This window comes from Amphibalanus amphitrite, unplaced genomic scaffold, assembly GCF_019059575.1.
Source record: "Amphibalanus amphitrite isolate SeventyFive unplaced genomic scaffold, NRLGWU_Aamphi_draft 001034F_arrow, whole genome shotgun sequence".
NCBI lineage: Eukaryota > Metazoa > Arthropoda > Thecostraca > Balanomorpha > Balanidae > Amphibalanus > Amphibalanus amphitrite.
In genome coordinates, this window is record NW_024882528.1 from 1,476 (window position 1) to 144,713 (window position 143,238).

A 143,238-nucleotide genomic window follows, 5' to 3' on the forward strand; every position below is an offset into this window, starting at 1 on the left:
ATATGCAACGAATATCGTGTATTGTCTTGGTAGCTTAAGAGCACGCTTTGGGCCATGAGTCTCAGGCCATTCTTCGGTAACTACGGTGCAAGGCCGATACTGTAAAAACTTGCATTTTGTACCCTTGACCTGACCTTGACCTGACCTCTGACCTACTTAAGCAAAAAAAATTGGCTCTTAAGATCCGCCTTGTTGAGAGCTTTCGAGTGCCGTTTTCCCCCGTCTTTCTACGACCATCGGTTCGGAAGTTAAACAGGGGGCAGAATCTGCCCCCCCCCCCCCCCAGCAGGGCGCGTATGGCTGAATAGCCCAGCGTGGCGTGGGTTAAATGGGGAACATGGAAACTGTTACTTTGGCGCCAAAAATGATCTAAACTCTCTAAAACACATGGGAGCGCGATTTTATACGCCCATTGCTTAGGTAAGTTCTTGTCATTGCAAGTCCAATGCTTAGGCAGGGGTGTACCTAATGTTCCTAAAATGATTGTGGGTGCCCAGCTGTGGGGGCGCCAGGCCGCTTTGGGGCGCAAAGGATATTCTTTATGTGGAAGCCTGAATTGACCCCGAATTTGATAACATTGCTAGCCGAAGGGCGCTTCAAGTGACATGTCTGAGTAAGCAAATGTCAGACTAAGCAAATAAACGGTTAAAAGTGTAAAGTGACCGTGAGGGTGTCAAAAAAAGTGGAGAGGCGCCATCCAGTCAATAGCTAACAAATGATTACGCGTGCTATACGTCAAATGTCTTATGTGGTCAAGAGGCGACGGAAGCTCAGGATGACATAAGACAGCATGCATACCTGGCCTCGTATTATCGTCATTTCGTTAGACTGCTGGAACATGTAAGTGTTCGGCGGTCGTTACACTGAGAAAAAAGATGAGAACACCGATCCTTATCTGACTTCTGAGACCCGTAGCCCTTCTCAGTTTCCTATTCAAATCAGATCACACGTTTTAAGTCCTTTTCTCGGTTATTACCGGGACAGAAGTGGACAGAGACACAAGGGCGCGAGATGGTCAGGAGGGCGCCGTTAGACCATGAGGAAGGGCGCAGTGCTGTCAAAAGGGCACCATTCTCCCAGAAGGGCGACAGGTGATTAAAAATGCTATATGATCCACGGGCGTAGAGCGGTCAGAAGGGCGACACACAGTCAGTAATGCTAAGTTGGTGGGGGCGTAGGGGCGCCAGACGGTTACAAGGGCGAGTTGTGGCCATTCTTATAAAGAAAAGAACGGAGGGACGCTCCGTCATTTCTGAGATTAGACGGAATTTGGTTATCATAAAAGGACGAAGACGAAAGACGGAACCCGTTAAAAGAACGAAGCCAGATTGACGCTACCCCCACCCAAAAGGACGCGTTTCCGTATCATAAAGAGACAAGACGCCTCTGGTGACGTAAGACTTTGCGTTGTTCGTGAAAAATAACGCATCAGAAATAGCGCTGCTCTTCAGCAGCGCTTTTTTACGGCATTGATACGATATTTAGCTAGTTGCGAGAGCAAGTTGTGCGAAATGTGTTTCAGGCTGCGTGCTAATCGATATGTGAACTGTATGACATTGGTCGGGAGTTAGTTCACAACGAAAATTAGTCAATTTCACATGCAGACCAAGTACCTATAGACCGCCACCTTATCGTTCTGCAGCTATCGTTGTTTATCGGGCATACACATTAACAGGCAGGATTGGACACCTTGAGATGCAATATCCAGTAAGTGGTAGGTGTTTACTGTTTGCAACTGCCTCCCAGTAGCTCCACCCTCACCTGGCCTGTGTCCTGTGTCCTCTGGCGCCTCGACTGGTATCACGGTTGGAGGTCTGAGTCACGTGGCACTACAACTTCTCGTTAGCACTTAAAGTTCTTGTTTGCACGCAGAGAAATTCGTATACACTCCACCACGCTCAAGCGCTCTCGCTGGACTGTCCTCGCTGTCCCCACACAGAGAAGATCCACAGGCCATTTCTTCCCCCGCTCCCCCTCCCCCTCTTTAGCGTCAGTTCGTCAAAACAACACCTGCGCCCCCCGTCTCTCTCTCTCTCTCTACCTACTCCTTCCCTCTCTCCCTCCCTTTCATCCCGAGCCGCCGCGCGCGTTCGCCGCGCGCCGCGTCGTCCCCTTGAGCGAAAGACGCCTTATCAGTATCCCCTCCTCTTTTATCTCTACCGCTTGTCCCGAGCCGCCACGCTAACTCAGGGTGTCTGCGTTGTTCCCTTACCGCTTATTAGACATCCTATCACTGAGTAAGACATAGGCATTACCACATTTATACGCAAAAACAATCTTTGGTGGGTTTCAGCCTAGCAGGAAAGACTACAACATATTACATACTTCGCCTATCTATATTATCCTTGATCGTAGCCAAGGCCTCTGGCCAAGGCTATGTATCGTAGCAGACAACAGTCCCCGGTCCCATAAAAATTCAAATGTGATCCCAAATAATTGCAGGTTCTCATTTTATTATACCCATATAGCGATCACACAGCATTTTCTTAGTCTTATTGTATTCTTTGTGACGAAATTTATAAGAAAATATTGCAGGAAATAATTCCTGTTTCATTTACTAAAGCTCTTGATCATTTAGACGAAAAACGCATCCTAGCAAAACAACGAAGGGGGAGGGGTAGAGGGACGGAACCTTTATGATAACCAAAAAGGACGGAATCGTTTAATTCATTGAGTTCTTTTTTTCCTTCCGTCCCTCCGTCCTTTTTCTTTATAAGAATGGCCTTTGGGCGCTATTCTCCTAGAGGGGCGCCGAGTGATTGAAAACGCTTTGTCATGGTCAACGGGCACTGAGAGGCCAGAAGGGCGCCGAACAGTCGAGGGATGCTCGGTGGACAGAGACATAAGGGCGCGAGACGGTCAGGAGGGCGCCGAGTGATAAAAAACGCCATATTATCCAGGAACGTGAGACGGTCAGGAGGACGCCGTTAGAGCATGCGAAGGGTGCCGTGCTCCCGAAAGGACGCTTGTAAACACGGATGGAGAATGTTTGAAAAAGTTACCCCGGCCGGCGACCGAAAGTCAGAAAGATGATGATGCTCAAATATTTGTTAACGGTTATCAACAAACCCCTAGGATGTCTGCCATTTGTACGGTTTTAGGGAAAACTGCTGCACGCAGGTGCGGAAGATTTCGTAATTATAACAACAATTTTGCAACACGCCTTAAAATTTCGGACGCATGTCACCTAGTGCTAGGTCAGGTCATCAGGTCGAATTTGCTGGATGATCGTGCTAATGCCCTTTGCAAAGCTTATTCCGTGGAAGTTGCAAACTTCCCACACAAAACAAAATGTCAAATTTGACCGTTTTGACCCTCTTATTGATTTGAGCTCGCACCTGAAATATGATTTACCTACCTACTTCTGTTTGATGAAACATGTCGGGCTCTGCGATGAAAAAACTTAAAAACATGGAAGCTCCAAAATGAAAATAAGAAAGTAAATTTTCAATAACTTTTCAAGGTAGATAAGAATAATGAGAGACGCTTTTATAGATGGCAGATTTTTCGTATGGAGACAGTTTTTAGGATTTGCAAAAGTGGAAAAAGTTACCCCGGCCGCGCCGGGGTCGGCTGAAAGTTACCCCGGCCACGGCCGGGGTGGCCGGGGCAAGTTCTCCACCCATGCTTGTAAAAGACTTGTGGGTGCATTTTCATCATTTTTGGGGCATAATTCAGGATTGTGGGTGCATCCATGCTCCCACAAAGAGATATAAAATTACACCCCTGTGCTTAGGTACTTTACATTTTTACATTTACATCGTTGACCTTGCGTAACATGATAACTCGTCACTAAGGTCATGTGCTCATTTCGTCAGTAACTCCTCACCAAATTGAGCTAGGGACTAGGGAGCAAAAAAGCCACCGTTTGACTGAGGAGGAACACAGGTGAAGACAAGGAACCTGAGACCTGCCAACTCGAATGATATGCAGAATAACCTCATACAACCAGTGTCGTGACCAGAGTAGCTTTGACCCGACTACCCGAGGGCAACCCACGTGTGTAACAATTTACCACTGAAATGTAAAAAAGAGCATCATGTCCCCGAACCTAACTCAAAATAACCAAAACTAATTAATTTGTTTCAGCATAGCAGTGATGCAGTTTGCGGAAGCGGAAAAGCGGCTCCCAGAAATATGTGCGGACTTTAGTCGCAAGACATGCACGGAAGCATGGTGCGACAAACTTCACGTATGTTTCCAATACTTTCGTCACCAAGGTTGTCTTGACACAGGATGCACGAGAGGACACAGCTTGGAAACACCTCTGAATATCGCGCTGCTGAGACGAAACGGCTGGCGCTACCCTGAAGATATGCAGGAGGTGGCCGATGGTCTTTGTCGATGGGTGCAGCGCAGGTCCATCAAAGTCTGTGCACCGTACAATTATGGCATCTGTGCCGCTCCCACATGTCAACATCTGCACGTCTGTCACCGGCACATACTCGACGGCTGCCCGCTGGACGACTGTGATCTCAGCCACGACGTGACAGCCGGGCAGCACAACACCGCCATCCTGGCAGGCGCTGGTTTGACCGACTCACCCCTATCGGAATGGATGCCGCAGCTCAAACATAATTTACGTTCGATCCAAAAGTTTCATCCGTTCCTTTGCACATATGGATGGGCCCATGGCTGTGAAGAGCGCTGCTTGCAGCTGCACTGCTGTGCAAATTACCTGCGCGGCTATTGCAAGTTCGGAGACAACTGTTGGCAGAGTCATTCCCTTCAGGACCCGCACAACCAGCGAGTGTTGAACTTCTTCGGCTGGACGGAGAAGCAGGTTCGGTCCCTGAAGACTTCAACGAAACCGAGGCGGCCAGAGGAAAGTGATGGCCTGGAACGTCCACCGGAAGTACAGCGGCTCATTCGCTACCTGGAGCTATACCGCCAGAAGGAGGAACAGGTTTCACAGCATCACTCACGGGATGTTCCGGCAAACATGGGTACCAGGCCGCGTGAAGACCGAAAGAAAGCGCAGCAAACGACGGACAGAGCTCCGCAGAGTCCTCGTCCTCCTCTGCCCTCTGACCAGGCCGCTTCACACGGAGCCGCCGACCGACTCTGTCGGCGATGTGGAGAGCCCAGAACAGTTCGTCATCTTATCACTGAGTGTGCCGCCTTATACGGCTCGACTCGAACCGATCTGTGGGGGAGCCCGTCCCCCGCACTGGATCGCGTATTGGAGAGCGACGCCAGCCTCATGCTGGCCTTTCTGCAGCGCGTGGAAAGCGCCAGCACCCCGGCCAATGCCGCCACATCGGGTGAATTCGGTAGGATCACGGAGATCGGCGTGACAAAGGATTTGGAGAAAGAGTAGCAGGAGCTTGGTTGAAGAGTACTGAGGGGCAGAGTGAGTGAGAGAGTGAGCGAGTGAGTGAGTGAGTCAGTCAGTCAGTCAGTCAGTATGCGCATGAGAGAGAGAGAGAGAGAGAGAGAGAGAGAGAGAGAGAGAGAGAGAGAGAGAGAGAGAGAGAGAGAGAGAGAGAGAGAGAGAGAGAGAGAGAGAGAGAGAGAGATAGGAGAGAGAGAGAGAGGAGAGAGAGGAGAGAGGGAGAGGGAGAGAGAGAGAGAGAGAGAGAGGAGAGAGAGAGAGAGAGAGAGAGAAGAGAGAAAGAGAGAGAGAGAAAGAGAGAGAGAGAGAGAGAGAGAGAGAGAGAGAGAGAGAGAGAGAGAGAGAGAGAGAGAGAGAGAGAGAGAGAGAGAGAGAGAGAGAGAGAGAGAGAGAGAGAGAGAGAGAGAGAGAGGCGTTTGTCGGCGGGAGTGAGAAGAAGGAAATGACAGACGAGTATAATATAGGTCTACCGATACGCGCCATGGACCCCATTACAGTCATTGATCGTATGTTATGCAATAGGCAATGAATGATGCATTAATTACATACATCAGATACCATTATTCGCGACGATGTACATGCGTAGCTAGGAGATCGGAGAATGCACATGATTTTTTTATGTATTTCTTCAGCTTATCGCTTAGCTTAGCTCGCTCCACCATGCCAAACTGCCCCTAACGCCACGCAGTTAGGATTCGTCATAGTGTTGGTTTGCGATGAATGTCTGCCATTTTATACGGTAGGTATATCCATAGACCTCTGTACATACACCGTAGGGTGTACAGACAGAGGTCGAAGGTATACCTAATTTGGTTCTGATGATCCCATCAACCGTATGGAGATAGGGGCTAGGGCGAACAATTCTTGTGGACTGTGAACTTGTGGAACATACAGCTAATTTTGAAATAGCAGTATTCAGGACAATTTAATCGTTCTTAATATAATATGCATGTGTTGCACTAATTGTTCAAGTCGGTGTATGAAATACAGCATATTTACGTCTGGACAACGAGTTGCGTTGGAGAGGCCGGAAATAGTGACGATTTCAGGACCGCAAGAATGGACCGTCATTGGAATGATTCTTTTTTAAACCGTGCACTGTTTTCGGCCAGAATTTAATAGTTACTACAAAATATTTTGTAATTACGTTTCCACCAAGAATGAATGCCATCAAGGCTAAATTTTTAATACTATTGCATTTTGTCAAGAAGCCTATAGTGCTGGTATATTGCAGTTTTGGCGCGTTTGTTACAAAATATGAAGCGAATAAGCGTCAGTGTAGGTAATTCATCAACAGTGCCAGAAGTTAACTTGAGGGAAAGCTATGCTAATTGCTCTTGTCAATCCACTAAAATTTATTAAATATTTTGCTTTGTGTATTCCAAAAGGAGAGGGAACTATTTCATGTGTGCCTTCATGTCAGAATTGAAGGTGGATCATTAAATTTTCAACGCAGTTTACAAACAAGCATTTGGTCTTTCTTGTTTATAAGCAGTGGCTATAAGAAAAGGTTGATCAATCCTGAAGTTCAGTCATCGTACCTCAACTTGGCAGCAAGATCCCCCAAGGACAGAGGATATATTGTAAACATGTCCTGTAAATCAAAACAAACAAGCATTTGGTCTTTCTTGTATATAAGCAGTGGCTAAGAAAAGGTTGATCAATTCTGAAGTTCAGTCATCATACCTCAACTTGGCAGCAAGATCCCCAAAGAACAGAGGATATATTGTAAACCTGTCCTGTTAATCAAAACATGTTTGTCCCTGCAAAGGCTTAAGTTATCTGTGGTGTGTTCAGAGTTAGGCTATATGGCCGTTTTTGTTGTATGTTTATGTGGAGATTGAATATAACTGTGACCCTGTGCTTGTTTGTATACATACGGTCAAACAGGGAACAGCACATTCACATAACATACTCACCTAGCACCTAACTCATAGTTGTACCCTGCAGGGCCAGGAGCTGTACTTGTTCATGTCTCGAGCATTAACAAAGCACTAAAGTAGCTTAGTAATCATTTCCCACATTTTCTGAGCATCTAACATGACATACAGCAGTGCAGAGCAGCTTCAGAGAAGAAACACTTTAAATGCACAGACTCACACCAGCCACCCAATGAGCCAGTTCCTCAGTTGACTGTTTCCCTGGATGCAGCTTGGCAATGTGAGCTAACTTTTGGCAAGTTGAAGGTTAGCAGGTAAGATTGAGTTAGGGTGAGTACCTACCTATAACTGGGTGCTACTGCCATGCAGGTCTTGGGTAGGCTGGAAATATGTGTGATGATTGAGGTTAGGTCAGCTGTCAGGTTAGTCAGGTTCAGGTATGCTAGGCTCAGGTCACATTTTTATGGACATTTGGCAAATTAAAAAACTAACAATCAAATCCAAGCTAACCCGACTAAACATACACAACTACTGACTATAGGAACTGAGCACCTACCTACTTGTGCCTACATCTCATTCTCATACCATGTCAAAGTAGAGTTCCTTCGTGGGAGATTACCCTCAGTACTTTTTATCCCAGCCCTGTGAAGAAAACTAATACTTCTAAGCTCTGAGTCACTGCTGGCCATCCACAGGAAGAAACGCTGAGACTGAGAGCTTTGCCATTGTATATTGGACCAATAATGACTATCACGAATGACTATGAACACATAATATGATCACATCGTTGCATGGATTGTCACATTGACAATTTTACTACAATCCTTTTTTCAAAAAATACAGTGATGATGATTAACATCAAAATCAACATAAAGTGGATTTAGTGATCCAAGCTTTCTCCTCCAGTAGCAATGGAATGATCGCATGTTTCATTTGCCAGACACTGAGTACCTGATGCACATTACAATCTGCATAGCATCTAAGCATAGTAAAACTGCCAAAGTCCATTCATTTTAGATTTTAACTTGATAGTTAGCACTAATTTATCTTGCTGCTAATTTATTTATTTATCACTCAATATTCATACCAATACATCAATATGCGCTCATCAGTCAACATTTTCTGGCATGATCCTGCTCAGCGTGCTCTTCAGTATTGCTCCAAGGTCTGCAATATTATAGCTTGTTTTTGGACAATAAGCTCTTTTAATTTTACTTTTTCTTGCTGATATATGAGCCCGATCAACTTGCGTTTATCAACCAAAATTTCATAACTTGTTCAACTTGATATTAATATTGCACAGGAGTCAGGACCTCTGTCATCCTCCTGGATACTTCAGATTGTTTTCAGTCAACATGCTTCTTAAATATGATATAAGTCAATCTTAAGGGATTCAAAACATCCAACAAAACGACGTACAAGAGCAAGAAAACCACCAGATGAACTAAAAAATGGCCTTGGGACAGAGCCAAGTGGTGCTCCATTTCAATTTGTTTGTTTACAATTATTGTAGTGCTGATGTATTTTTAGGACTCTGAACGTCGGCTCATAAAAAATGAAGCGTTTTTACAAAAGTTGTAAGGCAAGTAATATTTATCTGAAATAACTAAAATATTCAAAAGCCAAACACTATGAAATACATGAATTGGAACGAAAAAGTAACCCAAAAATCCAGCCTAATCACCGGCTCCTAAAACTGCAACACAATCAGCACTTTTCCCCGCAACTCGTTGTCCAGACGTAAATATGCTGAAATACACATAAAATGCGTCAACTAACGGCTTTTGTGCAGCAAATAAAACGAAACCATTACTGCCGGATGCATATGAATATTTATGCAAGAGTCTATAAAATCTATACGTCATCAAAATATAGATTTAAACCACACAATGCGAAGTGTGTACCTATCAAGTAACAAGCAACACATCGACACTTTTTTAAACCCCACATTTGTTCTCCGGTGAATTTCAGACAAGTTGGTTAGAGACCTTCAAAAAAGGTACAATCACTCGATTCTTCTCAAGTTTGCCTGTCTTGGCAGATAAAGCAATACCAGAACAGGCCTACGATCACACATATTTGATCAGGATCGGACGATTGGACACTTTTAAAAGGAGATCTTTCGTGCCTCCCGGAAATTCACGGGAGAGCAGATGTGGGGTTTAAAAAAAAGGTGTCGACATTAGTTGATACAATGGTTTGATAACAGTGCTTAAGTAACCAGTAAATAAATTTTCCCAGACATGTTCAAGCACAGACCTGACTGTATAGAGTGATGTATTGAGTGGCCAACTTCAAGGGAATAGCTGCAGAGCCGTGGTACCTAACTGGTAAGGCTGCCCCTAGGGACAGTCGACTTCGTTTGAGTCGTTCAGCTGCAAACCTGGTGGCCGACGAACAGAGCCGTCTTACAGGACGCTGCTATAAACCGACGCACCGCTACGAAGCATTGGCGTCTCGGTTCCCATGAAAACGTATGCGAATACTTGTTAACGTTTCCATAGAAAACGAAGCTCAAGTACCCACAGGCGGATCCAGAAAGGCAGTCTCGGACTCTGCGCGGGAATACCACCAAATTTCTCCAAAATTGCAAAAACTCCTCAAATTTAGATTCTTTACGCACTGCTGTGTAGTTTAAGCAAAGTTTTCCCAATAGAAGTTGTTTAATTTTTCCGTATTCTATAAAAACGACAAAGTTTCGTCGATTTCGGACGGTGCGAGGGGGCACTTGCCCACAATACCCCTTTCCCGGATCCGCCAGTGTTAGTACCTGGTGGCGGCGCGGCGGGTCGCAGGTGCTGTATATAAGGCAGCACCCCGGAGTCAAGATTATTTCACGGGAGTCAGAGGGACAATAATTAAGATCAAAAGAGACGTAAGATTGAATAACAGGATGGTGTTATTTACATATACCTGAATTGTGGAGCGCACCCCGAGGAGAATACCAACAGACAACATGCCACATGCCGGTGACCGATTCGGGAGCGTGCAGGGTCGGGTAGGGGCGGCCAGAGCGGACTGATGCAGGGTCGGGTAGGGCCAGGGGCCAGGGCGGACTGATGCAGGGTCGGGTAGGCCAGAGCGGACTGATGCAGGGTCGGGTAGGGGCTAGAGCGGACTGATGCAGGGCCGGGTAGGGCCACAGCGGACTGATACAGGGTCGGGTACGGCCAGGGGCCAGAGCGAACTGATGCAGGGTCGGGTAGGGGCCAGAGCGGACTGATGCAGGGTCGGGTTAGGCTAGGGTCCAGAGCGGACTGATGCAGGGTCGGGTAGGGCCAGGGGCCAGAGCGGATTGATGCAGGGCCGGGTAGGGCCACAGCGGACTGATACAGGGTCGGGTAGGGACAGGGGCCAGAGCGGACTGATGCAGGGTCGGGTAGGGGCCAGGGCCCAGAGCGGACTGACCCTGAGACATGCGGTTCACGAGCAGCCAGTCTCCATCGGCGGCCTCTGTGTTGTCAAGCGTGGCTGGCACCTGGAACAGACGGCACTCGGCCGCCCCGCGACTGAACGCCACGCTTCGGCAGGACGGACGGGCCTGGCACATGTTGCGGCACCAGTCTGTGGAGAGGGAGTGGGGACAGTATGGTACCAGTCTGTGGACAGGGGAGTGGGGACAGTACGGTACCAGTCTGTGGACAGGGGACAGTACGGTACCAGTCTGTGGACAGGGGACAGTACGGTACCAGTCTGTGGACAGGGGACAGTACGGTACCAGTCTGTGGACAGGGGACTGTACGGTACCAGTCTGTGGACAGGGGACAGCACGGTACCAGTATGTGGACAGGGGACAGTACGGTATGTACCAGTCTGTGGACAGGTGAGTAGGGACAGTACGTACGGTACCAGTCTGTGAACAGCGGCCGCTATATGACTGAACGTGACTAGCTGCGCAATTAATAAATTTGGAGACGAGTCAGCCTAAGTTTGCCTATGAAAGCAGAACACCATTTAAATGTTTTTACTTTTACAGTACGATTTGCTGCAGCCGCCCTCAGCCGCCTCACTAAACGCCAATCTCGCCTCCGATAAGAGTGGTACATCCCCGCGCGTCCCCCGACTGATAGGAGCGGCAATCCGCTTTTATCGGCCCCGCAAAGGAGTGTGCTACTCACTCTCGTTGTCCGTGCCAGCAGTCATGAGCCGCAGGTCAGCACGGGGCAGCCGGCCGGCCGGCAGCGGCTCAGTCAGCCGGTTGAACTCGGCCGTCACGTCCTGGCACGGCTCGTCCGGCTCCTGGGGACCCTCGTACTGCGAGTACACCGCCGCCGCCGCCGCGACCAGCCAGGCCAGCCGCAGGCACACAGACAGCCCCATTGGCGGCTCAGAGGCGAGGGTTGAGCCGACAGCGGACGGTGCGCGACCAGACGCACACACACCCCGAGCGGTGTGTGTGCCGTCAGCGGGTCGTCCGGGGGTCTCTCAATTTACCCCGGGTCACACCAGGGTTGTCAAGGAGACCGCGCGACCGGGGAGACATCTTACGGCAAACGCCGGTACTACTGGTCTGGCCGCCGCATCGGTCGCAGCTGGACTACAGGGTGACACATGGGCAACGACCATGGTCAGCTGCTCATTTTCTCAGAGGAAGGCGCCCAGATGCCATCTGCAGAGCTAATAATACACGCGAAAATTGTTGATCAGGGCGCAGCGACACCACAGCCAGAATAATTACATACTTTTGAGGTGGGATAGCCTGTATGTCCGCACGACAGGATCGCCGGTAAATCAAAAATATTTGCTTTCAAAATCAACAATGCTCTGAACCAATTAGTATCACGGAACGGGACATAGTCATTAATGCTGATAGTCCATCTCGTTTCCACTCCCTCCTTGATACACCCCACAAAAGTCCGTGTGGTGTGGTCAGCCGTTCGGCTGTGTATATATTGCGGGGCGGGCCGATGCGACCCCGCGCCCGGCCACCGTCTAGTTACCTAACGCTCTGTATGTACAGCGGGCATTCCATCACACACACGGACGTCATCCGACCGCGCTCTACTGCTGCTTGGCCTCCAGCTTGAGCCGCAGCGACTCGGGCATGGAGGGCGGCGGCGGCCGCGGCACGCGCAGCGCCACCTTCACGCCGTCGTAGATGAACCACTGCAGCGCCGTCAGTGTGCCGATCATGATGATACGCGCCGTCAGGCCCTTCCACATGCCCATGAAGCCCAGGCTCTTGGCGACGTCGAGGGCCGACGAGCCCTTGGCCATGTTGAGCTTGCTGACGACAGTGTCAGCCGGGTGGGAGACGATGGCGCAGAACACGCCGGCGATGTAGCCGGCGGCGAATGTCACCACCAGCTGCTCGCCCTTGGAGCACTCAGCGCGCGGCTTGGGCACCACGTACCTGCGGACGGGGCGGGCGCGGTCAGCCGAGGGAGACGAGCGGGACGGGGCGACGGGCATCCGCAGGCGGGGAAGGTCGCGATGGGCTGCTGCCCACACTGCGTCCAGATGGATCTATTAGGACGGCTCCAATCGGTTACAATGGGGATGATCTGTCATGCCACTTCGGCCAGACACCAGTTTTACAATAATTTGCATGGGGAAGGGGGAGGGGTTACACCGTTACGAGATTGATGAACGTCGTTCGACCTACACACCACTCATTTTTGTCATCACTTTCCTCGTTCATTTTTTCACACCATTGCCGACTGGCTACCCGCACACACATCACAACCTCAGCACAAGACCCCCTGCTACTCACTGGTAGAGTGCCTCAACGGTGCGCTCGAAGCAGGCGAATTTCATCATGGTGTAGGGGATCTGACGGGCCCAGAGCGGCGCCACGCCCTTGTAGAAGCCCCACCAGCCCTCCTGCTGCATGATGATCGGGAAGCCGGCGCGCAGCGTCGCTGGGAAGCCCGGCATGGTCTGGATCCGCACCTGGTGACGGACAGAGCGCGCGTGAAAACCGCGGGAGTCGCACCAGTGTCCCGACCGATCAGACCACTTCGGCGGTTGCATGTTACATATGCACAAGCAGCGACGGCCTTACGATTTTCGTATGATTTATTTTGTTCACCTATACTTGCCAGTAGTAAGTGACCGAAAAGTTATTAATTCATTTTGGGGTATAATTTGAAGGCCAAGAAAAAGCTGAACAGCCCAAAGGCAGTGAGCACAGAGCCCGCGACCAGCCGTACCTTGAGGCCCTCCGTGGGCGCCGTACCGTACCTTGAGGGCCTCCATGGGCGCCAGCGCGATGTCGGCGAAGAACTCGGCCGACGCCGAGGCGGCCAGGTAGAGCGAGGTGCGCCACAGGTAGGCCTTCTCCTCGCCCAGGACGTTGGAGTAGACGTGCTTGAACAGCTCGTAGAAGCCGAACTTGCACAGGCCCTGCATCGAGTAGCCGATGAGGGTGGGCGCCCAGCCGCGCGCCAGGCCTCGCACTCCCTCCTCTTTCACGGTCACCTAGCGAGAGACGGTGGACGGGTCAGAGGTCAGCCTAGCCAGGTCGAGGGCTTGTCTCGCGCCTGGGTCGGAGGTGCTGGCCGAGCTTGGCACACGACGAGGCGAACCTGAGTATATTTTCGTAAAAAACAATTGTGTGGGTTTTGACATTTTTCTCGCCTCTATTTATTTCAATGGTTGAGCAGGAGGGGGATAAGAGCTCATATATGATCAGTAAGCAAATCACATATTCAAATCAGTAAAGAGAAACAACATTTTGTTGACATGTGATAGACAGTAGGCTGACCCCATAACATCAACCTTTTCAATCACGCTACAAAGCAACCTTCTCCAGTGGCCGTCTGTTGCGTCCGTCACCACCTGCCGGGTCTACCCACCTTGAATCCGTTGAAGATGCCCTTGTACTTGTCGGCGTTGGTCTGCAGACGGCACTTGACCAGGTCGAGCGGCACGATGGCCGTATGCGTGATACCGCACGACAGGATACCGCCGAAGCCGGCGATGGCGAAGAACTTGGGCGAGCCATACTCGCAGCTGTACTCGGGCTCTGTCAACGCACGGCAGCGGCGTCAGTCGGTCACTGCCGGGCCCGTGTCCCGTCCACGGACTGGCAAGTGGGTGGGGAGGCTGGGAGGGCATGCCATTGATAACAACCAATTCAGCTGAGTCAGTCAATGCTACTAACACGCGCGCGGATGCTTGGGATGAGTGAGCACACAGTCTAGATACTGGTTAGTCTTCAATGACACTGCACTCGCAAGTCACACACTCACAGTAGAAGAGGCCACACTGGCGCCCCGAGAATGGTGTGGGTCACATAATAGTTTCCACCCTGTGTCTGCCTGCTGCATGGACAATTGATCCAACTGTGATACCAGAAACTAATGTGGTGCTGAAAAACACTAGTTGTGATAATGACAAGTAGTTACTAAGGTAGGTGGTACTGCCAGGAAACAATCAAAGTTTACCTGTGGCTTTTGTTATCAGCATATCTGTCAAGTACCTATGTGCTTTCTTTATGTATGTCAGCTATCTGTTTAGCACCTATCAGTTGCCTTGTTTGCACTTTAAAAGGCTAATCGGTCATGGACAGCATTACCACTTGGTGACATCCCTAACTATTCTAAGCCAAACACCCTAACCAAATTCATTTCCTCCTAGGTAAAACACAGGTATGTAAAAGTGTTTGTAAATAGAAAAGCATAGTCCACTACATATGTCAGAGGTTTATGGATCACCCTAGACTGACAACTAACATACCTGCTGTGCTGAAGGCGGCAATGTTGCGCCCGTGCACCAGCTGCTGCTGAGGCTGCTGGCTGGGAGCGCTAGGCTCACACTGGGCCACGGTCGGGAAGGGGCTGGAGCGGGCGGTGTCCCACAGGGAGCGAATCATGGCTGGGTCCTGTCAGTACAGTTCAATGCACACAATTAAATCAAACATTGCAGCAAGCATTGGGACACTCTGGCAACAGCATGCAGATCAAGCTTATTAGACAAATAACGACCTGATTTGATTTGAACAAAACTAAACAAGAATATTAGTTTCTACTTTCTACAACAGGTGAACATACAAGAACTCTTAAGCTGAGTTAGATCAGTCACTTTTTACATAGATAAATGCTAAAAATGTCAAACCAACTGCAATGTCACACTTGTTAGTACTATCAAAAGCACACCAAAAAAAACAAAACAAATATTTGCATAGGACCAGCAACCAGGTATTCCCAAAATTTATCTTTTGGTAAAAGTGAAATATGATTATACTGATACAGCAAATGCATGTCGATTGGTGAAAAAAAAATACAATGTGTCAGATTTGTTTGCATTAATGAGAGCGAACTTCAACTACCATTATGTGGTCATTCAATCAAATATTCCATAACCACCCAATATAAGCTTAACTGCTGTCAAATAAAGTGCCTACAATTAAACCTGGTGATTTGACAAACACAAGAGAAATAAAGAATTCATCACCTACTAAACATTACAAAAGCGAATTAATTACAATGTAATGTCCACCGGCACGACTACCTTTTGAACGGTGAAGTCCTGCAGACGGCGACAGAGGAAAAGGACCTAGGAGTGATTGTTGACGCGGAGCTGAAGTTCAGGAGGCAAGCAGCGGCAGCGGTCAACAAGGCATCTCGAGTGATGGCCGTGATAAGACGGTCATTCAGCCTGCTGGACAAGATGACCCTGCCAATCCTGTTCAAGACGCTTGTGCGACCGCTCCTGGAGTACGGTAACATTGTCTGGGGGCCATTCAATCGAGCGGATCAGCTCCTCATCGAACGAGTCCAGCGCCGAGCGACCAAGCTGGTCCAGGAAGTACGTCACCTACCGTACCAGGAAAGACTGAAGTCTATGAAGCTGCCTTCCCTCCACTACCGACGTCGACGCGGCGACATGATCGCTGTCTACAATGTGCTGCATGGGAGACTGGACCTGAATCCGGAGGAGCTCTTCAACCAAGTAACGACCAGAGATACAAGAGGACACTCCTGGCGTCTTGCGAAGCCCCATGCCGTCACCCGCATCCGTCGAAACGTGTTCGCAGTCAGAGTCATTAACGACTGGAACAGCCTACCATCATCCGTCGTAGACGCCGACTCTCTAAACTCGTTCAAGAACCGGCTCGACACTCACTGGAGACACCTCCACTTCACCCCGCCCCTACCATACGAACAGTAACACTGTCAAACACGAAATCGACTAGAGCGGACACTACAGGCCTTGGGCCTCTCAAAATTTTCCGTGCATCTTAAGTAAGTAAGTAAGTAAGTAATGAGCACCTGCTTTACTATTTTATACCCCAATATTTTTTTGCATTGCCACACATTTTTTTTTTTTAGCTGACACAAATAAAAATTGTCCTTTTTAGTCATTTGCTTCACATGCCTTATTGCTTACCCATCGCTCATACACTCAATCACCCCGTAAATAAAAAATGAAGGCCAAATTCCAGCTATTCCTGAATCCTGACCGAACTTCAATAATTTATGAAAAGGGTTCTCTACATCACATTTTAAATTACATCAAGTCAAGAGCTGAGAATGTTATGATAAAGTCAATATACATTGTTGTCAATAGGAAAGCTTCATGGAAAACTACATGCTCCTTGCACATAGTTTAATTAACTCATGAATCTGCATCATTCAGTTCTCTTACATATCTAGCTTATGTTACAATGACTTCCTTCTTTTGCAGCCTCTAGAAAACTCAAGAAATTGACAAAATAAATCATGAAAGGAAGGAAAACATTATTCTTAGCTTGAAAAGTGAAACCACACAACAATACTTAAATATTTTCACACAGAGCGTTTATTAGTTTCGCCTGACCACATCTTGAGTCAGATGCAAAAGTTACATTATAGGTAAAATAAGGTCAGGTTAGGTTGTATCATTTCTTCTTGAAGTGTACCTGTTTTTCAAGAATTAATGATTTTATGAACAAATTGCCAGGTTGACACAGTTTGTGATGATACGACGTGGTTTTTATTCAATTTTGAGCCTAGCGTGCAAAATAGGGATATTACAAATCCAGGAACAGCAATGTGAATATACCCAAATATCCTAGGAAAAGACATGAAGCCATAGACCTTTCTCTCTAGCCTTTTGGGCGGAAAACAAGCATGAAAGTCAAATTTTCGAATGCATGATGCATATATGACGCATAAGCGACGTTATGAAAATGTAAATCACTGTCCTCAGTAGCCATGACTAGCCACAAAAATATATATTATTATACTCATTTTCATGAATGACCGACGGCAACACATATTTATTCCTCTGCATACCTTTTCGCAGCTATTTGCAGCCACTCAGTTGAGGAAATTCACCCAACCAGTCGACCGGCGCTGGGGTCACACGGCAAGAGAAAGAAAATTTTTCTTGAACTATGGCGTTACCAAATATTCGACTAGATAAATTCGACTGAGAACTGTAGATGTACCTTTCAAAAGAAGTCTTAGTCCTTAAGTCCCATCAAAAATCCATTCAAGTAATAATCGTTAAAAATTCATCATATACATGAGTGCTTTTCAACAAATAGCATACTGAGAAAACATTTTAGGATATGGTAGATTTGCGGTAGATAGTAGATACTATCTGCAAAGGCGTTCCCAGGCACTTCTGCATGGGAGGCTACAGCAAGGGGGTCATAGGCGGCGGAACGGGAAGGGCACTGGGGCGCCGTGCCCCCCCCTTTGATTTTGGCATTTTAACATTAGCCCTATGGGCGTTGCATGGAAAGAATGGGACCAGAAGTCGGCAGTGCCCCCCTTAATTGAGGGTGTTCCGCCGCTACTGAAGGGGGTCATCCATCCAATTCCTAACCCATAATCTTGACCCATAATTTTCCATAATTTCACCACCGCAAATGCTAGCAATCATTTAACTATTCTTATGCATGGAGCAGATTGGATAACTGCTATCGACATAACAGCGGCTTTGCTGTACCGCCGTTTCCTCGTATGACTGACGAGCCTCTCGACTTCTCGAGCACTTGCCAATAAAATAAACAATGAACATCGATGTCTATCGTCCCTGACTTCCAATGCTTACTTATTTCAGTTATCAGTTACAGCAGAATCATATCCGTAGATGTCGCCCGCTGCGTAATTTCGCTGCAGTTCTGACGGTTTGGAGGGCAAAGATCGTCTCACGTTGAATTTCCTGAACAGCCTGAACAACGTGCGTGCAGTTTCCCAGATTGAAAAAAAAATGCTACTGAAGACGGACAATGAACCAAATTGCCCTAGTAGCTCAACCTTTGCACTCAGCACCAAACAGACTTTTGGAAACAATTATGTGCTGCTGCCTATTGCGTAGCTACCAAATAAATAAATATATAAATAAACATATAAATAAATAATCATCCTTGCTGGGCTAAATCTTATAGTTCCAGCAGAAGGCATACGTAATGGACAAGCTGAATGCAATCAATCAACATCACAAGAAATAATCATTGCCAAAACACTCAATGAAATGAAAATAAAACTGTATTTGGCCACGCTTTCACAACTCTTAGCTTGAAACAATGTCTGACACAAATACATTTTTGTACCATACCCATTTTCATGCTGAATGTCAAAATGAACATTTTTCTTCATGTCGACAAATTTCGACGCCAAAATAAGAATCGGCTATTAGCACGATGCAGGCTTGTCTCACAGCAAATGCCACGAGAATGACAGCAGAGAAACGTTTTTTGAAAGTGTCAATGAATCGGTCTTTCAAAGTCGAAAAAGACGCTGACAAGGAGTGGCATGCAGCTCAGCTACCAGTTCGATGTCCCACAGTGAACGAGAATACATTAATCACGATAAAAGGACGGCGCACTGCTGACGGGATCCCGAACCGCACAGCCCAGAGTTTCAGTTCAGCGGTCCCGCCGCGTGGCGCCTTCACCACATGCTCACCAATTCAGTCCCGGCTGTCTCCACAATTGAACACTCCCAGTCGCGACCCCACAGACGTGCCGCCCCCTCACTCTGGCACGCCCCACAGTTTGACGGTGCCCGCGTCGCGGTCGCGCTCGTCCTTATCGTCGCAGGCGAAGGCCAGCACGTAGCGGCTCGGGTGCCAGGCCACCGTGTACGTGGCCGCCTGGACGGGCACCGTGGTCACCCGCTCGCCGCTGCTGACGGCGCTGATGTCGATCAGCAGGTCCTCAGAGGCGGCCGCCAGCAGCTCGCCGTCGTGGCTGAAGCTGAGCGTCCGCACTGGCCAGTCGAGCCTGCCGCCGCCACAGAGCAGCACGTGAGCGGAGCACACCAGCAGTGCACACGGTGACACACATTTACATACTCGTAACTGTAAAATTAAAAAATTTGAACTGATGAAGCGGTAGAGATCTAGAGAAATTCCATCCATTACCAACGCACCTTAGAAGATTCATTTGTTCAGACAAACAACAGATTTTTCATGATAGATAAAAACGACAGAAAAAAAGATAAACTTCTGAGGCGATTCTTAGGCATATTTCGTGACAAAAAAGTGATAATACCCCGAAGGGACGCGAGCTGAATGAAATAATGCATATTAGCCCTATTAGTGGCAGGGGGTTGTTTTTATCCACCCCTCAGGTTTTTTTCGGGAATATCTCCGAAACCGCTGAAGCTACGATGCTGAAATTTTCTGACTTTTCCTAAAACTAAATTGGGCACATTCCCTGAAAATTTCAAGTTCATAACTTTACCAGGGGCGGCTCCAGAGCACTGGGAATTGGGGGGTCCTATTCGTGAAGCGAGTCATTTGGGCGAAGATCACGATGCTGCACCAGTTTTACGAACAGTGAATAAAAGGTATCATGTGATAACATATACAGTTATTGTGCATCCTCTTTTGACACGTTTTTGCTATAATAGGCGGATCCAGGCGTCCAAAAAGGGGGGTTATGTTTTACCTCCCAACATAGGTGCCCTGACACCGCCTATGCATTACCAATACAATTTTAGTCGTTCTCTCATAAGAAAATTATAACATAACAAGACCATTACCACCCTTTTTAGAAACAGTACCAACAAAAACCTTATTTACTATACTTTTTGTGTACCCCCAATCTCAATGATCTGTATCCGCCTATGATTTTTGAAAATGCATATTTTTAGGATCCATGTGAATTCCTGGTTCATTCTCTATCGATCGGCAAAAGTTGCGTTAAGATTGGTTCAGAAACCTGGCCGTGATAAACAGTCTAAAATGTATCTGCAATTTGCCCGTTTTTACCCCCCTCTACCCCCCTATTGACATTTTTTAATTTTTATTTTTTAGAAATGTAGATCACGTTGAGCGAAATCGAATGCCGTTTGAATTTTGAAAATCGGCCCGTTAGATCTCGAGATATCAAGGGGGGTCGTAAACAGCCCCCCCCCCCTGCCACTAATAGGGGTAGCTAGGAGCCTGCCACTAATAGGGTTAATTGTATAATCTACCCTTTGAACGAAAACAGACCCATAAATTTGTGATTCATCATGCGTAAACAACCGGGATAAAATCCTCTTAGCCACGTGTAGCTGGTTTGTAAGTTGAAACTTGAAAGATGCATTGTTTTCGTGCATAAGTCGAATCCTGTGTCTGATAACGACGTACCATGATACCTTCATCATTATCCAGTATCCACGTTCGGTTGATCAACTGCTTCAGAAAGGTCGAACTTAAATGTTGCCATACATCGATTAGCTAGCAGCTACTCTTTGTTTTGATGGTGAAACATAATCGCACCTCACTGGATATTCACGCCAGACGCGTATTTTCTGATAGGTTTCGTCGTTTCGTTAATTATCTAAATCCAGAAAGTATGCCTGGACGCATTATCAAGGGATAATGTGAACACACCCAGAATAGCCTGGTTATCACAAAGTACTCGGGCATCACCAATTACACTATCGCTACTGCACTATCGGACTATCGCCGCTGCATTAACCTCCTCTTATATAATCGGGATTTCACCGCCTGTTTTGCCTTTGATCAGTTGGCTGGTTACCTTTCCATGAATAACAAAAGCCAAGCCAAAGGGTTGCACTAAGTATACCGTACAGCAGCTGGCAGTTCCGCGGCTGCTTTGCATCTCACTCCACTGCAATAGTATGCGAAAGAAAAACTAACAGAATAAACGAAAGAAATAAAAAGCTCGTCGTTTGGCGACATCGTTCGGCCTGAAACTCGATACCCTTCCCATCCACGGTTGCCAGCGGGCTCAGAATGCAGCAAACGGTACCCTTCAGTTCCCTCCGTCCCGCCCCCGAGCGCCGACCGCCCGGCCACCGACCTGGAGACGGTGTGGCGGCACATGAGCTGCTGGGCGTCCCAGACCGAGAGCAGGGCGTCCGCTGAGCCCACGGCGAAGTGGCGCCCGGTCGGGTCAAACTCGATACAGATGCAGTTGGCTGGGTGCGCCACGATGTCGTGCTGCACCTCCAGACTCGGGTAGCTGCCACGAAGGGGGGAGGCGGCTGGTCAGCGGCGAGGAGAGCGAGGGGGATAGCAGTGCAGTCCTAGGTTCGCGCAACCAGAGATGACGCGAAAGCTGATGGATATGTGGTTTGGGTAACCGGTAAAAAAAAAAACGACAAAAAACAAACAAGCTAGTTAGGACCAAGTTAGGACCACTAGATGACGCAAACACCGAAGAAAAATATCTGTCTTCTTTTTATAAAAGGCCCATGCGTAAAAGCACACGAAAGAAGTTGATAAGCTAAATAAAAACAACGTTACAATTGCGTGCACTTAATAACACATCAACAATTTTGCGACGGCTTCAGGTAGTGTGTTGGAGGAATACGTACAAGTTCGGCAAAAATGGGTTATGCCAACAGCCAAGCTTATGAGTTCCAAGAAAGACGGCTGCGTGACAAGAAGTCCACATTACTCAAGCAAGACGCGATGTATTGACGGTAAATGTTGGTTTAATGACACAGTGTCAAGCTACCAACGGAATGAAGGCAGGCAAGAAGAATTCAGCATAACGTTGACCAAGTAAATAAATCTCAGACAGCCATTGTTGGTAGAGCCAGATTCCAGAATGTCACTGACGAATACCCGAAGCTCGTTACTTATCCAAACATTTGAGCATGACAATCGAAACAATCAGCTGTTGCATGACGAGAGTCAGATAAGACGACAATAAATGTGGTTACCGCACCCCAGACGACAAGCTACTCCATTTGACGCAAAGGAATACGGTTTTCCAAAGTGGGAACATTACATATGTTGCAACAACAGACCTAGTAAAAGATAACTATTACAGTTGTAATTAAAACTGATGTTAACCCTATTAGTGGCAGGCTCCTGGCTACCCCCTATTAGTGGCAGGGGGGGGGCTGTTTACGACCCCCCCCCCTTGATATCTCGAGATCTAACGGGCCGATTTTCCAAATTCAAATGGCATTCGATTTCGCTCAACGAGATCTACATTTCTAAAAAAAAAAATACAATTAAAAAATGTCAATAGGGGGGTAGAGGTTGGTAAAAACGGGCAAATTGCAGATACATTTTAGACTGTTTATCACGGCCAGGTTTCTGAACCAATCTTAACGCAACTTTTGCCGATCGATAGAGAATGAACCAGGAATTCACAGGGATCCTAAAAATATGCATTTTCAAAAATCATAGGCGGATACAGATCATTGAGATTGGGGGTACACAAAAAGTATAGTAAATAAGGTTTTTGTTGGTACTGTTTCTAAAAAGGGTGGCAATGGTCTTGTTATGTTACAATTTTCTTAGGAGAGAACGACTAAAATTGTATTGGTCATGCATAGGCGGTGTCAGGGCACCTATGTTGGGAGGTAAAAAATAACCCCCCTTTTGGACGCCTGGATCCGCCTATTATAGCAAAAACGTGTCAAAAGAGGATGCACAATAACTTTGTATATGTTATCACATGATACCTTTCATTCACTGTTCGTAAAACTGGTGCAGCATCGTGATCTTCGCCCAAATGACTCGCTTCACGAATAGGATCCCCCAATTCCCAGTGCTCTGGAGGCGCCCCTGGTAAAGTTATGAGCTTGAAATTTTCAGGGAATGTGCCCAATTAAGTTTTAGAAAAAGTCAGAAAATTTCAGCATCGTAGCTACAGCGGTTTCGGAGATATTCCCGAAAAACCTGAGGGGTGGATAAAAACAACCCCCCCCCCCCTGCCACTAATAGGGTTAACCCGCGAGTTGCTGGGGGGGGGGCGTTAAACGCCCCCACTTTTTTCGCCGGGCCATAGCATAAAAACGGCGCGCCGCAGGCGCGCCAAATTTTGGGTACCTGTAGGGAATTGATTGAAGTTTATTTTGACAAAGTTTCAAAAAAAAATCGGTCGGAAAATTTTTGAGATATCGAGGTTTTAGTGACGTCATGATTTCTGAGTTTTCGACCAAAAACGGCATATGTTCAAAAAATCATATAAAATCACAGAATAGACGTACAGACATGCCGTAAACGCCATTAGACTGCCAATACCATGATCAATCAAATGGCTATCTTCGATTATTGATTATCGTTCCATATTTTCCAAAATCTTGAACTGAATCTTGGCAATTTTTCGTAACTACACTGTAAACTACACTGTAAACTACTACTACACTTTTTTTGTACTTCACGACCATGATACATGAATTTCTTAAATTGAACTTTTTGAGCCAAACACGTACACATATGATAAAATGAATGTCACCATCGTGTTCTACGCCCCAAATTACCTATAAAACATGTGTCACAGGCTGCGAATATCAGTTTTGATTTTCGGGGATATGTGCCTACCCGGTTGACCTGACCTTGACCCTGACCTATGCTTGACTGACCCCTATATGAAGCTGACACTCTTGTAGGCCTTATAAGATGGATTGTGCACCGTTTTGACAGAGTTTATGGCGAGAGGCGCCCATTGCGAAGTCCTGAAGGCCATGCTACTGAAAGCCCGATTTCAGGTGTTTGACCTGACCTTGACCCGACCTGTGACCTCAAAATTCAACTTTAAAGTACTCGTCTGAAGCGTCTCGTCGCGCTCTTTCGTTTGCCGCCTCGTGCGTTTCGCTGCGCCTATTGGTTCTCGAGTTATCGGCTGGGGGCGTTTAACGCCCCCCCCCCCCCCCCCCAGCAAACGGTGGGTGGCGAAATACCCCAGCAACTGCCGGGTTAAGCTACATTCTACGTGAGACGTGTAGGTAAATGACGCGAGAATATAACCAATAGCGTTTCAAGTAGCGAGTCATTTACCCTACTGCTAAACCCATACCAAATAACCCACGCCTTTCCCAGATCCACGCAGTGCCTACCTCAACACCACGATGTGGCCGCTGCCCGACGTCATGAAGAACAGATTGTTCTCGCGGTTCCACGTGATCTCGTTGACCTCGAAGCGGAACTGTTCGTCGCGGACGATCTTCCGCTGCCGCACGTCAATGAACGACACCAGGTCCTCCTTGTTTCCGACAGCGATCGTTTGACCATTTGGCGACCAGGAAATGTTGATGTTCTCTCCTGGTTGTATTAAACGGACAAATTTTGAGCAATTAGTTTCCTAAAAATCCATACGGTGGCTTATGGATGAACTTTCTCAGGCACAGCATATACAGAAATGCATTCTGGTGAATTTTACTTGGAACATTACAAATTAACATTGGTTAATTGGGAAATGGCTATGAACTTGTTATCAATGGAACCAAGAGCAATGTACTTCTGCATTGTCTCAAACACTAGCTAATTAGCTATCCATATCAGCCCATAGGTACCTACTACCTACTAACTTGCAATATACCACACCACTACCATACCAGATGAGTTACAATGAGAGATGTAGGTACTTAGGTACCACCAACTTGACTGGCTCAAACATGAAGAAGAGCATCATGCAGTAGGACATTGGTGATTGGCCAGTGGCCACAGAATATTAAAATGCATACCTTTTGTGGGTAAAGTAGCCACAAGCTTCTGAGCTCTGGCATCCCAGAGTCTGACAGTTTTGTCACCACTAGCAGTGGCCAGCTGATCCCCATGGCTGGGGTGCCAAGTTAGCTGGTCAACGCTGTCACTGTGCCCTCGGAAGGTGTGGTCCTTTATCTGAAATAAATTAACATTCACTGTGGGGCTATTCTCCTGCATACCACTAGATCATTCACATTTCATACTAATATTAATTAGCTTAACTTATTGTTTAAAAATGACACTTACCTACCTAAAAACTAAAAGTAAAAAAGCAGTTTAAATCAGCAATCCCCTGCCACTTAGCACAAAAATACCGGCTAGCTTGTTAAGAGGTATGCATTCATATATTAGTTAAGCCATTATATGAGGTACTAAGTCCTAAATATTGAAATGTGAATGATAATCAGCAAGCACTGTTGGTCAGTTCCTCCTCTTGCACCCTTTGAAAACTGGGCAAGCAGCATGCTCCCCAGCATCCAGAGCTCCTTTTCCGTATCTTCTATCACATAAAACTTACCAGTCTGTCTCGATCTAGAATAAAAACGCAAACAGATTTGTCAAATGATCCTGAAGCAAGTCTCCTCCCATCACAGTTCCAGTCCACAGAGTGAACCTTTGCTCCATGACTTGGATAATCTCTTGGTCGACCAGCATTCTTCAAAAGGGCTTTGAGATCTTCAACATTTTTCAAACCCATTTTTGCCAGTTCTCAATTAATATAAGAATATATACAAGTTACAATCTTCCACACAATAAGCACAATATCAGTAGGCGGAACTATGGTCAAGCGTACCCATTTTCGGGAACGCATTTTCGTTCCCATATTTGGGAACGATAAACCCAAATATGGGAACGCCATGTAGGCATTATTTAAAACAAGAAAAAGAACCGTTAAATGACGTCCAAAAAATATAAAACGATCGTGAACCACCTGATATTTGTCTCAATATTGTTGGGAAAGAGTTTGATATTGTAAGGCCCATCGTAGTTTCAAATCGTTCCCCTATTTCTAAAGCAGTCCATCATCCGGGCCGCGAGCCCAAATTTGGGAACGCTCTCGTACACTGGCGCTGCAAGCGTTCCTTATTATGGGAACGGCGTACCCAAAATTGGGAACGATTTCACCGACGCCTTTCAGGGGCTCTTTTCATTAACAAGCATCACGTCCAACGCCGCAAATTATTGTTAACGCAACAATCATCAGATGACCCTTCCGGCAAGACCGTCGCATGTTTCGCCCGGTCTTCTGCGCTTTTATTCCCGTCGATCTCGCAGCGGGCACGCCCCCCTCTGCAGGATTACGTAATTCACAACGCTCAGCGATGTTCAACAAGGTCTTCCATGCCTATATCCACCGTCCGCGCCGAGGGTGGAGACATGTCAAGCACCTGTCTGTTTATCACCGATAGTTGACGAGCACAAGGAAGTATCCAAAAATGGGAACGCTGAAGATGTTACACCCTCAAAACACCTAGTCCCAATGAAAATCTAGTTTTTTCCTTTCTTGATGAGTGTAAGTGGCAAAAGTCCTGGTAGGATGGGCACGAGGAATGATCGAAATCAGCATAAAAATTATAAATAAGCCACACAGAGCGACCTATATAAGAGAAATTCCCCCAAAACGATCACGCTTAGAAACACGGAAGACAAAAACCACGCTCATGACGCTCCTTATAAAACAACTCTAAACAGCTAGCATCCAAATAAAATATGTCTATCTGGGATGATATAATACAGCTGAATAATTTTAAACCACTGAAACTGAGTTTACAACAGTAGTTCGGTAAAATCACTGACGTTCCATGCGGTCGTGCGCCCCGACACCAATGTCACCAATATTACCCCCGGACTGTCCGCGTGTTCGCTTGCATATGTCAGCATCTGGTGTCGCTAGTATGAAACTTCATAACCAGGCGAAAATTATTATACTTGACCTCAAAATGTAAAAAACGCTTCATTTTCCTTAAAATTGCAAGTTAAATGTAGTATAACCCATGTTTTCACCATTCCGTCATTTCAAAAAATCATTAAAAATATCATTCGACGGTCAATTTCCTTGTGCAACGGTCAGATTAAAGATAATTTTATAGAGACTTAGTAGATACTTAAATTAGCGTGCACTTTTTTGATACGTGATGCACTTATGAGTTTTAGTGGGCGAACGGCCGAAAAATTACCTTCCGTTCCCATAAATGGGAACGCCCGTTCCCATATTTGGGAACTCCGTTCCCAAAAATGGGAACGTTCCTATATTTGGGTACTCATGACCATAGTTCCGCCTACTGATATCTCATGTGGTTTCGCGCGACTCGGCTGTTGTGTTTCTTGTGTTCTAAGCCTGTCGCTTATCATTGCAAGCGGACAAATCAAACGACCCTAGTATGTATAAATAAAATCATCGCAATACTTGGCTAAGCTAAATATATTTAAGCATAATATATTCATAGAAGCGTGAAAAACTATCTTATTTGCAAACAATTACAAAAACTATGTTAAAAATAATGAAATAAAGGTGAGAAGCTGTTCATGTAGAGCATCAATCATCGATACAGAACATAAAAGCTTCACCTTTCCTTCGCCCACAAATGCAACTGCTGCGTGATTTTTGTCATAAAAGTTACACTAATTTGCAGCAGAACGTAAGGAAATCATTCCATGTAGTCAAAGCGAAATATAAATTCAAACTTCTTATGGTTTCTTATTTTAATGGTTTATGGTGGTGGTAACTGGTAGTAACAACTCAAGTAACTATTGATAGCTTGAACAAATGATTGTTAAATCCTTTCGCCACTGTAATTTTCGGGAACATCATATTTTACTCATAAGTGCTTCAGGAAGGTGAGGCGTGAGCCAATGCTGTTGCATGGCTGTTGCTCTACTATAGACAGCATGAACAATAATGACCATATGACCATGCCTACATACAAAAGTCCTTTTTCTATGGCAGTGACAGTATAGCAGTGAGTTTTCTGTTTTCTATGGCAGTGACAGCAGTGACAGCCACTCTGTCAGTTTCTCGGAACTCGCCACCCCCCCCCCCCCCTCCCCGACTCTAAACTCTAACCCCAGGCCAAGAGAGGAACTAGACAATGATCGCTCTAAGCTAGTCGACGCAAAGAGCACATACAAGCTATGAAACACTGCCAAAATCCCGTGAAGTAACGTCATACGATTTCATAGCAATATATCAGCCATTTATCATTATTTATCAAATGCATGCTATCTCGAGCTTCTTCAGCTCCATGGCTATTGTGCCATGTTTTGGCAGCAGATTCTGATGCTTGTCATTTGCCACTCCCAGCAGGCATTCTGCTCCTCCTACCCTGTCTATAACCTACAGCTTCATTCAGCCTTCAGCCAAAGAATTCATTCAGCCATGAGCAACGATAGTGCAACTTGACATCTTGAGTACCTATAGGTACTGCTCCTATTGGATGTGCGTAACAGCAAATAAAGGCAAAACCACAGTGTATAGGCAAAACTATAAGAGCAGCGCTATTCGCCGAAGCCGTGCAAGCCAGCAATTCAGCACGACAACCGGAGGACATATGCATCGAATTGCGTGCGTGACATGAGGTGATTACAGGTAACCTCATCATCACACCCCGTCGGCACGTTTGGAGTCACCTTGTCTGCCAGGAGCGGTCACTGGATGCGCTGGGGGCGGATCTAGGGGTCATGTCTGGCCCAGCGCCTCGGGGGAGGGGCGGCCGGAAATAGAACTGCTCGGCTGTCAGTCGGAGTAGGTCGTCGCGTGCCCGGCCTGGAGCTCCGGCCGGTCGAGAGGCGCAGTGAGTCGAGTGAAGCTCCCGCTGGTGGACCCCAGGGACCTCTGAAAGACTGAACCTGACGGCCGAGGCGATTATTTCATGGCACGAACAGCGGAGTTGGAAACTCAACAGAGGAGTGGAACACCGAGGGGCAGTTTGGCACCCACCAGGTGAGATTTTAACCCGCGCCCTGCTGGGGGTGTTTGAACACCCCCCCCCCTTGTGGTTTTTTGCAAATATCTCAAAAACGGCGGCGCGGAGCGCCGCCGTTTTTGGTACACCTTATCATACATCAATTCTACACATGTTGTGAAAATTTCAGACCAAGGTCATTCAAGGTCAGGTCACCAGGTCACTTGAAGTGACCTCGCCTCATAAAAAGTTTCAATGTCTGCCATAGCTACACCGAATGACCGATCGCTTTGAAACTTTCAGCGATTGATAAGGGTAACAGTATCTATCAAATTTATATCTCGGAATTTTGATATCGGTGACCTAAGGTCAGGTCAATTTTGCGACCTCCCCATTATAAGTCAATGGGAGAAAATTGAAACGCGCCTCTTTTGGACGAAAGACATTATAAACACTCCCAAACACTGAATTACAAGTGGGTTAGACACACTGAACATGAAAATGGTGTCCGTGACCCCTATTTATGCCCCTGAGGTCATCTCAGGTCACGAATGGTGTCTAACAGTTTTTCGCAAATAACTTTTGATAGAGGCATGCTAGAGCGATGAAAACGCCTTAGATGTGCTCGGCTCGATGATACGGATCGACTGATATGCAACATGACCCTTTCCGGTCAGGTCATGACCTTGAATTGAGGTCAAATTTTCAAGTTGACCTTTCAAGGTCAAGTTATAGTTCATTCGATGCGTCTTGACGAGAGGAACACGATGCCGGCAAAAGTAAGCTCGTTCAAGGCTTGGGTCAAAAGTTATTGCAGAAAAACTGTTTCCGAAAAAAATCGGCTATTTTTGCAGTTTTTGCCCCCTGCAGGCAAAACCGTTGACGTTAGGTCAAATCTGAGGGAATTACTCAGAAAGGGCGTTAATAGGGCTATCGAATGCGCTTTTCCGCGGCGCTGTAGCCTTATTGGTTCCCGAGTTATGCGTTGGCTTCCTGAAAATTGTCGACATTCGACCTGAAAATCGGCGAAATTTTGCCTTCAATGACCTCTGGTGACCTGACCTTTAACCTGACCAAAAAAGTGACCGAAGTGATTTCGTCATTATTTTTGGCGCTCTTTCGAACGCCGCCTTCCGCGTATCGCTACGTGGCCCAGGAGCCGAGTTAGAAGGGGGGGTCATAGGTGGAGAATTGTGACCAGCTGGGGGTGCTCGGGCGCAGCAAATCCGCCGCCGCCTAGCGGTGACCTTGACCCGCGCCGCCCGGCCGCGGCTCCAAAGCCAAGCCGGCGTGGCCGGCGTGGAATTGGGAGAGCTCGAGCACCCCCAGTCCAGCACAATTCTCCACCCGTGGGGGGGGGGGGGTGTTCAAACACCCCCCCCCCCCCAGCAGGGCGTGGAAATCCAGGACCCCCAGCCGGGCGTGGGCTAAGGTGGATAGGAGGACAGCGGTTAAACGCAGGCCTTTGTAAGGGACGCCATTTAATTGCGTCCCAGAAAAGCTATTTCTGGCACCTAAAAGCTGACTCGCCCCAAAATTGGTCCTCAGCACCTATTTGGTGGATACCAGCACCAATCATGGAAAATGACCTTAATTAGCTGTTTCTGGCACCTATTCATCGGTACGCCTTACTCTTTTTTCTGAATCTGGCACCTAAATGCTGAGCGTAGCACCAATCTAGTGGAAAAATGAACTACTGGCTGGTAGAATCATGTTGTTCTGGTATAATGACCCCTGGAGTCTAGCCTAAAGGTTGCCAGTGCAGCTACACTCTAAGACAGCCCCGTAGTGATCTCAGCATTGTATATGACGTTTAAGTAAGCAACTAATATTGATTTGTTTGAAAAAAACAATGTCAATTAAATATTTAAAAGTATTTATTTGCAATGCTTAAAGGGAAACATTTTTGTGAGTAATTGTCTCGATTTTGACCATTACAACGGGTATTGTATTTTTTGACGTCATCAAATAGCTCTAAAAAAGAAATGTAATGTTTTCATTCCGTTCAAGGCCGCTGAAGAAACGCGGGATCTTGCGTGGAATATTGTCCGTTGTTTACCGCGCAGAGGAGTTGTGCCGTGGTTGTGCCTTTTTCATCCGTTTCTTACTTATGTGTGCATGAAGCTTTGATTTTGTTTTTGGTTATTGTGTGGCCGGTCAGTCAAACGCCCCTGTAGAAACCGGATGCTGCGTTTGATCGAGATGGAGTCAGACGATGATTGCAGAAAGCTATTGAAAAGAGGGCCGGTTGCGTGGCATGTCTGTTCAGAGTTGACATTTTGCTTTACTCCAGTTTATGACCTGAGAGCCTGGCTGGAAGTGACGGATCCAAACTTTTCACGTTAGAATGGCTGAGGGTGCAATAATCTCTACATAGCGGGCTGGTATAGGAGCATCTTGCTATGCTGCACCAATAGCTGGCTAGTGATTCTCTTTTGGCTAGAAATGGCATTAGCCATTAACCCGCGCGGGGCTGGGGGGGGGGGGGGGGTAAATTTTACCCCCCCTCGCGAATTTTTGCGATATCTCAAAAACGGCGGCGCGCAGCGCCGCCAAACTTTCAGTACCTTTTCTTACATCAATTTGACACGTTCCCTGAAAATTTGAGCGAAATCCGTCGGAAAATTGTTGAGAAATTGACGTTTTAGTGACGTCATGTTCGCCATTTTCGCCTCAAAAACGGCAAAAGTTCAAACGCCGCTAGCATCTTCATTTTTAAAGGAATCAAGACGTAACAAAAAAGTTTATACGTAATTTTACTTTGTCTATCAAATGGCTATCTCGGTTTTTTGAAAATTTTGGATTTTGGCCTAAATTTTTTTCAAAAAACTGACTTTTTTGGGAAAATCATTATAAAATCCAAAATTTTGAGTCTATCGAAAAAACCGGTATATATGTCAGAGAAGTGGTCTATGTGCACCTACATACCAAATTTTAGAAGAATCGGTTCAAAAATGTGGGAGTTATTCAAAATTTTATGACGTCACGACACACAAATTTTTTGAAAAGTGACTTTTTTGGAAGTTCTAGACCTCGTACGGAAACAACAATAGCACCATTCGATTCGCCGTGAAAAACCGCATCAGATAGACACCTTTTTAGGCCTTAACAACCAACTTCAAAATTTGACCTCACTTGACCTGACCTTGACCTGACCTCGACCTGAAATTCATCCAGAGGTGGTCCATATCACTTATTAAGTGTGCCTATTGAATTCTATGAGTAAAATGACCCATAAAACATGTGTCGCACATGCCCTTTTCTATATTTTGTTTTTTGGTGACCTGACCTGACCTGACCTGACCTTGACCTTGACCTCTGAATGATGTTGTATGCAACGAATATTGTCTTGGTAGCCTAAGAACACGTTTTGGGCGATCAGTCTCAGTCCATGACTCCATTCTTCGGCAACTACGGTGCAAGGCCGATACTGTAGGAACTTGCAATTTGTACCCTTGACCTGACCTTGACCTTGACCTCAAACTTTAAATTAAGTACATGTTTTTAGTAGTTCGTGATGAGAGCTTTCGATTGGCGTTTGAATTTTCCAAATCGGACCATTAGTTCGGGAGATAACAGGGGGGTAAAATTTACCCCCCCCCCAAGCCCCGCGCGTTCGGCTGGAGACCCCAGCCCCGCGCGGGTTAATCATTATCTCCAATTCTCCACTGGCGAAAATGGCACTTGACATCACCGAATGCAACGTTAATGTTTGTTAGGATACATAAAATCAGGAAGATTACGCGAATTAGGTAGGCAAATGTGGAATAAAATAGGTGCTGGATGTTTTGGTTTTGGTGCTGAATCAGCAAACAGCAAATACGGAGTTCAACTAGACGATCTGGCAACTTTAGGCTGTGTGGAAGCAATTAGGTGCCAGATTCAGATATTAGGGTCGAATAAGCATTTTGGGGCTGATCAGCAATTAGGTGCCAGAAACAGCTTTTTAGGGACCAGAAACAAATATTCCCCCTTTGTAAGTCCCGGCTCCTTTTTGACCACCACCGAATAGTCCGTTTCACGGAAGTTGGCACAGATTCAGCACAGATTCAGCACAGCACAGATTCGGTAGGGGAAAAAAGGCCCCGGTAGAGGGAAACCTTTATGACCCGTTTTCCCCTAGAAATGACGTCACAAAGAGGTAAAAATGGGTATCAATCGAAAGCTCTCGCTTACCCAGACACAGTCCTGCAGGAAAATTTCACTTTTTCCCCATAGGAAAGTTTTTACGGGAAAATCAAAATTTTGGGTCAATGGGGGGTCCCCCCCGATTTCGTTCAAAATCGGCACACAGGTGCCCCACCACCAGCCGAGAAACTTTCCCCAAAACGGTCCCCGTTGCATTGACGTTTAAGGCCCGTAAAGCCCCCTAGACTCGTAAAATATCCGTAAAATCGCCTTTGTACGGACAAAAAAGTGGTGCTATGGTAAAAATGGGTATCAATCGAAAGCCCTCGTTTACCCAGACACAGTCCTGCAGGAAAATTTCACTTTTTCCCCATAGGAAAGTTTTTACGGGAAAATCAAAATTTTGGGTCAATGGGGGGTCCCCCCTGATTTCGTTCAAAATCGGCACACAGGTGCCCCACCACCAGCCGAGAAACTTTCCCCAAAACGGTCCCCGTTGCATTGACGTTTAAGGCCCGTAAAGCCCCCTAGACTCGTAAAATCGCCTTTGTACGGACAAAAAAGTGGTGCTATGGTAAAAATGGGTATCAATCGAAAGCTCTCGTTTACCCAGACACAGTCCTGCAGGAAAATTTCACTTTTTCCCCATAGGAAAGTTTCTACGGGAAAATCAAAATTTTGGGTCAATGGGGGGTCCCCCCCGATTTCGTTCAAAATCGGCACACAGGTGCCCCACCACCAGCCGAGAAACTTTCCCCAAAACGGTCCCCGTTGCATTGACGTTTAAGGCCCGTAAAGCCCCCTAGACTCGTAAAATATCCGTAAAATCGCCTTTGTACGGACAAAAAAGTGGTGCTATGGTAAAAATGGGTATCAATCGAAAGCTCTCGTTTACCCAGACACAGTCCTGCAGGAAAATTTCACTTTTTCCCCATAGGAAAGTTTGTACGGAAAAATCAAAATTTTGGGTCAATGGGGGGTCCCCCCCCGGATTTCGTTCAAAATCGGCACACAGGTGCCCCACCACCAGCCGAGAAACTTTCCCCAAAACGGTCCCCGTTGCATTGACGTTTAAGGCCCGTAAAGCCCCCTAGACTCGTAAAATATCCGTAAAATCGCCTTTGTACGGACAAAAAAGTGGTGCTATGGTAAAAATGGGTATCAATCGAAAGCTCTCGTTTACCCAGACACAGTCCTGCAGGAAAATTTCACTTTTTCCCCATAGGAAAGTTTGTACGGGAAAATCAAAATTTTGGGTCAATGGGGGGTCCCCCCCGATTTCGTTCAAAATCGGCACACAGGTGCCCCACCACCAGCCGAGAAACTTTCCCCAAAACGGTCCCCGTTGCATTGACGTTTAAGGCCCGTAAAGCCCCCTAGACTCGTAAAATCGCCTTTGTACGGACAAAAAAGTGGTGCTATGGTAAAAATGGGTATCAATCGAAAGCTCTCGTTTACCCAGACACAGTACTGCAGGAAAATTTCACTTTTTCCCCATAGGAAAGTTTGTACGGGAAAATCAAAATTTTGGGTCAATGGGGGGTCCCCCCCGATTTCGTTCAAAATCGGCACACAGGTGCCCCACCACCAGCCGAGAAACTTTCCCCAAAACGGTCCCCGTTGCATTGACGTTTAAGGCCCGTAAAGCCCCATAGACTCGTAAAATATCCGTAAAATCGCCTTTGTACGGACAAAAAAGTGGTGCTATGGTAAAAATGGGTATCAATCGAAAGCTCTCGTTTACCCAGACACAGTCCTGCAGGAAAATTTCACTTTTTCCCCATAGGAAAGTTTTTACGGAAAAATCAAAATTTTGGGTCAATGGGGGGTCCCCCACGATTTCGTTCAAAATCGGCACACAGGTGCCCCACCACCAGCCGAGAAACTTTCCCCAAAACGGTCCCCGTTGCATTGACGTTTAAGGCCCGTAAAGCCCCCTAGACTCGTAAAATATCCGTAAAATCGCCTTTGTACGGACAAAAAAGTGGTGCTATGGTAAAAATGGGTATCAATCGAAAGCTCTCGTTTACCCAGACACAGTCCTGCAGGAAAATTTCACTTTTCCCCATAGGAAAGTTTTTACGGAAAAATCAAATTTTTGGGTCAATGGGGGGTCCCCCCCGATTTCGTTCAAAATCGGCACACAGGTGCCCCACCACCAGCCGAGAAACTTTCCCCAAAACGGTCCCCGTTGCATTGACGTTTAAGGCCCGTAAAGCCCCCTAGACTCGTAAAATATCCGTAAAATCGCCTTTGTACGGACAAAAAAAGTGGTGCTATGGTAAAAATGGGTATCAATCGAAAGCTCTCGTTTAGGATAGGAAAGTTTTTACGGGAAAATCAAAATTTTGGGTCAATGGGGGGTCCCATTGATATTTTACGGATATTTTACGAGTCTAGGGGGCTTTACGGGCCTTAAACGTCAATGCAACGGGGACCGTTTTGGGGAAAGTTTCTCGGCTGGTGGTGGGGCACCTGTGTGCCGATTTTGAACGAAATCGGGGGACCCCCATTGACCCAAAATTTTAATTTTCCCGTAAAAACTTTCCAATGGGGAAAAGTGAAATTTTCCTGCAGGACTGTGTCTGGGTAAACGAGAGCTTTCGATTGATACCCATTTTTACCATAGCACCACTTTTTTGTCCGTACAAAGGCGATTTTACGGATATTTTACGAGTCTAGGGGGCTTTACGGGCCTTAAAGGTAGTGTGCCACCTTTGAAAGATTTCCCGTTTTATTTTTCCTAGGATAAGAAGCTTCTGTTTTTACCTAATATCGCAAAAAAAAATCAAAAATGGGCCTGGAATAGTGCCTTTTTCGCCTAAAAGTTTATCGGTTTTTAGATATGTATAACAACTGTAGTGGGCTCACCTGCAAACAGGCGTCGGGCAACAATCGCGAATGCGGCGCACTTGTGACAATAAGCAAAGGTCATTATAGTGTTACGACGATACGACGTACGGGAATGAGTTATCAGCTGTCTAATCGTAGACAACACAATGTCGAGCCTTAAACTGTAAGCCTGTATTGGCATTGTTACTTAAATTTGGCTGTCGAACATTAATTTGTGGTTTGAAATATGATTTTATGTAAAATAATTGATATGAAACAGCCGTCTCTTAAGTTATGACCCCATTACACCACACGCAAGTGGCAGAAATGACAATGATCAGCTGACGCATTTTTCTTGGCCGAAGTCAGAGCGCGCGGCCCGACGCACCACGCGTATTTGGAAATTCCGACCTCGACGAGCATCAGAAGCCACCTAACAGGCGTGTTCGAAACCGCAGGAGATGCTGATGAACGGGTTTATCGAAACTTGATTGGATGAGCCTATCGGTAATAGCGATTTTAGTGTGTGCATTTATTGTGAGGTCAGTGTGAAATGTGGTTGGGGTACGACCGACAACCCGTCGGGGCGAATTTCGCACTGGGGTACTCAAAATTTGAAGAATTTAAGACGTTTCCATAAGTTTTGAAGGTATGGATAAGTTCTAAAAATCCGGTTCTCCTTATCCGGGTCATTAACTCCATATGGTCCAAGAAAGCTGGCACACTACCTTTAAACGTCAATGCAACGGGGACCGTTTTGGGGAAAGTTTCTCGGCTGGTGGTGGGGCACCTGTGTGCCGATTTTGAACGAAATCGGGGGGGGGGGACCCCCATTGACCCAAAATTTTGATTTTCCCGTAAAAACTTTCCTATGGGGAAAAAGTGAAATTTTCCTGCAGGACTGTGTCTGGGTAAACGAGAGCTTTCGATTGATACCCATTTTTACCATAGCACCACTTTTTTGTCCGTACAAAGGCGATTTTACGGATATTTTACGAGTCTAGGGGGCTTTACGGGCCTTAAACGTCAATGCAACGGGGACCGTTTTGGGGAAAGTTTCTCGGCTGGTGGTGGGGCACCTGTGTGCCGATTTTGAACGAAATCGGGGGGGACCCCCCATTGACCCAAAATTTTGATTTTCCCGTACAAACTTTCCTATGGGGAAAAAGTGAAATTTTCCTGCAGGACTGTGTCTGGGTAAACGAGAGCTTTCGATTGATACCCATTTTTACCATAGCACCACTTTTTTGTCCGTACAAAGGCGATTTTACGGATATTTTACGAGTCTAGGGGGCTTTACGGGCCTTAAACGTCAATGCAACGGGGACCGTTTTGGGGAAAGTTTCTCGGCTGGTGGTGGGGCACCTGTGTGCCGATTTTGAACGAAATCGGGGGGACCCCCCATTGACCCAAAATTTTGATTTTCCCGTACAAACTTTCCTATGGGGAAAAAGTGAAATTTTCCTGCAGGACTGTGTCTGGGTAAACGAGAGCTTTCGATTGATACCCATTTTTACCATAGCACCACTTTTTTGTCCGTACAAAGGCGATTTTACGGATATTTTACGAGTCTAGGGGGCTTTACGGGCCTTAAACGTCAATGCAACGGGGACCGTTTTGGGGAAAGTTTCTCGGCTGGTGGTGGGGCACCTGTGTGCCGATTTTGAACGAAATCGGGGGGGACCCCCCATTGACCCAAAATTTTGATTTTCCCGTACAAACTTTCCTATGGGGAAAAAGTGAAATTTTCCTGCAGGACTGTGTCTGGGTAAACGAGAGCTTTCGATTGATACCCATTTTTACCATAGCACCACTTTTTTGTCCGTACAAAGGCGATTTTACGGATATTTTACGAGTCTAGGGGGCTTTACGGGCCTTAAACGTCAATGCAACGGGGACCGTTTTGGGGAAAGTTTCTCGGCTGGTGGTGGGGCACCTGTGTGCCGATTTTGAACGAAATCGGGGGGGACCCCCCATTGACCCAAAATTTTGATTTTCCCGTAGAAACTTTCCTATGGGGAAAAAGTGAAATTTTCCTGCAGGACTGTGTCTGGGTAAACGAGAGCTTTCGATTGATACCCATTTTTACCATAGCACCACTTTTTTGTCCGTACAAAGGCGATTTTACGAGTCTAGGGGGCTTTACGGGCCTTAAACGTCAATGCAACGGGGACCGTTTTGGGGAAAGTTTCTCGGCTGGTGGTGGGGCACCTGTGTGCCGATTTTGAACGAAATCAGGGGGGACCCCCCATTGACCCAAAATTTTGATTTTCCCGTAAAAACTTTCCTATGGGGAAAAAGTGAAATTTTCCTGCAGGACTGTGTCTGGGTAAACGAGGGCTTTCGATTGATACCCATTTTTACCATAGCACCACTTTTTTGTCCGTACAAAGGCGATTTTACGGATATTTTACGAGTCTAGGGGGCTTTACGGGCCTTAAACGTCAATGCAACGGGGACCGTTTTGGGGAAAGTTTCTCGGCTGGTGGTGGGGCACCTGTGTGCCGATTTTGAACGAAATCGGGGGGGACCCCCCATTGACCCAAAATTTTGATTTTCCCGTAAAAACTTTCCTATGGGGAAAAAGTGAAATTTTCCTGCAGGACTGTGTCTGGGTAAGCGAGAGCTTTCGATTGATACCCATTTTTACCTCTTTGTGACGTCATTTCTAGGGGAAAACGGGTCATAAAGGTTTCCCTCTACCGGGGCCTTTTTTCCCCCTACCGAATCTGTGCTGTGCTGAATCTGTGCTGAATCTGTGCCAACTTCCGTTACATCCGTATTTGCCATCTCCGAGTTTCCGGACTGACGGCGTGTCCCGGTTTCCGGAATTCTTGTTCCCGACTATTTCCGGACTGTTAAGGCCGTGTTACACTGCCGAATTTTGGCCACGACCCTGTCGCCGAATCACGTCGTGTAGGAAATCGGCGAACAGTTTACCGACAGAGGCGAACAGTTCGCCGACAGAGCCCGATTTGCAGAAAACGGGTGGGGGGGCCCCCCTAATCGTGCGCGGGTCGAAGCTGATCCATGATTCGGCGAACATCGCGAGTGAATGGCGAATCTGTTGCGAATAGTCGGCGATACCTTGGCAACAAGTCGACGCACGCAGCGACATGTCGGCGGCGACTCGGCGACTGTTTGGCGATCATGTTCGTTTATTATAAATTCGGCGAACGGCCACGAAATTTTCATTTTTCATGAAATATTCGTGGCGGTCGTGACGAACCGTAAAAGTCGCGCAGTGGACACCGACTGGTCTGCGAAATGCCAAGACCGTGGAAGAAAGATCCCGAATCGGTCCGCGACATAGGATGACTTGCATATTCGTGCACATTCGTGTACCAAAATTCGGCAGTGTAACAAGGGCTTTAATCTTCAGGCTTCACGACTGTCGGTTGACGCTCCCAAGTTCCGTGGCGTCCCCGTCTGTCCCCGGGTATCCAGACCACCCGTTGCCAAGTTCGGGCAACCAAGGAGGTCGTAAAAGTCACAGATCAAGATGGCCATGACCGCTACCGATACATTCTCGGAACTGTTCTGTCCCACAAGGAGTCTAACAAGGGAATAGACGCGGTCCCCTCTTCTTGGAGACTTGCCTCAGTCGACAGATGACACGGTGTTAGTGACGCCGAGCCCAGTCGTCGTGCATAGCGTTATTCAGATTAGTCGCCCGGTCACAGCGAGCGTAGCCCGCGTCTGTGCAAGGCGAGGCGCGAGACTTCGCATCACTTCGTCACCGATTCATCTGCACCTTATTGGAACCGAAAACGTTGTGTGACACAGGGTATATAGATAGAACAGCTGTGACAGACCTAACCTCAGTTGACTCAAATTAAAGAAATTCGTAACAAGGAAGGAAGGATGCCTATGTGTACATATTCTCTAAGAGGCACTATCGTTGGCAACATTGTAAGTGTATGATTACCGCAATACAAACACTCGTCCGGCGCGGTTCTGGAATATTCAGCCGAGTGCCTCCTGCATATGCTCTGCAGGGAGCATTCTCATCTGAAATTTTCATCATGAATCATGGTGGCTGGTGAGTGGCGGGGATCCCACCATGATGGAATCTTCCCTCCCCTCCATCACAGAGGTATACCTCTGTACATATTGTACATATGTGTACACGTATGTACCTACACAGAGGTTATTTGCTTCGTAGCCCAGTTGGCGGATAATTTACTAGTGGTATTAACTAAAAACGCAATCGGAGTCTACCAAGACAAATGGGGCAATTGATAAGCGCGAGGGGCAACATGCAGTGGCGGCGGAAGCGGGGGGGCAGCGGGGGCACGGCGCCCCCCATCTTCCAGGGTGGGGGGGCAAACATATCTTTTTGCCCCCCCCCCCCCAAAATTGTTATCGACAAAGTACCACAATACTTCCATACTACCTACGTCAGGAACATATGCCAGTTTGGCTGAGTACCTTTTTATTAAGTTGATATAGCGAGTAACTTGGATTGATAATAGCCGTTTTCACGACGGGCTATCCGGCGAGCTAGTCCGTGACGGACTATTTCCACCAAACGCCCTCCACACATAATGCTCAGAAATCAAGCAGAGCTATCTACGAGCTACCGGTAACCGAAGTCTGGAAGAGTAGGACGGAACGCGAGTGGCCCGGCAGGCGGCACGGACGTCACGAAAGTGCGTCTGAGCGTGCCACAGGCCTTTCCCCGCGACTCTGCCAGACGCCAGCCGGCATAGGCGCGTGAGCCGGGGGGGGCAGCATGGGGGCAGCCTGCCCCCACAACTCTGGGGCCGTGGGGGTCTCTGCCCCCGCAAAGTTTCAAAGGGCCAGGAACCGTCGGGGCAGCTTGTCCTCCCCATATTAGCGGCCGAGGGCCTCAAAGAAAAGCTGAATGGAAGACAATACCTATTTAAGTAAAAAAATCCCCCTCTGTACGGGGACCCGCAGTTGCTATTGTACACGAACCCCAACTCTAGCCGTCTGTCCTGTCCAGTAACAACCGATAACATTGATATCGACTGCCGGTCCCTGCACAAGAGCAGCTGAGGTTTTCTGTGCGTGCCCTCTGACAGCTTATCGTTGTTCCCTGTGAGGGTGCTGGGACAATTTACTCAGGGTCGCTGTACAGTAGCAACTGCGGGTCCCCGTACCTGACTTGACAGCTCATGTGTGGAAGCTTTAAACGTTTATTCCAGGTTACCAAAAAGGTAGTTTCTTGACTCAGATGAGACTAATTATCTCACTTATTTGCAAATGTTTTATTTTTTATTTTTGTTGTAAAGGCCAAGAGGTGAAAAATAAGTGGCCTAAAACCGGTGAGAAAACTAGATTTGGGGGTACCCTAGGTTCCGGGAAGGATCAGGTGTGCCCCCCCATCCCAAAATACCTTCCGCCGCCACTGGCAACATGAACATTTTTATAACATTTTGAGCGATTTTTTGCATTTGGTAGGCAGGTAAGCTGTATGTAACCAAAAACACTAACATTATGTTCAGTGCACACCCATTGGCTGGAAGTTTCACATTGAAAGGAATTGCGTATCTTTTGGTCACACTTTGTAAATGAATGACGATGAATGTCCAGCTATACACAATACACACATTCTATTGGACCGGCACCGCGTGTCGGTCACACGCGGCGTGTGACCGGGTCGCAGGCCATGGGCGGTGCTCTGTAAACCAGCCGCGAAAAACACAGACCGCACCGGTAATCTGTGGTCCTGTCCGGTCCGAACTTCCGCCGCCCGCGTGTCGTTTCCGCTACAATTGCGCACATATGAGCACAACGCTCCATCCATGGTCGGTAATTTATTTCCACTGGTCGAAACTTAGGATCGGTTCCGAATTTCGACATGACAGAGATAGATATTTAGGTAACGAAGCTCACATGACAGTTTTATTGTATCAGTGTTTCTCTGTAACTCATTCAGTGTGTTTCGCCTCGGCGGCTTTCTTGCTGACCGAATGAAGTGAATAATAAATAACGATGCTGACCACTGAACTCATGCTGACAGACGGTGCTTGACGGATATGTCACATTTCGTGTAACTGTTGAGCACCTTTCATGTCACAGCCCACAGCACATGGGCGGGAAGTGCTATGCCGAAGCGGTCACATGCGTGTCAATGGACCGTGCTCACTTTTGTCACCGACATCAAGAGGAGCATAACTTTTTGCCGGTGGCGTTATAAAGCATGGCACAAAGCCATTGCGCTAATTCCAACGAGCGATGGTCGGCCAAACTTTCAGACTGACAGGTCCGCTGGCTTTTGTGCCGATGGAGCACTCAGTTTCACATTCTGACAAGCGGTGAACGTTCCCCGTAATGATTCTGGAAATGTGGTTACTGACCCGAACGGCGTATCGATCGAGTTTCGTTATGGGCGCCCTCACCCTCTAAATTGCTGCCACTCGGGACGCATTGACCACACAAACTTCGCCTGCCTCGCCCCTACCACCCTCACTTCTCCCTTCCACCCCCCCCCCCCCACACACACACACACGCGCGCGCGCGAATGCCCCGCAGACTTCCCCGTGAATCCAATCACGTGCGTGCATTCGGTTCGGACGGACACTGCTCTGTCATTAGTCAGATACCGTGCACTCTCTAAAAGGCGTGATAGATACTGCCGACCTCATGAATATTGGTGCGTTCACCAGTCGTAGGTATCAGCGTTCGCCGGGCCGGGGCGGGCGGTCGGCGTCGGGGTCGGGCCGCGTCCCTGCGCCGGCGGCGGTAACCCTGCCTGGACGGAGCGGCGCCGGCCGGCGCCCCGCGCCTGTACTGGGATCGTCTGTCGCCGGCAGTGGTCGGTCGGCGCTCGGGCGGCGCGGGGGTGCTGCGGGAGCGAGCAGCTGCAGTACACCGCACTGATAGCGAACCAGGATAGGCGGGCGGTGGAATAGCGCCCATCGTGCGCCGAGTGCTCTGGTGTGCGAGCGACTCGCCGGGCGGCTGCTGCGGACCTGCCCGGAATTACCGTGGGTGAGTGATCGTTTGGTGGGATTGTATATTTCTGCACATGAATAGCAGACGATCAAACGAACTTGGCACCGAACGTGCATATGTGCATCAAGTTTATGGCATAGTTTATTCTTCGGCAGATATGGTTTTGCTTTCTTGCATAAACGATGTAACTGCTCTTCTTTCAGGGACCTCACCGTCACCTCCTTGATGCTTCAGTATTTTGTTATTGATTAGAGAGAAACACACTGTGAGGAAACAACACGACGAGGAAGGAAGGGCAATGTGGGTACTGACTATGGTAACAGCGCTTATTGTTTAATATAGACCGCACCTATTTCCTTACGAGGATGTGTGACATATCGCGCAGTGCCCCAACTCCCGAACACCAAATCGCTTTTGGTTGCCGATGAAATTGGAGCTCATCTCCTCACGCATTTTACTTTACGCATTTCACCTTACGCATTTCGTTTCGCATTTGTTTCACCCTCTGTAGTCTGTTCTTGTAAAGGCTAGATATGTAGGTATATGTTAGCTGGCTCGCGTGGTAGGTAGGTAAATGGAGTTTCGACCGCAAGCTGCTTTCAGCAGACCTCAGACGCAAAGCCACAGCTGTTGTTGCGTTTATTGTCGTAAGCGTTTGTAAACGTGGTCGTTTTTGAACCGAGCTCAATTACAGAAGTTTTTTTTAAATAAAAGTTTATGCATAGTTCCCACAGAAGCTGCTCATAACCTACTTTTCCTATCACAACGGAAAACAAAATAGACTCATCAATGCCCGTATGGTTTTTATTTATGCTCATTTGCTATGGATACAGAAATCGATCGGTAAAGCTTGCCGGAATTCACGGCAAGGTCGACTGCAGTCCAGCGCCACTGCCCAGAGCCGACGGGGAGCAGCAAGGCGATAGAGGAGACCGGGGAAAAGCGGCCACCCTAATGTTTGTTTCCATGCCAACGCTTCATTTTCAAACTTCGAAAGATTCTTCCTATGTCAATATGATCCTCATTAATTGCCTTTTACTTCAACTTTGTTTCGATTCTAAAGGCCATAGGCGGCGGAACGGGGAGGGCACCGGGGCACCGTGCCCCTTTTGATTTTGGCATTTTAACATTACCCCTAACATTAATGGGCGTGGCGTTGCATGGAAAGAATGGCACCAAAAGTCGGCAGTGCCTCCCGCGTATATTCGGATGCAGTATGAGCAGAGCATGGGTCCCGAAAAATTCTTCAGAAACTAGAGAAATTCTCGCGGGGCAGGACGTCTGTCAAACTGGCAGCGAGCAGCGAGCAGCGAGTCCAGCAGCGAGAAACGGGCCATCCCGATTTAGCTGAAAATTTGCTCACAGCGCCTTCTCAGCACGCTGATTCCGAAAATCATGGTCTCTAGGGTAGGAATCTTTACCGTTCTCGAGATAGAACCCTCTAAAGTATTCGACACCCATGACCGGGCCATCCCGATTTGGCTGAAAATTGGCTCACAGAGCCTTCTCAGCACGCTGACTCCGAAAATCATGGTCTCTAGAGTGGGAATCTTTACCGTTCTCGAGATAGAACCCTCTATAGTTCTTACCACCCATGACCGGGCCATCCCGATTTGGCTGAAAACTTGCTCACAGCCTTCTCAGCACGCTGATTCCGAAAATCATGGTCTCTAGGGTGGGAATCTTTACTGTTCTCGAGATAGAACCCTCTAAAGCTGGTACCACCCATGACCGGGCCATCCCGATTTGGCTAAAAACTGGCTCACAGAGCCTTCTCAGCACGCTGATTCCGAAAATCATGGTCTCTAAGGTGGGAATCTTTACCGTTCTCGAGATAGAACCCTCTAAAGTTTTCGGCACCAAAGACCGGGCCATCCCGATGTGACTGAAAATTGGCTCACAGAGCCTTCTCAGCAAGCTGATTCCGAAAAGCATGGTCTCTAGGGTGAGAATCTTTACCGTTCTCGAGATAGAACCTCTAAATTTCTTACCACCCATGACCGGGCCATCCCGATTTGACAGAAAATTTGCTCACAGATCCTTCTCAGTTCTCAGCACGCTGATTCCGAAAATCATGGTCTCTAGGGTGGGAATCTTAACCGTTCTCAAAATAGAAACCTCTAAAATTTTCGACACCCATGACTGGGCCATCCCGATTTGGCTGAATATTGACTCACAGAGCCTTCTCAGCATGCTGATTCCGAAAATCATGGTCTCTAGGGTAGGAATCTTTACCGTTCTCGAGATAGAACCCTCTAAAATTCTTACTACCCATGACCGGGCCATCCCGATTTGGCTGAAAATTGGCTTACAGAGCCTTCTCAGCACGCTGATTCCGAAAATCGTGGTCTCTAGGGTGGAAATCTTTACCGTTCTCGAAATAGAACCCTCTAAAGTTCTTACCACCCATGACCAGGCCATCCCGATTTTGCTGAAAATTTGCTCACAGAGCCTTCTTAGCACGCTGTTTCCGAAAATCATGGTCTCTAGGGTGGGAATCTTTACCGTTCTCGAGATAGAACCCTCTAAAGCTCTTACCACCCATGACCGGGCCATCCCGCTTTGACTGGGATGGCCCGGTCGATTTGACAGACCATGATTTTCGGAATCAGCCGCAGCGTGCTGAGAAGGCTCTGTGAGAAAATTTTCAATCAAATCAGGATGGCCTGGTCATGGGTGTCGAAAACTTTAGAGGGTTCTATCTCGAGAAGGGTAAAGATTCCCACCCTAGAGACTATGATTTTCGGAATCAGCGTGCTTAGAAGACTCTGTGAGCAAATTTTCAGCCAAATCTGGATGGCCCGGTCTTTGGTGTCGAAAACTTTAGAGCGTTCTATCTCGAGAACGGTGAAGATTCTAACCCTAGACCATGATTTTCGGAATCAGCGTGCTGAGAAGGCTCTGTGAGCAAATTCTCAGCCAAATCGGGATGGCCCGGTCATGGGTGGTAAGAGCTTTAGCGGGTTCCAGACTTGTGCCAAGGTCCCAAAAAGATCCGAGATCCAGGGTTCGCAGAGTCCAAGGTCTGGGACCTTGATGGATCCTGGACCTTGCATTGTCATTTTTGTCGCGAGACCTTGGAAACCCAGGACCTTAAAACATCCATATGCCGCGAGACCTTGGAATCCCAGGACCTTAAAACATCCATATGCTGTGAGACCTTGGAATCCCAGGACCTCAACATTTGCATATGTCGCGAGACCTTGGAATCCCAGGACCTCAACATTTGCATATGCCGTGAGACCTTGGAATCCCAGGACATCAACATTTCATGTGACATGAGACCTTAGAAACCCAGGACTTCAACATTTCATATGCCGTAAAACCATGGAAACCCAGGGGTTAGGACCTCAAAATTTTGGTATGCTGCAAGACCCTGCAGAATGCAGACCTTCAGTACCAGTTTTATTATTTGTCATGGGATCTTAGGAGAACGGTCTGGACCTACACCACCATTTTGTTGAGGGACCTCAAGAATCCTGGAAGCTGGACCATCATGAGGTTTATGTTGCACTTGGGCCACTAAGGACCCTGCACTAGGTTTTGTCTGTAAGCACTTCAATAAATATCTATGGTTGAGCGACCAGCTGCAAGGGGCTAGATAGCTACACGAAGAGAAAACGAACCAGACTGTGTAGAGTCGTAGACATATATAGAGCAAAATCATTGCCATGGTTGTGAGGCAGAACTGGAACAAGAGACCTGGTAGCTTTTTACATTATCAATGTTATGGATTATGAAACTGTCAAACAGTGGACAGTGGTGGTTTGGAAAGTTCTTTTCCAATCTCACCTCACATATTTTCTGGGTTGTGATATGCCGGGCTTGAAGCTACTTGGAAGCTACTCACTGACCAAGTAAGTGTCAAACTTATTTGTTTTGCAATTCATCAAATCACCATTGAGCAATGAGCAATATAAGCAATCATTCCATGACAGTTCAACTTTTTCGTTTAGCAGGTTTTCGTCGGACAATTTTTCGTCTGCAGATTTTCGTCCGCAGACTTTCGTCTATGCATTTGTTCGTCTGTGCATTTTTAAGTCCGCGCATTATTTTCATAAGGACATTTTCCGCCTCGTCCAGACGAAAAAATGCCGGACAGAAAAGTACTCAGACGAAAAATGCACCAAATTAATTCGAACAGACGAAAAAATGCAAGACGAAAATCTGCCGACGAATAACCGGCTGACGAAAAAATTGTCAGATGGAATTTTGTTCAGAGCCTTCAATCTAATGTGAATGAACAGTAAGTAAGGTTTGCGCTCGCTGCTACTCTAATTCTATTGGCTTAGTCGATCAGTTTTTCTGTGAGCGCTCGCGCAAACAAGACTTAGAGCATATTTTCTTTTTATCCTAGGTATTATGTAACTGAATGTGCAGAAAATCGAAAGCATATAACTATCCAATTCAACTTTTCCATTTCTATGAAGCCTGTAGGTTTTATTTGTTTTTTTTTTATATTGCCTGAAAGAATACTTGAATGTCTGTCTTCAATAACTGTAAGGTGCTATCCTACATTCCTACTGATAAGGTAAGATTGAATTGAAAGGGACATGACAATACAAATTGCAAGGTACCTATTACCTACCTATATTTTTTACGAATTTGTCAGGTTAAAGGAGAGATTGATATTATGATTCATTTTTAACTTGTGTTGAAGCTCCCCCTACCTATGTTGGTTAACGATAAAACCACCACAGTCTACAGGTTTGCATATAGGTTCTGCCCCTTTAAATGTTGCTGGGCATCCATTGGCAGAATATTTAGAAGTAAGTCTGCTCATCAGAATGTTAGTTTGTTTAAGTTCTTGTTGTGGGACCCTGAATACTTTGGATCCTGAGATGTATTCTTGCCGTGAGACCTTGAGGACTGTGGACCCTGAACTCTGAAGTGTGTACTTGTCATGGGACCTTGGGGACTGTGGATCCTGAAATTCACACTTGTCGTGGGACCCTAGGGACTGTGGATCCTGCAATGCATTCTTGTCGTGGGACCTTGGGGACTGTTGATCCTGCAATGCATTCTTGTCGTGGGACCTTGGGGACTGTGGACCCTGCAAAGTATACTTGCTATGGGACCTTGGGAACCTTGGATTCTAGAAATTGAATTTGCCGTGGGACCTTGGAAACCTTGGATTCTAGAAATTGAATTTGCCGTGGGACCTTGGAAACCTTGGATTCTAGAAATTGAATTTGCCGTGGGACCTTGGAAACCTTGGATTCTAGAAATTGAATTTGCCGTTGGACCTTGGAAACCTTGGATTCTAAAAATTGAATTTGCCGGGGGACCTTGAGGATCCTGGATCTTGATTTTTGGTCCCGGCACAAGTCTGGCGGGTTCTATCTCGAGAACGGTAAAGATTCCCACCCTAGAGACCATGATTTTCGGAATCAGCGTGCTGAGAAGGCTCTGTGAGCCAATTTTCAGCCAAATCTGGATGGCCCGGTCATGGGTGTCGAAAATTTTAGAGGTTTCTGTCTCGAGAACGGTTAAGATTCCCACCCTAGACACCATGATTTTCGGAATCAGCGTGCTGAGAACTGAGAAGGATCTGTGAGCAAATCTTCAGCCAAATCGGGATGGCCCGGTCATGGGTGGTAAGAAATTTAGAGGGTTCTATCTCGAGAACGGTAAAGATTCTCACCCTAGAGACCATGATTTTCGGAATCAGCTTGCTGAGAAGGCTCTGTGAGCCAATTTTCAGTCAAATTGGGATGGCCCGGTCTTTGGTGCCGAAAACTTTAGAGGGTTCTATCTCGAGAACGGTAAAGATTCCCACACTAGAAACCATGATTTTCGGAATCAGCGTGCTGAGAAGGCTCTGTGAGCCAATTTTTAGCCAAATCGGGATGGCCCGGTCATGGGTGGTAAGAGCTTTAGAGGGTTCTATCTCGAGAACGGTAAAGATTCCCACCCTAGAGACCATGATTTTCGGAATCAGCGTGCTGAGAAGGCTCTGTGAGAGCTGTGAGCCAATTTTCAGCCAAATCGGGATGGCCCGGTCATGGGTGGTAAGAGCTTTAGAGGGTTCTATCTCGAGAACGGTAAAGATTCCCACCCTAGAGACCATGATTTTCGGAATCAGCGTGCTGAGAAGGCTCTGTGAGAGCTGTGAGCCAATTTTCAGCCAAATCGGGATGGCCCGGTCATGGGTGTCGAAAACTTTAGAGGGTTCTATCTCGAGAACGGTAATGATTCCTACCCTAGAGACCATGATTTTCGGAATCAGCGTGTTGAGAAGGCTCTGTGAGCAAATTTTCAGCTAAATCGGGATGGCCCGTTTCTCGCTGCTGGACTCGCTGCTCGCTGCTCGCTGCTAGTTTGACAGTCGTCTTGCCCCGCGAGAATTTCTCTAGTTTCTGAAGAATTTTTCGGGACCCATGCTCTGCTCATACTGCATCCGAATATACGCGTGCCTCCCCCCTTTAGTTGAAGGTGTTCCGCCGCTACTGCTAAAGGCGCTTACATATAGGAGATATTGGCTAAACTTTACACCTATGCATGTTAGCCACTTTGCCCCAAGCCCCGGGGCAAAGTGGACATCGGCGATTTATTTGTCCATACATGAGAAACAGGATAGTTTTCACATGCACGACTAGAGTTGATGATGGTAATAAAGTTTAAACGAGGATGAACGTCTATTTTGTCACCTTCCCGCCTGTAGGCTGTCGCTAAACAATGCAAGGAGTTCATTGAAAAACAGTGTATTGCATTGCTTTTTTGGCAAATCATGTGACCGAAAAGTGGCCGAAATAAACGCATGACGATGGATTTAAATATCAATACCGTTTGTTGTTCAGACTTCAGATGGAGCATCTTATGGTCGGTTGGCAGTAGTGGCGGAACACCCTCAATTAAGGGGGGGGGGCACTGCCGACTTTTGGTCACATTCTTTCCATGTAACGCCCATAGGGCTAATGTTAAGACATGCCAAAATCAAAGGGGGGCACGGTGCCCCGGTGCCTTCCCCGTTCCGCCGCCTATGTCGGTTGGGGGCTGGCCACTTTGCCCCATCCACTTTGCCCCATGCCTACCGTCCAAGATAAAAATAATGCAGCTCAGCTGTTAGGGGGGAGGGGCAAAAAGTATTAAAATTGACAGAAACACGTTCAATTACCACACAATGCATGATCAAGAACAATAAAATAAGATTCCAAACGGTTATGGAATAAAATAACATTTACGAATCCTACGAATAGTAAGACACTTGGGAAGAAATACTTTTCCGTGTATCACAGAACAATAGCGACGAGCCGAAAACCTCGGCGTGGCTCATTTAAACGACCGCGAGAAGAACTATAATTGGCAACTAATAACTGAAATTGACACCAGTTGTGAACGGTTAAAATACGGGGTGGCCACTTTGCCCCGGGAGGCCGATTGGCCCGGTCTCTCCCATGTACCTATAACTGCGTACTTGCTTAGCTCTGTTTGTCGAATCTGCAATCAAAATGTTAACCAGTCATCTCTTCAGTACATGCCTGCCCTCTCTGTGTCTAGCCTGCCCGAGCTCCTCAGACATACCTCCACAAACTTCACTATCTCCGAATTTGGACCGGTACCCGTAACTTTAAATTTACACGACCATCACCAGTCTGTGCCGGAGCAAACGGTGCGTCGCGGCTGCAGTGATGCGCCGCCTGTGATCGGCAGTCGGAGCTCGGGAATGGTCTATTAATTTGGCGGTGAGGTTCGGTGGTCGCTCGCAGAGGTCAACGGACCGCGCGCCCCGGGGCGGCCGGGCGGCCGGCGAGCAGCGAGCCGCCTCTCACCGGTAGCTGCCGCTTCCTCTCCCCGGCGGCTGCCGCTCCCTCTCCCCAGCGGCTACCGCTCCCTCTCCCCGGTGGCTACGGCCCCTCCCCAACAGATGCCTTACCCCAGCGGCTGTCATGGCCCTCCCCAACAGATGCCTTACCCCAGCGGCTGCCATGGCCCTCCCCAACAGATGCCTTACCTACTCCAAGCGGCTGGTGGTCTTCCCCAACAGATGCCTTACCCCAGCGGCTGCCGGCCCTCCCCAGTGGCCTCCGGGAAGCCGAACGGACCTAGTCACTCTTCTCGGAGACGGCCCCCAGTGCTGAGTGAGCAAAAAAGGACAGGGCTGTGCAGTGTGAACTGAAGACTGGTGACTAGTCGAATACGATCGTTACTGGAAATTGACTCAAGGAAATCAGACCGCCTCGAGCGCCTACCAACAGACACTCGACGAGAATGGCCTGAACTATACAATATGTATGGAAAGGGGAATGCAGAAAAAGCCATGGTTATTGGAACCATTAGAACGAGTTACCAGATGAGAATGGAGTAACTATTTTGGCTAGGGAAAATATGAGTGGTCTACCGTAGCGTTAGGGTAGTGGGGCAAAGCGCCCAGTGCGGATAAAACGCCCACCTCTCTTATTTATGAATGCTCTCCTTTTCAAAGAATCCTTGATAGCCATTTTCAAGAACACGCAGGAATCTGCTCGTACTTCTGTTTTTGGTTCCACAGGTGGGGTGTTCTGAATATAACATAAATATTAGTATATTTCTGACATTTCTTAGGAATTACATGCTTTCTTACTGCCAAAAGTTGTCTGATAAGGGTTAAGAAGACAATAAAATTTCGCTATGCCGAACCTGTAGATTTAAGCTATGCTTTGAACATTTATTTGCTCAACACACTCGGCACAGGCTTGATATTAGTTAACTTTATTTTGAATGTGCTATTGGGGTAATTGCCCACTTTGGTGTGGGGCAAAGCGCCCATCAATGGGCCAATGGGAGTTGGGACTTATACAGTGCGGGTAATTGCGAGCATTGGGCTCAAATTGAGTGGCGGGATATGTTTCTAATGCTCAGGAATCTGATTAACTATGCAATTTTCTGGTTAGTATCGTCTGGAACGAATTATTCGCAAGAACTGATCGCCACTCCCCAAGGCAGTGACAGACGTTAACTGAAAAAGGAGTGGGTTGGCGACAGTGCAGTGTTTAACCCGGCAGTCGGTGGGCCTCCCAACCACCTCCCGCGCGATGGGGAGAGCATTTCCCCCCTCGTATCTCCAAAACTACTGGACGGATCCGTAAAATTCAAACGGCGTTCGATAGCCCTGTCAAATTTGTCGAGGGAACTATAATTTCATTGACCTCGGGGTTACCAATGACGTCACAGGTCAGGTCAACGATAAAATGTTTCGCTGCTCAAATTTCGGAATGGGGAATCGACTACTTTTCTTTAAAAACTATCCCGTTTGAGCTGCCACTTGAATGGCAATAACTTTGTTTCGATACTTTTATGTTTTTGCTTATATGTCTTTTAAAAATAAATTTAAAACGTGTTTTATCAGAACCATATATTATGACATTGACAAGTGTTTTAGCAGCTATGCAATGGTTATAACTTATAAGGCACCACAACGATTAGGTAAAAGGTAGGTCGAAATAAGTAGAGTAGACGACATACAACATCATGACTCATGCGCAATTCGCTTGCACGGTTACGCACGCCGTTTCACGCCTCCTCCAGGCTGGGACATAGGAGTACGTGCATTAGTGGTGTCATTTTCCAACAAATGGCTGATCGATGCCGACCGAAACCGAAACTTGGGAAACATTTCCGACCGAATACCAACCGATAACATCCCAAGCCAAAATTTGACCGAAATTTGACCGAAATTCTAGTTGCTATTATTTTACCCCCAAAATTAAATTATTTGGTAAATTCTTATGGAAAATAATGGGAAATAGCATTTCAGTCCAAGTTCAGTCAATTCTTAGCCACTGCAAAATACATTTTGTGGTAGAAGTTACATTGCTAAGGGTAGATTGCACTAGGGTACATTGGCTAAGGGTACATTGCATTTAACTAGGTAAAAATGGAATGCTTTCTCTTTTTGAAAATGGTTTCACTGACAGGGTGACCGAAAATATCCGATTTGGGGGGGGGGGCTGACCGACCGATTACTGAATCGGTCAGCACATCTTTTCGGTAACCGAGTTTTTCGGTAACCGATTGCCACCACTAACGTGCATAGCAGCGACGGGCAACGCCGGTGGACTTGATGCCGCCCAGCAGAGATATTACCAGTAAAACGCCTTTTGGGCGAAGAACGAGCGAGCGAGGTAGTGAGCCCTGCACGTGCGGAAGGGCGAGAGGGTACTTCCAACGGGCTTGCGCAAAGCACCCTTCTAACCGGTCGCTAGCGGTGTACCAAATTTGAACGCAATCGGCCCAGCCGTTCCTGAGATCTGGAAGCGGCATTCTGCACGTGCGCACGTGCAAACGGGGTCCAAAATGACTTTTGCACGGCACCCTACTAACTGGTCCCCAACCGTGTACCAAATTTGGGCGCAATCGGCCCAGCCGTTCTCGAGATCTGGAAACGCCCCCTGCACGTGCGCACGTGCAGTAGCACCCTAACCGCAACACATGGGAATGCATTGCCTGGTGGGTGCCTACCTGTATGCCAAGTTTCAGCGAAATCGCCCCAGTAATTACCGAGTTACTGAAATGGGAACAAATTTGGCACCTCTTATTGTTGTATTTTGCACGTGCACTGGGGGTGACCCACATGCATCGAGAGTATTCTATTTTGGATAGAAGGGATGCCGCTACCCTACAAAAATTACCGCAAGTCAATCGCCCAAGCGGTTGCTGAGATATGAGCCTCTCAAAATCACTACTTTTGCAAAACAGCTTGAACACCCTTGACTTTTCACGTGGCACGTGCCACGACGGTCACTGAGATGTATCAAAAGTAGTCAATTACGGGGTAGAAGGGATGGGGCAACCCAACAAAAAAGACCGCAGGCCAATCGGTCCAGCGGTTGCTGAGATATAAGCCTCTCAAAAGCGTTACAGGCCGGGCCGGGCCGGGCCGGGCCGGGCCGGGGCGGGCTGGGCCGGGCCGGGCCGGGCCGCTCATACTGAGATTTTTCCGTTATATTGAAAAGACTCACTTCGCTCGCTGCGCTCGCTCGCTCGTAATTACTGGATTACTCCCATGTTGCAGTATATAATGACTTATCTTATCGGAACGTTTATCGATATTTTTTACCGATGCAAACGCGTTTCCCCGCAGCCTTAGTTTCCCGTGTGCTGTAGCCTTTCTTTTTAAGAAACTGGCCGCAGCTATTAACCCGGCCGGGCCCGGGGGTAATCCCAACCACCGCAGCCCGGGGGGCGTTTTTCGCCCTCCCTGTTTAACTCCATAAATAAGGGAGCTACGGAAACAAAATCGATACCAAACGAAAGGTCCTTACGAGACGATTCTAAAGCACCTAAAATTTTTGACCTCAGGTCAATTTTCAAGGTCAGAGGTCAAGGTCAAAGGCAAAAACCGGCACATGTGTAGTGATCTCAAATTAAGCCTTCTAGAGGACGGCAGGCTGCATCCAACCGGCAAAATTGGGTGTCAAACGAAAGAAGAGAATCTGTGGATTCCGAAAATGTGCTTAAAGTTAAAGGTCAAGGTCAAGGTCACGCTCAAAGTTGACGTCAAACTTGGCACTTTTTCGCACATCTTGCGTGCTAGCTTCCAAGATGTTTTGAAATGTTTTGAGGCTTATCAGTTCCCTATTTGTGGTTCATCTTACGATACAAGGCTGCTCAAAGGTCAAGGTCACAGAAGAGTATCCCTGCTAGAGGCTATTTCACTGATTCAAGCTAGGAATAATAAATAAGACAATTTTGCCGTCCAGAAGCTCTAAATGAAGGCTTAGAGGAAAATAGATTCCAGATTCGTGATCAGTGGGTACAAATCCATTTTAAATGACCTCTCATGTTTCAAGGTCAACCAGAGGTCATTCGAGGTCACATGAGGTCAACATAAAACTTGACCTTTGCCGAAAAAAATATATATCATTCGACGCGGCTTGACAAGGCGAATGCGATGGTACCATTGCCGTAGCTCTAGGGCCTTTTTTGTCGAAGTTATTTGCGATCTTTATCTCTAAAACTCTATTTTTAGCAGCTATTTGAAGTTTGCGTCTGTGACGCCGAAGTTTGCCGTGCAGGGGTCTAGAAAAATGGACCTTGTGACGTCATCAATGGGGCTAGATCCAAATTTTTTATTTCAGAAGATGTCAAATTGATAAGAGAAAAGATACGGAAAGTTTCGCTTTCCTATCCCTAAGCGTTCGGGAGCTATCGCAAATATTCGCCAGGGGGCGAAAAACGCCCCTCCCCGGGCCCGAGAGGGTTAAACTTCCCTAACATTTTAGGGAATTGTGTCTTTAAATTAATACAACTGTTTTGTAACATAATTTAACTTGCAGTGAACTATCCGTGTGAAAGACCCGGGGGTAATCCCAACCACCGCAGCCCGGGGGGCGTTTTTCGCCCTCCCTGTTTAACTCCATAAATAAGGGAGCTACGGAAACAAAATCGATACCAAACGAAAGGTCCTTACGAGACGATTCTAAAGCACCTAAAATTTTTGACCTCAGGTCAATTTTCAAGGTCAGAGGTCAAGGTCAAAGGCAAAAACCGGCACATGTGTAGTGATCTCAAATTAAGCCTTCTAGAGGACGGCAGGCTGCATCCAACCGGCAAAATTGGGTGTCAAACGAAAGAAGAGAATCTGTGGATTCCGAAAATGTGCTTAAAGTTAAAGGTCAAGGTCAAGGTCACGCTCAAAGTTGACGTCAAACTTGGCACTTTTTCGCACATCTTGCGTGCTAGCTTCCAAGATGTTTTGAAATGTTTTGAGGCTTATCAGTTCCCTATTTGTGGTTCATCTTACGATACAAGGCTGCTCAAAGGTCAAGGTCACAGAAGAGTATCCCTGCTAGAGGCTATTTCACTGATTCAAGCTAGGAATAATAAATAAGACAATTTTGCCGTCCAGAAGCTCTAAATGAAGGCTTAGAGGAAAATAGATTCCAGATTCGTGATCAGTGGGTACAAATCCATTTTAAATGACCTCTCATGTTTCAAGGTCAACCAGAGGTCATTCGAGGTCACATGAGGTCAACATAAAACTTGACCTTTGCCGAAAAAAATATATATCATTCGACGCGGCTTGACAAGGCGAATGCGATGGTACCATTGCCGTAGCTCTAGGGCCTTTTTTGTCGAAGTTATTTGCGAAAACTAAAACCACATTTCGGGGTCGTTGACCTGACCTCTAACCTCAGGTCATCAAAACTATTTTTCTATTTTTCTCTAGTCCAAACGCTACACAACCGTGTTCGTAACTTGTCTTTATCTCTAAAACTCTATTTTTAGCAGCTATTTGAAGTTTGCGTCTGTGACGCCGAAGTTTGCCGTGCAGGGGTCTAGAAAAATGGACCTTGTGACGTCATCAATGGGGCTAGATCCAAATTTTTTATTTCAGAAGATGTCAAATTGATAAGAGAAAAGATACGGAAAGTTTCGCTTTCCTATCCCTAAGCGTTCGGGAGCTATCGCAAATATTCGCCAGGGGGCGAAAAACGCCCCTCCCCGGGCCCGAGAGGGTTAAACTTCCCTAACATTTTAGGGAATTGTGTCTTTAAATTAATACAACTGTTTTGTAACATAATTTAACTTGCAGTGAACTATCCGTGTGAAAGATAACAGTCCTCGATTAGCTTCTTGTCGATCATGGTATTTTCACACCAATGACCTTAACCCATTTACGCCCTTCGTTGCGTTTTCGCAACACAAGCAAGCGTCGACGTGATCAAATCTTGAGAAGTGTATAATAACGTCTCACCGATGAGACAAGTTTCAGCGCGTTTAGCATGGATCTGCGCATGATGCTACGCAGTTACAAGTCTGTGCGGCCGGTAACTTACCGTCCAGAGCTCCCAGAGGGAAGTCAAAGGTCCCGTCAGTGATGACGTCACGAAAACCAAAATAAGTAGATCAAGTGATTAATTATATCGTAATGAATAATGTGTGAACATATTCTGCAGAGTCCCTACAATAGCTAGAATATACATTTTATTAACAAATTATGCTGCAAATAGGTTTGTGACTATTTTCAAATATGACTACAGTCGTGTTGCGGTAACGCAACGTTGGGCACATCGGAGAGACAGGGGTGTTGCGAAAACGCAACGAGGGGCAAATTGGCAGGGCAGCGGAAGTATAGGAACATCAAATAGACTTCACTTGAGATACGGTGTGGGTTCTTTCCTTCTCTCCCCAATCTTCCTCCCTCTCTTCCACGCTCCCCCAACTCTCTCTCTCCTTCTCTCTCTCTCTCTCTCTCTCTCTCTCTCTCTCTCTCTCTCTCTCTCTCTCTCTCTCTCTCTCTCTCTCTCTCTCTCTCTCTCTCTCTCTCTCTCTCTCTCTCTCTCTCTCTCTCTCTCTCTTTCTCGTTTTGTAGTCGTGAGGGATGTGTAGGTATGTAAAGTGCAAGGTGCATTTGCACGTGAATGTTGCGACACGTTTCACATTAACTCACTTAAACAGCTATCAAACACTCATTTCTTTTTCTCGCAGATTATCGGGCTATTCGAGCAATGGGTTTTCGAGCATCTGAAAATCGCATGGTAGGAAAAGGACCTGCATCAAACGCTCGGCGATGCTAACGGAGCTGAGAGATAGCGAGGTACTTTGAAAATTGGATCTACTTTGTACTAAATAATGGGTACGTAGTCTGGTATCAGACGACAGATAGGCATTGTCATTCTCTGGATGCAATCCGCTGGCCCTTACGTTAGAAAAGATAACTCCCAGAAGCGGCAAATGTGGGATATGCCCCCTCGGGGGGGGGGGGGGGCAACAGACCCCTTCGGCAGGAGTAATGAGGGCGTCTGGAAAATATAAGTTTATTTTTAGAATTCATGGTTTGCACGGATTGATAAGGTGGTTGATGTGAAGCATTGCTTGTTTGTTTACTGAGGGTAGGCCTTTTGTCTAATCAGACCATTTTAGAGCTAGAAGCATTATTGGAATTAGGGAAAACATTGGTCTGAGCGGGCATGGTGAATCGTCGAGGCTGAGCCCATCCATCCAGGCCACCCATGAACCAGCCCCCCCTTCCCAAGCACTTTCTCTATCCGGCTACAGACCTGTGCTCCTATGGGAGCTGCTCGAATGCGATATACCTAGTTGCCCGTCCAGCTCGAAACAAAGGTTGAGGCATGAAGAAGGATTCTACTATCCTAAAGATGGAAAAGACGGATTGACGAAACACTTGGAAAGTGTGAACTGCGTCGAATCACCAGTCTGCCCTGGCATTGTCTCGAAAAAGAGGTTACAAGTGTGAAGGTCGCTGAGAGTGGGACAATGAAAATTTTGGATTAGGTGTAAAAGTGATAAAATGGGTCCTGGGAGACACTTTATGACGCTCTACGCCTTACGCAGGTAGTTTGTGAAAGCCGGATAGGTTCATTTTTTGATAAGAGTGTGCACGACTACCCTGCATTTGAATTTGTCTTTACTCCTAGGAGGGTGGTTAACAATGGTATTGCGGATAGGCGCTTAGGCGAGGCACTGGTTGACTCCTAATCCTCGGTTAAATTGTTTTCAGTTTGGGGTTCTCATATGAGAGGGTAATGGGCTAATGGCTCTGTCTAACTTCCAAAAAGAAAGCACCGCCCAGGGTACGTGCCGACCACTAGGTACTTTAAATGGACAATTGTTGTTGATAATGACCGTTTGTTGCCATCTCCCCGTTCGCGAACCCTTAAGTTATGCTCCCTCATTGAGGCTCTTAGGCGGGTAATAAAGCATGAGGGATGTGGGTTCCGCATTCTCAAGCAATATTTTTCAACGGTTGGTGAAATATATGTTAAAACAAACTAGCATATCGGCGGTTTAGTGTACTTTATGTCCGTCTGATGTGCCCGTCGTTGCATTTTCGCAACGCTGATGGCGCCCGGTGTGCCCTTCGTTGCGATTTCGCAACGCACGTTTTTTACGTTTTTCTCGAAAAACTTTTGCTGCCGGCAAAAATTATTTTCGATTCCATGCAAGGCCCTGGTAGAAGCGTAACACATCTTGATTTCATCGATTTTCATGATGGTCAATATTCCTGGGCATAAATGGGTTAAAACCCCCATGAGCTTTACCATAAAACGATAAGAACGGCGGGGCTTATCGTGTACCTATTATTTGCTTCCATTTACGAGTATGCCTATAATGCTATCGGTATTGCCATCAGCCATGCCAAGGGCAATGGCATCTGTGAATTGGTAGCCGCTATGCGCGTATCGTCTTGAAGAAGCTTCCCATGTCGTTATGAGAACGCTATCTTCCGTTTGTTTCGTTACAGCCGGGGCAGGCAGCGAGTACATACTCGTACAGCCGCTAGTCGCATCACGCAGACTTCTGAAATCGACTGAATCACTAGTCTTTCTTAGGTATCGCTGTATGTTCCATTTCTCTATGTAGAAAAGAAATTAAATCTACCTACAGTTCCTAAAAAGAAACCGAATGAATATTAACATTGGTGGAAAAATGCAAGATGATGTCGGTAAGTGCATTTGACTAATGTTAATCCTCGCACTTCAATGGGGGTCGATTTCGAACGATAAATTTGAAATCATCGGCTTCCTCTCGTCAGGGGCAACACGCTCCGTTTTTCCGCGAAGTTCTAGCTCGATCAGGGACCGAACGGTAAGGGGAGGGTCTAACGACCCCACCCCCCCCCCCCTTATACGTTCTTGGCTGGCAAAACACATACGGTTAGGGTGGGATGGTCACTTTAAATGCCTTACATTAGCACGCTTAGGAATAACGACTTACGATGTGTGAACTGTGAACTAGGGCAATAAAAACCCGTCTACTGTAGTGCAATTCATACTACCATGACTTCCGTGATAGGGCCCAAGTGTTGGACTGGTATGTACCAAACACTCGCATGTCATTGGTCCTTACCAAGCAAGTTGCATGTTCTTAACCCTCGCGGGCCGAGGGGGGGGGGGGGGCGGGTACCGCCCCCCCATAGAGTTTTTTTCGCGATAGCTCCGAACACGCTGGCGATAGAGAGCTGAAACTTGGCATACCTGACCTTTGATCCAAGCCGCATCTTTTGACACCAACCGCATTTTTGGGTCAGGTCAGGTCACTGACCTATGACGTCATAAGTGAACCTCTGCACGGTCTTCAGATGTCGCAACTTCGCAACATCCTCACTGCCAGAGGAGATGTCACAGGGAAATGAAACTTACAAGATCTAGTATCCATTATGAGTCTCACAACTTGTATATCTCGGATTTTTCCTTAATGTCATATGAGGTCAGGTCATTTTCGTGACCTCACCATTAGGTATAAGTCAATGGGGAAAAATGAAAACTGCTATTCTGGCGCCGGGAACGATCTCCAACTATCTCAAGCAGACAGAATCGTGATTTGATGCACTCCTTGCAAGGTTAGATGCGTCACTTTTGCAATGTTGACCTTGCGTGACGTCATTTATGACGTCATCAAGGTCATATTAGTTTTTCGTCAATAACTCCCGATCAAATTGAGCTAGCGAGTCGTGAAAGCCACCAATGGACTCAGGAAGACCTGCCGAATCGTATGATATGCAACATGACCTCTTTCGACCAACTTCGTGACCTGGGGGTGCTGACCTGACCTTGACCTGAGGTCAACACCCCAAGTTGACCTGACCCGAACAAAAAGTATATCATTCGACGCGCCTGAGCGAGGCGAACACGATGCTGCCAAAATCGCAGCTCTGCGGCCGTTTTTTGCGAAGTTATTCACCAAAAACTGAACCGTACCTTGGGGCACTTGACCTGACCTCAGAGGTCACCGGTTGACCTAGGACCTTAAAATCGTGTACCAATCTCTGCGTCTCGTAACGGCGCACACGCTCGTTTTTTCTGCGACGCGCTAGCTCCACCAGGGGCGAAACGGCGAGGGGGTCGTACCCGCCCCCCCCCCTCGGCCGGCGCGTATGTAGAAAACCAATAGGTCCGGCGAGGGTTAAACCATTCTGACACTCGCATGTGTCTGCAGTCTGCACTATACGAAGCTGCGAATCCTTTGCAAAAGAAACCGACCGGTTACTTTTTACTCAATGCTCACGTAACGTGAGTCGCGAATGGTAGGATATTGGCTTTATTATGCTGTCGTGTGTAATGTAAGAAAATTAAAGTCAGCATATGCGGTCAGACCTTTCATCAATTCTCCGTGCCATGCACGGTTCCACACTATCGGTCAATGCAACGTACCTAGAGGCCTCGCGGGTTTTAGCGGTAGGTTTTGCGCCTAGAAAATTTGGTGTACCTACTTCAGGCTATATCTTCGTCGTCTTAAGCTTGTAAGTGTTGAAGATGCAATGGACTTGTTGGTTCACAAGCCGGCCATGACCGTGTAAAATGGCTTCATCGTAGATCGATTAGTTTCTGAGATATAACTGGATATGTAAAAGTGCAAAACCTACTGCTTAATCTCGCGAGAGCCGTACATACATGAATGAAATCGGTGAAGTGAGGCCGTACGTGCATTTCGTCGGCATAGTTATAAACGGATTTAGACGTTAATTTACGACTATTCAATCACGGATTTTATTGTTAATGGCTAATAAATTAGAAATGAAATAAATTAACAAATGTTTAAATGAAATTTTAACAACAGACATCAAGACAAAGCAAATTCGCCTCCACGTTTTTTAAGAACTCGTCTTGTCGTTACTACTACTATGTTTTACGCATTTAAAGTTTCGTAGTCTTGCTCTGATAACAAGAAATGGCGTGACCTAACGTCATTAAAATGTCATCATCTCAGCAATGTCAGGACGGATTTAATTGAAACGTCCAGGGAATATACGTTAAATTAATGCATATGCATCAGGTACTTTCAGTGGCGATGCTTAGTTAAGAAGTTATTTCCTGAACACCGGATAATTACATTCAACCCTCTACTACACAGTGGTACGCCTCACTTTATAGTCATTTCTATCATTTTATCATTCTGCTCAAGCCATTTCCTCTATAGTCGTTTTTACCTTCTGAAGGGCATTGATAGCTGCCCTATAATAGTTTGCTCTTGCCTCTAGGTATAGTAGGTACTTTACAACAATGGATACTTTGCGATTGAAGTTTGATCAGCTGTGTGCTATTCTCACCCGGTCATGCCACATTTCTAATCTCCCCTGCTATCGGCTGGCCTGATCTGACTTCCTGTGACCTCACCTCTCGCTGCAGGCTATCGGCGAGCTGCGCGGGCGGCCTGCAGCGGCGTGTGACTGGTGCCTGCCGCCGGGATGGGGGCGCGGCGCCGGCTCTGCTGCTGCGCCCTGCTGCTGGCCGTGCTGGCCGGCCAGCTGCTGCTGATGGCGCGGCTGCGCGGACACCGGGCGCCCGACGACCACACGGCCGCCTCTCTGGGTACGTTACCGGCCGCCCGCGCCGGACCCCGCCCAGCGGAAACGGTGTTCGGGTCGCGCGCCAACCTCACTGAATGTGGCCGCCGCGCCCGGGCACCGTTAGCGCACAGCCCGGGGCGCCATCGTGGCTTCCATCCCATTCACTATTTGTGCCGGCATCCATACTCCCATCGTTCGAGGCTCGAGCGTCACAAATATCGCATAGCGAAGTCCAGCAATTACCGTACATCTCTCAATTCAGCTTTGAGCGTCACGCATAGGTGCCTCATCGTACGATCCCGTTACAAAAGTCCACTACCTACCTGTTTTGTAGACTTATGAATCATGAAAAGGGAACCATATCTGTCTGGCACAGTGGTCAATTTATTGTTTAAAGATAACAAGCATAGTACGGAATTGGGCAACTTTTTACTACTTTTTTCCTGTGCAAATTGCATATACCTCATGAACAATGAACGAAACTCACGCGGTAGTTATTTCTCCAATACACAGTGCATGCTTATTCCGAGCCTGTACAGTTTGCACAGTCAGTTTGTACCTACTCCGTTTGACTTTTTGGAGCAAACCGAGTTAGGTACAGCGGTCGGCGAGTGTGGCAAAGCGTAAAACAGAGCTGTGACTTTTCTCGAAAGGTTTCTTTGGTTTTGTTTTTGTTGGATAGGTTTCTCGCATTTGGCATTCAGAAATATGAAAATATTCGGAAACGACTGTTTCAGGATCATTATCCTAACGATGTGCGCTGAGTCACTGACTTGGGGTTACTACCGTTACAGGTCGACTACACGGCGGCCTTCGACAGCTGGTGAGCGCGCCAGAGTCGTCTCCAAGCAGCGATACTGCGCCACGGTCGTCTCCAGGCAGCGATACTGCGCCAGGTTCGGCGCCAAGTGGTGACACTGCGCCAGATTCGGCGCCAAGTGACATTCACAACTCCACGCCCGAGTCGGCGCTAAGCACCAGTGAAAGCTCAATATTTGAGCCGATATCCAGTGCTGGTGTGAGCTCAGCGCCCGAGTTGGTGCCGGACAGTGATGAAAACTCAGCATCGGAGTTGGCGTCGCACAGAGAGAACTCGGCGCCAATGTCGGCGTCAAACTCTGACCAGAACCCAGTGTCAGGTAACAACCAGACTCCAAACGCGGCGTCCAAATCGACGCCCAGTGACGGCCGAGCGCCCAAATCGGTGCAAGGTGACACTCCTGCACCAAAGGTCGCGCCGGCGTCACCCCCGGTCGCCGCTGCGCCCCTCGCAAGCGCCTCTCCGACGGAGGTCATGAACAGGAGTCCGCCGCATCTCATCATCATCCTGTCTTCATCGCCTCGCAGCGGCTCTTCTTTGCTCGGTAGGTGTCTCGTAGCGGCTCTTCTTTGCTCGGTAGGTGCCTCGCAGCGGCTCTTCTTTGCTCGGTAGGTGCCAGCATAAACAATCGGTTATGCAATGCAGTGGAATTACGCGTCTTGCCTCCGTTTTTTTTTCGTGCGTTTTTCTATCATCATCACAAAGCTATATTCTGTCCAGTGTCCATCGCCCACCTGTGTGCGTCCCGCGGTGATGGGCGCAGCTCGGGGCGTCTGCGGCTCTGTGAGAGTTGGCCAGCTGGTGCGGGCTGGTCCGATATACGCCCGTCCTCCGCCGGTGCGGGCCGCGGGGGCATGACCTCACCGCCGCCGCCGAGATTGTGTATGCATGCACGGGCGGGAGATTGCGGCGAGCAGCTCTGTTTTTCTGCACGGGAGGACCACGGAGACGGACTGACCCGGTGGTGTGGCTGGAGGTGGGGTGCTGTGGTGATGGTCAGTGGTGACTGGGTGGTGACGGTGATGCGCGGTGAACGGGGTGGTGACCGACAGTGACGATGCAACCGGACGTTGATGGGCACGGCTACGAGGCTAATGACACGAGCGGTGACTTTGCTGACGGCATGGACGTTGAACAATGGCTAGCGATGCTAATGACTGCCATCAGGTGACGGCTGGCGGTCAGACCAATGTCGCAGCTGGCGCCGGGCCGCCGCCGTGGCACGGACACCCTGCGGCTGCGGATGGGCCGATGTCGCCGGCACGGGGCGCACGCACGCACGTATACGGCGGTCGGCCGTGCGACTCTCACAGCCAGGTCCGCTATCGATCAGTGGGGGCAGGTCCGCGCGACACGCCACCGCCGGCCTTGAATAAACCACCGCCCGAACTGCCGTCCGGCGTCCGCTCACACCCCACTAATGCGTCCGTGCCGTATATCTATGCGGATCCTAGTCCGCACTCCTTTTGCAACCTTGTTCACAGTGCATTGCACCAAGCAGTCAAGTGCAGAGCCGTAGCAAAACCGATCAACAATTTCGTTCACAGTAATTTCGCCGTTCATACAGCCTGCGCTCGCAGATCTGTTTTCAGCAGTCTTGGCCCTTGCCAACAGTCCATCGCTCAACACGGAAACAGTCCGCAGCACATACTTATATGACACATGTTTTCCTTCCGGGTACAGTTGCCCATCTCTTCACTATACGGTAAACTCCTGCAGGCTTCACTGCAGTCCCGTGCTCCCCCCCCCCCTACTCCTACATCTCCCCTTCTCTGAGAACCCGATACGTCCCAGCTTCCGAGTTCCAACCGTTCCCGGTGCTGCTGAGGATTCACCCCTCCGATCTGAACCCGACTCGGCTCATCCTGTCGTCGGCGCGTGGCCCCGCGACCTCTGTCCCGTGACATCGCCCCCTCCCCCTCTGCACGGTCTGACGACATCCCTCGAGACGCGCCGTGTCGGCCGTCCGTTCGCCGTGACGTGACGCCGCTCGCCGTGACGTGACGTCGTGACCGGGCGTGTCAGAAGGCCGCCGGTGACGAGGCCCGTCCGTGGCCGGCGGATAGGCAGCAGCACGCCATTGGCGATGATAATTTGATGAGCCTTGGAATGGTACACCGGGCCTGTGTCAGGGCCACTGAGGGCATGGCTTATTAGGTTTGCAAGAGCTGAGCATGTATTGCAGAATGCAGGTACATGGTCAAAGGCACGAGCTTGGCAGCTGTGCAAGGCGCTGAAGTGACTGGCGACTGGAGTTGGCTACTCTGATTGGTTCTCATGGTCGGCTTCGTGTCGGCAGAGGGGGGGGGGGAAGCTGGCGCTGATAGAGGCCAGTGACTGTCTGGAAACTGAAGACTGAACTGAAGCTGAGAGCACTGCACATCGGCGACCGCCCGACTGTCACTGCGGGCTTCCCTGACAGACGGAGACTTAACCAGGTTGACTGGCAGCCAACTGATGACGTCAAACGTGGCTGATTTACCTCATGCCTAGAGTGTGCATAGCATGTTGTGCATGCCTACAATGTAAAGCGGGACATTTTACCGTGCATAGTAATAATTATTTATCAAGTCATAGTTGATTTAGTTTGGTCCTTGCTGGGCTGATTAAAGATACGTTCCTTCGGACGTTTGTATGACCTCTGACGACCTTTGGTGCATGCGCAGCCGCAGCTAACTAGTTTGCACGGATGTTTGGTTTTCTGTAATTAATGAGGTCATTTGTGATGTTATGTCCGAATGATCTTGAATTCTTGCAGCGGTCGTAGACTGCTACGAATGTCGTGCAGACGCGATCATAACAATAATAAATACTCGCATGTTATAGGCACGGCTAACTCACCAAGAAATATGTAGAGTACGAAATACATACCACTGGTATTTCGGCTAGGTATGCATTGGCGTGTTGACAATGGTTTGTTTGTAATTTCCACTTTGTACATTGCATGCGCATGAGTTGTTTGGCCTTGGTTGAGGTGTTTATAACGGGCTTGGAGAGTGACCCATGATAGGTAGGTACCTATGAAACGAGTGACCCTTTTAACTATGCAAAACTGAGCATTAATGAACTCAAAGCTGCCAAATCATCAGTTAATTGATATAATAATAATACAAGTTTCTTTCATGCCATAAGTGGTACATAGAGGCAATACACTATATATAATCGCAACCCTTATATATACGCACCCCGATATATAACCATAACTTAACCATTCTGAACCAAACGTGGAGTTGACCTGCTTAGAATTGAGATCAACAAGTAAACTCACTATTTGCTTACAAATACATTCCCCTTGAAAAATAAAGTCCGGCTTTTGGCGGTTGACCTGACCTTAAACGTCACCGCTTGACAAGAAAGTTGTAAAATTTGTATCATTCGCTGCTTCCCGTGGAGACTAATTCACTTTTTCGCAAAGCTGTAGCTCAATTATAGGAAGAAATGAGGATTGGGTCGTGCGCGCCTTCCCTTCATCCGTGAAATATGATTGACGAGGGTTATTATTTCTAACGTTCTAAACTAGTGGACGGCGGCCTTCAGACTAATTCCCTCTCATTTCGCATTGATAAAGACCTTCTGCGGAAATACGGTACCTATGGGTGTTTCGCTTTTATTGCGTGCGAAACAATCGCCCGAGGAACGTTTTATGAAAATAGCGTCTCCCTGGACTAGACAGCTCCATGTTCGGGTGACCCATCAAAACACGTTCATAATTGCAACATAATGACGGAATGGCGGACCTGTCCAACGTGCTCGTAATTTAATATGCTGCTATGACGACCATTACGATAGCGCCACGGCACGCAATGCGCTAAATGGCTAACAAACAGTAGTGGCGGAACACCTTCAATTAGGGGGGGGGGGGAGGAACTGCCGACTTTTGGTCCCATTCTTTCCATTCAACGCCCATAGGGCTAATGTTAAAATGAGTAAATCAAAGGTGCCCCGGTTCTCTCCCCGTTCCGCCGCCTATGCTAACAAATTTGCCTGGCCGGACGGGCCGCACATACAGCTGTGGATACGCCAGACAGTTGTGATTCGAAAGTGTCCTGTTTTATATTGTTGTTGTGTTGGGCCATTGTCATGCAAATAAACATTACCTATTTGAAAAAAAATTGCGTTTAGCGAAGCAGCGGTAGATAATCTCGTTAAGGACTCAAAGACGCCGATAAAGCGACCAAAGCCATATCATAGTGTAATAAATAACACCATTTATTATAGTTTTTTATTACACTATGGCCATATATAGCGAGTGCGACTGTTTAATTACTTCCGAACAGCACCCGCATCAATGTATGCGTTACACGTGTTCGTATAGTTTTGCGAAAAAAAAATAAGCTTGCTGTCCGTTATAACAGTATGAAAATAACTGCCAGACGTTTATATGTCTGGTACCAGTTCACCTGAGACGTTTTTAAGTCTCAGGCGAACTGGTAAAAACGAGTCTAAAAACATTACGACGAACATAACATTTCGATGGGGAAGACGTCACTGCGGACTTCGCGACTCCCAACTGGCTAATGGCTTTATTAAGCGGAGTATGTACCTGAATTTATTAAGCGGATTTAATGCCCCTGTCAAGATGTAGGTACCTACTGATCTTACCAGGCATGGATTTTGCAAATTTTCAGGAACTGTATTTGTTTTTCAATAGAAAAATACAATTATAATTTCTAGCGATAAACGAATAGTGTTTTTACTGTTGAATACAAACCCTCGGTTACAGACATTGGTAAAAAAAAATCCCATCCCGTTCCCATAATCCAATGCAATGCTGACCTCCGGCTTCGTACATGAGGCGCTTAGTCACTTTTTGAATAACCAGTCACGAGGCGTCAGCACCATACAATTCCATATGGATGATGTTATAGTATGCATGATGCTGTGGGACGTCAACCCTTGACGAACTACTAACTCAGTGACCATTCTGCAGTCATGCCATTTTCATCATAGAACCCAGAGTAAATAACCGGCACGGTAGGGTGTGGTATAAAAGAATCGATCCGGTATTCTGGAAGAACATATGCCGCGGGTAGAATTCGCTCAGTATTCAGTAACCCAGTTATTTGTTTTGTTCTTGATCCCATGCTAATCGTATTAATTTGATTAATTTGTTCCTGACAGTTAATCCCAATTCCCATGTGTTTGTGTAGGCATCTGTCATGCACACTTGTTACAAGTTTATCACTTAGGTAGATATAACACGTCAATAGCGTCAGTATCCCACCAGTGTCTATCATCAGTCACACGTCCGCCATGGTGCATCCATTGACCGATAACCTTTCCCTTCCGCAGGTGAGATCCTCAGCACCTCGCCCAACACGGCCTATTTCTTCGAGCCGTTCTACTACCACGTGAAGAACAACATCTCGGTGTCCCGGCTGCCAGGTGAGGAGGTGCAGCAGACGCTGCGCCAGCTGCTGACCTGCCAGCTGAATCGGACGGCCGTGCTGCGCGAGGCCAAGTACCGCCGCTTCATCTGGCGGCCGCCAGTGAAGCTGCGCGGCGTCACGCCCAGCGCCGACACGCTCGGCCGGCGCTGCGCCGCCGCCAGCACGCGCGTGGTGAAGCTGGTGCGGCCGCGGCTGCGGCAGCTGCTGCCGCTGCTGCACGACGCCGAGCTGGGGCCGCACCTGCGGCTGGTGCACCTGGTGCGCGACCCGCGCGGCACGCTCAACTCTCAGCTGCACGCCACCACCGTCTGGAACCGGCTCGGCGAGAAGCTGACCACCTACTGCGACGGCGTGCGCGCGGACCTGGCGGCGGCGCGGCCGCTGCACGACGCGCGCTACCAGCGCGTCCACTACGAGCAGCTGGCGCTGCGGCCCGAACAGGTGGCCGTGCAGCTGTACCGCGGCATGCAGCTGCCGCAGCCGCCCATGCTGCACGCCTACTTTCAGCGGCACATGAACAGCAGCGGTCCGCCGCCGCCGCCTCGGCCGTTGGTGGTGCGCTCCCGCAGCTCGGGGAAGGCCGGCTGGCGCGGCCCGCAGCCGCCGGCCGACCGGCGCGCCGAGCTGGCCTCCCGACACACCGTCCTGAGCCGCGGGAAGCGGGCCGTCCCCGCCAAACGGCCGCCGAAACAGCAGCCGGCACGGCCGAAGGAGCAGCAGCTGCAGGAGCAGCTGCGGCAGCGGAACCAGCAGCTGCTGCAGCTGAGGAGGAGCCGCGACCGCGAACAGAAGCAGCAGTATTTCAGCACGTATCGCGGACCCGACTTCGACCCGTACCATTGGCGAAAGGAGCTGAAACCGGAGCTGATCCACGAGCTGGAGCATTACTGCGCCGACGTGATAGCGGAGCTCGAGACGGAAGTGCCAGCGGCGCCGGAGCGGGACGCGGCCGGGCCCGCTCGGTGACAGACAGTCCGACCGGCCAGCTGGCGGTAATCGGATCCCCTTCCGGTCCTACAGACGAACAGACAGACAGTAGGCGCGCGCTGATGAGGTAGCCAGAATAGAGGAAGGAACCGTGCCTGTCTGTCAGAGAGACGAAAACGCGGCATTGTGATAATAAAGTGTCGCTGCGTTGTGATTTGTCCTCTAGCAGGAAACGTATTGTTTGGTTTACTTGTGTTCCCATTGGTTGTGTACGGGTTTTGGAAAGGCATTTTCGGAAAGTAGCTGTGATTCAAGGGGAATGCATGTCCGTGTCACGTGTGGGCATACGCCGCTCTTCCTTTTATTGATTTGGATGTATGTACATTTTCAAAAGAATCAAACAACTGTTATACAGTTCTCGGAGAATGATTCAAGTGCCTATTGTGTTACGCGGCAATACGTTTCATGGCCTTCTTCATTGTGTGCTTTTCGGCACTATATGCCGCGAGTGTGAGCCCTTTTTATTCCATGTACATGTAGGTGTGTCTGTATAATTACCTTAATTATTTTACTTTCGACATCCTTATGTATGTGATTCGCTGATATCGATCGTGCAGAACCTCACTTGTATTTATCCAGGGTTTTACCTGATACACGTCCACCGCACATGTACCCTAGAAGATAATATACCTAACATATTTTATGACAGCGATGCTTCTCTTCGCCAGGGTGTGAACTGCGAATTGCTACGAATGATAATGTAGGTGTTAGGAAGTAGGAACTGCTGCCGTTCACTTGTTCACTTGTCACTTGTTCTTTGGAGGTGAAGACGAAAGCACCAGGGTTCGGGATCGACCGAATTACTAGTTCTCACTGGCTTAGACCGGATCATTGTGGCGAGATTTCGAGCATAACAACGCACCCCTCGCACGGGGAAAGCGTGCTTCCAGCAGACTAGCCGCTGAACCGACCCTGTCCAATGCCATTTCCATGAGGATATAAAACACCGGAAGCGTGGGGAGTCGAGAAACAATTTGTGAAAACAGGACCGCGGCTGAGGAGCTGGCGCGGTTGGATGGGACGGTTGGGACCCAGCCGTCCGGCGCCGCAGACACCGACAAACAGGCGTATTTTCCTTAGCTAAGGGGCAGGTGAATGTGCGGCAACCGGCGTAATCAATGGCTACCATAATCACTGAGGAATGGCGGCCTTTTCCCACATCCCCATCGGTATCCCCTTTCGGATCGGTACCGCACGGAGGGCGCCGGTAAAATCCGGTGAAATCCGGTAAAATCTGGTCAGGTAGGTAAACATCACCCAAACGACGTGACCGCAGACTACCTGCCGGCGCGGTGGGCGCTGCCCGCTGGGCATGGTCCCAGCAGAAAAAAATGAGTGGTCCGCAAGTGGGGAAGGTGGAAGCAAAGTGCCATGCCCTTCTGGCTTACCCCTTACACTTTAATTCATTGCGAGATTTGCCATTCATGCCAGGATAGATGGCTCGACGCATTTAGATACATCCCTTTTCGATGTTGTCACTGAAAATCTCAATGACTAGTATAGGATCTAGAAGGTCCCGAGATATGAGTTAATTTCAAAGGTAATGTCGGTGATCGTCCCAGCCAAATGCGACCACTTTATGAATCCCAGTTCATTGCACAAGAACTGCTCGCTTTATGCCTAGACATATCGGAAGTCATAAAGCAGGCGTCATTATTATTATTATTACAAAGACGTTTACGAACACCCGACAGCCGACAGGTCATGACTCATGGGTTCACAATCAATTCAATGTCCACTTTTAAGTACTGTGAAAGAACAAGAAGGTGACACACTACAAATTACCCAACACCCGGCCACCTACCTGTCCTGGAGTTTTTCTTTGTCCTCAGGGCTGTTAGGCATTGTTACGCTTATTTGGTTTGCAATGCATTGTTCATATTCAGTTCCGAGCCCCGAGGCCGAGGTACGATTCATTTCAGACAGAACTGAATATTTCTGATAATTTTTGGTTCACGTGTCTCTTCTTTCTTGAAAAAGCTAAGAAGGAAACCCCTCAGACATTTCAGGTCAGAAAACAATCGGTGATTGGCTAGGCTAGGACCAAGGCTATGCTAGGACCATTGGCACCTTCGTGCGGCGTACTTCCCTGGCCAGGTAATCAGCGGAAGGTGGCAGCACTGTCAGGCAGCTCTTCAGTTCGGTAAGGTGTCATGCAGCTCTACTTTTTGGCTAGGTGGCGCTGGCAAGCACTGATCCCAACTCACAGGTGGCAGCATAGTAGCGGACAGCGAACCGTCCTTGCTCCAACCGAGAAATGCCGCCCAGGGGATGGCGCCATCTGGATTCAACGAAGTTACAGTCAACTGAAACGGAGCATCACGCCAGCCGCTTGCGTCTGTGTGTCGGCGTTTAGGCTGAGAAATTATCCGTACGAAGTTGGAGCATGGGTGAGTACCTACCTACTAAGTACAAAGCCTGCCGGCTTGGTTGTTGCGTTCCGGCAAAGCCCTTTGAGCAAATAATGATTTAAAGGAACTGGAAATTTTGGATTGGATTGGCGGTTTCAGAAAGTCGGTTTGGACGCTCCGGGGCCCGGGGAGGGGCATACTCGCCGTTATCTGATATCCACAACTTTCTTTGACCTGGCTACCTTATGCGCTGCCTAATAATTTAAATTCATTTTTCTGAATTATGATAATAGTATGATAATAGACTTCTCTTCATACGAGGAATTAGGAAAGCAACAAATTTCTCGGACGATACGGTGGGACATGCGGGATGCGTACGATGCGGGGTTATATAGCCTTGCGGAACGGGCAGATGCCCAATGCCCCTGACATGCCCCTGACACCTCGTTGTTTTATACCCACAGATGATTGACGGCTTCTCTATTTCACATGCTAATTCAAAATTCAAGTGACCCTGTGACAACGTTTAAAACAAACACGAGGCATCGTTTGCGGTTTGAGCCCCTGGATTGGTAACAGTCCTTGTGTTATCAATCCAGCCAAAGCTAAATATGTACATACGTCTGTCAACCAGTACGCTTCAGTGTGGTCAATGTAACCCTCGCCGGCAAGGAGGGCATTGATCCAACCCCCCATAAGGTTTTTCGCAAATAACTCGCGTAAAAAGCGGCCGATCGCGACGAAACTTTCATTACCCTCGCGTTGATCAATTTTACACCTACCCTGAAAATTTCATGACTCTGACCCAAATGACCTTTGACCTGTGACTTACTTTTCGAGACAATGTTTGGCCGAAATCGCGATTCGGCGTATGTCGGCTCGCATTAGCCGCGCGTTTGCAGTCTTCGTGGTTTCAAGCGTTCAAACATGTGATTTGATGTTGCTCCTATGCATTAGGGTGTATGTCAAGGTCACCTGAGGGTCAGGTCAGGTCATTGACCTTTGATGACCTTGGTTCACTTTTTCGAGTTTTACATGTTTATAGGATAGTTTTTGGGGGCTGAATTCGAACTAAGCAGCCAGTTGAATATTTACGAAATAGTTTTGGTGCCGTCGTAACGTGTTACGAAGCTGTCAGAGGCGGTTGACACGTGTACTACGAATACCCGGCAGGACCCCTACCGATTGACCTGACCTGACCCGACCCGACCTGGCCTAAATGCGTTAAGACATCATTTGTAATAAAAACTAACATCATATATTCGTGATCAGAACCCCGAAAAACCACATAGCAGCCACACTTTACGGCGTTCAACCAGGACCCGATTTTCCCGACTTTTGGGTCATTGACCTGACCTGGAAGGTCAACCGATGACCTAGGACCTTAACCCGGCACCGCCTGGGCTATTTCCGTACCCACGACAGCCTGGGGGGGGGGGGTCGGATCCGACACCCCCCCCTGTTATCTCGAGAACCAATGGTCGTATCGAGCCCCGCGAGGCGGCGTTCGAAAAGTTTCTACGAGACCTTCCCAAAGCACTCTTAAGATTTTAAGATTGAGGTCAACTTTCGGGTCAAGGTCAGGTCAAAGGTCAAATTCAGGGGTTTTGCACGATTAGGCTTACGGACAGCGGAATCGATAGCTGCTGCTCGAAACTCACCACAAATGACCTCAAAGACCTAGTGAAGGTACCATGTGCGTATAGGGGTCATACTAAGTACGGGTCAAGGTCAGGTCAGGTCACGAAAGGTCACGGTTTTCACTTTCTGCTACATGGGCGTGCGACACATGTTTTATGGCTTATTTTTCACGCCAAATCCGATGATAATGGTTATATGTGACCCCAAGTCACTGTGCTGGTGATAAGTGTGCATTGAAAGCATAAAAAATCGTTTATACCATACATAACTAAACGAGGGCTGAGAAAAAAAGGTCAATTTTTCAACTTTTTATTTATGACATAACAATGCACTTTTCTAGACGAGCTTTGTCCCAGGAATCTAGTGGTGCCATTTGTTTTCACATGCGATGTTCAGAAGTGCCTCTAATTCGCGAAAATGCTTATGACGTCACCATGCCCTATGCATGTTGGAGCTATTTTTTACAATTTGGGGGTCAAAAATCAAGATAGAAAGTTGAAATTTGGGTCATCTAATGTTCTAATAGAGCTCTATAACATATATTCCGGTTTTTTGGAAATTCTCAAAATTTTGGATTTTATTAGCTGTTTTCCAAAAAATATAGTTTTTTGAATTTTTAGGGGTGAAAAACGCATTTTATGGGAAATCTGAGATAGCTCTTTAAAGAACTCGTTGAGCTGCGTCTTTTCATGTCCTTAATTTGCAGTTTGCTTAAAACCTCGATTTTTGGCGAATTTTTAAACATTTACCATTTTTTGACTGAAAACGCCATGTAGTTACATCACTAAAATCGATATATCTCAAAAAATTTTGAAATTTTTTTCTTACAAATTGCACAAGAGACGTCAAATTGATGGGGGAGAAGGTATGCCAAGTTTCAAGTTGATAGCGCAAGCAGTTCAGGAGTTATTTAAGAAAAACGGAGGGGGGGTCGGATCCGACCCCCCCAGGCGGTCGCGGGTTAACCCGCGAGTTGCTGGGGGGGGGGGGGGTTAAACGCCCCCACTTTTTTCGCCGGGCCATAGCATAAAAACGGCGCGCCCAAATTTTTGGTACCTGTAGGGAATTGATTGAAATTTATTGTGACAAAGTTTCCAAAAAATCGGTCGGAAAATTTTTTGAGATATCGAGGTTTTAGTGACGTCATGATTTCTGAGTTTTCGACCAAAAACGGCATATGTTCAAAAAATCATATAAAATCACAGAATAGACATACAGACATGCCGTAAACGCTGTTAGACTGCCAATACCATGAACAATCAAATGGCTATCTTCGATTATTGATTATCGTTCCGCATTTTCCAAAATCTTGAACTGAATCTTGGCAATTTCTCGTGACTTCTTCACGACCATGATACATGCATTTCTTAAATTGAACTTTTTGAGCCAAACACGTACACATATGATAAAATGAATGTCACCATCGTGTTCTACGCCCCAAATTACCCATAAACCATGTGTCACAGGCTGCGAATATCAGTTTTGATTTTCGGGGATATGTGCCTACCCGGTTGACCTGACCTTGACCCTGACCTATGCTTGACTGACCCCTACATGGAGCTGACACTCTTGTAGGCCTTATATGATGGATTGTGCACCGTTTTGACAGAGTTTATAGCGAGAGGCGCCCATTGCGAAGTCCTGAAAGTGAAGTCCATGCTACTGAAAGCCCGATTTCAGGTGTTTGACCTGACCTTGACCCGACCTGTGACCTCAAAATACAACTTTAAAGTACTTATCTGAAGCGTCTCGTCGCGTTCTTTCGTTTGCCGCCTCGTGCGTTTCGCTGCGCCTATTGGTTCTCGAGTTATCGGCTGGGGGTGCTTAACGCCCCCCCCCCCCCCCCAGCAAACGGTGGGTGGCGAAATACCCCAGCAACTGCCGGGTTAACCCTATTCCTGTTTTTCTTTTTTTCTTTTGTTTTCCTGTTTTTCCGGTTTTTCTTGTGCCATTGCCCAACGCCGCAAGACTGAAAGCTCATACTCGGTGACTTTTTCTAAACATTCATTGCGCACATTTTGACAAAAAAAGTTGCCGGGTCAGGTCAGGTCAGGTCACCAGAGGCGGTTTGGTGACCCCACCTCAGAAAAGTTTGCAATCACGCCAGAGCTAGAGTTTTTGACCGATCAATTTCTTCTCTTCAGGTTTTAGTTAGGGTACCAGTATGTGCAATTTGTATATCTCAGAATTTTCATATCTGTGACCTGAGGTCAGGCCAGACTCGTGACCTTTACATTGCAAGCCTATGGGAAAATATTGAAACGCCTCCCGCTTCGTGTAAACGAGTCAAAACCACCCAATTCTTTCAGTATTATGGAAGATTATCTCATCGGTGATGATCCTGGTGCCGCTAATTGACAGGGGCACCGGCAAAGGTCATCTGAGGTCATGTGACGTCATAAATTGTTTTTCTGTCAATAAATCACGACATGATGGTGCTAAAGACTTGTAAGTGGTACCAAACTGCTCGCCTGGTCAAGGCGCGTCGTTTGGTATGCAGCATGACCATACCCCACAACCTCATTGATGAATGACCTGACCTTGACCTCAGGTCAAATTTCAAATTGACCTGTGAAGGTCATCACATACTTATTTCGCATCGCCTCGGCGAGAGCAACAAAAATGTATTGGTTTTATGTCTCTATGTTTCTTAGTTTAAAAGTTATATACATAGGTAACTAATTCCAAAACATTTTATCGTTGATGACCTCTGGTGACCTCAATATTGACCTGACCTGAAAATGTTTATGGAAAAGTTGTAGATCTTTAAGCGACCTATCAAACGCCGTTTGCCGTTTGTCGCTGCGATGTGTAGTTTTTGATATCTGAAGGGGGCCGAATCGGCCCCCCCCCCCCGCCAGTTTCTTGTCCCGGCGGAGCCCGCCAGGAATAGGGTTAAAATTGGGTATCATCAGCTTCCTCTCGTCACAAGCAACACGCCCGTTTTTCCGCTAAGCTCTAAATCGATCAGGAGCCAAACGCGGGGGGGGGGGGTCGTACCAATTCGAACCCTTGTGCCGTCGAAGGACGCGAAATGGCCCGTGCCCGTGCCGAAATGACCCGTGAGGGTTAACTTTAATAACCTCCCTTTGGTAATCCCCTCAAAAGAAGCTCCCTTTTAAAACAGTCCTTATGACGTTGATAATTCATTTGCTAAACGCTGCTGCCTGAAGTATGTAATTTCGAGGGTAAGCATAAGCAAGCAACCAAGCTATTGTCAGTTCTGCAGTCAGTGCTAGCCAGCTTGAGACATGCTTGAGACATTATATGCTCTTAAACTAAGTGACATTGAAATAGAATTATTATTGAAACGCAGGGATGCCCAGGATGTTGACGGGAAACGCTTTGCGCCCTTTGCCACCTCCACTGACAATTTCTTTAGGAACGAGAAATTTAGCTTCCGTCCCCATAAAGTGTTCACGAATGATTAACTGAAGGAGTTTTGCAATCATAATTTTGAGACAGCTTATATATATATATATATATATATATATATATATATATATATATATATATATATATATATATATATATATATATATATATATATATATTAATACCAGCGTTAGCATGAAAATTATTCGTTCAGTTGCGGTGAAACACCTTCAATCAGGGGGGGGGGGGGAGCACTGCCGACTTTTGTCCCATTCTTTCCATGCAACGCCCCTAGGGCTAATGTTAAAATGTCAAAATCAAACAAGCGCACGGTGCCCCAGTGCCCACTCCCCGTTCCTCCGCCTATGTATTCGTTGACATTTAGCAAAAAGGGAAATGAAGTGGAGACAGGAAATTTGTTACCCAACGTCCTTGGATGATTTTGACAGATTAGATCCTCCTCTCCGTGGCAGGCGGCAAGTGCCAATCGGCAGTCGGCAAATGCTGCTATTTTTACATGTTACGGTCTATTTTCAGTATAGATTGTCTTCGTCTAACGATGTTACACCTTCCTGTCACAGCCAGGAGCGAGAGCCTGTGTCGTTTTCCTAATTCGGTCGCCATGTTTTCTTGCTGTTGCCATGTCCGATCGGGTACTCCGGCAGTTGCCGACTGGGCCGTGCTTACATCGGTGGCCGCCCCGCCACCGGAACACTGTGCTACGGGCAGAAGGACGGAGGGGAGGGGCGAGGGTTATACAGTCGGCTGACAGTACGTCGCCCTGCTGGTACAGAGTGTACCATCGACGGCTTTGCGATCCCTGAAAAACATGCTTATAATGCTGAACTGGAGCTGGACATTGATCACCAAGGTCTGTGCATGTAGATATGACGTTTTATTGTGATTCAAGTGAAAAGTGCAGTGATTCAAATTTCCTGATCATGTCGACATCCATTCTCCGATCTCAATTCCCCGCTAAAATAACATTTTATTGCATCGTTCATAAACATGCAAGGCTGAATGTCATGCACCTGTCTCAAGCAAATTCGAGGCAAATATGTAAAACAATAACTAAACAATGCAACATTTCGTGACGTGTTTCTGTCATAATATCGTCAGCTCCTCGGTTAGCTCCTTTCGAAACCTGAGCCGAAGGCGGAACACCGCCCGGCGCCCACCGACCAACGGCGGAAGGATGTCCGTGAAGTTAGCGTCAGCAACAGCAACGAATACAGCGTCGGATTCAGAATCGCTTAAAAAACTCATATCAGGTCAATTGGGGGGCGGGGAGCAAGAATATGACCTTTATTTGGCCCTAGCTCTTACCCCTTACCCCTTAATCGGCCCTTAAAGGACGGGGCGCGTCAAAAGTGCTCAAGGGTTCGTCTGATCGCCAAAATAAGGGTCGCAATCGATTCCTCGGGTCAATATCTAGCCGCAGCCTCGGGTTCCAGATGTGTGCAACTTACCCCTTACCCCTTAATCGGCCCTTAAAGGACGGGGCGCGTCAAAAGTGCCTCAAGGGTTCGTCTGATCGCCAAAATAAGGGTCGCAATCGATTCCTCGGGTCAATATCTAGCCGCAGCCTCGGGTTCCAGATGTGTGCAACTTACCCCTTACCCCTTAATCGGCCCTTAAAGGACGGGGCGCGTCAAAAGTGCCTCAAGGGTTCGTCTGATCGCCAAAATAAGGGTCGCAATCGATTCCTCGGGTCAATATCTAGCCGCAGCCTCGGGTTTCAGATGTGTGCAACTTACCCCTTACCCCTTAATCGGCCCTTAACCCGCGAGTTGCTGGGGGGGCGTTAAACGCCCCCACTTTTTTCGCCGGGCCATAGCATAAAAACGGCGCGCCGCAGGCGCGCCAAATTTTTAGTACCTGTAGGAAATTGATGGAAGGTTATTGTGACAAAGTTTCAAAAAAATCGGTCGGACAATTTTTGAGATATCGAGGTTTTAGTGACGTCATGATTTCTGAGTTTTCGACCAAAAACGGCATATGTTCAAAAAATCATATAAAATCACAGAATAGACATATAGACATGCCGTAAACGCCATTAGACTGCCAATACCATGGAGAATCAAATGGCTATCTTCGATTATTGATTATCGTTCCGTATTTTCCAAAATCTTCAACTGAATCTTGGCAATTTCTCGTGACTACTTCACGACCATGATACATGAATTTCTTAAATTGAACTTTTTTAGCCAAACACGTACACATATGATAAAATGAATGTCACCATCGTGTTCTACGCCCCAAATTACCCATAAAACATGTGTCACAGGCTGCGAATATCAGTTTTTATTTTCGGGGATATGTGCCTGCCCGGTTGACCTGACCTTGACCCTGACCTATGCTTGACTGACCCCTGCACGGAGCTGACACTCTTGTAGGCCTTATATGATGGATTGTGCACCGTTTTCACAGAGTTTATGACGAGAGGCGCCCATTGCGAAGCCCTGAAATCCACGCTACTGAAAGCCCGATTTCAGGTGTTTGACCTGACCTTGACCTGACCTGTGACCTCAAAATTCAACTTTAAAGTACTCATCTGAAGCGTCTCGTCGCGTTCTTTCGTTTGCCGCCTCGTGCGTTTCGCTGCGCCTATTGGTTCTCGAGTTATCGGCTGGGGGCGTTTAACGCCCCCCCCCCCCCCAGCAAACGGTGGGTGGCGAAATACCCCAGCAACTGCCGGGTTAAAGGACGGGGCGCGTCAAAAGTGCCTCAAGGGTTCGTCTGATCGCCAAAATAAGGGTCGCAATCGATTCCTCGGGTCAATATCTAGCCGCAGCCTCGGGTTCCAGATGTGTGCAACTTACCCCTTACCCCTTAATCGGCCCTTAAAGGACGGGGCGCGTCAAAAGTGCCTCAAGGGTTCGTCTGATCGCCAAAATATGGGTCGCAATCGATTCCTCGGGTTCTTATATGACGGGTGAATGCGAGATTCAACGAATAACTGTATTTGTTAAGAAGGTACAAAATCTGTTTTTCTCCATAGATGACGATATTCTTCTGATTGGTAACAGTCGTTGGGGAACAACATGCTGGTTTGCCTAAGACGACATCAATTACAAATCACAATAGAAGTTTTCTTTTGTTTTCCGTAGCTGAGCAGGCTGTATGCGAAGAACGCACCTCATCTGATACACAGAACATAACAAAGAATCATCATACGGCTGAACAGGTATCATTTGACAGGTATTTGCACATCATATCGCATGATATGGTTGCCAATGACTTATATTGAATATGGCCAATATGAATAATGGCCAATATTGACCCGAGGAATCGATTGCGACCCTTATTTTGGCGATCAGACGAACCCTTGAGGCACTTTTGACGCGCCCCGTCCTTTAAGGGCCGATTAAGGGGTAAGGGGAAAGTTGCACACATCTGGAACCCGAGGCTGCGGCCAGATATTGCCCCGCGAATCGATTGCGACCCTTATTTTGGCGATCAGACGAACCCTTGAGGCACTTTTGACGCGCCCCGTCCTTTAAGGGCCGATTAAGGGGTAAGGGGTAAGTTGCACACATCTGGAACCCGAGGCTGCGGCTAGATATTGACCCGGGGAATCGATTGCGACCCTTATTTTGGCGATCAGACGAACCCTTGAGGCACTTTTGACGCGCCCCGTCCTTTAAGGGCCAATTAATGGGTAAGGGGTAAGTTGCACACATCTGGAACCCGAGGCTGCGGCTAGATATTGACCCGAGGAATCGATTGCGACCCTTATTTTGACGATCAGACGAACCCTTGAGGCACTTTTGACGCGCCCCGTCCTTTAAGGGCCGATTAAGGGGTAAGGGGTAAGTTGCACACATCTGAAACCCGAGGCTGCGGCTAGATATTGACCCGAGGAATCGATTGCGACCCTTATTTTGGCGATCAGACGAACCCTTGAGGCACTTTTGACGCGCCCCGTCCTTTAAGGGCCGATTAAGGGGTAAGGGGTAAGTTGCACACATCTGGAACCCAAGGCTGCGGCTAGATATTGACCCGAGGAATCGATTGCGACCCTTATGTTGGCGATCAGACGAACCCTTGAGGCACTTTTGACGCGCCCCGTCCTTTAAGGGCCGATTAAGGGGTAAGGGGTAAGTTGCACACATCTGGAACCCGAGGCTGCGGCTAGATATTGACCCGAATAATCGATTGCGACCCTTATTTTGGCGATCAGACGAACACTTGAGGCACTTTTGACGCGCCCCGTCCTTTAAGGGCCGATTAAGGGGTAAGGGGTAAGTTGCACACATCTGGAACTTGAGGCTGCGGCTAGATATTGACCCGAGGAATCGATTGCGACCCTTATTTTGGCGATCAGACGAACCCTTGAGGCACTTTTGACGCGCCCCGTCCTTTAAGGGCCGATTAAGGGGTAAGGGGTAAGTTGCACACATCTGGAACCCAAGGCAGCGGCTAGATATTGACCCGAGGAATCGATTGCGACCCTTATTTTGGCGATCAGACGAACCCTTGAGGCACTTTTGACGCGCCCCGTCCTTTAAGGGCCGATTAAGGGGTAAGGGGTAAGTTGCACACATCTGGAACCCGAGGCTGCGGCTAGATATTGACCCGAGGAATCGATTGCGACCCTTATTTTGGCGATCAGACGAACCCTTGAGGCACTTTTGACGCGCCCCGTCCTTTAAGGGCCGATTAAGGGGTAAGGGGTAAGTTGCACACATCTGGAACCCGAGGCTGCGGCTAGATATTGACCCGAGGAATCGATTGCGACCCTTATTTTGGCGATCAGACCAACACTTGAGGCACTTTTGACGCGCCCCGTCCTTTAAGGGCCGATTAAGGGGTAAGGGGTAAGTTGCACACATCTGGAACCCGAGGCTGCGGCTAGATATTGACCCGAGGAATCGATTGCGACCCTTATTTTGGCGATCAGACGAACCCTTGAGGCACTTTTGACGCGCCCCGTCCTTTAAGGGCCGATTAAGGGGTAAGGGGTAAGTTGCACACATCTGAAACCCGAGGCTGCGGCTAGATATTGACCCGAGGAATCGATTGCGACCCTTATTTTGGCGATCAGACGAACCCTTGAGGCACTTTTGACGCGCCCCGTCCTTTAAGGGCCGATTAAGGGGTAAGGGGTAAGTTGCACACATCTGGAACCCAAGGCTGCGGCTAGATATTGACCCGAGGAATCGATTGCGACCCTTATGTTGGCGATCAGACGAACCCTTGAGGCACTTTTGACGCGCCCCGTCCTTTAAGGGCCGATTAAGGGGTAAGGGGTAAGTTGCACACATCTGGAACCCGAGGCTGCGGCTAGATATTGACCCGAATAATCGATTGCGACCCTTATTTTGGCGATCAGACGAACACTTGAGGCACTTTTGACGCGCCCCGTCCTTTAAGGGCCGATTAAGGGGTAAGGGGTAAGTTGCACACATCTGGAACTTGAGGCTGCGGCTAGATATTGACCCGAGGAATCGATTGCGACCCTTATTTTGGCGATCAGACGAACCCTTGAGGCACTTTTGACGCGCCCCGTCCTTTAAGGGCCGATTAAGGGGTAAGGGGTAAGTTGCACACATCTGGAACCCGAGGCTGCGGCTAGATATTGACCCGAGGAATCGATTGCGACCCTTATTTTGGCGATCAGACGAACCCTTGAGGCACTTTTGACGCGCCCCGTCCTTTAAGGGCCGATTAAGGGGTAAGGGGTAAGTTGCACACATCTGGAACCCGAGGCTGCGGCTAGATATTGACCCGAGGAATCGATTGCGACCCTTATTTTGGCGATCAGACCAACACTTGAGGCACTTTTGACGCGCCCCGTCCTTTAAGGGCCGATTAAGGGGTAAGGGGTAAGTTGCACACATCTGGAACCCGAGGCTGCGGCTAGATATTGACCCGAGGAATCGATTGCGACCCTTATTTTGGCGATCAGACGAACCCTTGAGGCACTTTTGACGCGCCCCGTCCTTTAAGGGCCGATTAAGGGGTAAGGGGTAAGTTGCACACATCTGGAACCCGAGGCTGCGGCTAGATATTGACCCGAGGAATCGATTGCGACCCTTATTTTGGCGATCAGACGAATTCTTGAGGCACTTTTGACGCGCTCCGTTCTTTAAGGGCCGATTAAGGGGTAAGGGGTAAGTTGCACACATCTGGAACCCGAGGCTGCGGCTAGATATTGACCCGAGGAATCGATTGCGACCCTTATTTTGGCGATCAGACGAACCCTTGAGGCACTTTTGACGCGCCCCGTCCTTTAAGGGCCGATTAAGGGGTAAGGGGTAAGTTGCACACATCTGGAACCCGAGGCTGCGGCTAGATATTGACCCGAGGAATCGATTGCGACCCTTATTTTGGCGATCAGACGAACCCTTGAGGCACTTTTGACGCGCCCCGTCCTTTAAGGGCCGATTAAGGGGTAAGGGGTAAGTTGCACACATCTGGAACCCGAGGCTGCGGCTAGATATTGACCCGAGGAATCGATTGCGACCCTTATTTTGGCGATCAGACGAACCCTTGAGGCACTTTTGACGCGCCCCGTCCTTTAAGGGCCGATTAAGGGGTAAGGGGTAAGAGCTAGGGCCAAATAAAGGTCATATTCTTCCTCCCCGCCCCCCAATTGACCTGATATGAGTTTTTTAAGCGATTCTGAATCCGACGCTGTATTCGTTGCTGTTGCTGACGCTAACTTCACGGACATGGCGGAAGGCACGGACCGAAATCACCCATCGTCCCGACGGCATCTCTCACCCTTGTTCCGGTTGGGACAGGCCGGATCGGGCCGGTACAGCAGCGGTCGCCGCCCGCCGGGGCTGGTCCCGCGCCCCTGGCCAAACTCCTGTCCGGAAATGGCAGCACACTTACGGGGAGCGAACTGTGCAGTAGCTGACCCCTCCCCCCCCCCTAGTCCCCACGGCGAGTCACGTCAGAAGTCATGGCATACGTCACTGGAGTCGGTCTGGCGAGACGGGCTGCAAATTCCAGACGGTCCACTCGTCTGGGCTCCTGCCAGACGTGCCCGGGGGCGGAGGCGGTGCAATGGCGCCCACCCACCGCGACCAGCATCCCCGCCCCGCTTCTCATACCACGCCCACCAGTCGTCCTTCCCCCCCACTCGCCCACGCCTCGCTAGAAACAGCATGAGTGATCGGTTTTAGCTTGATTTAGTGCAAATGAGGTCTACAGGTATGCGGAGCAGACAATAATGGTCATCAAGCATCCGGCCATCCAAGGCGCTGAGAGACAGGTGAACAGAAGAGGAAACTATAGGTGAGCGTCCCCATGGGGAAGACAACTGCGATTGACAGTCTCCAGGCGACAGACTCCTCAGGCGACAATCCCCAGACACACGGACGATGGTGCTGAGCGATAGATGTTGCGGTCAAATCGCCTGGGACAGATGCATTTCCGTTACATATAAGGATGCGTGACAAGAGGGGAACCGGTCTGTTGAAGATGATGCAACAGTAAAAACAGAAGAGAAAAACAAGCAAATTCCGATGTCGCCGATGTTGGTAGGTATCATTATTTATTCAAGACATTCATGTGTATCTTGTTTCCCGTTCTCCGCATCTCCATAGCCATGACGAGGTGATCTGTAAGAGGGAGTCAGTCATTCTACACTGAATCGCTAAGTGGGAAGGACACTTACGCGAACCTCAACGAGCAGGGATCAGATGTTAATCACACAGGATGTGCCACCGCAGAGCGCTTCACTGAACGTCCTGCCATGGAATGCACCTTACGCTGAACATCCTGGAATGGAGCGCCCGATCCGTCGGACGTCCTGGAATACCCGGTGCTCATTGAGGACACGGCCTTCGCGCATTGCATCATTGTGCACGTCCACCCAGTGGCACTGCCGGCATAGGCGACAACCAGGCGCCTATACCGCGGCGGCTGGTGTCAACTTCAGGCAACCGCCAACAGTCACCGGTATGGCTCACCAGCTACCGTGCCAGGGCTTACATTTGTATGCGGCTACCGAAGGCTCCAAGCGTGACCAGAACTGACTGCTATATCGTTTTCTGTCCAAACATGGCATGCATCGTGCTTCTGACAAAACTGTGGAGCACGCCCGACGCGAGTGACGCGAAACATGAGGCCCCCAGCTGTTTGGAGCTGTCGTCACGCGCGACCGGGCAAACTGCAGTCATGTAACGCCAAAGTGGGGGCGGATAATTGACCGGAAATTCGCATTACACCATAGCATTTCGTTTTTTATTGTAATATGACGAAAATGCCCGTAATTTGTGTGTATTTGATTCACATGTGGTTAGAGATTGCTTTTCTAAAGAAAATAGGATACCATTATAGGCGTTTTTAACAAAAAGTGTTGTGATGAAAAAGTAGAAAAAATTAGGTCGTTTTTTATAAAAGATCCTGGCTGCATAATTTGACCTAATCTACCTACTCAGTACTCCTTGAATATATAGGTACGCCATGTTGCCTTCTGTATTTTTTATCTGATATCTTGTCTTCCCATCCACCCTCTCTCTCTCTCTCTCTCTCTCTCTCTCTCTCTCTCTCTCTCTCTCTCTCTCTCTCTCTCTCTCTCTCTCTCTCTCTCTCTCTCTCTCTCTCTCTCTCTCTCTCTCTCTCTTTCTCTCTCTCTCTCTTTCTCTCTCTCTCTCTCCCTCCCTCTCTCTCTCTCTCTCTCTCTCTCTCTCTCTCTCTCTCTCTCGGCTCTCTCTCGGTTCTTGGTTAAAAGCTTTGAATGTGAAATGGAATTTATTACGATGTCTATCAGCAAATGATTTTGAAATACTCAGCAACCATTTAGAAGAAAAAGACTAATAAAAATTTTCTGCATCTATGCAATCTGCTCAATGTTGATCACACCGTTTGTTTCGTCCATTCGTCTTTTGTTCTATGCCTAAGTGATTACCATTTTTCCTAGTTTTGACTTTGAGGTATTCTGCTCCAAGTCGTCATAATTCCGAGGCCCGAAGGGCAGTGTATATCTAAGTACCGTTCGCGTGGCCGGTCAGTGAGGAGGGTCACTCGGTACGTTTGCAGCCCGCCCTGAACCCAACGTGACGTCAGCAGTTATGCAGTCTATCACAGAATAAGTGCCGAGAGAGGGCAGCAATTGCCAGTCACTGACAAGGCTGCCAGTGACGTCACACAATGAAGCCAGTGACGTCACGACAGGCTGTTGGCCTCATGGAGAGAACCGGAACTATATACCTACCACTCCCCCTTTCTATCGAGTTTATTGAAAGGGAGGCAAAGCGAAGGTGAAAGCTGATGGATATCTCCTCGTGACGAGTCATCATTCGACAGCAAATGACTGAGGCAGCGCGCGGTTCTGGCATCACGTTCACCGGGAATCAAAGATGTTCTGTTGGGACTTTACAGTCAACAAAATATGCCTTCCTTTTTCACAGTGCACAGTCAAATTTCTTTGAAGTTATATGCAGATTTTTTCAATATGCATTGTCCGGTGGTTAATAGTTGGCGGATCAGAGTGCAAGGAAGCATAGCGCGAGCCACAGGTTTTCAGACCAATCGATGAACTGTGAACAGGTTACCTAAAGCCTTCCGATTTTTTTTTTTGTGAACAGGTCAAATAATCCAAACTTCCTAACATCACCATGGCAAATGCTTGTTGGTCTCATATGAATAGTTTAGTTATAACGGTTTCGTGCCTTGGAATGTGTTTGTTATGCTCTACAAGTCAACTAATACAATGCACTAATAAAGATTTGAGTTGCGTACCCTAGGTTATGTTTTTTTTTTTTTAAACACAGGTAACATCTTCGTCTGAATCATTAAACGCATAACCTCAGTTCATAACTGCAAATAATGCCAATAGGCATGCCAAGGAACACTGCAACTTCAATTCAACTAAGTGTCTTATACACCAATGCCAGCATCGAGTAGCTTATTATTTATCCCAACTGAAAATTGAATATCAGCACGTTACGTTGGCGCCGCTCGGCCGAAATCCCTAGCGGAAATTCCGGATCCCAGGGCTTCCATGCTCCTTCTAAAGATAGGCTACCATAACGTCAGCGGTCATTGTTATCTGATCAGCCGAGATTATCAACTTAAAGCCGTCTCACGCGTCATCAGCGTTCGGTCCATTTAGCCCTCAAGCCGTGTGAATATATGTATTCGAGCCTGAAATGGTTCAAGGTTATATAGTTATTTTAAGTTGAGCTCCACGAACTTTGCAGACCTTTAGTTCAAGTTAGGCTTGAACAGGGAAGTTACTGCGTTCATATTTCATGCAACAGTCAAAACGTAACATATTTACATCTATGACTGCACTCCAAAACGCCTTTGTTTTGATATCCGCAAATGTCAAGGATTATATGGGACAATTGAATAAAACACACACCATTTCACTTGACTTGCACCCATGGAACTTCCCCATCCCGGCTATTTTTACACCATGGCTACTCACGCATTCGGAGAAAGCAGCTAAGAATAGAGTCGAACAGTTATGACTCGCCATGCAGTTGAGTCAGTGGCAGTGACGGCATCCCATTAGCAGGTCGGTAACGTGAAGGAGACGGGCACATTCCCGCAGCCACCAGCGGCGGTATACGGTTATTGGCTCATCAGTGCGCTGTCACGATATATACCGTGCACTATAATGTGATCACGCGAGCAGCTGCATGGCTAGGATGGTGGATGGTTTTCCGAAGCGTCCTACTTTCTACTTATCTACAATAAACACCCTAAATAAGAATTGTTAGATAGTTGTTCCTAGTTCTGACGACCCGTATTTCGAAGAGCATCGTTTTCAGATGACGGAGTACGGATCTCCTCTGATCAGAGAATTTTCCATGAGCGTATACCAGCAGTTCCCGAGGCTGTTAAAAACATGTGGATTGTAAAATTCAAATGAGAAGCACAAAGCCACCTAAGAATTCTTAAACAGCAGTTGGCACTACTCACCAGCCTACCTTACTGTCGCTAACCGGGGCTGACCAGACATGGGGAACGTTGTTTAACCTAACCACCGGTAACTGCGTATCATCAGTTCCCAGTGACTTTCCAGTGACACTTGTTGTGGCCAGTGACGCCGCCAAAGGACAACCGCCGCATCAGCGCCCCTGGTAACCGCACATACGCAGACCAGCGCGCGCAGACTGCGCCACGGAGGCAGACCTTCAGCGCGGCGTGGTTCCGCTCACGCGTGACGCCAGGTCAGAGGTCAGCTCGTCCGACCTCGCCGGAGCCACCATCTCGGCGCTGCCTGACGACCGGCGCGGCGTCCCCATGTGACTCATTCGCTGAGCACGCGCCGGGCCGCTCTTCAGTGACGAGAGGTGGCGTAACCGGCAGCGCACACAGCCGAAAATGTGCCCAGTCACGTGGGGGACACGGCGGCGAGTCCCGCGATGACGGCCGGCCGGGTCGGGTCGACGGGCCGACTCGCGTCATCGCCGGCCAGTGCAGCGGCCGCGCCGCGTGTTACGTCAGGGGCGAATAGTAGTGACGTCAGATGACCTAGCACCGTGACGTCACATGACCTGGTATGGTGACGTCAGAGATGACCCAACGCTGGCTTCCGCTCCGTCTGAAGGCGATGTAGACTGCAGCCTGTCGACCTCGACCAACTGGGGATCGGGAGATCGCAGAATGAAAGAAAGGGGTTAAGAATGTCGTAAAGCTTCCTTTGCCTCGATATTGATGGTTATATTGACAGCAGTATGACTGCGCTAGGTCCTTGCAGCTTTCAGATTAAATATGATTTTATTGTTCACAAATGCAGTCTTTTTCATCGACCATGAAGGTACACTTACGAGTGCAGTGGAGAACAGGTGTAATTGTTTATCCTTCATTTCTTCATATAACATCCGATCAAAACATATAGCCAAACGGCTTGTTCGGTCCGAATTTGTTCGATGTGTTAATTCGAACTATAAACCTATCTAATATGCGGCATGCGCACGTACGTTCACGCGTACAGTTTCACCCAAAAGTCTCTAGATTATTTTTTTCTTTTTTAAGTCATCTTGAAGCTTTGAGAAGATGGGTGCTACTTATAAAAAGGGTTAATCAATGACTTTTGCGAAGAGTGATATTCACGATTTTGCGTTAAAGCCAATATCATCTTTCCTAAACACATGAACGCGCTAACCGAGCATTGAAGTGAAATCTTCTCAGCATACAAAATACTAGGGCTCCTACGCTGGGCCAAGGTGGAGCTTTTCCAGGGAAGTTGGTGGGGCAAAAAGTCGTAAAACCTACAATGTCCAACCAAACCTACAATGATCAACCCTACAATGATTAGGCAGCCGCCCCACCAACTGTAGGCACAGGAAGCTCCGCCCCTGCACAGGGTAGTGCAAAGATAATAAAGTTAATATATCGCTAATTGAAGTTGAAACATACAATAGGTATTGGTATACCTATTGAAGCAGTGAAGGAAGTCTGCATCATATATCAGTTTGATCTCTACGATTTATTAGCCAAATGAAATGGATTACCCGATGCGAAATTGCAATTGTACAATTGTATTCATCCAACACTAAAGTCGCCCTATTTTATCCCCCGCCACGTGACAGCGGTGAACCGCTGTGGTCATGTGCTCAATGCAGCATATTATGAGTCCGGAGTCCGGATTGGTATCCCGCGTGCCAAGAGTGGCCAGGCGGCAGGCGCTGGCACCACGTGGTCGGGAAAGACAGGTGTGTTTGATCTCAGTCTCAATGGGCCAAATCTATTGAGAAGGACGGTTCCAGAAGCGTGCCGAGACACGCAAACTGTTGGTCATGGTGATCCGGCGCGGCGGGACCGGGCCCTCTTTTCATTCATCCGGCCAATGGGTATCGAAACGCTGAGGTCAAATGGTCACTTCCTTGAGGTGAAAGCGAGGTTCGGCGAATCAGAGTGCTGCAATTACGTCATCAAAACGACGCCTCTTGACGAGCAGTGGGAGGATGCCAGAGGAGGATGGTTAGCCATTTCGGTTGATCTATGGACCAGCTCCAGACACGCTGGTCCTGATGGTGTAATGGCTGGGGGCGCACCGTCATCCAGCTCTGTGGTACAGCATGTGGACCCGGCGATTCTGCTGAATCACAGTGACGGTTTGGTCAGCCGGGCCCTGCCCTGGTTTCGGACGTCATCTTGTTTGTGTGCCAATGACCTACGCCCTACAGAAGCAGTCCAGCCGAGAAAAAGACGATGGATGAGGTTATGAGGAAGAAGATGTCTGGGATGCAACGTTCTTATAAAACACCCTTAGGGTAAGTTGTGTGCATTTAGAACAGAAACACTGATAATGGTTTATTTTTGAGCGCCGATTGTTCATCAAAAATTCGTAGAAGACAACGTTATGAATCAGATGAATCCACTGAATTTGAACTATACGAAAATATAGAAAAATATAGACAGGGAAAAAGGAAAGTGAACGTTTACTGTGCGCAAATTAAGTACAAATATTTGTTTGATAGTTGAACCGCTGTGGATACCTGGTCTGAACCATCTGACTTAGCACGTGTTTCCTCATTTTCTTTGTGAGGAGGCGCTTGGGAGGGAAGGACTGATAACTGCAGGGGGCATTGTCGGCGATACTTGATTATCATAAAATGTTTTCTTATGCCTAATCGAGGTTATCGATAAGAATACCCCGAGACGGGATCGCTTCTGAGTGCCGTATGGCATATCCATTACAACTACGCACAAGTCGTTGAATGACTTTTATAATTCCTGGATAACCCGCCCCTTGGTTCCAAGGTTCCCGATGATCACACTTTGTGGACGTGATGCCATGCGGGATAGTAAAACGCGTGTTATGGCTCGCATAACATCTTTATTTATTATTGTTTAGAAGTGAAGATGCCAGTCATGGAATATCCACTCACGCTGCACCACTCTCTGAGCTCATAAGCTTCCTGACAGTTAACGAGACATAGTTGGAACTTGACCCGGCACAGGGAACTGGTGTGTCAGGTGCTATGAACAGTGACTTGCTCTTTCGAGACATGCTACAGTGGTATCATTTGGTTCTGCGCAATTTCCTAAGCTTGGATAGTTATATTGAAATGGGCCAAGAAAAATAAGACTGGTTTGATGCACATAAACATGATGCTGCTTTAACGGGTGCTACAGATCGGGAAGCATGGGTTTATACCTTGTAGTGCATAAAATGCCCTGCATATTACCTATCATTTTCTATTGGCGCTGGCTCTCTGCTAGAGCCAAAACTTCTAGAGCCCCTCTCTGACTACGACATGCATGCCCGTGGTCACAATAGCGAGGAATACAGTAAACGGGCATTATTAATTAACAAAATTTGAAACCCGTTTTTGTGTTGCGTTGCTATGTTTTGCTATATGTTTTGCGTTATTTGATATTAAATTATCCTAGTTTCCACAGTGTGGAGAATATATACTTTTAAGCTGACGGGTCAAATCTATGACTTCCTCGAAATCAAGTACTAAATGGAGTATGAAGCTAAACTGCAGGCAGCATCACAACTCATCAATCTATGAAGGTCACATGTACTTATCAAGCTTTACTGATCACTGACCGACAGCACAATATTTACGTCAAGATAAGTTTTCATAACAACCTTTGCGTCCGACCCAGAGCAGTGAGTCAGTGAGTCGCTGTCGCCACTGGGCACTTCACAGCCAATCGACTCGTGTACTAGCCAACGCCTGAAGATGCGAGCTGACGGTAGTGGTGGGTGTGTGCACACAACTGCGAAAGCCTCTAGTCATCGTCTACGTCTGGAAGATGACCTCACTGCGTCAGCATCAGCCGCTGTGTCGAGATATTTTTAGTTGGCGAAGTCTTTCAGGCTGCTGCGGCGCAGGCACGTTTTAGGACAGCAGTTGAGCGGTTTTACAAGTACCTACTAGTCACCATTCATCAGTCATCTATCAAGGAATACATGACGCAGCCCCTTCTGAGTGAAAATGTGATGGAAGTGATTCATCTGCTAGTGATCAAAGATCACGCAGAGGGAGTTCAAAGATATTTGAAAATATTTACCAGCATCGATTTTACCACTCATTTATTCGAGCTGTGACAAGCGAACTAAAGTCTTATTTCTAGACATCAACTTGGAAATTTGACCCTTGTTAAGATTACCTATGGCTTGACCAAAAAAGGTTATTCCGCACACCAGTAGATCCTTACATATGCAATGGCATTTATTAGAGGTAATCCCTTATCTTTGAAGCGGTGGCCCAGTCTAAGGAAACCTGAGGTGAACATTTCAGCATAGGATGTAACATTTATATGTTATAAATTTATAACTCTGTCAAGTTTCATGCAAAAATCTAGGCAGTGGCCACCTCACCAGGTTAGGGTGATTGAATTTGGTTTGCATCATTGATTCGCCATAAAAAGGCATGAAAATGTCGATAAAAGCATATAGCATCTATTTACTGAAACAAAGTTTCAGAGCATTGCCTTTACTGCACTTCAACCATAATGTAAAATCACCGCAAGATCGACATTTTCCTATGTGCAACTTACCGTGGTCCACTCCAGTGCGTTAACACTGCATATTTCAGAGCCCATCCCGATCTTCTTGCGTCAGCTCCTTCACCATCTTATCGACAGCGCTTACCCAGTGTCTGTGAGTGACGTGAGCGCTCTCAGGAGACGTTTAGTTCAAGTGCTCTAGTGGAGTTGAAGCATCTTGAAAACTACTTTTCGTGGGCATCTCTCTGCTTTGCTACCAGTTTTTGGTGCTCAGCCCGTCCGCGGACTTCTACGCATTCATCCGCCGCGAGTACCCCCGATCATTGGGAGCATTTAGCATGTTTGCATTCAAATGTAGGCATAGCCTTCGACTTTTCGGCAAATGTTTTGCCAACTGATAGTTACTCGTCATGATATCATATTCCGTGAACTTAGAAGTGCCTAAGGTACAGTTTATATTCGATAAATATTCAGTTTTGAAAGTGTGAGCATTCTTTCGCACATCGGGCGCTTCGAATACTCCAGAGTGAAATTCTTGTTACGTTTTAATTTTTGTGGTCTTCCCGGGATTGTATTCACATAAATACCCCACGGCGTCGCACCAACAATAAATGTGACGAGCCGTTAGGCAAAAGATATGTTTTGTATCAAATTTATTGATGGATTGTCAATCATTCATGCACTTTTCACACTGACAGCATACCAACCAATAAATAATAAAAAGCCTCGTACAAAAGACAAATGACACATTCGACTTATAAACACAAAAAAAATCATCACAATTGGAGCAGCATGGTGAAATAAATAACTAAAATGAGCACATAATAGATAAGCTGCAAATGCAAATGAGCTAGATGAGTACCAGCATGTGTAACACGAACAAAGTTTGGGTTTGATAGCTTGTCAGAAGAGGGATGCTGGCTAACGAACTATACAAGCGAACTATACTAAACTACTACTAAATAGTTCGTCTCTAAATTACAAAATTGGCAGCGTTTCAAGCTATAATAACTGAGAACCGAAAATACTTGAATACGATTATGACTAACGTTTTATGACTAACATTTCCATCGACATAGGAACATGCAGGTATTACACATACCCACATCCCAGTTCCCACAACCGCGCACATGCAGGAACGATAAGTATACAGTGATCCTGAGCACTAGTGATGGCCATAACTGCAGGCTGAGATCAGGACAGTAGGTAGGTATCACAGTTCACTGGGTCTTGCGTACGGGTCCTCTGGTGAAGGCGGGAGCCACTGCAGCCTCGCCAGCTGCACGGAGCAGCAGGCTGCCCCGGTCCCCACGGACGACCCTCTCAGACCCCGCCACGCTGCCGTCGGCACCAGCAGCACTCGATATGTGACGTGAGTGCCACCTCCTCTTTACGACAGCGCCGCTCTCCTCAGCGGAACAGCACTTCTGCGGTAACTATCCAGTACTGCAGCTGCTCAGGAAGACCCACTCCGTGGCGTCCCTCAGACTTGGTCCGTGCAAATCGACACTGAATTCCCAGCCGAACTGACGGGAAAATAAATAAACTCCCTGAAATGAGTGACTTCGAGGAACTGCCATTTCTTCTTTGGTTCAACCAGAAGCTATGCGCACTCCCGATTCTAAGTCGCGTAGGCCGGTTTCAGCATTCCGTTTTGGGTTCTGCAGCTGATGACCTTCTCGACTTCCCTCTGCGAAAGAAAGAAAAGCGGACATCAGTTCAACCGTTCATGGCTTGGCTGAAACAGTTTGCTCAGACGTGCTGATTTTGATATTTTTGTTTAAAGTTGATGTGAAAATGATCAATAACATGCCAAAAATTGTATTGGTTCTTTAGTTTACCAAAGAGAAACAAAAGAGCCAAGCTTTCGACAACACTGTCATCATCAGGTCTGAGTTTTTGAAATTCCTTTACACACTTCACAACATACAAAAACATATTCGCACGCTACAAAACTCAGACCTGATGATGACAGTGTTGTCGAAAGCTTGTCTCTTTTGTTTCTCTTTGGTAAACTAAAGAACCAATACAATTTTTGGCATGTTATTGATCATTTTCACATCAATTTTGACTATGTCTTCACTCATGCCAACCATCCAAACGATTAAAAACTTATTTTTGTTTACTTCATCTTATTTACTGAAATAGATGGTTACTTTTTATGGTCTCTAAAATTCCGCTTTATGACATAAATGGCCATTTATATGAACGTGTTGTGCTTTTTATTTTACTCACCATGATGAGGTCGTAGATGAGTCCGAGCGCCTCGGCGTCGGGCTTGCACTGCTGGCCGGCGGCCTGCTGCGCCGCCGCCTTGCTGAGCACGTCCAGCAGGCTGAGCGGCGGCCGCGGCGCGCCGTCGGCGGCGGCGGCGGCCGCTGCCAGCAGCTGCTGCTGCTGTGCCGACACGTCGCGCTTGCCGTGAGTCCAGTCCTCGGAGAACTGGATCTGTGCCGACACGGCGTCCGGAGCCAGCAGACACGCGGCCACCACCAGCAGACAGAAACGGCCACTGCTCGACATCTGTAAGAGGGTGGGAGGAACGTCAGACACGGCGCAAAAGTGGATTAGATTTTGAGCATTCCTTTTGACAGCATTTCTGTTCTCATTGCATACATCCGCAGTTAATTTTAATTGGTAGGTTCTGAAGATTGATAGATGGGAATTGTAATCCATTTGCTACTTACATTGGTTTGAATTATTATCTTCTGATTGGATTTCTGAGCTTGTAGCTGCCCTGCGTTCGTTTTCGCACACAGTTCGTATTCACCGACACTGGCTGCTTGCTCTCAGGCTGTGATCTGCCGTTGGTCGGCTCGGTCGGCCGTATTTGTACGGCGGCCAGCCGGGGAGGCGGAGTCTGGGTTGGTGTGACGTCATATGGGTGGTCGCTGGGCGGTACTGGGAAAGATCCGGTGAGAGGTGGCCGAGCTTCAGGGTGGTCAGGGAAAGAATATGGATACAATAAAAGCCGCTGTTCTTTCATTCAATTGCATAGGCACTTTTACTTTTCAATATCATGGAAATGTTGAGACAATCAAGAGAAAATGTACGGCATGCACATCGTTCCCGAATTATGCGCCGCTTTATTAAAAAGTGTTTAAGTAGGAATCTCAGCTCTAATTTTACCTAAAAACTTTGCAACGTATTTTGATCATAATTTTAGACGCTTTTTCGAAACCACTTAGCGCGTATCGCTACGTGTCCTTAACCCGCGAGTTGCTGGGGGGGGGGGCGTTAAACGCCCCCACTTTTTTCGCCGGGCCATAGCATAAAAACGGCGCGCCGCAGGCGCGCCAAATTTTGGGTACTTGTAGGGAATTGATTGAAGTTTATTGTGACAAGGTTTCAAAAAAATCGGTCGGAAAATTTTTGAGATATCGAGGTTTTAGTGACGTCATGATTTCTGAGTTTTCGACCAAAAACGGCATATGTTCAAAAAATCATATAAAATCACAGAATAGACATACAGACATGCTGTAAACGCTATTAGACTGCCAATACCATGATCAATCAAATGGCTATCTTCGATTATTGATTATCGTTCCGCATTTTCCAAAATCTTGAACTGAATCTTGGCAATTTTTCGTGACTACTTCACGACCATGATACATGAATTTCTTAAATTGAACTTTTTGAGCCAAACACGTACACATATGATAAAATGAATGTCACCATCGTGTTCTACGCCCCAAATTACCTATAAAACATGTGTCACAGGCTGCGAATATCAGTTTTGATTTTCGGGGATATGTGCCTACCCGGTTGACCTGACCTTGACCCTGACCTATGCTTGACTGACCCCTACATGGAGCTGACACTCCTGTAGGCATTATAAGATGGATTGTGCACCGTTTTGACAGAGTTTATGGCGAGAGGCGCCCATTGCGAAGTCCTGAAGTCCATGCTACTGAAAGCCCGATTTCAGGTGTTTGACCTGACCTTGACCCGACCTGTGACCTCAAAATTCAACTTTAAAGTACTCATCTGAAGCGTCTCGTCGCGCTCTTTCGTTTGCCGCCTCGTGCGTTTCGCTGCGCCTATTGGTTCTCGAGTTATCGGCTGGGGGCGTTTAACGCCCCCCCCCCCAGCAAACGGTGGGTGGCGAAATACCCCAGCAACTGCCGGGTTAAAGCCGAGTTATAACCGCAGGTTGTTTGAAAAGACAAACACTATTCGTTAGAATTGTGTTTTTCTATTGAAAAACTACCATGGAGGAGACGTTCAAATACTCCCCCAGGTCAGGCGATGGTGGCGTCGAGCATTTGCCGAGCACGAGTTAAAGTCGGTGTGTTGGATAGATTGGCTTGGTATTTCGCTATGCATTTGGCTTTTTAATTTAACCAATAGGGCATGTAATTTCGTGATCGGGTAGTGCACCCTATTCTTCATCCTGGGCTGCAATGGCTTTGCTCTCATCGATCCGTTCAATTGCAAATATGTGAGCTATTTTAAAAGCCTTTTAAGTAAATGTTTTAAATGTTCTTTATTTAGAAAGTTTGCCTCATTTGGTGGAGGTGATAATTATTCAATATTTCGTACTATCAATAGTTTAACCCGCGCACCGACGGGGGGCCCTGAGGTTTTTCCAAATTTCGCGGCGCTATCGCCGCGAAATTTGGCATGATCTTCCCTCATCAATTTTACACATGGTGTGCAGGTTTGAACCTCCTACCTTTCAAGGTCAGGTCACCAGGTCACTTCGAATGACACAACCTCTAATCACTTCTTTGCAAATTTGTCACCGTGTCAGAGCTACAGTAGATGACAGAGGCCTTTGAAAGTCGTAGGATGTAATGAAGTCGTTGCTAGCTACAATTTGTATATCTCGGAATTTTGATATCGAGGACCTAAGGTCAGGTCAACTTCTTGACCTCCCATTATGAGTCAATGGGGGAAAATGAACCCCCTGTTTTTTCACTAAAAGGCGTTGGAATGGCCCCATACACCATGCATGACTTCATACACGAATACGATCAACCTTGACTGCCTTTTTTGCTCTTGGGCAACAGTAAGGTCATGTGACGTCATCAAGGGTCACCAAAGGTTTTTGCTAATAACTCCTTACAGAAATGAGATACAGCCAGGCGGCTGGTCTCATTGTGTTCAGCTCGTCAAGGCACATCGAATGAAATGCATGATGAGAGTGATGACCTTAAGGTCACGTGACCTGAGGTCAGCCTTTGTTTCTGACCTTTCGAGGTCAACTTATATGTATATAATTCGATGCAAACTGACGAGAGGATCACGATTGCGCCATCACTTTGTTCCTAGCTTGGCCATTTCGAACGTTATTCGAGAAAAAACTCTCCTCATTTCTAGCGCCGCCATTTTGACTTTTTTGGTCCCTGTGACGTCATGTTTTTTAAATTTCATACAGTTTTATTGGCACATTCGCATAAAAACACAAACAGGAACAACGACGTCATATTTGACCTGACCTGAAAACTACCTCATACAAATTGTAGACCTTGTCCGTGTGTACCCCATGCCGTTTACCGCTTGTCGCTATCTTGCTTCGTTCTCGAGATCTCAGGGGGGGAAGGGGGTCGGTCAACCTCCCCCCCTTCGGTTCTAAGTTGGCGCACACTCCCGTCGGTGCGCGGGTTAACATGGGTATCCCAAACAAGACCCTTGCCTCTAACTTCCTTTCCAAAGCTTTAAAAATAAGTTAAGAAACACGAATCTATTAATTGTTAGAACACATACATTGAAACGGTTATTACCATGAGTATTTGGCTCGCCAACATGGCATACAACATAAAAACAGCAGTGCTTTTAATGACGACGCTATTCATCTGAACATCATAGTCCATACTAAAGAATATATAACCGATCGCTAGCTGTCGCTGGCCGACAATCACATTCACACATGGTAAAAAGTGGGTAATAAATACCAATAAATACACAAATAAATACAAATAGCTTAAAACATATGTGATGTTAATCTGATGGAAATAATGACAGTACACGATGTCTGTACAACGTGTTGGAAGTTCTCTAATGTATAGGTGAGACGAGCTACGCTATAATGGTTGACACTAGCGCCTAGATATGAAGCATGAAAAGCTAAAAATGAGTGAATGTTCTGGTCACAAGCGTCATCAATAGCAACAATTGCACACAGCTGCCAGAAAAAAAAACATGATTCCATTCAGGAGACATCGTCGGCAGCTTGATGTTGCTGAAACACGGGAGGATGTAAACGAGAGGCGATATAAAGACAATGGGTAGGTATCACAGATCACTCGGCCCCGTAACAGTCCTATATGGACGACAGCAACCGCCAGCCTCTCCATGTGCACGGAGCAGCGGCCCCTTCTGGCTCCACGGACGAGCCACTCAGACCCGGCGAGGGTGGCACTCTGCTGTCGGCGCCAGCAGCTCTTGGTGCGTGACTAAAGTCGCCTCGACTTCCAGACAGCATTGCCTTCCTCCACAGCGCAACAAGCGACTGTTCAGGCTCCAGTGCTGCTGCCGCTCAGGATACCGCACGCTGCGACTTCCCTCAGACTTGGTCCGTGCAAAACGGCACTAGAAACCGGGCCCACTTGACGGGACAATTATTTAAACTCCCTGACAATGAGTGAGTCGAGGAACTGCCGTTTCTTCTTTGGTTCAACCAGAAGCTATGCGCTCCCGATTCTATGCCGCGTAGGCCGGTTTCAGCATTCCGTTTTGGGTTCTGCAGCTGATGACCTTCTCGACTTCCCTCTGCGAAAGAAAGAAAAGCGGACATCAGTTCAACTGTTCATGACTTGGCTGAAACGGTTTAAACCAATTACACTAACACTGCATCACTTTTTACTGAGCATAGTTGACATTTAATCCCCTTTTCTTGGGCTACCTTGAATAAAATCGTACAAATCTTTGTAAGCACTGTAGACTTTACTCACCATGATGAGGTCGTAGATGAGTCCGAGCGCCTCGGCGTCGGGCTTGCACTGCTGGCCGGCGGCCTGCTGCGCCGCCGCCTTGCTGAGCACGTCCAGCAGGCTGAGCGGCGGCCGCGGCGCGCCGTCGGCGGCGGCGGCGGCCGCTGCCAGCAGCTGCTGCTGCTGTGCCGACACGTCGCGCTTGCCGTGAGTCCAGTCCTCGGAGAACTGGATCTGTGCCGACACGGCGGCCGGAGCCAGCAGACACGCGGCCACCACCAGCACACAGAGACGGCCACTGCTCGACATCTGTAAGAGGGTGGGAGGAACGTCAGACACGGCGCAAAAGTGGATTAGATTTTGAGCAATGGTACTCCTTTTCACAGCATTTCTGTTCTTATTGCATACATTCGTAGTTAGTTTTAATTGGTAGGTACTGAAGATTGATGATGGAAAATGTAATCCGTTTGCTACTTACATTGGTTTGAATTATTATCTTCTGATTGGGTTTCTGAGCTTGTATCTGCCCTGCGTTCGTTTCCGCACACAGTTCGTATTCACCGACACTGGCTGCTTGCTCTCAGGCTGTGATCTGCCGTCGGTCGGCTCGGTCGGCCGTATTTGTATGGCGGCCAGCCGGGGAGGCGGAGTCTGAGTTGGTGTGACGTCATATGGGCGGTCGCTGGGCGGTACTGGGAAAGATCCGGCGAGAGGTTGCCGAGCTTCAGGGTAGTCAGGAAAAGAATATGGATACAATAAATGCCGCCGTTCTTTCATTCAATTGCATAGGCACTTTTACTTTTCAACATCATGAAAATGTTGAGACAAGCAAAAGAAACTCTACGGCATGCACATCGTTGCCGGATTATGCGCCGCTTTATCAAAAAGTGTTAAAATAGGAAACTCAGCTCTAATTTTACCTAAAAACTTAGCAAAGTATTTTGATCGTAATTTTAGACGCTTTTTCGAAACCACTTAGCGCGTATCGCTACGTGTCCTTAAAGCCGAGTTATATACTTACAGGAGACGTTCAAATACTCCCCGAGGTCAGGCGATGGTGGCGTCGAGCCCTGCACGGGTTAAAGTCGGTGTGTTGGATAAATTGTCTTGGTATTTCGCTATGCATTTGGTTTTTTAATTCAACCAATATAGCATGTAATCTCGTGATCGGGTAGTGCACCTTATTCTCCATCCTGGGCTGCAATGGCTTTGCTCTCATCGATCCGTTCAATTGCAAATATGTGAGCTATCTTAAAAGCCTTTTAAGCAAATGTTTTAAATGTTCTTTATTTAGAAAGTTTGCCTCATTTGGTGGAGGTGATAATTATTCAATATTTCGTACTATCAATAGTTTAACCCGCGCACCGACGGGGGGGGGGGGGGGCTGAGGTTTTTCCAAATTTCGCGGCGCTAGCGCCGCGAAATTTGGCATGCTCTTCCCTCATCAATTTTACACATGGTGTGCAGGTTTGAACCTCCTACCTTTCAAGGTGAGGTCACCAGGTCACTTCGAATGACACAACCTCAAATCACTTCTTTGCAAATTTGTCACCGTGTCAGAGCTACAGTAGATGACAGAGGCCTTTGAACGTCGTAGGATGTAATGAAGTCGTTGCTAGCTACAATTTGTATATCTCGGAATTTTGATATCGAGGACCTAAGGTCAGGTCAATTTCTTGACCTCCCATTGTGAGTCAATGGGGGAAAATGAACCCCCTGTTTTTCCACTAAAAGGCGTTGGAATGGCCCAATACACCATGCATGACTTCATACACGAATACGATCAACCTTGACTGCCTGTTTTGCTCTTGGGCAACGGTAAGGTCATGTGACGTCATCAAGGGTCATCAAATATTTTTTTTTTGCTAATAACTCCTTACAGAAACGAGATACAGCCAGGCGGATGGTCTCATTGTGTTCAGCTCGTCAAGGCACATCGAATGATATACATGATGACCTTGAAGTCACGTGACCTGAGGTCAACCTTTGATCCTGACCTTTCGAGGTCAACTTATGTATAATTCGATGCGGACTGACGAGAGGATCACGACTGCGCCATCGGTTTGTTCCTAGCTTGGCCATTTCGAAAGTTATTCGTGAAAAACTCTCCTCATTTCTAGCGCCGCCATTTGGACTTTTTTACCCTTGTGACGTCATCTTTGACCTGACCTGAAAATAAACTCAGTAAAAATTGTAGACCTTGTCCGTGCGTACCCCATGCTGTTAACCGCTTGTAGCTATCTTGCTTCGTTCTCGAGATCTCAGGGGGGGGGGGGCGGTCAACCGCCCCCCCCCCTTCGGTTCTAAGTTGGCGCACTCGTCGGTGCCCGGGTTAACACGGGTATCCCAAACAAGACCCTTGCCTCTAACTTCCTTTCCAAAGTTTTTAAAATAAGTTTAGAAACACGAATGTTTTATTTGTTAGCACACATACATTGAAACGGTTATTACCATGAGTATTTGGCTCGCCAACATGGCATATGACATAAAAACAGCAGTGCTTATAATGGCAACGCTATTCATTGGAACACAGTAGTCCATACTAAACAATATATAACCGATCGCTAGCTGTCGATGGCCGACAATCACATTCACACATGGTAAAAAATGGGTAATAAATACCAATAAATACACAAATAAATACAAATAGCTTAAAACGCATGAGATGTTAATCTGATGGAAATAATAACAGTGCACGATGTCTGTACAACGTGTTGGAAGGCCTCTAATGTATAAGTGAGACGAGCTACGCTATAATGGTTGACATTAGCGCCTAGATATGAAGCATGAAAAGCTAAAAATGAGTGAATGTTCTGGTCACAAGCGTCATCAATAACAACAATTGCACACAGCTGCCAGAAAAAAACATGATTCCATTCAGGAGACATCGTCGGCAGCTTGATGTTGCTGAAGCACGGGAGGATGTAAACGAGAGGCGAGATAAAGACAATGGGTAGGTATCACAGTTCACTCGGTCCCGTAACAGTCCTATATGGACGACAGCAGCCACCAGCCTCTCCATGTGCACGGAGGAGCGGCCCCTTCTGGCCCCGCGGACGAGCCACTCAGACCCGGCGAGGGCGTCACTCTGCTGTCGGCACCAGCAGCTCTTGGTGCGTGACTTAAGTCGCCTCGGCTTCCAGACAGCATTGCCTTCCTCCACAACGCAGCGGGCGACTGTTCAGGCTCCAGTGCTGCTGCTGCTCAGGATACCGCACGCTGCGACTTCCCTCAGACTTGGTCCGTGCAAAACGGCACTAGATACCGGGCCCACTTGACGGGACAATAAATAAACTCCCTGACAATGAGTGAGTCGAGGAACTGCCGTTTCTTCTTTGGTTCAACCAGAAGCTATGCGCGCTCCCGATTCTATGCCGCGTAGGCCGGTTTCAGCATTCCGTTTTGGGTTCTGCAGCTGATGACCTTCTCGACTTCCCTCTGCGAAAGAAAGAAAAGCGGACATCAGTTCAACTGTTCATGACTTGGCTGAAACGGTTTAAACCAATTACACTAACACTGCATCACTTTTTACTGAGCATAGTTGACATTTAATCCCCTTTTCTTGGGCTACCTTGAATAAAATCGTACAAATCTTTGTAAGCACTGTAGACTTTACTCACCATGATGAGGTCGTAGATGAGTCCGAGCGCCTCGGCGTCGGGCTTGCACTGCTGGCCGGCGGCCTGCTGCGCCGCCGCCTTGCTGAGCACGTCCAGCAGGCTGAGCGGCGGCCGCGGCGCGCCGTCGGCGGCGGCGGCGGCCGCTGCCAGCAGCTGCTGCTGCTGTGCCGACACGTCGCGCTTGCCGTGAGTCCAGTCCTCGGAGAACTGGATCTGTGCCGACACGGCGGCCGGCGCCAGCAGACACGCGGCCACCACCAGCAGACAGAGACGGCCACTGCTCGACATCTGTAAGAGGGTGGGAGAATTGTCAGGCACGGCGCTACTGGGAATAATTTGAGCATCTTAGTTTGGCACATTTTAAGCATCGGCACAGTTTTTTGAAGCCTTTCGTTTTAAGTCCATGAATGCATAGTAAATTCTGAAGTGTTTTCGCTTGTCTGAAGTAAGATGAATGGAAAATGTAATCCGTTTGCTACTTACATTGGTTTGAATTATTATCTTCTGATTGGATTTCTGAGCTTGTATCTGCCCTGCGTTCGTTTTCGCACACAGTTCGTATTCACCGACACTGGCTGCTTGTTCTCAGGCTGTGATCTGCCGTCGGTCGGCTCGGTCGGCCGTATTTGTACGGAGGCCAGCCGGGGAGGCGGAGTCTGAGTTGGTGTGACGTCATATGGGCGGACGTCGGACAGCCCGCCGCTCGGCGCCTGGTTGGGTGTATCTGCACGGTCCATGTAAGGGGCACGCCGGGCGGTCCATTGGCGAGCAGGTAAGCGGTCGCGCGGCCGTCGCGTGCCAGCCAAGGCCGGCGTCGCGCCGCGCCGGCCGGGATCCCTGGAACAGCGGCGGCGGTGGGCGGTGGGCGGCTGCCGTGGACGGTGGCTGACTGTCGCCCTCGTCTCATCAGACCTGCATCGGGACGGTTCGGGCGCTGAGTCACGCAGAGCGCGGCGCCGCGGGATGAGCGGCCGGGTCCGGCGGCGCCTCCCGCGACCCTGTCGGGGCTGACATCTCCCGGCGCCGGGCCTCGGACAGGCCGACCCGCCGACCGGCCGGGAAATTCTCTCCCTCCCGGATCCGGCTCACTTCTGACCCGTTTTACTGCAGCCAGATCGGATGCTGAGCTCCTGAGGAATCTCATCGGAAAATTCCGCATACATCCTCTTCAGAGCTTCTGCAGTAGCCGTGTTCAATCTTCACCGTTCACGGTAGCCGCGATGGTTGATGGAAATAAGTCAATCTGATAACCAAGTCGAAGATCACAGGTAGTGCTGGTGAGCTCCTTAGTGAGCGAGAAAAGCTTCTGTGTCCGGAATAAGGTGAATCGGGGCGGTAGCCAGGCTAGCGACTGTGGGCTATGCGGTACAGCATAACTTCAGGCGCGTAACTACTAATGCCATCTATGGGCAGTGAGAATATTATCGAGAATCGTTTTTTTTTTCTCTCCTGCCGGCCAGGAAAATAAGTGTACACACAATTACAGCTAACTGAAAACGTATATTAGAAACAGATCACATAATTGTTGCTGGCCTATTTAGCCATACGCGCACTGCTGGGGGACGGGGCAGACTCCCGCTGGATGGTCGTAGAAAGACGGGGAAAACTGCAATCGAAGGCTTTTAACAAGACGGACCTTGGAACCAAGACTTGTTTGCTTTAGTATGTCAAAGGCCAGGGCACGGCCAGGTCAAGCTCACAACATGCAAGCTTTTTACATTTTCAGTTTTGGGGCGCAGTTGCCGAAGAATGGACTGAGATTGGTCACCCAAAACGTTCTGTTAGGCTACCAAGACAAGATGTGTTGCATTCGATTACTGGAGGATCTCGAAAGGCGGTTTTGGACGCTGCGGGGTTATGCTAAAAAAAATTCAACCAACTCATTGGACTTCGATTTCTTACGCACTGCTGTGTAATTAAAAACAAACATCTCCCAATAAAAGTTGTTTAGGTTTTTTTTTCTCGAAAAACCGCAAATTTTCGTTGATTTCGGGCGCTGCTGGGGCCAATTAATACCTCCTTTGATCCACCAGTGCATACGATGCCATACGAAATTCAAGTTCAAGGTCAAGTCAGGTCACCAAAACCGAAATATAGAATAGGGCATGTGCGACACATGATTTATTGGTAACCTTAACCCGCGCACCGACCGGGCGGATAACCGCCCCCCCCCCCCGTCGGTGCGCGGGTTAACATACAGTTGAATGGACGTAGGTACTCAATAAGTGATATGGACCATATTTGGATGAATTTCAGGTCGAAGCAAATTTGGTTGCTCTAGGCCAATATTTAGGGGGGTTTTGGGGGTAGGAATATAAAAATTTCGCTAAAAACAGGTCAAAAGTTTTTCGCTCATATCTTTTGATCTAATTGAGATAGAGCAAAAAAAAAGCACCAGTGAACTCAGCAAGTCAAGGCACGTCGCATGACATGCCTTTTTGCTTGCTTAAGTGTATACTTAAAAAGTTAAGCACATCTTAAGTGAAACTTATATCTTAAGAATGGTTGAAATGCTTAATGTTACATATCATTTGTCTCGGCTCTTCAAGAGGAACAGAATGGTGCCATTTGGAAAGCTTTATCTTTATTATGTGACAAGTTATTGGCACAAACGTCATTTGACCTCAGTTGACCTCATTTGACCTGAACCATGGATAAGAACACCAAACAAAGAAGTACCATGTGACATAATGTTGAGTACTGAGGTTTCAAAGCACAAAAGTGATAGAACGAAGCGGATATCTCCAGTATTTTCCGAATTGAATATTTTCCCATAGGCTTAACATTAAGACGTAATGACCTCTAACTGACCTCAGGTCAGTGACATAAAAAACGAACTATATGTTATACAACCTGGTGAACTAGGCACATCCTGAAAGTTTGAAGGAAATCAGTTCAAAACTGTGCGTTGGACAGGTGCATAAAGAAAATTGAAATTTGACCATGACCTTGTACCGGTTTTTTTTTCTGACCTGGTGACCTGTCCCAAAGTCACCCGGACCTGAAATTTTCAGGTCATATGTAAAAAGGCTGCCCCATGGGCTGTTCCAAATTTTACGCAGCTGCGCGCCGCCGTTTTTTACGCTATCTTCGAAAAACCTTAGGGGGAGTCGCATCGACCCCACCCTGCCAGGGCGAGGGTTAAGAGGCAGATAAGATGACCATTGACCATGTTACCAACCGCCTGCCTGTTTGCCTTAGAGAAAGTATGCATCGAACAGTTCCAGTTTTTCGAATAGCTTTTACTTTGCTGACTAATTCTGAACGGAATTTGCTCGCATGACTCAGAACTGATGACATCGAACAGCGAGCGTCATAGCGTCACCCTGCAAACTGCCATCGTTGCGCATCCACATACCAATCAGGTTTTCCTTATTTGTGTTGCAGGCAAGCAAACAGGCTTAGGTGTGCTGTTGGACCTGCATATGAAACCACTGCCTTGGTCAGTCATCATTTCTCTGGATCGGTGTGACGGCGTATCGCTGGCCAAGATCAATCCAATCCATTGCATCGGTCGACCATAAATGTCAGTTGGTGCTCCATGGATGGAAGAGGCCGCTGTCAAACGACAAATGATGGACTGACCAGCGGTTATCCTTGATCCTGTTAACTGTTCTAGCTGAACGAATAATGCGGTTTCAGCCCACCTCGTGTTTCTTCGGAGCGTCAGTGTTTACTGGTAATCAAAGGAAAGTATCTGAATTATTGGAAGTACAATCTATCAGTATCATCAACGTGTATTTTTACCAGATTTATCTTTAACGAACGAGACTGCAAACATTATTATGTAATGGACGAAGTTAAATAGACAATGAATATAATTACGCTTCGTAATTATAATAGCCTTCCACATTTTAGCATCATAAATTTTCAATACCATGTAAGACTGCTTAGGGATAACGGAAAATTCCAAGTGAATATAAATGTATGTTCCAATGAATAAACTCCTGGAAAATGCGTTAAAGCCTTGCCCTTTATGTGCAATTAGGCGCTCCAAGCGGATAAGCTCATCTGTTTTCCTGCTTGATTTTAGTGGACCGAGCAAGCCAAAGCCCAACCACCTTAACTAAGGGATTTTTTATTGATTGCACTTAACAACCATGTCAGAAACAATCATTCATTTATAAAAGTACAGGTACTTTTAGATAGCCTGGAGATATTTGGTACCAAATAGCCGTTTTCACGACGGCCATCTGGTACACATTTGGTGCACATTTGGGGCAGATTAGGTGCAGATTTAGTCAAATTCGGTCCAGTGTGTTTCTTGGTAAGTATCATTTAGGGTTACACTAATTGCTTATATGCCTGCCTTTGTTTGCAGATAGGGACACTCTAGAGGCTCTTCAGGACATTTTGTACAAGCATGTATGACTGTGAGTTGTGGAGTATGCTGAGTGGGAAAAAGGCGATGCGTGAATTGTGTGTGGCCTATCAATCATCTTTAGCCTAAGGACATTTGAAAGATGGACGAGAACCCACAACCTGTGCATGGAGCTAAAGAATAAGATGCTTACATTTCCAATGCTGATAGCGAGCAGGCAGCTTTTTTCTGGAAGAGAGCTACATCTAGTCAAAATAGCATAATAAATTATCTGAATAGGGCCATAGGCGTGAAAGGGCTGCACAGTGGCCCTTTTTCAGAATTAGCACGCATTAATCCCCACATTACCTGAAAGTGGTGCAAGACATCAACACGTGATCAAGGACGTATTCCCTGCCAATGCAAAGAGAAGAAAAGAAACGAACTGACCAAGGATATTCGGCCCAACAGCGACAGGCCGCTCGGCCCAAGATTTGGCGCACGTTCGTACGGCTCGCCCGCCGGCCAGGCCGCTCCGAACGCAAGTGTGGCGAGCCCGCCAGCCGACCGCGCTGCACTGACCGCCAGGACGCCCCAGGGCGTCACGTGACCGCATCTACAGCTGTTGCCAGCCACCGTTAGTATAATTTCAATTAGCACATCTTGTGGCAAAAGTCAAGCCACATTTAGGCGCACACCAGGTGACACCAGCTTCGAGCCAGGTCAATGAGCTTAGTCGTATCGAACAGGAGCCACAGCCGCTCGCGGACTGAACTGGCTCACGTTATCCACCGTAGAAGCAAAATGGCGCAAAATGGCGCGATGCCCTTTGGTGGACATGGTCAGAAGAGATCGGCGATTCGAACGATGTATAACACATGTTCCAGAGTGTGCCACTTAACATAAAGCTTCATATGTATGCCGCCATTTCCAGTTAATAATTGTCCTGTTATTGTGTCCACAATATTCGGCAAAAGTGGTCTATTTAAGTTTATATAATGAAAATAGTGGTTTCTAGGGCTTCTACGTAAACTCAGCTTCACAGCCATGCCACTCATTTTTAATATTTTTGCATCGAAAGTCTTACAAATTGATGTTCATCTCACTCTACTTTTTAGGGTCCGCCGGTGGTGTCCGCACGCCTCTCGACAAACTTCGATTTTGCGGTCAGTTTTACCAAAGATAATTATTTTTTAGGAGGTAAAAATGGCACCATCGGATAGTTTGGAATGTTTTGCACACGATAAGACTGCTTTTTACTCAAAAGAAGAGAAAAATATTTTGAATTTATGCGTGCTAATTCTGAAAAAGGGCCACTGTGGGCTGGTTGCACGCAACCATAGGAAAATCCGAACTGACTATGAGCTGCTGGAACTAAATATAAATGATATCAGTCGAAAAGATGTTAGCAATATGTTCAGTGCCCATCTAGAAAGAGTGTGGTACAAGCCCGTCTCATGCAGGTCTGAATTCGCTGATGTCAAACTGCCAAGATTGTCTAATAACTTGTGCATGGGTGTGATGTGTGCAGAGTGTATGTTGATGTGTTTGTTGGCGATATTATTATGTTGACTGAATTTTTCATGTATAGGTATGTACCGACTTGGTGCGAAATAAATAAATGTTATGTTGTTATTTGTCATATTAGCAGAGAGTATCGTCGATTAAAACACTGAAATAAATTCCTAAAATAAAGATATTTGCTGTAAAAGAGATGAGGTGCAGATTTGGTCAAATTAGGTGCACTCGCCGGCTAGCCCGTCGTGAAAGCGGCTAATGTGTACCAAATGCCTAGAAGCATTTGGTATTCTGCTGCATCGTCATTTGTGAGCAAAAAGAAAAAAAAAATGCACGTCAGAAACAGAAACGTTCGCAGTGCACTAGCGCCAAATTTTTACATTTCTCATTATACATTTGGATTTAAATCTATTGTGCACACTGTCAAACAACACCTTATTGATTATTTTTCGTCAGTTGTCAAATTTAGTAAAGCTGTAGAAAATTAAGCAAAACAATACCTTTGACGCTTTGAGGTTTGCTACTACGTACTGCCTCTCTAGTCCGTTTACCCAGTTGTTGCTCGGTTGAAGAATCCCAGTGTTTCCCTTCTCCGTTAGGTAAACACAACTCTACGTAGTTCCCTCGACTCGGTTGTGAATTTCACGATGGCTAGTCGATTTTACTTTCACTTGGACTAACCAGGTGGGTAACTATTACACATGCGATTGCAGCACAATGCACAAACATTTGTGGCATGCATCTGCTCAAAAGCCCCAATGCCCTTGTACGGCTACTTAAATTTGCATATGGGAAATACAAGCATGTCTGATTCATCTATTCTAACAATCTGCTGTTCCATGCCGAGGGGTAGGCTTCTAACTTCAAGTGTCGATGATGGCGTGCCAGGAATATCATAGTCAGCTCACGGATCCCATGATCTCTTGCTTGTCTCTGTGCGACTCTCCCCAGACTGGGTAATACTCTCCAGTTGTCACCCCAGAAGCATAATGACGGGCATACAAACACACCTATCCACAGAATGTATGCACTCAGTGCAAGACGCGTCCTCACACGCGCCGACCGTGGTCAGGAAGCCGTCCTTATCCGCAGGTCACGGGGTTCCACCGCAGTAAGGCGGGCGTGGGATCGCGGTCGGGTTTCCCCGGCCATAGGGCTGACCTATGTCACGCCGTCGAGACATTGTTTCCGCCGTATAAGCTGGTCACACTGAATCTGTACCCCATGGTCTGTCATGGTCAGCATGGCTTATATAATTATGTGGTGGTGCAAGGCAGGCGTTCAAGTAACTTATTACACAACTTGTTACTGATAAGCGACTCGTAAGGCACACCTCTTCTTGACTCGCAATGTCTAGCTTGCAGCAGCTACTGTCTTGAACTCTCTACAGCTTAAGTTTTGTTTGTTTTCGTTCTTGAGTTTCACATCACCAGATCGTGATATTCTAGTTAAATAGAGTAAACATTATCCAGTTCTCCAGGTAGTGAGTATAATAATCATCCAGGTAAATACGAATATACAGTGCAATATATCTAATTCCACGTTTCTCCAAGGCCGAGCCCCGATTAGCCGGTAGCCGGACACCGCTCAGCACAACCTGGTCGGTTTTCGCAGGAACTGAGGACAGCTCTGGCTCCTCCCACACGTGGAAAGCTCGCCGCAGGTCTCGGTGGTAGGCACGACGTGGACCAGCCCGGCTCTGAGAGATGGTATCACACGGCAGCCAGGCGCCGGCAGCGGCAGGACGGAGCGGCGGCAGCAGCCGGGCTTGGTCGCCTAGTGATGTCACCGGGCGCGTGGATCCTGACAGGGCGACGCCGTGACCCCGGAGATGCTCAACTGTCCGCGCCAGTTCCAAGACCGTCGGCTGATTGGGGAGGGGGCGGCCGCAGCAGTTCGAGGGAAGGGTAATGGACGCAGTCGGCGTAACTGCTGTACACACAGAAAAATATTAACACCGTTAGCGGTGTAATTGCACAGTACATATCTGAGCACTTGAGGAAAGTTAATTTAGTCCCTTCCCCGCTTAAATTACTCGCGCTTCTAAATGAACACCAGGAAAAAGGTCATAGAACACTGTTAGGAGGGTTGGGTGTTTTGCTACATGTAGTAAAACACCCAACCCTCCTAACAGTGTTCTATTACCTTCTTCCTGGTGTTCATTTGGAAGCGCGAGTAATTTAAGCGGGGAAGGGACTAAATTAACTTTCCTCAAGTGCTCAGATATGTACTGTGCAATTACACCGCTAACGGTGTCAATATTTTTCTGTGTGTATGTACTGTGCAATTACACCGCTAACGGTGTCAATATTTTTCTGTGTGTATGGAGCGCATTCCCGGAGCTGACAGGAGACACAAAATAACACGACTCCTCACAGCTGCCTCAGACGTCGTGCAATGGTAAACACCCGATGAAAACTTTGACTCGAGAGAGGAGGTACCTGTCACAGGGATTATTGACGTTTCAATTTTGTCAAGCTTTATCTGAATGTTTTTCAGTCACTCTACGAAACGTCACTGCAAGCACTTCCCTTTATTTTACATTTGTTATTTTACATGTGTTTTCTCAGAAATTGAGTCTCTGAAAGCCCGCTATGACCAGAACTAAAGGATGAAAATGACTACGTAGACACATTTAGTTACATTAACAAAAATAATAGCAATATTCAACAGAAGATACTACCTCAAAAAATGAATGAAAACCAAATACATTCGCGAGGTGTAAAAACCCGCTCAACGTGTCAAGGATCGCAGATGGTCTTTTAAAATCCAATTACGGATAAGTAGTTAGTTAAACGATGAGTTTCATTTCGCATATCAATATTGCTCAACTCTAAAGCAGACAGACACGCACTCCCACGCATAAGAACAGTAGCGGCGGAGCAACTTCAATTAAGGGAGGGGGGGGGGGGGCACTGCCGACTTTTGGTCCCATTCTTTCCATGCAACGCCCATAGGGCTAATGTTAAAATGCCAAAATCAAAGGGGGGCACGGTGCCCCGATCCCCGTTCCGTCGCCTATGCATAAGAAGCAAGCGGATGATTTGATCCTTGCTTGATAAGTTTGACGCATTACATACATGTCCAACACTCAGGGGCCCGGGAACGATTTTTAAGTTGGGGGGGCGAGCCTAAAATGCCTGACATGATGCATATGAAACAGTGGCGTAGCTAGGGGTCTAAGGGGACACGTACCCCCCCCCCCCACCCCCATCGGGATAAAAGGGACCCTCGGGACCGAGGGGCCCTGCGGCGCCATTTGACCGCTGAGGGTTAACGATGGCCATATTTCTACTCAGAAGGACCCATGGGGCTCGTTAGAGCACCTCATGGGCCCTAAATAGCCACACTAAGATCTCCACAAGGGCCCCACGCCGGCTTCTGAGGGCCTCTTGCGGCTTTAAAGGGCACTTCGGTGGTCTCCAAAGGCCCGTTACTGGCCTCTGAGAGGTCTCACCGGCCTATGAGGGGCCAGTTCTAGGGGCATTTCCCGCCTGTGATGGTCCCACACCTATTTTTCTGAGGGCCCCATAACGGCAACTGTGGGGCCCTCGTCGGCGCCTATGAGGGCCCACACCGGTGTCTCTGAGGGTTTCACACCCCCAGCTCTGAGTGCCTACACCAGTACCTATTAAAGCCCTATATCGGCGGCTCTGAGGACCCAACCAACACCTGCGCATCTAAAGGCCACCCACTGGTGACTTTTGAGGGCCCATACCGGTGACTCTGAGGGCTCCACCGGCGTCTGACAGTACCATGCCGGTCTCTAAGGACCCCACAGGACTTCTTCTGCCGGCCTAACGACCCCTTGCCGGTCACTGAGACTGAGACCACTGAGACTGCCTGCCGGCTTGTAGAGAGTTCGCGTCAGCAGCTCTAAAGACCCCACACCCGTCTGTAACGGCTCCACACCAGCGTCATGAGGGCCCATAGCTACGCCTGTAAGGACCCTCATCGGCGCCTCTGAGAGAATCGCACTAGCACCTCTGAGCGCCCACATCGGCACCTGCATGGCGGCCCCACACCGGTGCCACTAAAGGCCCCTTACCGACGGCTCTGAGGGCCCTACGCCGGTGATTCTGAGGGTGCTACCATAACCGAAGGCACCACACAAGCCCTTAGTGTCACTGAGCTTTAATCCCATACCGGCCCTCCGAGGGCGCAACGTCAGTGCACTCATTGCCCCACACCCCTCCATCACACCCGGAGCGGGTAAACTGTGTTATACCTATGGCAACGATTTTACCACCGTTGTACGTTATGTATTTCTCAAAGTTGACTCAAGCTGGTGCAGTATAAAATCTGGCCTGCCAAACTTATGGCCAAGGTCAGGCCCAAATCAAAGCGGGATGACAATAGCATATGTTGTCAAATCGATACTGTATCAGCAGAAACCATTCAGATGGCAAGGAAAATGCCGTGTGTTGATGTGTAGATGTTTAAAGGAAACAAGAAGGAAAGAAGTCCGGAAAAGGGAGGAAAGATCTTTTCTCGCTGCCTCAATGTTGAGGGGGCGCCGCCCCCTCGGCTCCCAAGTTGGGGGGGCAAGCGCCCCCGCTGCCCCCCTGTTCCCGGGTCTATGCGGCAACACTTCTTCATACTCAAATCCCTTCTGCAAGATAGTTGTGTTATCGGAAGCTTTTAGCTCACCCGGTGAAACAAATAGAAAGTCCAGTGTTAGATAACCGTGCTAGCTTTGAGGTCGGACAAGTCGAAAATAGGGACCGCCATCATGAGTTTCCCTGTCAGCGATGTCGATAAATTCGTTCATTTGATGTTGATGCCAGCAAATGGGATTTGCCAAGCGGCTACGTTGTAATGCTAGCGGACGTCGTTGTGAAAGCACGGTATAAAAATAAATGAATGAGCATTAAATATTATCTGCAAGAATACCGTTGCTTTGCATCGTGATCTGCTTGGAAATACTCAAGTTAGGAAAGATCGGAACATATGTGATAGCGCGTCTTTTGGTAGTGTGTGCAATCCTAAGCTTATCTCGGCATGTGAGGCTCGTGACACTTTCGTTTGTGATACTCCTTATCCGGCACTATCTGACACGCAGAGTTTTGGCTGCGTTTTGGTGAGGCGTGTCCATTATAATCTTGTCATGTCTATGTTACAGCTGTTGAGCACGGTGACATCGACGGCATGTTGATGATGTTGATGTCTGCAGCGAGACCGCCATCCTGAGACTTCCTGTCTGGTGTCCAGCATTTCCTGAGTAAAATGCACTCGTTCACCTCTTCTTTCAAGCCACCACACCTTTCATTATGTAAGGTCCAAGTTCCCAAGTTCCAGTGTTCAGATGTCTGTGGTGTGTTCTTTATAGTCGTGTGTGTGCGTTGAATGTTGTAAGCATTTTACAATGCCTAAGTTATTGTAAGCCTTGCATGGGGTTGGCTAGCGACCAAATCCCTCGGAAATAGCTGCCTCGCCGGCCTACGCTCCGTTTTTTTTTTTTTAATTAGCATGTCCGACTTTTCAGGCGTATGTTAGCTTATGTATTTTTAGATGGCGCTTGTTTAACCCACGAGACGCTGGGGGCATAAAGTTGCCCCCCCTTTACCTTTTGAAGAATATCTCCGAAACCTGATGAGCTACGACCGTGAAACTTGGCATAGTTTTAAACGAATACATAGGCAATTTTTGAGGAAAATTTAGTGAATTTAGCACTTAATATGACGTCACAGTGACGTCATAACGTTTTGTCATTTTCCTATATGGACCGTTTCTGATGTCGCTGAGCACATGAAACTGAACTGTAAATGATCTAGAGAGCACCTGCTGTTATCCTTAATATCTAAGTACACTTCCAACTAATGCCTTCGGTCTCCTATATATCAGATATATATCGTGAGGAAACTATTATAAGAGTCGCAAATCTATAATTTTACCTCTGACGTCACTGTGACGTCATTTCAAATGAGATCAACACCAATTTTAGACACAACCTCGGCTAGGTATTCAGAAAGATGTGTGCAAAGTTTCGCTTCTCTATCTCTTCGCGTTGTGAGGATATCGTCACAGAAGTAAAGGGGTGGGGCAACTATATGCCCCCCAAGCGGCCGGCGGGTGGCGCGGAGGCCCAGGCCATGGTGCAGCGGTCGCCGGGTTAATGTTTTTGTTCTACTGAATCAATTACTAAACTTATCGGAGCAAAGTCAATGTTATTATATAACTGAAGCGCTGGCTGAGCTGTGAGTGACATATCCATATACGGTGTGCCCGAACCTTGTGTGAACGTGGTCTAAAATGATTATGATCTTTGAAGCGATAAGCGTATCTTTCCGTTACATCAGTACAGGCATAAGGACAGCTTCACGAGGGCAACTCTCCTCAATCACACTTTTTTAAGAATAATCCGTGTGTACAGTCCAGCCGGTCTTCTTCCAATACGCTTCTCATGTTGAAGTATATTATGCTGACCCAAAAATTGGGTTTCGTGCGGTTTACGCTCCTCTTAATCAGCATTTTACCCTGCTCGCTTAACGAGGTTTAAAACACGCTGCAGATATATGCCTGAGATATCGACACACTAGCGGTGTCCAGGTGGGACCGGAGAGCGTCCATCGAGCGAGCTGGAGTGTCCGGAGCGGAGCGGCTCCGCAGGTGCCGGCCGGAAAACCCGTCCGATACCATCTCGGCACCGAGCTCCGACCTCTCGGCGCTGCCGCCGTGTTTTCACGGCAGGGTCACGCGGCGACGGCCGGCATTCTCAGCAAGGCCCCGGCCCCATTGAAATCGGGCTGAGTTTTACACTCGGCTAAGACGGAGGCCCGTTGCCCAATGAGATCCCGATTGATAATTATAATGGACACATGTACCCATGTGCGAGTGCAAGAAGGAATGTTGATCGGTGGGTTCTACGTACGTTCATCCTTCGATGGAATGCAGCGTCGTCGTAGTTGTTTCTTTTGTCTCTCACATCAGCGGAAATAAGGGCCTTCAAGCCAGGTGTTCTAACGGATATGATTTCCTACTTTTATTCCAGCGTAGCTATTAGTTGGAACGTACGTGTCATACGTGAATTTTGTAGCTGTAGCTACATATCATCTAGCCTTTAAGGATCATTTGTTTTGCATTTTTTATCAGCGCTCGCTGAGAAATGTCATTTCTGTTTAGTAGCATTCCATTCCATTGGCCTGTATAATATAGCTAGCATTCCGTTGTTCTGCGGGTACAATTTTTTCTTAACAATGCTTAAATATGCACTTGTGTGTAGTAGTGCAGATATTGCTATGACTACGAGGAAAATAAAGGAAAAGACACGTAATGCGTTTATTTTGAGAAATATGAGTCATATAACTCACATGATAGTTATTTTTGAATAAAGGATCTTTTGGATAAAGGCCGCCTTTGTTTTGACCACGCTAAGCACATGCCATGCCTGTTTTGACATTAGCTGAATCTTTACAAGCATCTGTTTTGAAACACAACTTTTTGAACTTGAGACATGCATTTCGGACATATGAAAAAAATAGAGAAAAAAAAACTATTGAAAATGTGGATGAAGGAGAAGCGATAGCGCCTTGATAACATATAAAGGCGATTTTTATTTTATATGTGTTGTAGTTCAAACGTTATTCTATGCATTTTCAGCTAATATGCAATGATCAGTTTTGCATCATATCAAGCCAATCATAAACTGGCAAATACGTCGAAGTAGTTAGCACACGGCTATCGATTAGAAACTTGTTTAATGCACTGCTTCATGGAACAGGCTCCAGTCTCCAGCTTTTGAGATATCGATGAAGCGGTTCGTTAAGTAGGTATCTAATGCCTCAGACAGCTCAGCCTGCTCAGCCATAAACGGACCCAACCATCAGTGAATGCTTGGCATTCTTCGGAACAAAGTGCTAATGGGTAAGGAGTACTTGTTTGCATTTGTACCGTTAGGGTCATTATTAACTCCAGGATGCATTATTATTTCTAATAAGCTTATGCGATTTGTGGACAAGCAATTGAAATGCTTAACATGCTTTGTATATCCGTGAGTCGCATTCTATTAGGATTAGGTACACCTTCGAAATCAGAAAAAAAAAAATCGGCCAATTAACCAGCGCATGACTGGGGGAGGGGGGTTCTACAGAGCCCCCCTCCCGTTTTTTGGCATATCTTCTACATCGTGTGACGGATCAACACAAAACTTGCGGTACCCTCAGCGGCATCAATTTGACACCTTGTGTTAAAATTTCAGGTTTCTAGCTACCATAGGTTGACCGGAAATGACGTCAGAGTGACGTCATGTCGACCGATTTTGATGCAAAATATTGAATTACGACAAACGCTCTCAAGAGTCAAGAGCTTAATTGTTTTAAAGTGCTTTGCATCGGTGGACTACAAATACACGTAGCTATCAAACTGCGATCTCGAGTTTTCTACATATTGAAAATTTTGAAATATATGTTTTTACAATTACAAAAAATATGTTTTTTTTATTTTTTTCAAAACGTTTTTGATTTTTCGCAAAAACCGGAGTATATGTGATAGAACACACACAGGTGAACTACTCTGGCAAGTTTTAGCCCAATATTTTCAAAAATAACCAAGTTATTTGCATTATTGTCAACATTTTACAATAACACATTTTTTTTTTCAAATTTAAGTACGCTTTTGACATCGTACAGCAATATAAATGGCTCCATCGTGTTCCTGAGCTCAGACTGCATCTGATAGGCACCTTTTTTGCTGAAAAAATCATTTTCAAAGTTTGACCTTTTCTGACCTGAAAGTGGCCTGATTTCCGGTAAATTCAGCTAACAACGACCTCTAATGACGCAGACGACATTATTTTTGAAATCTACGAGTAAAATGGACCATAAAACATGCGTCACGTGACCGATACATGATATACAATTTTCGTGACCTAGGATGACCTGGCCTTGATCTGAAAAATTCGAAGTAAAAGTTCGGTACCCTCAGGGTGTCTAAGGCATATATCAAGGAGTGCGTTAACCAAAAATGGGCCTGATCGGACCTGTCAGCTGGCGGCTAGAGCCTAAATTATGAACAAACAAAAATGCCGATAACTTTTACTTTGACCTGACCTGTGACGTCATCGATGACCTTGAGGTCAATGAAAATAGGTTTCCTTCGATAGTTTTTCCAGGGCTATCAGATGCCGTTTGAATTTTGACGATCGGCGTAGCAGTTTCGGAGATAGGAGGGGGGGTTCTGGAGAGCCCCCCCCAGTCACTCGCGTTATGGAAAATGCACCAGTCATGCGCGGGTTAATTCGCTAAAAAGGGCTGGTATTTGTTGTGTCGTTTACCAAACGGCCAACGTAGGTCCCAACAAATATCTCACATCCAGCGATAAGTATAAAAACGTGGTTTCATAGCTTTTCTTGAGCTCACCAATGGGGTACGGTGCGCTCAGGGTCTTCATCAGAACCAGATGGTCGCTCCTTACACCTCTTGGCTCTCACTGGACAAGTGGACAAAATGCAAGGAATGATAGATCACTGGTCGACGCGCCGTGGTATGAAAGCCATCCGCCGTGCAGTGCTCGCCGTAAAGCTGGCTAGATCTAATGGATCTAGCCAGAGTTGCAAATAAAAGCCATCATGGGCACCAGGCATAGTGTTCTAAGAAATGGTTCTCTCGGATCTTCCAAAAAAGGTTTTGGTCGAAAAATTTCAGAAATTTTGATTGAAAAAAAATTGTCTTAAATTTTTATTTTCATTTTTTCTTTCAAACTATCGGAATCCATATAACAGGGCTAAACCACTGTGCCAAAGTTCAGCAAAATATCTCTGTATTTGACCCTCAAATCTAATACCTATTTTATCCCTTAGTATTGTGTCCAATAACGACGCAATTATTTCAAATACTATTTCTGGAACCAATAGCAATCGTATAGAAAAACGAATGGGACCGTTGGATTGCTTAGATCAATCTGCATCTGTTCGACAACTTTTTTATGAAATTATGCAACTTCAAAATTTGACATTTTTTAGCCTGGCATTGACTTCATTCTTAACCCGCGCCCTGGTGGGGTCTGTTTATAACGCGACCTGGTGGGGGGGGGGGGGGGGGGGGCTATTTTTTGCCCTCCCCTCGTATCTCCGAAACTACTGGACGGATCCGCAAAATTCAAACGCCGTTCGAAAGGACTGTCAAATTTGTCGAAGGAAACCAAATTTCATTGACCTCGGGGTCACCGATGACGTCACAGGTCAGGTCAAAGATGAAATGTTTCACCGTTCACGGGTCTTCTAGGGAATGCGCTATAACACCGAGGAAACGCATTTTGTCGAGAATCAGCGGTAGGGCGTCAGTTGCCTAGTAGATATGTTGCTATTAGAGGTCACTGGCAATACCAGGTCAGGTCACAGGTCAGGTCACCAAGGGTCACAGGTCAGGTCACATGAGCCCAACTTTACTAAGGTTGTGTGATACATGTTTTTTGGCCAATTTTTCATTTCCAACTCAATGGTGTTGGTTATAAGACTATCAGGTACGGCTTAGGTCACTTTCTGGTGAAGTTCAGGTCAAGGTCAGGTCAAGGTTAGGCCAAAAAAGGTCAAATTTTAAAGTTGATAGTTTTGCATAAAATGGGTATTGATTCGATGCAGCATGTTACGGGGAGTCTAATGGTGGTCTTTGTTTTGCGTTACGGGGTCTAGAATTGCTAAAAATTGAGTTTGAAAATTTGACGTCATCAATTTTTAACAGTTTTTTCGCTATAACTTCGCCAAAAAAAGAGGTATCAATCTCAAATTTGGTATGTGGATGGAAGGCGGTAAGGACTATCACATATATTCCGGTTTTTGCGAAATTCACAAAACTCTTTGGATTTTTCGATTATTATATCCAAAAAATCTATTTTTTGATTTTTGGGGGTCAAAATCCAAAACTTTCAACAATCCGAGATAGCAGTTTTGTAGCCCTGTCCAATTTACAGCTTTTATGTCTTTATCATTTTTCTGTATTTGCAAAGCTATAGGCCTGACAGCTCTTCCCGCGAAACCCTTTTTTGGATCGAAAACGGCAGAACATGACGTCACTCTGACGTCATTGCCGGCCAACCTATCATAGCCTTTGGAAAAATCTTTGGTCACAATGTGTAAAATTGATATCCGGGAGGGTACTGAAAGTTTGGTGACGATCGGCGCAGTGGTTCTGGAGATATATCGAAAAGTCTGGGGGGGGGGGGGCAAAAAATAGCCCCCCCCCCCACCAGGTCGCGGGTTAATTGCGAAAAATGGTCTCAAACGTCAAAGGCGATGCAACCATTGAGTTTTATGGCCAAACCTGGTTAGAAACCATGTGTCACAACTGAAACTCACATCAGCCGTTTGCGTTGTTTTTGAAATCAGTGACCTTTTTGAACTGACGTCTTTGACCCCCCCCCCCAGTCAATAGTGTTCGGCTCAAGGCTTAGTCAAGCGCGGGGTAACTTGACCTGGTGACCTAACCTTATGTGACCTGGGGTCGAAAATTTCACACACAATGCGAAATTGATGCATCATAAGCTATACCAAGTTTCAAAACGCCCCTCCCCCTCTACCCCCACCTGGGCGAAGGTTAAGCACGTGACGAGAACCCTTGGCCCACCAAGCCTCGAGGGCCCGCTGAGGTACTGAAGGAACCCTCCAGAACAGGGCTGCGGAGTCGGAGTCGGAGTTAGAGTCGGAGTCGGTCGGAGTCACTGTTCTGTCCTGATCCGGAGTCAGAATCGATTTTAGAAGCCGGAGCCGGAGTCTGAGTCGATTTACCGAAATCCATCGACTTTGCAGCTCCGCTGCAGGCCTGCGAAGTCTGAGTTGGAGTCGGTCGTAGTCGACAGTTCTGCCCGTCACGGAGTGGGAGTTGGATTTAGTTTTTGGAAACCGGAGTCGGAGTCGCCGAAAATACATCGACTCTGCAGCCTTGCTGTAAAGTTCTTGACAGATATAAGCCTCTGAGTGCGTGAAAAATTCATCTGAGTTACGAAGAGGCCCTTGGGAGCGTGGTCGGCTCTGTGAGCTTAGCCAACGAGAGCAGCTTGAACTAACTGGAAGACCATGAGCGTCCAACTGGGCTTTTGAGCCACGATGTTTGATGGGTACCTACCCTGAGAAGTGAGCCCTACTAGACTGAAGCTTAGGAACCTTTTAGTGAAAATGTGCCTCGATAAATGAGCTGCGAAACAAGTCTAGGCCAAAAATTGTTGCAGACTGGCTGTTTTGTGCCGCGGGATTTTCGCGTGCAGACATTTTCAAGTAAACGAGAAGTCGTTTTTTTGTAAAATCTCTGTTGCGCAATTGGATGAGCTTCATTTTAAAACCTTGCTTCTGTGAAAAAATATCGGCAGACAGGAAACCGGAATTTGAAATTTCCCAGAGATACGTCACATTCAAAATTTATGACTTCATCGCCATGTGCCACTTGATGCACGGTCTGGGCACTCCAGCCTGGCGCCAGAGATGACGTAAGTCAAGTGACGTCACAAGCGATCTCCAGATCCGTCCTTAAACTAAGCGCTGAGCTGGCCAGTGGCCGACCGCCAGCCACTGACTGGCCACCGCTGACCCCAATGACTCACGTGACTGGTCGTGCATTAGTTCGTCCCTCGACAAGTCTTTCACACTTGACACCCGTACGTGCTTGAGGTCATGTGATCAGGTGTTGCGAATTGCGATGACCAGAAAGTGTTGCTTCTAGGGTTATACATTAGCTGATTTTGATTCCATGCACGTGCCTTTTTGCGCAGGACAATAATTAATGATAATTGATCACTGACCAGAGTGCACTGCTTCAGCCTGCGATGGCAAAAAATGGCGCTTGTGAGTTGTGAAATTAAATGTTATTCCCTTTCGCTTTTTGTTGTATCTCGAGCGGCGCGTGTGTGTGCGATAGTGGACGCTGCAGACAGAGAGCCGGCGCGGTCGTGACCTCTGTCTGTTTCAGCGCGTAAGGTGTCCTATACTGCCTCAGAGGGTCGTGAGTCGGTGCCCAGATGTGGGCGCCGTGTCTGGATGTCGTTGACGGCATGCCGGACACGCACCAGACAGCCTTGCCTGGCAGTGGACCAATTGGTCTCTGATCGTATCTGACTCCTGGCCCACAGATAGTCGCCGTGTGCAAACGGTGCGAGTGTCAGCGTGCAGCTGCTGGTAACCAGCACAACTTAGCAATAACGATTTCACACTTACGTAATACCGGCTGGTAAGCACCGTAGATATATTTAGTGTTGAACTTGCGGTGCGTGGGTCCGGGTTCGAGACGTTTCGACGCACAATATTTGAGATGTCCGGCCGGATGGCCTGCGGTTGGTGAAGGGTCAGCGCCAGTCTGCGTGAGGCCCTAAAGTTAGCCTCTAAATTCTACCAACTCTTCGGAATTTCCCACTCATCATCGGAAGGTAGGGATTAGGGTCGGCAAAAACCCGCATGTGAAGGTTCTGGGTTCGGTAATAGGTCCGTTCAACTCGTTGAATGATAGTTTTGTAAATTTTTGAAATGTATAGTAAAACATCTTTCTAAAAGTTAAACTTATTTATGTAAAAGTAATGTACAGCGTGAGAACAAATGATGTGATTATTAGACTTAAAATGCAGTCTGGGCGTCAATGAGCAGCGCAATGGACGCTGCATTTAATCAATTGCTTATAGTCGTTAAATGCATGACATACGTTAAATGCATGACGTATGCATAATTAGCGCCCTTTTGGAGAAACGCCACTTTGATACTATACAGTGCAATGTTCCGGGACGCATAACTGAATGCAGACATAAACTAATTTAGGAGATATACAGCCAGCAAGCAACCATGATGCAATCAGTGTTGCGTGCGAGATAAGAAAAGCCATATAAGCATAACTTGATGTGATTTATCGAATAATCATGACACCATTTGTTTATTCTTATAAGAGATTCGAAGTAAGATAAAACAGCAAGCAAAAGATAAATAACAGCAAACAGTGCCATTCATTGACTAGCGCGACGTCTCAGGTAGCTGGTATAAACGGGCAATCCAGAAACAGCTTGCATTCACGTGCACCGCCATGCCCAAAACGTGTTCGGCGCCTGAGAAGTCCGGCATGTCCGTACCGGATTTTATAGTGGATGTAGTCGCAGGAACGCCGAGACGCAGAACGGCCTCTTTCATCTGTCGGTCCAGTTACTCGGCATTCGCAGAGTTTTCTGCCGACCGCTGGCTTTGAGGTTAGGGCTGCCGCTAATACAGTTACAGAGTATATCAGACACCACACAGCATGCATGAATGGCGGCTTAGAATAGTAGACATACGTGAAGCGACATTTGCGCCGCATCGCTACATAATGCGCGCTCCTCAATCGGCGCCTCATGAGAGGCCACCCGGGTTCCTGGGCGCGCGAAAAAGGAGGCACGACACGATACCTTTTAAATCTATGGCGAATCTCATATATATGCCTAGTGAACGTTAAGTTCTAGGCAGTTATATTATTTCCTTATCGAGTCTTAATACATATTATATTTGTAAAATGATCATGTATTATGTTTATTTGATGATGGTAGTTAAGTAACTAGTTACCTACTAGGTAGGTATGTAAGTTACTAGGTATTGATGTTACTGGGTTATTGCGGCCCGTTTTTCCTATTTTACTTACTTTTTGAAATTATTATTCTGTCACACTTGTGTCAAAGGTTCATCCCCTGTAGCATTCAGCCCATATTAATAGCATCGAGCCCATAATGGCTTATGCTATATAAGGGCAAGTATGAAGTATAGGTATCGGGGACATCATACGGTGGGCTTTGGCCGAGAAAGCAGGATACCTTCCAAATGTGCCGGGCAGCCCGTTGATGCCACTACATCGATTCGCTGGTCATTTCCATTCACAATTGGTGAAATACGTCCCTCTGAGATCACAACCACTATAACTTCAGAGGTGTGAACACTGGCGAACATGGTCTAACGTCAGCTCTTCCGCTGTGGGCGGCATCACCGCAGTGGCTACACGCAGCGGCAGCCACTAGTAATGAGCAGCTCAGAGTGTCGGATGACCTCAGCCGTGTCGCCAGGGCCGACCAGCTCACCGCGCTGCGTACTTTCCACCTCTCCAGCGTGTTCCTCGCACGGAGAGAGGATGTCGCCGCTGCCAGGGCCATAAACGGCCAGTCTCCCCATTGCTGGTATGTCGATGACACAGTCATGCAAATGGTGCGTCAGTCGGTGAGGCCCGGTGTCGAGGGACGGTCACTTGTCAGCGAGGTGCGAGATTCCGGCTGGTCTGTGGCCGCCCACCGTGCCGGCGCGGCGGTGTACATACGTACTTACATACCATTGGAGGGTCCTGTGGTCGCGTGCCGGCAACTTGAAACCATTCATCTGTCAGCCCGTCATCCGCTGTTAGGCACTGGCTGTCAGTCATAAACCACCCATCAGCGGCTGTGACAGCGTTTCAGTCGCCAACTGTCAGTCTGTCAGCCTCCGATTTTGGCTGCCACCTGTTCACAGCCGGAGAAATGGAACCATGCTGGGTCAATTTTCTACTCTGTCCTGGTGATGTCCCATGGGACAAAACTGCTGCATAACTAGAGGTTGTGGGGCTGATCTTCATCCTCTCACGAGGTGAACATTGGCTCTTCCAACAGGTTACACCAGAAAGCAATGAGCCATTGAGAATTCCATTTGTGATTAACGACGTGACCTATGTGCAAACAGATTAGCAATCGTGCCCGGTGCCCCATGGCAAATTTAGATGTCTCTCTCGACCAGTTTTCAGTTCCCTCTTCCTATAAAAGCTCTTGCAGTGGTTAAGATTGAGGTTAACGAGATTTTCCTGTTTCCGCGTTGTCGATTGGACCATGCGCAAGGTTTTTACTGAAGCCGTACCGTTTTGCGTGTTTTGAAAGACAAACATACGGTCGGCATTCTTATACTGACTTAATACGCATTAAAGCATCAGCGGGATCTACAGCCTTCCACTGGCTTATGTCGCTTAATTTCTTTCTGAGGGATTTCCAGGTGATAGGCAGATATGCTTAAAGCTGCGATTAAGAGTTTTGAAGGATGCTAGCAGCTGAGAACTTGTGAAAACAGGCTGCACGGGCCCGTAAGACCGTTATCAAGACTAAGTAGGGAAGCACCCATTATATCCTGGCAGTAGGTATCGCGACTCGCGGGTCTTAGCGGTGCTTTAGCTTATCCTCAAAATAAGATTACTCGGTACTGCGCTTCAGCAACAAAATAAGAGTCAACCTTCACCTCAACGTGTCTACACATTGAGTGGGAAAATTTGTCTAGCGAATTATGTAACATATTGCTCTTTTATTGCTTCTTCAAGTTTCATCAAATATTCAGCAGATCATTCAAGCTAATCAGACTTCAGAAATACCCACATGGCGATTGCATTGCTGCAACGCTTTTTTATGTACGCTATTGTCTTTCTTTGCGTCTCAACTCTCAAAGGCGAAGGAAACACATTAAATTTACTTTTCATACGAATAGGATGCGCCAAATGTGGTGGCGTGCTTTATTTTCACACAAGAAGTCGACTTGAGCTAAGAAAATGAAATGGCAGTCCCTTCGTAGGTATAGAGAGGAAATTGAGGGAAATCCGGTAAAATTGCAACAGTTGATGCATCTGCTGGAAATATCTTGAATACTGGATATTTGGAGAGCGTGTGAATAAATGTGAGCTGTAAGGTAGCAACTCCTCAAGAAACATTATGCAAATCTACCAATAGGCACCAATATGGGCACTTAGACAGGCTGAAATGGTAGGAATAAATTTGCCGCGCCAGCCCATGCATGCCCGTCGTGACTTACCCATCTGCAAGCAGAACATATCACGGTTGGAAATAATGATAATAGGGCTGAACTCTCCGAACGAGTAACGTGGAATATAACGTGGCTGGGTGTTCCCATGGTTTCCACAACAGATGAAAAATAGTATTGCTCGATTCGGAAAAGCATGTTGGCTGTGGGAAAGACGCGCAAGTAATTTCCTCGTAATGTCAATATTTCATGAGCCTTTCTATAGACGTCCCCACACGGGCGGTGGGGACGGGGACGGAAACTGCACTCTACTCTCGCATACATGGGGCCTCGGGCGGCAATATTGTCGGTGACGCAGGCAGTGCTTCCATAGCCCCGGGGCAGAACGGGTCCAAGACAGAGACATTCTCCACCGGCCAACCCTCGACGCTCACTTTTGCGGGCCGCACTCTCGACTGCACATTAGTAACACGCGGCTCGGCAGGAGTCTATAGTTTCAATTTCAACATTAGTTGAACTATAGTTTCAAGTTCAACTATAGTTGAAATTCGGGAACAGGCGAATAAGATAAGATGTGCCTGATGTTATGTGAACCTCTGACAGAGAAAGTGCCTACATGGCAGCTGAAAAATAGCTATAATGAAAATGAAACGTGCAGTTGCCAATCGGTAGGTAAAAATGTTGTGGTTTATAAAATGACGTAATGAACACTGGGATACCAATGTCGTTAATGTCTTTCGATCCACCCGCACGCCATTGTTTTTATGTGTTTTTTTTTGCCGTTACCGGGAATCGGGATGTGGTATAGCCCTCTGACGAAGGCGTCCTGCGTCCTCCGGTGTGAAAATTACCCAAGGTCGTTGGCCATCGAATCCGGTAATGCCGCCGGGTCAACAGCGGCAGTTACCGTAAAGGCCGAGTTAATCCGTACCTACTGCCGGACGACTAGCCCCCAGACGGCCGAGGAGGGGAGAGGCAGCGTTGACGGGTCCCGCTGACAGGTGCTGTCACCAGCGCGGCGGCCATCAGCTCAGCGCTGTGACGGGCCGAGAGACCGGGCATCACGTGCAGGCTGTCTTTAGAAATTGGCGCTTACCATACATGGCGTCGCAAGGTTCCAGGCTGCTTGGCAAGTTGTCAGGGCTTCCCAAGCATCTTACAAAGTATGCGGATAAAAATAGTCATGGAATTTCTATTTCGAACCCGTCTTATGCATTCGTTAGTCGGATAAGAAGATAAATTCATTACCGCCTCGCTTGCTTCATCCCATGCCGCTATTTCGAAGTGCATGAAGCAAGCAAACGTTCGAGGAATGCCCCATCGCGAGTAACTGTGCAGATAGATGATCCGTGGTTATGTCATCAAGCCATCATGCCTTCACAGAAAGAAGCCGCTTCTTGTACCCACCGCACAGAGAAAACACGTTCGCAGAGACGCCTAACGGTGCGCAAACGACCTGTATTCACGTCCAGGGAAACGTTGCTAATTGCTGTTTTCTAGCAGCGCACAGGACGTCGTTCGGCAGTCTGCACATTGCAAAGGAAATGCTTTTGTATCAGATGCTGCTTTTGGCGAGGGAGCTATGGTGGTAATTATTTTTCTTCAATATATTCCTAGATGGGAACAAATTGAAAATGTGATATGGGAATTTCACACGAGTCCGTTCACTCAGTTGTAGATGCAGAATATTTTTAGCACGAGTGCAGCTGATCCGAATTCAGGATCTGTTTAGCTTTTGAACCTGCAAACCATTTGACCTTCTCGGTAACTTTAAAAATATTGGATTAACCGTCTATCGGCAGTTTTATCTGCCAATCCTCGTCCCTCCTCTTTCAGCACTACTATATTTGGTTATGGGCGCTGGACGTGTCGCGCCGGCCGTTCTCACGATGAGCAGATAACCCACATGTCGCCGACCGTGCAGGCCGTCTGAGCCATGGGAACCTGTTCGAGCTCAGCGGCTGATCCTGCTAACGGCCGCCGCCGCGCCGGGAAGCCCTGGCGCGGCACGCGGCGCGGCGCAGACGGAGCTCACCGCGCCGGGTTCGCCCGTGCTGCGCCAGAGCAGCCAGCCGCCACAGGAAGTCCGCCGCACCGCGGAAACGCCCACCATTGCTGAACGTGCAGGCTGATACACTTGCCGGAGGAGTTCACCACTGGTGGATCCGGAAAGGATCAACACGGGGTTTCCTGGCGCTGCTGCCCTGGTGCAGGAAGTTTTGAGAAAGTGCGCTACTTTTATGCATAAATGAGAAGTTTAATGTCCGTTTACTCATACTAGGTCTCGGGACGTATTGATAACTTTGTCCAATCCATTCTTAGCAATAACCTTTTCTTGTGTCATTCCCCTGTCTGCAATCGTGGGAACAGTTGCCGGAGGGGCTCGTCGCAACTGAAAAAGTGATCTTAAAATTTAGCTTTGCATACTGTGTAGTGTGTATCACACAGCTAAGTATGCGTATTGTACAACGTGCATGCTTAGATACTTATTCATAAACATTTAGGAATGACAATTTTGTCTAATATCAATCAGTTTTATGGTTAATGGCTGACTTTGAAGGATTAATGCCGTACTAATTTTAACCCTCGCCCGCACATGGGGTGGGGGGGGGGGGTGGTGGGTGGTTGCCACCCCCCAGGCAGTCTTTCTGCTCTGCACTCAACATTTTTAGAGCTAGAAGGCTGATTTTTCGTATAGCTGTTTCTCTATCCTTTCTTGATGTTCACTGAAAATTTCAAGTTTCTGTGGTTTTTGGTTTCGGAGATATGACCTTGCTTTTCAGGTTATGTTATGACCCAAATGGCCAATTTTTAACATCTTGCGTTGGCTATGGGCCTTGTGAGTTTTTAACACCTTGATTTCGGCCTTTTATGCCAATCTTACCTCTCACCTATCATGAAACATGTTGTTCGACGATGTACAGATGTCAAGGTCAGGGTCAAGGTCAACCTAGGTCATCGTCATCTAAGATAATTGCGTTTTAGGCAAGCTGAATTTACTTTTTTTGAAATTTTTTGACTACATTTTTTGGTAAAAGCTTCTCAGATCATGATTTCATGTAATATGGACACATAAACAATCGGTGCACACATCAGTATACACACAGACACACACTAACATACAAACACATATCATTGACCTTGATATAACTTGACCTGAGATGACCTCAGCAGAAAAAACCTTGTCGGGTAGTGTGACAAAGAGGTTCTAGCTGGCTTGGCACCAGAAAACGGCATCGTCATCGGTATATGACAAGCAGCGCGCTTGATATCCAACGGTGACCTAAAACAGCAACATTTTTTAGTTTGACCTGACCTGGAAGGTCAATGACTGACCTGAGAAGGTAAAACTGGGTATCATTGGATTCGTCTCTTCCCAAAGAATCTTTTTGGCCTATACCGCTAAGCTCTATCTCCAACAGAAACGAAATGGCGCGGGGGGTGGCAACTGGCAACCACCCCAACCCCCCCCCCCCCTATGTGCGTTCTAGGATGGGAAAATGGCATGTGCGGGCGAGGGTTAAGGTAATGGCCATTGGTCAATTTATTGGCACATGTCGTTGAGGACGAGCCAAGACGCTCCACATGAACTTTATCTATCAAGCATGTAACAAATGCAGCACACTTCGTTAGGTATTAAAACCGGCATTGTGAATCGTGATTAAGTATTTTTTGCGGATCAAGTATGCATGCATCTGCAACATGCTTAATGGATAAGTCTCGTTCGTTCGCTGAACCTAATTCGTTTTGACTGATCTGTTGCCACTCTACTTTTTCGCTGTAACTGCATATTTACAGCACGTTTCATTGAAATTAGGAGTGTATTACCCAGTGTTTGTGTGTAAACTCTACATTTTTTAATTAGAGTGGAGAGATCAGGGATTTTTCCATGTTTCAGGGTGTGCCGAGACTATGAATCGACAAAGTCGTGATAGCACTGACCGCGCCCGCCCCGTGCTCTGGAACGGCCGTGTAATCTGAGCGGGCCGGCCGCCGCCGCGCCGGCAGGGTAGGAAGTGGAACTGGCCACACCGGAGCTGCCCCGCCCCGCCCGGGACCACCCCCGGCGGCCGATCAGCGCCGAGCGCTCTCACGTCCTGTCTGCCCCTGCCTCACGGGCGTGTCTGTGGTCCAGTAACGAGCTCCATCTCCGCTCGAACGCCATTCGATACCTCTCCGGAGTGGCCGTAAACCGCTGATCACCGGCAACAGCTCACGATGGCAGCCCGAATCACGGCCGTGACGTCACCCAGGTCAGGGTGTGACGTCACGGTGGCCCCGCCGGCTGCGATAGGCACTTTCAGGCATGTATGTTCACCAGTTTGATGGACGGCTTGGCCGGATATGGTGTATGTGGGCGGAACATTATGCTAGGTCCGGTCAGGGTGAGGCACTACGGTATCGCCCACATCTAACCAATATTGGTCCCGTTTCTTTCTCTTCCGACTCCCTCCCTTCCTCTTAGCTCTTTCCCCTCTTTACTTCCCACCGCCCCTCCCTACATGTTTTTTCCTCTCTCGGACTGCACTGTTTGTAGACGCACTGCAGGTACAGTGGTCATCGCAAGACCTGACGCGGGTCGTTGTTGGTCCCAATCGCAGAAAGTTGTCCTATTGCAAGCGATCTGTAATGTGCAACTTTGTCAAAGACGTTGCATTCGAAATCGTATACGAAATCGTACTTACATATGAACTTCCCGCTTCTAATGACATGCGTTGTCGTACCTTAGGCTGATCAATGTGTATAATTATGTGACCTGTCCAATGTATTGAGTGAGAAATCGTGTTTGCGATCCATAAAGTTCTAATTTCTGCTACTAGGAATCTCCAGCCACTCCAGACGTATTTTCTTAAGTGAACAATTCAGGAGAAATGATTGAAATGCAAGTATGCAAAGCTCCTGAGAGGATTTTCAACGAGATTGGTATTAGGACACTGGACACGAAATTCCGATAAAATTCATAATCGTGATCTTAACCCTCGCCGGCCGAGGGGGGGGGGGCGGGTGCCGCCCCCCCCCCCCATAGGGTTTTTTTCGCGATAGCTCCGAACACGCTGGCGATAGAGAGCTGAAACTTGGCATACCTGACCTTTGATCCAAGCCGCATCTTTTGACACCAACCGCATTTTTGGGTCAGGTCAGGTCACTGACCTATGACGTTATAAGTGAACCTCTGCACGGTCTTCAGATGTCGCAACTTCGCAACGCCCTCACTGCCAGAGGAGATGTCACAGGGAAATGAAACTTGCAGGATCTAGTATCCATTATGAGTCTCACAACTTGTATATCTCGGATTTTTCCTAAAGGTCATATGAGGTCAGGTCATTTTCGTGACCTCACCATTATAAGTCAATGGGGAAAAATGAAAACTGCTATTCTGGCGCCGGGAACGATCTCCAACTATCTCAAGCACACAGAATCGTGATTTGATGCACTCCTTGCAAGGTTAGATGCGTCACTTTTGCAATGTTGACCTTGCGTGACGTCATTTATGACGTCATCAAGGTCATATTAGTTTTTCGTCAATAACTCTTGATCAAATTGAGCTAGCGAGTCGAGAAAGCCACCAATGGACTCAGGAAGACCTGCCGAATCGAATGATATGCGACATGACCCCTTTCGACCAACTTCGTGACCTGGGGGTGCTGACCTGACCTTGACCTGAGGTCAACACCCCAAGTTGACCTGACCCGGACAAAAAGTATATCATTCGACGCGCCTGAGCGAGGCGAACACGATGCTGCCAAAATCGCGGCTCTGCGGCCGTTTTTTGCGAAGTTATTCACCAAAAACTGAACCGTACCCTGGGGCACTTGACCTGACCTCAGAGGTCATCGGTTGACCTAGGACCTTAAAATCGGGTACCAATCTCTGCGTCTCGTAACGGCGCACACGCTCGTTTTTTCCGCGACGCGCTAGCTCCACCAGGGGCGAAACGGCGAGGGGGGGGGGTCGTACCCGCCCCCCCGCCCCCCTCGGCCGGCGCGTATGTAGAAAACCAATAGGTCCGGCGAGGGTTAAGCAATATATTTTCAACCTTTTTTACGAAATCAGGACGGCTTGGGAAGTCGGACTCAACATCAAAAGCGGCACCGCGCCCTCTATTGCGAATGAAAACTTAACATTTATTTATTATCTCTTTTTACATAGAACTGTTAAAAATTCGCTAAAAAAGAACTTAACACGCGCACTGCAGCGGGTCTGAGCCGAACACGAACTGCAGGGGGGGGGGGGGTTGAAACCCCCCCCCCTGAGATATCAAAAACGGCGCAACGTAGCGACAAGCGGTAAACGGCGTTGGATAGGTTAAGATGAGATCGACAAGAAATACTGAGATCATTTTTGGGTCAGGTCAAAAACGAGGTCACCAGAGGTCACCGAAGACAAAATGTTACGATTTTCACAACAGGAATTTCGCGGTAGTTTTTCTTGAATAACTTGTCTTGCACACAAGACAGAGGATCGATTCGAACGCCATCGTTCTTAGCTCGTCAAGGCGCATCGAATGATATATAATATGACCTCGAAAGGTCAAGTTGAAAATTTGACCTCAGGTCAAGGTCATGACCTGACCGAAATAGGTCATGTTGCATATCATTCGATCCGCATTGACGAGAAAAACACGATAAACGTCGAACGGAGTCTCTATCTCTACTCAATCTCAAGTTATTGAAGAAAAACCGCTGGTGACCTCAGGTGACCTAAGATGACCTGGAGATCACCTTCCAAAGGTCATAAGTGATATGTTTCGGTGAAATCACCAACAGGGACCTGTAATACTATGATCCTGAGCGTATTGAAGTCATAGGATGGCATTCAGAGTAAGTTGAAATTTCTCCCATTGACTTATAATGTGCCGGTCGCAAAAATGACCTGACCTTAGGTCATCGATATAAAAATTCCGAGATATACAAGTTGTAGCTCGTGATGACTTTACTATTTCCTGTGGGTTTCAAGATCATATCTCAACAACTGTGGGCTTGGTGGGATTGCAAACTTCGAAATTTACGTTTCGAGGTAGGGTCACTTGACCTGACCTGGTGACCTGACCATAGGTCACCTGGGGTAAAAATTTTTACTCAAGGTGTGCAAAAGTTGTGAGAACAGGTATGCAAAATTTGGCGGCGCTACGCGCCGCCGTTTTCTCGCAATTTGCGAAAAACCACAGGGGGGGTTGAAAACAACCCCCCCCCTGCAGTGCGCGTGTTAACAGACGAGACAGCACAGAGCGAACCCTGCCTCGCGCGGTACTCTTCTCAGGGTGCACGCTGGCTGAGGAGTGTGGGACAGTTTGACAGCCGCTGATCCGACTAGCTGTGAGCTGGGGCGTGCGGTGTGGTTCGCTCCCACGGCTCAGCAGTTTGTGTTGACAGCCGCGGCGCACTTCCAAAGGGGCGCCGCGCCGCGCGCCGCCACCCAGACGCGCCGCGGCCCGGTCTGCTGATCCGCAGCCATTTTTACCGGCGCGCCATGGGCCGTGACTCCGCAATAGTCGGAACTGCAAGAGCGGACGGGTCTGATCCCCCAGTCCGGACGCGCGCTTTTCTCTGAGCGTACAGTAGGTCTACTAAAAAAGTCCCCCGCTCCAGAGGCGGCCGGCCGGCCGAACCCCCGGATTCCAGCCCCGACTCTATTGCGCAGGCCGCGGCAGCGACACGGGTCAGGTCGCGGCGCCCGGCGAGTGGGTCAGTTGGCGGCGGCCGGCCGTGGAGTGAGGACGCAGTGTGTGGGGCGCAGAGATGCCGCTGTGCAGAGGAGGGGAAGATAATGACTCTGCACGATGCCTGAAATGATGCCTTTGTGATCTAAATCAAACACCTGCAGTGCATATCCTCCCTTGCCTCATTCCTATGTTATCATAATCCTTCAATAATCTGTAATGGCCATTCAGCGCAAGCAAGCAAACAAAACAACCCGTTTAGCGGCGACAGCATCTCGGATAAAAAAGCGGCAGTGATGATTAGAATAGACTTAGCGCGAGGGCAAATCGAGGGGTATAACTATATGTATCACATACCGAGTATTTTATTCCTATCTAGCGAATTAAGATTGGAGATCTTGTCCAACAAGTCAGCGGCCGTTCTAGACACAGAATAATGCTTTGTTTTCGGTCACATCATTATCTGCAATAATTCGAAGCGAGGTTTACCCTCGCCGGCCGAGAAGAAGGGGTGGATGCCTCCACCATGCATTTTTTGCGGTAGCTCAAAGCACACTGATGATAGAAGGCTGACATTTCACATGTCTTACATTTCAATCAAGCCGGATCACTTGACATCAACCACGTTTTCAGGTCAGATCACTTAACTATGTCTTAGGTAAACCTCTGAACGGTTGTCGGTTATAAAATGATGCAATCCGCAATGCACTTAGTGTCGTATAAGCATAATGGGGAATTATGGAAGCTGTTAATGTGGCGTCGGAAATAATCTGAAACTATACCTCAAGCACATGAAATCGTGACTTCATACATTCTTGGCAAGGTCTAATGCTTCACTTTTGCATTGTTCACCTTGCGTGACGTCATTTATGACGTCACTTGTGTCATAGGAGTGTTTCGTCAATAACTCCCGATCAAAATGAGCTAGCCAGTCTGGACAGCCATCAATGGACTTTGCAAGACTTGTCGAATCAAATGTTATGCAACATGTCCTCCTTTCAACAGCTTCGTGACCTGCGCTGCCCTAACATGACATTGACCTGAGGTAAACAAAACATCCTAACTTGCCTCACGTAAAAAAAAAAAACAAATCGACGCATCTGAGAATAGAAAACACGATTGTATTGAAATGACGATAATGCGTTTAGTTATTTACCAAGAACCTATCAAATGCCTTGGGGCCCTTGACCTGCCCTAAGAGGTCACTGATATTTTAAAATGGGGTGCCAGTCGCTACGTCACGTAACAACGGAAGCGCTCGTTTTTTTCCGCGAGGCTCTAGCAGCTAGCTCAATTATAGGAGCTAAACATGGGGTCGGGGAATCGCTCCCTTCTCACTCACTATTTGGCCGGGATAGTGTTTGCAATTATTGTTAAAATCTAGCATTTTGATATTTCAAATGACCCATTTTTTCCCGCCCAAGTCTTTCAATTCAAGGTCATAACATCAGGTTACGTCAAGTGACCTTACCTCAAGGAAAGTTCCTGTGCTCATCATATCTACCAATATATATCTCATGATATCTACCAATACGACTATAACCAATATTAGTCGGTAAATACACCGACTAACCGATCGCTTCAGAACTTTCAGCGATTTTAATGGGCAACAGTATATGTATTTGAAACGTTTACTTTGCAAGTTTGACATTGTTGACAGAAAGGCCGGGTCAACTCAAGTCAATGGGAGAAAATTGAACTGCGCTTTTTTGGACGGAACTATACTCTGAAAACATGTGGTGCTTGATGAGATACAATACTGAATGAGAAAATTGTTTGTTTTGTTGGGGGCCATCTTTTTCGGTCTGAAAAGGCCCTTGCAGAGCTATGACATAACTATGCTGTGGTGTAGTAATTGGGTTGTGCGAGCCAGCGACGGTGATCTGCGGAAGCGAGACTGTTCCCCGTGGTACGATTGCCCTGTCGGGACGGTCCAGCCGTCTCCCAAACGGTCACCCGAAGAGGATTATGTGTCCTGGAATGGATCCGACATCAACTACAGGTTGGCTGGTGGGGTGACCTCCCGTCCAGAGAGGGAAGCATGAAGACTATGTAGGGGCGATGCGGATTGGTTTTTCCTGAGGATAGCGATGACGGAAGGAATCTAGCACCCTTGAACCTTCCTTATACTGAATGTATCTCAGGCTGCGTTCCTAAAAATCTCCTAAGCGTTTTTTTTTCTCGACATCGTGAAGGTGTAGGTGTCATTAACAAAAATATGAAATTCGGGAGGCTAAATTAAATATAGAAAATGTGGCCAACAGAACATTATCAGTTGCGTTCAACATAAGCGCAAGCATGTTCACACACCCAGCTTACATATGAGCCATGTAATAATTATTTTTGATAGACATGCTTAGTTATGAAATCATCTGAAGTGTTTGTAAAGTTCCACGATACGGATCTAATATCCTGCTATGCTATGACCATTTCTGGTCAGGTCATGTCTTTGAACATAGGCCAAATTTTTCAAATGACCTTTAAATATAAACTTGCGATTCATTCGAAGCGTTTTGATAAGAGGAACGAAGAGGCTGGTAAAATTAATTTCATGCAAGTTTTAAGCTAAAAACTTTAAAGTGTTTGTGGAAAAGCAATTGGTTTTCTCATAATACCGATGGTGGCAGTTGTTGTTATTTACATGCTAAGCCGTTGACCCTAATTCAATCTGACAATATTATTCAGATTTCAGACATAGCGGTAAACGAGCTGATTGTTGTGTTAGGTTAGGCTCTTCGGTCGATTTCAGAGTGGGAAGGATGATAGGAATTAGGAGGAGACAGGGGGCCTGGGCGGGAGTCCTGGACCTCATGCTCCGCTGGGGCCGAGCCCATCACGTGGGTTGGATTGCCCTGACACATGGGTAGCCCTGGGCGGTGTTTCACGGCCCCGCGCTGCAGCACGCTGCGCTGCGCTGCTGCATTGTTGCGGCGGTTGATATGAATTGGGCTCCACGCTAGCGTTGCGAGCCATAGGTGCGGGAGCCGGGGGGGGGGGGGGGCAGTGGGTGCAGCTTGCCCCCCCCCAACTCTGGGGCCGTGGGGGCGGTGCCCCCACAGCTTTGAGACGGAATACCACATTGTTTTGCAAATGTTTTCTTTTTTGTTGAAAAAGCCGAGAGATGAAAAATAAGTGGCCTAAAACCGGTGAGAAAACTAGATTTGGGGGGATCCTAGGTTGATCTCTATTATGGTGTGCCCCCAGTCGGAAAGTAGTTCCCGCGCCCCTGTTGCGAGCTTCCGAGTCTGTTGATGTTTCCATGAAAATTGGAAACCCAATGCACCGGTGCGCACAACGCACCCTGTCTAAGCAAAATTTTACCATCGATGACCTCTAGTGACATGACCTCTGGCTATGACCGGATCCAAAATTAGCTGAAGTATTTTTTCTTCTTTTTGCTACTTTTGACGCTACTTCGAATACCACTTAACCCTAGAACGCCTAGGGGGGGGGTTGTATCAACCCCCCCCCCCGAGGTTTTTCTTAGCTACACGCCGAACCGTTTCAGATAGCCTGCTCAAATTTTCAGTACCCTTTGGGGCATCCTTTGCGCAACTTTTGGTATTTTTTTTTGTCAAGGTCATGTCAGGTTACGGAGTTATGACGTCATAAAGGGAACAACCTCCGGCCAGATTTACGCTAAATTGGAGATTGCTTCACATTGGTATAAATGCCGACTGACCTGACGCACTGATGGATTGTTTTATAGAATCACAACTGGCTGATTTGACATTGGCACAATGTCCGTTAACATTTTGAAGGTCACTAAAGGTCAAGGTAAGGTCATTGACCTCGGTTGACCTGTAATGACTTCTTGCACTTGTATGCCATTTCGGGGTATTTTGATGCCCTGAATTCGAATTTGCTATCCATTTCAGGCATCGTCGGTTGTTTTTTGTAGTTCATTTTGGGTCAGGGTCAGGTCAGTGACGTCACACGCCTGACGTGACCCAATGGACAAATGACCTTGCAGACTTCCGATGCTCCCAACGCATCATTTTTAAAGTTATGACATCGAAATACACACCAAACGATAGAGAATTGATCAAGGATCACGTTAGTGAAGGTTTCAAGTCGATATCTCTTACCGTTTTGCCGCAATCGGCGCGGAAATCTGAAAAAGTTAGATTTTTCCGAAAATTTGACCTTTGACCGGTCATAAGTAGGTCAAATGTTGACCTAGGACCAAAAAATATACCACCAATCGCGAGATCTCGTTGAGAGCAATCCGTTGGTTTTTTCCGCTAAGCTCTACGACCTTCCGTTTCGAAACGCCAGGGGGGGGTCGTAACAACCCCCCCCCCCCCTGGTCGTTCGTGTTATGAGAAATGGCCTGGTCGTGCGAGGGTTAAATGCCCAAAGCTGAGTTATAAGAATGATCCTCAATCCCCATTTCCCCTCCAACAGGGCGTGAGAGTCTAGGCATTCATGTGGGCACGGGCTAACAATGACTATCTCATCGGCCATGAACATCTACTGCCATTCTTTAACACCGGTTTCGCTGCGCTGAGCGGTGGCCGTCCCGTCTGTCGGATTCTACAGCTGGCTGGTGGAAAGCGTTACCGGCCGCCCGTCCACCGCCCGCGGGCCGGACCGAGCGGTCCCGCTGACCCTTCCTGACCTGATACCGGCGCGATATGGGACAGGCAGACGGGGGTTCGGCTCAGCGAAGGCAGCGCCCACTGGTGCCGGGGACTTTTTTTAATAGACCTACTGTACTTTTTATGGGGTCCGGTGAGTTTCTGCGGTGTAACGGCTCTCGGGTCTAACTAATTATGCTGGCCTTAGCCTGCAAATCGCATCAATAATGCAATAAGCCTAACCAAAAGCGGAACAAATATTCGCATTCCAGTGTTTTTAAAGAAAAGGGGCCTAATTGTCAGCATTAATTTCCGACAACGCATTTCACGTCCTTGTTAAGGTCATCAGTTGAGAAAATATGGGATATTCCCAAGAATTGAAGGTCGTATCTAAAGAGCAATGCGAACAAAGGATAGAATGCATTTATATCGCGCTGAGCCGATTATTTTGAGAATTGACGAGCAAGATATTCAGACACGCAAATTTAATGAAATATTGCGCTTTTTGTGTATCCGTGTTTTCTTATTTTAACTGCGCTCTGTTGATGTTCTTAAATTTAGGTATGCACCTACCTAAGCATGCATGTTTTCCTTGGGACACCTGAACATAGGCATGGGAACCGAGGGAAGGTCGAGAAAGGAATCCTTTTTTACCGACCATGCTCACTATGAAATCCCATTTTTCCTTGCAACACATTTTAGTCTTAGGACAGTATTCAACTTGTAAAGACATGAGCAAAAACTGTCAGAAGTTTGTCCTGACTGAGCTGGGTGAATTTAAAGCTGCCGGGTCGCTCTCCGAGGCATTTGTTTCAATTTTATGTTAGGCATGCTTCTCAAAACCGTAAGTCTGCATTTTTTAAGTCTGGAATGTGGGACAGCATGCATCTTTGTTTTATTACACCCTATTAATACTACGTTTTCCACAGCACAAATTAACCCGCGACCTGGTGGGGGGGGGCTATTTTTTGCCCCCCCCCCCTCCAGACTTTTCGATATATCTCCAGAACCGCTGCGCCGATCGTTACCAAACTTTCAGTACCCTCCCGGACATCAATTTTCCATATTGCGACCAAAACATTTTCCAAAGGCTGTGATAGGTTGGCCGGAAATGACGTCAGAGTGACGTCATGTTCTGCCGTTTTCGACCCAAAAAAGGGTTTCGCGGGAAGAGCTGTCAGGCCTATAGCTTTGCAAATACAGAAAAATGATAAAGACATAAAAGCTGTAGATTGGACAGGGCTACAAAACTGCTATCTCGGATTTTTGAAATTTTTGGATTATGACCCCAAAAATCAAAAAGTAGATTTTTTGGATATAATAATCGAAAAATCCAAAAGGTTTTTTTGAATTTCGCAAAAACCGGAATATATGCGATAGTCCTTATCGCCTTCCATCCACATACCAAATTTGAGATTGATACCTCTTTTTTGGCGAAGTTATAGCGAAAAAACTGTTCAAAATTGATGACGTCAAATTTTCAAACTCAATTTTTAGCAATTCTAGACCCCGTAGCGCAAAACAAAGACCACCATTAGACTCCCCGTGACGAGCTGCATCGAATCAATACCCATTTTATGCAAAACTATCAACTTTAAAATTTGACCCTTTTTGGCCTGACCTTGACCTGACCTTGACCTGAACTTCACCAGAAAGTGACCTAAGCCGTACCTGATAGTCTTATAACCAACACCATAGAGTTGGAAATGAAAAATTGGCCATAAAACATGTATCACACAACCTTAGTAAAGTTGGGCTCATGTGACCTGACCTGTGACCCTTGGTGACCTGACCTGTGACCTGACCTGGTATTGCCAGTGACCTCTAATAGCAACATATCTACTAGGCAACTGACGCCCTACCGCTGATTCTCGACAAAATGCGTTTTCCTCGGTGTTATAGCGCATTCCCTAGAAGACCCGTGAACGGTGAAACATTTCATCTTTGACCTGACCTGTGACGTCATCGGTGACCCCGAGGTCAATGAAATTTGGTTTCCTTTGACAAATTTGACAGGCCTTTCGACCGCCGTTTGAATTTTGCGGATCCGTCCAGTAGTTTCGGAAATACGAGGGGGGGGGGGCAAAAAATAGCCCCCCCCCACCAGGTCGCGTTATAAACAGACCCCACCAGGGCGCGGGTTAACCCTCGCCGGCCGAGGTAGGGGGTGGGGGTGGGGGCGTGTACCGCTCCCCATAGTTTTTTTTCGCGATAGCTCCGAACACGCCGGCGATAGAAAGTTGATACTTGGCATACCTGACTTTTGGTCCAAGCCACATCTAGTGACAACAACTGCATTTTTAGGTTAGGTCAGGTCGCTGACCTAAGACGTCATAATGCACCTCTGCAAGGTCCTCAGATGTCGCAACTTGCAACGCCCTCAGTGCCAGAAGAACTTATACGAGATGAAACTTACAGGATGTAGTATCCTCCTGAGGTCTCACAACTTATAGATCCCGGATTTTTCCTTTAGGACTAGGTCATATGAGGTCAGGTCGGTCACGTTACCTCACCATTATGTAGGTATAAGTCAAAGGGGAAAAATTAAAACTGCTATTTTAGCGCCGGGAACGATCTCATAGCATCTCAACTCAAACACACGAAATCCTGATTTCTTGCATTCCTTGCAAGGTCCGATGCTTCACTTTTGCATTGCTGAACGTCACTTGGGTCATAAGAGTTTTTCGTCAATAACTACCGATCAAATTGAGCTAGCGCGTCGGGAAAGTCACCAATGGACTCAGGACGACCTGCCAATTCGAATGATATGCGCCATGACCTACTTCGACCAATTTCGTGACCTGGGGGGCGCTGACCTGACCGTGACCTGAGGTCAACACCCTAAGTTGACCTCGCCCAAACAAAAAGTATATCATTCGACGCGCCCGAACGAGGCGAACACGATGATGATCGATGACGATCGGCGCAGCGCTTCTGGAGATATATCGAAAAAACTAAGGGGGGAATGCCCCCCCCCCCGGCCCACCGCCTGGTAGGTCAAGCCGATTTGACAAAATAGTTTCTCTCCATCATACCATAAAGACATCATTTGAAATTTTAAATATTGGGTTAAGTGCTAGCTAAAGCCGTTTATAATTAAATACGATCATTTTTTGTTGTTGCATACGTTGAATATATTCGAGAAAAACCCACGTGAAATTTCGTTAAATCGATTTAGTTATAATGTTACGGATAGTAGTCGAGATATCTTCGATAAGACTAAAGGAGCCAAACCTAGAGTATCCCCAAATCCTGTTTTCTCACCGGATTCAGGCCATTTATTTTTCGTCACAGTCTTGACATCATGATTGTTTTTTAGCAAAAAAGGAAAAACATAGGCCATTTATAGTCAAATACCTATTCGAGAAAAACACACGTGATTGTTTTAATATTACTTTGTTACCCCCTGACATTGACCCATCAGATAGTGATCAACTGGATAAACACACTTCTCCGTGTTGGGCGTTTGACTGAGTGGCAGGGCCAATTTCGTGGAAATTTTGTGAAAAGCTAATTTTGTGAAGCTCACGCTTTGACTGGGGGACAAACATTGGTCACTGGGGGCGGGGGCGGGGGCAATCCGCTCGATTGGGAAGGCAATTGCCCCCCTCTCCCCCAGCTAACATGTTAGACGACGCCCTGAATCCTCGCCTTCTCAGCCTCTCTCGTAATTCCCAACTGCCCCTCGATATCTTCCTTCCTCTCCTTTCTGTTGTCTTCATCATACGCTGTGTAATATCAAATCCAAATACATGTACATTTGTATTCAGTATACATGAACAAGTACATTGTAAATACCTACGCTGCTCAAACTGAATACAGCTAAACCTATGGGCTAATGGATTTCCAAACCTAACGTTAGCATCGGCACGAAGATGGCTTCAGGCTTAGGCCCCGAGCTGCTGTTGTGGCGACATCTACATACACTTGCGCCACCTAGCAACATATCAGCGGCTGTCCCCATTAACGCCTGGGGAGATTTCAGTATAGGCCTGGCACAGTGACACAATCGCGCTAGAGGGTAAATACAATCCCGGGAATGTTGCTCTTCAGTTTCGCTCCCTTCCACGCGATTTTCTCTCTAATTAACAATAACGCCGTAGAGACTTAACTAGCCGAACGGTCACAGCGACGCGATTTAGAAGAGCCTAATGTTTTGACTGCGAATCAATTTACGAGGTCAGAGGTCGAACATACATACTTGTGTGCCGATCTCCCTCGAATGTAATGGCCTTCTTACAGAGTCTTACGTATAGGTAAGGGGGTCGGTAGTCCCCCCCCCAGCCCCAAACGTTCGACCTCTAACCGAGCTTGGAGCTAGAACTTTGCGAGAATAAAATGTAGGTATGAAGTGTGTACCCCGTGACCAGGGGAAACCAATTATTCCAAACCTTTAACCCTCGCTCTGGCAGGGGGGGGGGGGGGGTCGATACGACCTTTCTCCGTAAGTTTTTTTTTGCGATGGGCGCCGAACTATTAATCGGATCGTGCTGAAATTTTCAATAGCCTCTGGGGCATCATTTGCGCAATTTTGGTAATTTTTTTTTCGGGTCATGTCAAGTGACATGGGTGCAGAACCTGCCCCGGCCACCCCGGCCGTGGCCGGGGTAACTTTCAGCCTACGTAGCTTTTCCTTCGAAAACTCTCGCTCTTCGAATGTTGATTTTCCTTTCATGGGCATACGAGTACTATTGCAAATTAGGCCCACCTTTAACATGGGGTTTGAGTTGAGATAGCCAAGTTTGCGGCGAGGTTCAGAAACCACTATCTATCTAGGTTGCAACCCCCGCGGCCTCTTGGTGTTGAAGAAATTCGTTCCCTTCATTTGAAAATGGGCCTTGTACAAGGCCCTATCTTCAACATGGAGCGACCGTTAGTGTGACGTCACCTCGTTTAGTCATTCTGATTTAAATGGGTTTGTTCGTTGAAAAATCGCTTGAAACTTGGTCTGAACTTTGTTGTGGTGCCTACAGAGCAAAAAGAATCAGCTTTATGACAGTAATGTGGCCTGGGGAAGGAGGCAATTTTGGGCTGTGACGTCACATATGTGAAAGTTTGTGTTTGGAATATGGGAAGCCTAAGATGTTTAATGAAAAATAAATGCCAGAACCGTGTTCCTGGTCATCCAATCTATAAAGTCGGGCACAATTTAACTGGTTTTAACAACATTTTAGAAGATGGGATAGTCCCTTTAACTTGCCATAATCTCCAACCCTAGGATCCGCGTGTGGTCGCCTATGCCAAAATTGCTCTCAAATCCTGTTCAGTTTCGAAAATTTGGCGCGCCTTCAGAGCACTTTTTTCAAAACCACTGCTTGACCTCACTGCCTTCGACTGGCCTGCCACCAACCGCAACCATACCCGTTTATGAGCGTACCCGTCAGGGTGCTCAAACGCCGAGCGTCCGTCATGCTTCGAACTCGGACTGTTGTAACCGGGACGCGTGTTCTCGCCACGCGGAGTCCATCGCTCTAGCGACTGAGCTGCGAGACCGGGACCGGTCGATATTCCTGGATCGACTCCCTGTTTGTTTTATAAGAGCCACCCAACATTGAAAAAGGCTGCGTCCGTGGATGTCAGTGACCTATTTTAGTGCCGATAGGCGTTATCACAAGTGTATTCGCGGTCATTGGGGCGACGTAAGAAAAGAAGAAAACAACTGGCCCCAAGAACTTTAAATTATCAGTTAGCATGCATCTTTTCCTTGATCTGTAGATAATTTACCATTAACTGCTAGAGAAAATTGCATTTAAAATCTTCCATCTATGTTTTTTTCATCGTTTGCACAATATGTTCTTTTTTAAAATAGAAACACTAATTAGAAATAGTTCCCGCATCATCAAGAACAATAGGGAAGGCTTGAAGTGAATACAATAATCTTAACGGTGTTGTAATCTATGTGAAGACACTTCTAAAATTGCCTGTAGAAATATTGAAGGCAAAAGTTCAACTTTTTCACAAGACGGATGTCTATAAACCT

At 47.4% G+C, this 143,238-nt stretch overlaps 8 protein-coding genes across 10 annotated transcripts; 2 read left to right on the forward strand and 6 right to left on the reverse strand.

Moving 5' to 3' along the window:
- Positions 1–10,227: 10,227 nt before the first annotated feature.
- Positions 10,228–11,937, reverse strand: LOC122369425. The gene is made up of 2 exons (XM_043344160.1): positions 11,334–11,937; positions 10,228–10,779 (listed from the first exon to the last, which is right to left on the reverse strand). Exons 1-2 carry the CDS (start codon positions 11,533–11,535, stop codon positions 10,451–10,453), a joined length of 531 nt encoding a protein of 176 aa, XP_043200095.1. The 5' UTR covers positions 11,536–11,937; the 3' UTR covers positions 10,228–10,450.
- Positions 11,938–12,076: 139 nt separating this feature from the next.
- LOC122369424 (phosphate carrier protein, mitochondrial-like) lies at positions 12,077–17,687 on the reverse strand. The gene is made up of 6 exons (XM_043344159.1): positions 17,436–17,687; positions 14,896–15,040; positions 14,013–14,182; positions 13,399–13,635; positions 12,929–13,107; positions 12,077–12,568 (listed from the first exon to the last, which is right to left on the reverse strand). The coding sequence occupies exons 2-6, from the start codon at positions 15,029–15,031 to the stop codon at positions 12,217–12,219; spliced, it is 1,074 nt and encodes a 357-aa protein (XP_043200094.1). The 5' UTR covers positions 15,032–15,040; positions 17,436–17,687; the 3' UTR covers positions 12,077–12,216.
- Positions 15,829–16,329, forward strand: LOC122369431. Its single transcript, XM_043344170.1, has one exon. The coding sequence runs from the start codon at positions 15,829–15,831 to the stop codon at positions 16,327–16,329; it is 501 nt and encodes a 166-aa protein (XP_043200105.1).
- A 933-nt stretch (positions 17,688–18,620) lies between the features above and the next one.
- On the reverse strand, positions 18,621–27,406 carry LOC122369426 (THO complex subunit 3-like). Of its 2 annotated transcripts, none has more exons than XM_043344162.1 (6): positions 27,347–27,406; positions 25,574–25,822; positions 25,035–25,191; positions 24,408–24,612; positions 21,410–21,571; positions 18,621–19,375 (listed from the first exon to the last, which is right to left on the reverse strand). In XM_043344162.1, exons 2-6 carry the CDS (start codon positions 25,751–25,753, stop codon positions 19,126–19,128), a joined length of 954 nt encoding a protein of 317 aa, XP_043200097.1. In that variant the 5' UTR covers positions 25,754–25,822; positions 27,347–27,406; the 3' UTR covers positions 18,621–19,125. The 2 variants fall into 2 exon arrangements, with proteins under 2 accessions (XP_043200097.1, XP_043200096.1); XM_043344161.1 differs by having other exon boundaries at positions 25,574–25,823; positions 27,342–27,359.
- A 1,368-nt stretch (positions 27,407–28,774) lies between these two features.
- Positions 28,775–69,916, forward strand: LOC122369427. Of its 2 annotated transcripts, none has more exons than XM_043344163.1 (4): positions 28,775–28,996; positions 61,916–62,098; positions 62,871–63,440; positions 68,189–69,916. In XM_043344163.1, exons 2-4 carry the CDS (start codon positions 61,975–61,977, stop codon positions 69,250–69,252), a joined length of 1,758 nt encoding a protein of 585 aa, XP_043200098.1. In that variant the 5' UTR covers positions 28,775–28,996; positions 61,916–61,974; the 3' UTR covers positions 69,253–69,916. The 2 variants fall into 2 exon arrangements, with proteins under 2 accessions (XP_043200098.1, XP_043200100.1); XM_043344165.1 differs by lacking the exon at positions 28,775–28,996 and adding an exon at positions 42,675–42,878.
- A 22,742-nt stretch (positions 69,917–92,658) lies between these two features.
- LOC122369428 lies at positions 92,659–94,824 on the reverse strand. The gene is made up of 3 exons (XM_043344166.1): positions 94,706–94,824; positions 94,254–94,541; positions 92,659–93,708 (listed from the first exon to the last, which is right to left on the reverse strand). The coding sequence occupies exons 2-3, from the start codon at positions 94,539–94,541 to the stop codon at positions 93,640–93,642; spliced, it is 357 nt and encodes a 118-aa protein (XP_043200101.1). The 5' UTR covers positions 94,706–94,824; the 3' UTR covers positions 92,659–93,639.
- Positions 94,825–97,379: 2,555 nt separating this feature from the next.
- Positions 97,380–101,492, reverse strand: LOC122369434. The gene is made up of 4 exons (XM_043344175.1): positions 101,483–101,492; positions 99,455–99,585; positions 98,915–99,202; positions 97,380–98,732 (listed from the first exon to the last, which is right to left on the reverse strand). Exons 1-4 carry the CDS (start codon positions 101,490–101,492, stop codon positions 98,664–98,666), a joined length of 498 nt encoding a protein of 165 aa, XP_043200110.1. The 3' UTR covers positions 97,380–98,663.
- LOC122369429 lies at positions 101,290–103,115 on the reverse strand. The gene is made up of 3 exons (XM_043344167.1): positions 102,997–103,115; positions 102,514–102,801; positions 101,290–102,331 (listed from the first exon to the last, which is right to left on the reverse strand). The coding sequence occupies exons 2-3, from the start codon at positions 102,799–102,801 to the stop codon at positions 102,263–102,265; spliced, it is 357 nt and encodes a 118-aa protein (XP_043200102.1). The 5' UTR covers positions 102,997–103,115; the 3' UTR covers positions 101,290–102,262.
- Between the last annotated feature and the right edge of the window lie 40,123 nt (positions 103,116–143,238).

Excerpts from the sequence above, each read along its gene's own strand:
- LOC122369425 (XM_043344160.1), bottom strand. The coding sequence starts at position 11,535 with ATGGGGCTGTCTGTGTGCCTGCGGCTGGCCTGGCTGGTCGCGGCGGCG. Across the intron at positions 10,780-11,333 it reads TGCTGGCACGGACAACGAGA|ACTGGTGCCGCAACATGTGC; the intron begins GTGAGTAGCACA and ends CCCTCTCCACAG.
- LOC122369424 (XM_043344159.1), bottom strand. The coding sequence starts at position 15,031 with ATGATTCGCTCCCTGTGGGACACCGCCCGCTCCAGCCCCTTCCCGACC. Across the intron at positions 13,636-14,012 it reads GCATCTTCAACGGATTCAAG|GTGACCGTGAAAGAGGAGGG; the intron begins GTGGGTAGACCC and ends GTCTCTCGCTAG. Across the intron at positions 13,108-13,398 it reads CGCCCATGGAGGCCCTCAAG|GTGCGGATCCAGACCATGCC; the intron begins GTACGGTACGGC and ends GTCCGTCACCAG.
- LOC122369431 (XM_043344170.1), top strand. The coding sequence starts at position 15,829 with ATGACCCTGCCAATCCTGTTCAAGACGCTTGTGCGACCGCTCCTGGAG.
- LOC122369426 (XM_043344162.1), bottom strand. The coding sequence starts at position 25,753 with ATGGGTTTGAAAAATGTTGAAGATCTCAAAGCCCTTTTGAAGAATGCT. Across the intron at positions 25,192-25,573 it reads TTCTAGATCGAGACAGACTG|ATAAAGGACCACACCTTCCG; the intron begins GTAAGTTTTATG and ends AATTTATTTCAG. Across the intron at positions 19,376-21,409 it reads TGCCGCCACACCGTCTCCAG|GCTCGACTGGCCAGTGCGGA; the intron begins GTCGGTGGCCGG and ends TGGCGGCGGCAG.
- LOC122369427 (XM_043344163.1), top strand. The coding sequence starts at position 61,975 with ATGGGGGCGCGGCGCCGGCTCTGCTGCTGCGCCCTGCTGCTGGCCGTG. Across the intron at positions 62,099-62,870 it reads CCACACGGCCGCCTCTCTGG|GTCGACTACACGGCGGCCTT; the intron begins GTACGTTACCGG and ends CTACCGTTACAG. Across the intron at positions 63,441-68,188 it reads CAGCGGCTCTTCTTTGCTCG|GTGAGATCCTCAGCACCTCG; the intron begins GTAGGTGTCTCG and ends TCCCTTCCGCAG.
- LOC122369428 (XM_043344166.1), bottom strand. The coding sequence starts at position 94,541 with ATGTCGAGCAGTGGCCGTTTCTGTCTGCTGGTGGTGGCCGCGTGTCTG. Across the intron at positions 93,709-94,253 it reads TCATCTACGACCTCATCATG|AGGGAAGTCGAGAAGGTCAT; the intron begins GTGAGTAAAATA and ends TTTCTTTCGCAG.
- LOC122369434 (XM_043344175.1), bottom strand. Across the intron at positions 99,203-99,454 it reads AGAGCAAGCAGCCAGTGTCG|ATGTCGAGCAGTGGCCGTCT; the intron begins GTGAATACGAAC and ends ACCCTCTTACAG. Across the intron at positions 98,733-98,914 it reads TCATCTACGACCTCATCATG|AGGGAAGTCGAGAAGGTCAT; the intron begins GTGAGTAAAGTC and ends TTTCTTTCGCAG.
- LOC122369429 (XM_043344167.1), bottom strand. The coding sequence starts at position 102,801 with ATGTCGAGCAGTGGCCGTCTCTGTCTGCTGGTGGTGGCCGCGTGTCTG. Across the intron at positions 102,332-102,513 it reads TCATCTACGACCTCATCATG|AGGGAAGTCGAGAAGGTCAT; the intron begins GTGAGTAAAGTC and ends TTTCTTTCGCAG.